At 40.0% G+C, this 144,179-nt stretch overlaps 3 protein-coding genes across 9 annotated transcripts; all 3 read left to right on the top strand.

Moving 5' to 3' along the window:
* The first annotated feature begins 24,943 nt into the window (after nucleotides 1–24,943).
* On the top strand, nucleotides 24,944–59,756 carry LOC307117375 (tubby-related protein 3). The gene is made up of 13 exons (XM_079802195.1): nucleotides 24,944–25,129; nucleotides 31,235–31,361; nucleotides 39,907–40,008; nucleotides 40,780–40,896; nucleotides 42,453–42,563; nucleotides 44,366–44,527; nucleotides 44,831–44,913; nucleotides 44,988–45,155; nucleotides 45,817–45,929; nucleotides 46,021–46,129; nucleotides 46,220–46,318; nucleotides 58,090–58,261; nucleotides 58,376–59,756. The coding sequence occupies exons 1-13, from the start codon at nucleotides 25,115–25,117 to the stop codon at nucleotides 58,507–58,509; spliced, it is 1,512 nt and encodes a 503-aa protein (XP_079658321.1). The 5' UTR covers nucleotides 24,944–25,114; the 3' UTR covers nucleotides 58,510–59,756.
* A 5,958-nt stretch (nucleotides 59,757–65,714) lies between these two features.
* Nucleotides 65,715–115,789, top strand: tead3a (TEA domain family member 3 a). Of its 4 annotated transcripts, XM_079802964.1 has the most exons (13): nucleotides 65,837–66,009; nucleotides 83,893–84,143; nucleotides 99,828–99,892; nucleotides 101,335–101,397; nucleotides 103,732–103,743; nucleotides 105,233–105,361; nucleotides 105,449–105,492; nucleotides 105,576–105,640; nucleotides 105,714–105,847; nucleotides 107,112–107,285; nucleotides 107,448–107,591; nucleotides 107,704–107,856; nucleotides 111,541–115,789. In XM_079802964.1, exons 2-13 carry the CDS (start codon nucleotides 84,020–84,022, stop codon nucleotides 111,652–111,654), a joined length of 1,221 nt encoding a protein of 406 aa, XP_079659090.1. In that variant the 5' UTR covers nucleotides 65,837–66,009; nucleotides 83,893–84,019; the 3' UTR covers nucleotides 111,655–115,789. The 4 variants fall into 4 exon arrangements, with proteins under 4 accessions (XP_079659089.1, XP_079659091.1, XP_079659092.1 ...); XM_079802963.1 differs by lacking the exon at nucleotides 103,732–103,743 and having other exon boundaries at nucleotides 65,715–66,009; nucleotides 105,212–105,361; XM_079802965.1 differs by lacking the exons at nucleotides 101,335–101,397; nucleotides 103,732–103,743 and adding an exon at nucleotides 101,156–101,218 and having other exon boundaries at nucleotides 65,752–66,009.
* A 2,214-nt stretch (nucleotides 115,790–118,003) lies between these two features.
* On the top strand, nucleotides 118,004–139,989 carry smpd2a (sphingomyelin phosphodiesterase 2a). 4 transcript variants are annotated; one of them, XM_079803706.1, is made up of 12 exons: nucleotides 118,004–118,215; nucleotides 118,391–118,553; nucleotides 120,807–120,903; nucleotides 123,197–123,273; nucleotides 129,037–129,130; nucleotides 129,898–129,987; nucleotides 130,113–130,195; nucleotides 130,272–130,404; nucleotides 130,483–130,587; nucleotides 134,148–134,301; nucleotides 137,952–138,332; nucleotides 139,586–139,989. In XM_079803706.1, the coding sequence occupies exons 2-12, from the start codon at nucleotides 118,504–118,506 to the stop codon at nucleotides 139,600–139,602; spliced, it is 1,281 nt and encodes a 426-aa protein (XP_079659832.1). In that variant the 5' UTR covers nucleotides 118,004–118,215; nucleotides 118,391–118,503; the 3' UTR covers nucleotides 139,603–139,989. The 4 variants fall into 4 exon arrangements, with proteins under 4 accessions (XP_079659832.1, XP_079659831.1, XP_079659830.1 ...); XM_079803705.1 differs by having other exon boundaries at nucleotides 118,043–118,215; nucleotides 118,474–118,553; XM_079803704.1 differs by having other exon boundaries at nucleotides 118,043–118,215; nucleotides 118,474–118,553; nucleotides 137,952–138,431; nucleotides 138,938–139,989.
* The last annotated feature ends 4,190 nt before the right edge of the window (nucleotides 139,990–144,179 follow it).

Below are 144,179 nucleotides of genomic sequence, written 5' to 3'. Positions count from 1 at the left end.
GCCTTAAAAGTAATTATAAAATATGTTGGTCTATTTAAATATATAGTATATGTATTTTATTTTGGTGTCTGCAATGTTACTCACCACAGCTGCTTTCAAAGTAAAACTAAACCGTAAAATTACAGTAACTAATGACCTGTATTTTTGCAATATTTATAAATGCCAAAGAGAAAAAGTCAAGATTATGAACTCTAAATTACGTTATGACTTCTAACTGCATTTCCACACAATCTGTGTATGATGTTTCCAGCACTGTCGGGGCCTTTTCACACCAAGATGAATGTTCAGTGCGAAAATTTGGTGCCATAAACATTTTAATGTGAATGAACAGCTGTCAATGCATCTGTTCAGACCAAAACATTCAAATGGCGTCAATGAAACATTTTTATTTATTTTTTTACTGAGAGGTGTTCAAATCTCTTTTCCACAGCACCGCAAATAAAGTTGTCCAACCAATGAGATTTACGTTTTTGGTCACATGCCTGGCTCTCAAGCGGCACTCTTGTCTCTTTACCGTTGTATTTTGATTGATAAATGGGTCAATGGCATGATGTGCATATTTTTGATAAATTTATGACATATTTGATATATTCATGACATATTTCACTTTATTGTATAAAACCTATTTAGTTTGAATTCATTTTTAGAGCATTTAAATAATTGTATGTTTTGTTATCTTAAACCCCCAAAATGTCAGCTGGTGCAACTGTCTGAACAAAAAAAAGATAGAATACTATTGCATCGTTTTAGGTTTGAAACCTTTCAAATAAACAGATTTTTATAAATATCAGCAGTTTTAAAGCTGTTGAGATCATTGAAAACTTTTGTCCAGCTATTTTTTTTATATTCTCAAATGTCAGGGTGGGACAACTTCAAAATGGCTCTTTTATTTTAAATTTACAAGGTAATAACAGTAAACATGATAATGTAGCATCCAGAGGAGCCCAATTTATCCTTGAGCAGAGTTTGTAAGTCTCTAATTTCAAGTATGGGTAGGTTGGTACACTTTCCATGTCAGGTGGTATAACTGCAGTACATATACTATACATACAAATGTTTGGTTGTACCGCCTGACATAAAAACAGTCCAAAATGAATAAACACTAGAAAGGTTATTTAACAACTGAAACTTGTTTAAACACATTGTTCAAGAATCCAAAATATGCATTACATCATATTTTTACATTTTTTAAGCTTTATTTGTCAATGACCCAAGCACTACCGTAAAGACAGAAATCTGAACATCTGTTTGTCATTGACTTTTATTCTTCCTTTTTTTAAGCTTTATTCCCTAAGACATTCAGCTGTTAGAAACTGAAAGCTGCGTAGCACTTTGTGTACCAGAGGTATTTCTGCTTTTCTAAAAGCGCAACATACTGTCAGATGTTCATTTTGCCCATTTTAGGCAAACTGTATGTGAAAATCAGCCCAAATCTTTGTAACAAACATTCCTGTAGGTGTGAACAGACATTCAGCCATGTGCATTACAATATATTTAAATTATTTGCTGTCTGATGCAATATTCTGCCCTTTTGAGAGCTCCGACATACAGTAGAGTTGCTGGTCCATCATGCTTTGTCTAAAAGTTATCTTCCAGTAGTAAGTAATGGAGATAAAAATTTATCAACACTTTAAAAAACACTGGGTTAAAAAAACAACAATTTGGTTGTTACGTCTGACCCATGATCTGGGTAACACAAAAACTACACAAAAGTGTTGTTACATCTGACCCATGATCTGGGTAACACAAAAACTACCCAAACACTGGGTTGTTATGTCTGACGCAGGATCTGGGTAACACAAAAACTACCCAAACACTGGGTTGTTACATCTGACTCATGATCTGGGTAACACAAAAACTACACAAAAGTGTTGTTACATCTGACCGATGATCTGGGTAACACAAAAACTACCCAAACACTGGGTTGTTACGTCTGACGCAGGATCTGGGTAACACAAAAACTACCCAAACACTGGGTTGTTACGTCTGACCCATGATCTGGGTAACACAACAACTACCCAAACACTGGGTTGTTACGTCTGACTCAGGATCTGTGAAACACAAAAACTACCCAAACACTGGGTTGTTACATCTGACTCAGGATCTGGGTAACACAACAACTACCAAAACACTAAAAAAATTATCCCCAAAAAAGGCTCAACCCAGGGTAAATAACTCATTATTTTTTAGAGTGAAGGCGTCCCAAAATGATTTGTTCTTTTGGGAACAAATCTTTGCTTTATTGATTTCAAATGTGTGAAAATCTAATTATAAAGTGTGATATCTAAAAAATACCACTAATTTATAAATAGACAAATAATTCAGTGTCACATGTTTGAGGATATTTTAGAGGAAGCTTGAACATGACCTTCCAAATGGACCATAGCTCTGCCTTGCAAGACGTCCACCATGAAGTCTTTCATTGCCTACTTCATCAAGCGACCAGCCTCCTCCTGTTCAGGCCCACCTGACATATTTTTGAAATATGAAGCTGCTAAGTAGTCCTAAGTGCCATGCTGAAAGCTCCGCTGGAGTGCTTAAGAGACTGAAGTGGTCCTCACTCTTTTCAGCGAGTGTGGTGGAAGTGTATTGTCATTGGTGGAAGACAAAAAAACATATGATTTGAAATGTAAATGGTGCCAGCCAGGGGCTATTCTGATAGGGTTGCAGATGGTTGGGGAAAAAATGCTAAATACTAATAATAAACTGCAACTAACCATATAATCATGCAAAAATAGAATAGCAACCAGGGTTAAATGGGAGAAAAGGCTTCCCATAGTTATATTTGTTGATGTCTAGATTGCCAATCCAATCAAACTTGATTGTATTTTGACAGATGGACAAGTGTGAAGTGTCCTCATCCTCAAAATACATGAAGAAAACTATTAAAAGTAAAAGAAAATACAACTCGGACTCAAATTTTTGCAGTCCCACACTATAAACCCAAAGAAGTTGGCAAAACTCAAATAAAATGAGTTAATCAGTTACATACATTTTTTAAAGGGTTAGTTCACTCATCAATCTCATGATCCACTCATCACTGTGATGGAAACCCTAAAAAATAAACCAACATAACAGATACTCTTCTAAACTAGCATAACCAAACATTAAACACTACTAAATCTCCCATGTAACATTAATCTTGCACCAAAAAAAAACATAATATAACACTTAATTTTGGCATTTACAGTACCTTTGGAGTGTCATGGCAAAGCATGCTGGGAAATAGAAATCCCAAGCCAGTTAAATTTAAGTTGGTCTAAATTAAAAGAAGCAAGTTCATAAAACTCAAAACAATGAAACAATTCAGATGACTTAAAATGTGTCAGTTTTGAGAACTCAAAAGGAAAAATAAAGTTCTAAATACTCACAAAAGTTCATTTGATTGAACTCATTTGCTTAATTTGAGTTGGCTCTACTCAAACCAATGAATTATTTTGAGCGTTTGGGTTTACAGTGATATGTGTGATTAAGAGGCAAGCTACCATTGTCAGCATTCAAACGCACGTGAAGTCGAGGTAATCAGAATGACTTGGAAACATTGCAGCTGACCTGTGCAGACACGTTCAGCCTTCTTCGCATTCTAGTGGGTGACACTGCCACAAGCCTGGCAGGTTCAGCTCAGGACACCGATTTTCATTTGGCAGTACGGCCAAAGTAAAGCTTAATAAAGCGCCCTGTCATTCAAGAGCAAGATAAAAACATAGCTGAGTATATGTTTGAGACAGGCTCAATGGTGTCTCTGTACAAACAACAGCGCAGCTGAATGTCCTGGTTATTGCCAGTTACTCATCAACAATGGCCCCGCCTGTAAAACGCCGGTCAAGTCAGGACATATGTCTCCAACCCAGATTCTCAGAGGGAGAGAGAGGGCTTGGAGAAACATCACAACACACCACCCGAGCCCTGAGGCCTTCATGTGTTGCAACATTGGAAAGGAAAGGGTGGGAAGGCTGCAGGAGATGATCTATAAAAGTAACATACAGTGACATTTAATGTTTTAATATGGCGTCTTTATATGCTCTATAAGGCTGGGGCCGGTATAGACTGTCTGTGTTTACTGAAATGAGTTACTGTAGTATGTTTGTGCCTTCAGTGCAACTCGGGACACTTACAGGCAGACATTTTCCAAAATATTACAGCCACAGCACATGCGGAATATTTTTATATATATATTCTATGGGATTTTGTTGGCTACATGAAATGTTAATAAATATTTTCATATGTTAACACCCTTTTTTTTGTCCAATACGTTTCCTTAAAGGGATAGTTCCCGCAAAAATGAAAATTACCCCATGGTTTACTCACCCTCAAGTCATCCTAGGTGTATATGACCTTCTTTCAGACGAATAAAATCAGAGTTATATTAAAATATGTCCTGGCTCTTTCAAGCTTTATAATGGCAGCGAATGGCAGCCCAAAATTTGAAGCACAAAAAAAGTGTATCCATTTATTATAAAAGTACTTATAAGCAGTGTTGGGGAAAGTTACAATATTCCGTTACTCCCTTAAAAAGTAACTATTTGGGTTACTTAGTTACTTTTTAAGAAAACGTTACTTTACTTTTGCGTTACCTTTTCTCACCTGGGCTGGGCTTCTATGGGGGGTTTTTTGTTTTGTTTTTTATAATTTTTGTGAAAATGTAAAGACCCTTTCACACCAAAATTGAAATACTAAGCCTCAGGCTGAGGTTAAAATGCACAAATTCACATGTTTACAGCAGCTCAAACAAACCTTTAAGCTGTGCTTGACTGATTTTAATCATTTTGAGGAATACCGAATCTTTTTTGTGCAAGTGAAATGAGTAAATGCCTGCTCACAGTCTAGAACTACAATGACCATCATGTTTACACACACGCCTCTGCACTTACTCATGATTTCTCTCAACAAAAGTAATTCAGATATTTTGTTGTCAATTTTAAAAGTAATGTGTTACTTTACTAGTTACTTGAAAAAGTAATCTGATTACGTAACTCAAGTTACTTTTAATGCGTTACCCCCAACACTTAGCCTGACAAGCCAGACCCACATCAAGATGTTGGGTCTGGGAACACACCCTTGGCAGGGCTCAATCCGAGGGGCGGGATAAACGGTTTTCTTTCAAATTCCCTCTGCACGCAATAGGATAGCGCTACAACCAACCAGAGCAGCGAAGAAGGTGAAGCGGAGCTAGTTGACAGATTAAACTTTCGCCGTATCCGGTCAGCAAAACTCAGAACACATCTTCCTTTCTTAAGAATGACTTCAGTGGCATTCTTTGTTCTTTCCTCAAAGAAAAGCTTAACTCCAAGTCTTTCAGAGTCGCGGCCAAAGCCGATTCGAAAGACCACTGTTCGCCAGCTTCTTTGTTTACAAGTAGCATGCGTAACCGCGCCAACTCTGCCGTCATTATGTTAAGCCCGCCCACCGACTCTATACACCATGTGATTGGCCTGACCAGAGTTTGGCTTTTCCAGCTCGCAAGCCAACGGAGAGTTGCTAGATGACCCGCTAGGGTGCGTCTAGATTTCTAGGCTACCCAACACTGCTTATAAGTATACTTTTAAGACTATGCCAGTAGATACGTTTCACAACCACAAATATTTCTGTGAATCTGCTCTCGATCTGTGATGAAAATGCTGATGCAGATGTTCAAACTGGTTTCCAGTGCATTCTAGGAATACGTGTATCCCAAAGGTATTACTGTCATACTGCACTTTTCGTTCCATTGACTTCCATTCAAGCGCATGCGAATGCTCAGACCAGAAACGCAAGCTCATGCGAAAAGTTTAGCATTTCACTGTGTTTCTAAAGTTAAAGTTTGGTGAACTCTGAGCTGCAAATTCGCATCACGTGACGACGTGTGACCAGCAGAAGATCGATACATCAAAGCGTGACCTCTTATGTGAATTAAAAGAACGATATTTACATTTACACATTTGGCAGACGCTTTTATCCAAAGCGACTTACAGTGCCAATCCCCCAAGTGCTCAAGGACACACTGGTGGTGACCGCTGGGATATAACCAGGACCATTTTGTAATATTGGAATATTTTTATGTTTGAAAACAAAAGCAGAAGTAGCAGGTTAACCTACTGTTGAAATGTTGGTTGCACTGTGCTTTTATTTAAAATGTATTGAATATTGAAAATGAGAGCAGAAAAGGTTATCTTCCTGTTAATTCAACCTAAACTGTTGTTTGCACTTTATTCAAATAAAATTTGAATGCATTTGCCATTAATTGTTGTTTACTTGTTTGTTTATATCCATAATTAATTGATACCTGATTCCCTTACAAGAAACAACAGGAGTCTAGGAAACTTCACCTGCACTGACCAGTATCCAGATATTTATTTCAGTCACACAACTTTGAGCTAAAAAGTTACTGAATCGATTTCAAGTCACTGAATCGTTTCGGATCATATCGTTCTAAATGAACCAATCGGATCGACAACCTCAAATCGTGATACGAATCGAATCGTTGTTAAAACGAATCGTTACACTCCTACTAATTATCTATCTAGCCAATCGTTATTCGTCTTCTGTAGTATATAAGTTCACCCCCATCCTCCCCACCACCACCAGGTCAGTCCCTGTACATCGGGGGTAGGCTCCGCCCCTGCCTTCATCTTCAGGCAGGAACGTCAAGCATCCGCTACCCTCCGGATTCGGACTATGGACGGGGCCTACGCCAAAGAACTTTATCATTTCATATATTCGATATTCATTGTATACAACTGTAAATAAATCTTATCCAAATGTTTTTTCTCGCCTCCTGAGTCTTTCGGGTAGAACTACAATAACCATCATGTTCAACTCAGATATTTTGTTGTAAATGTAATGTGTTACTTTACTAGTTACTTGAAAAAAAGTAGCCTGATTACGTAACTCGCATTACACTGCTGTTAATTTATTCGTTAACGGAAGAAAAAAAACATGATTATTTTAAACTTGACTATGTTATTATATTCCTGTATTAATTATCTTCAGTCCATCTAATTATATGATAGTTTGGTCAAATGAATAGTTTATTAGAATAAAAAAACTAAAAAATGTAGGCTTTTTAAGAGCATAAATATTGAGATAATGCTGTATATGTTGTTAATGGCAGAAAAATATAAAGATTCATTATTGTATCTGTGTTGGCTAGCCTCAATATTAAGCAAGAAGCATTTACTAGTGTTCTAAACCCGCAGTATCCTGATATCTCTGTGTTTACGTTACGCTTTGAATAAACTAATAAAATTGCTTCCCACCATACCCCTACTCTAAAGTAGCACCATCATGTTCTGTTAACTGACTAACATAATATACTCACCAAATGAACTGATAAGAGTAGCATAAGGGTATAGTGTTGTATCGTTTAACTAGGGAACCAATTCAAAAAGGACTTGCATATGCAGTTTAGTTTTGCATAGACCTTTGCATTAAAACAGGTGTGTTTATTCAGTTATAGGTTCAGAGCTGTACAGTCGCCCCAACTATAAATATCTTTAGTTAATGAGTAACCAGGGCCCTGCTACATATCTGAACCACAAAGGGCATCACAAACCTATCCACTCATTTATGAGACCTGTACTGTAAGATTGTTTCATAGCAACAAATGACAAATTCAAAACACATTTTACACAAAATAAATGTGTAACTGCATTAAATGCACAATATACATAAGGATGGTTTTACAAACTGGGGTTAACAAAATAAATGTTTCAGTCATAATAATTATGTTTGGCTAAACAATTATGAAACATGAGTAGAACACATAATTGTATTTTGTACCCATTCATAAAACCATTCTTATATAAATTATTGTATTCAGCTCATAATCAATCAAAATAGTGTAATAAATGTTTGCAGAGAATTGTGTTACATAAACGAGGCCCAGTATATTTAGTTTCCGTTTCAAGGGGACACCAATCTTGTAGGCTGACGGCAGTCCTATGTCATCCCATGGAGTGCCCATGCGTATAAAAGGATGACTGCAATACCCAAGATCAGCTTTGTTGTCTTCAGGAAGCCACTTTGTTTGTATGTTCATGTAAAGATTCTGTCCGAGTTTGTTTGGCTCTCGATTGAGCTTGATGTACTCATTGTGATGCATTCGCAGTGGGAAGCTCCGCTCTTGCTTGACTCCTTTTTAAGGGATGAGCGCCAGGTGTCTGCACAGAGCTCATTTGGCTCTTGAGGGAGCTGAATGCACTAATTGTGATGCATTCGCAGTGGGAAGTTCCACTCTTACTTGACTCTCAAGGGATGAGAATCAAGCATCTACACTAGGGTGACCAAACGTCCTGGTTTCCCAGGACATGTCCTGTTTTCCAGTCCTGTCCTGGCCCTAATATAACAATTTTCTATCCATACAGAGGGGGCATACTTTAAATGTATTGAAATGAATAAGGAATCGTTGAGTAAACTTCGAGTATCATTTGAGTATCTCATTGCAGGGCTGAGTGTCCTGCATCTGCCAAGGTGGGATCGATTGCGGGGATGGTAGGCGAAGCATGTGGAGGAGTCTGACAAGGCTATTTCCTTTCTTTGGGCTTCTCATGCTAGCTGAATTGTTCTCATGCTGAGTCAGGAAGCCACCACTTTGAGGAGCGGCCGTCTTCTGAACTGGTTGAGAGCATGTTAGTGGTCTGAGTGGGTGGAGCTTGAGATGGGTGTTCCTCTTTTTCTTGCACCCTTTCATGGGAGTCCCATTTTTTCATTTGGAAGCCCGCTCTGCGAGTTCTTTCAATCCAAATGGGGATCTATTAAAAAAAGAGAAAAAAGTAGGTGTGGAGGCTATGATCCATGCCTCGGCCAGGCCAAGTTGGCCACTATCCGGGCGGGACGGGAGGGACAGACCAGGGCGGGACGGGAGGGACAGACCAGGGCGGTGCGGGAGGGACAGACCAGGGCGGTGCGGGAGGGACAGACCAGGGCGGTGCGGGAGGGACAGACCAGGGCGGGGCGGGAGGGACAGACCAGAGAGGGAAGGGGAAGACAGACTAGAGAGGGAAGGGGAAGACAGACCAGAGAGGGAAGGGGGAAACAAAAAGTTCAGGCGGCCGGGGCGGCCCGCGGAGTTCAGGTGGCCAGGGTGGCCCGCAGAGTTCAGGCGACCGGGACGACCCGCAGAGTTCAGGCGACCCGCAGAGTTCAGGCGACTGGGACGGCCCGCAGAGTTCAGGCGACTGGGACGGCCCGCAGAGTTCAGGCGGCCGGGGCGGCCCGCAGAGTTCAGGCGGCCGGGGCAGCCCGCAGAGTTCAGGTGGCCAGGGCGGTTCAGGCGGCCAGCGTAGTTCAGGCGGCCAGTGAGGCCTGTGGAGTTCAAGACGCTGGGCCGGCGCGGGAAAAGCAGGGCGCCAGGGCGGCGCGGGAAGAGCAGGGCGTCGGGGCGGCGCGGGAAGAGCAAGGCGCCAGGGCGGCGCGGGAAGAGCAAGGTGCCAGGGCGGCGCGGTCAGTGCAGGACGTCTTGGCGGCGCGGTCAGAGCAGGACGTCTTGGCGGCGCGGTCAGTGCAGGACGTCTTGGCGGCGCGGTCAGTGCAGGACATCTTGGCGGCGCGGTGAGCGCAGGGCATCTAGGCGGCGCTGTCAGAGCAGGATTCCCCGAACCACGGCCCACCGGAACATGGCCCACCGGAACTGAGGCCACCAGAGCCGTCACGGAGGGAGCCTTCCTTCTCCTCCTCCGCTTAGAGACGCCCGGAACAGGAACCCCCGGAACAGGAACCCCCGGAACACGGTCCGCCGGCACACGGTCCGCCGGCACACGGACCACAGGAACTGCGACCACCGGCACAGGGACCACCGGCACAGGGACCACCGGCACAGGGACCACCGGCACAGGGACCACCGGAACAGGAATCACCGGAACAGGAACCACTCGAACACGATCCACCGGGACACGATCCACCGGAACAGGGACCACCCGAACACGATCCACCGGCATAGGGACCACCGGAACAGAGTCCACGGGCACAGGGACCACCGGCATAGGGACCACCCGAACACGATCCACCGGCATAGGGACCACCGGAACGGGATCCACCGGAACAGGGACCACCGGCACAGGGACCACCGGCACAGGGACTGGAACTGGCACCACCGGCTCAGGCACTGGAACTGGCACCACCGGCTCGGGAACTGGCACCACCGGTTCAGGGACCACCGGAACACGGACCACCGGAACAGGGACCACCGGAACAGGGATCACCGGAACACGGTCCACCGGAATACGGACCACCGGAACAGGGACCACCCAACCTGGCATGGAGGGAACCTTTCTCCTCCTCCTCCGTTTACGTACCACTGGGCTCGGATCCATCGGAACTGGGGCTACCGGAACACGATCCACCGGAACAGGGAGCCTATTGGCCTCCTCAGTGAGACGAGCCCACCACGCAAAGCACTCCAAAATGTTCATACATGGTGGGACCGTTTCCTGCTGAGTCCTCTGCATGGTGGTTACGTTCTGTCACGATCGTCTGAAGGAAACTGAGGTGAGGACTCAAATGCAGGGAACAAGATGAATTTATTATAAAAATAAACATAAACACAAACCAAAAAACCCACAAGGGGGAAAACATAACTTAACTGGAACAAACAACATACCAAAATATCAGGGAGCGGATCACCGGGAAGGGAGACAAAGACCAGACATACAACGTAACCACAAAGACTATGAGCACATGGGAACTATATAAAGGGGAAGAAATCAGGAGGGAACAGGTGGAAGAAATCAAACACTAATCAGATAACAAGGGGGAGGGATCAGACAAAGACACGAGCACAGCCCAAAACAACAACACACCACATGTGCTTCACAAGACAGGACAGACATGTGACAGATTTATAATTCAGTGTCCCGCTCTCCTGTTGCCACTCTCTCCAGCATTTAAGGTAAGGGTCTGTATGTGTGAAGCATGTCAGTGCGTTCCCCAACTAATTCGGTGGTTGAGGTCTTTCAGGTCCTTCTGCTGATGCTGAGGCAGAAGCTGATGCTAGACGGGGATGGACTGCTAGCAGAGTAGAGAGTGGACTGTATGCCTAAAGGCATCCTGCTGTCTTGCTGGTTGCCCTTCCAACATAGTAAAAAGTTGGAGGCAACGCTGTAGATGAGATTATGTCAGCACTCTCCCCCGATGGTCCGCATGAAGAGAATGTTATTCCACCTTCGCCCTTCTCCAGTATGGAGATGGAAGATATTCCCCTGTCGGATCTCCTGAAAGTGCCTTGCTCTTCTTTATAGTGTATTTAAGTGGTTTTCAAACCTGTCCTGGAGGCACCCCAGCCCTGCACATTTTGTGTCTCCCTTACCAGCCACACCTGATTCAACTCATCAACTCGTTAGAAGAGACTGCAAGAACTAAACTGGGTGTGTCTGATAAGGGAGACATACAAACTGTGCAGGGCTGCGGTGCCTCCAGGACAGGTTTGAAAACCACTGGTATAAGCCTGTGGGATGAGGTGGACAGAGTCGCATGAGTGACCCACTCTCTCACACTCCCTATCTTATCAGATTGGGATTAAGCAGGGTCACAGACTCCCCTCTGAAGCGTTGTGGACTTTTTTATGAGTGCAGCACTTGGCAGGGTGAGAGCTGAAGTGGTCCAAGCCGTGGGAAGCGACCCACTCTCTCATTTGTTGCCCTCCCCAATCTATCAGATTGAGTATTAAAGCTTGTTTTTGAATATGGGTATAAGGTTGAGTTTGACATATAAAACTGTCTTCCTCCCCAGTTCATCAACTTGGATTAAAGTAGGTTTGGGCTCTCTGGAAGGTATTCTTATGAGCATAAAGCTCGACAGGTGAAGTTAAATGTGGTCTTTGTCCACACTCACCTGTCGCAGGGTTTTGAGCTGCCCTCTCTAGGGTTGGTTGGTATAGGCTACTCATTGTATAGCTGGACAGAGGAAAGCTGAGGTGGACTAAGTCGCAAGAAGCAGCCCACTCTCTCATCTGTCGCCCTCCCCAATCTATAAGATTGGTATTATGCTCCTTATGAATCTCTAAATTTTAGTTTGACAGAGTCTGTCGCCTTCCCCAGCTGATCGGATGGGGATTAAAGCAGGGTTACGCACTCTGGCAGTTATCCTTATGTAGAACACGACAGGTGAAATTAAATGTGGCTGATGTCCACTCTCTCACCTTTCATCGTGCCCAATTTATCATATTGGGTATTAAAGCAGGATTATGCACATTTGTGAATATCTGTAAGGTTGAGCCTGACAGATGGAAGCTGTTGCCCTTCCCAGTTCATTGACTGAGGTTCAAAGAAGGGTTGTGCTCCCTGGCAGGTATCCTTTAAGAGTAGAGCTAGACCAGTGAATTGTTTGAGGTTAAGTCCGCTCTCTCACCTGTCGTCCTTCCCAATATATCATATTGGGTATTAAAGCAGGGCTATGCTCCTTTGTGAATATCTGTAAGGTTGAGCTTGACAGATGAAAGCCGTCACCCTTCCCAGGTCTTTGACTTGGGGTTAAAGTAGGGTTGGGCTCCCTGGCAGGAGAAGATTATGAGCTTGACAGTTGAGATCAAGTATGGAAACTTCCACTTTCTCATTTTTTAATCCTTGCCAAGTGAATGGGTTGATCCCCATTTCCAGGCTACTTGAAGGTCGTAGCAGGTCTTTGACAGGGCAGTAGGTCTGTATCATGGTTAGCAAATCATTCTCTTTTGCCTCTCCAGCTTATTAGACTGGACAATCATAGAATCAGATACATTTTCCCTTGCATGCTCCTTTTGGTACACCACTGCCTTAAGGCTTGTGTTGTGTTAACACAGTGTCTCGTTCCCTTCTCAGGGAACCAGGGTTACACACGTAACTCACGATGTAGCTCACCAATTTATGTGCTAAATGTTCTGTAAGTTTTAACCATGAGAAACGAAAATAGTTGAAGACCCATGTAAAAAAGGAAGTGTGCTTAATTGTACTGAATGTGCACTTGTAGTGTACTTCAAATCTTAAGTATATTTTTGGTAACATTAAAGGCATAGTATGTAAGTTTTCACCGTCAGAGGTCGCATTTTCAAAACAATAACAAAGGCGAAGCTTGACGACGCTATGAAGGAGAGTGGAATGATGGGAGATGTTGTTTTTCACCATCCAAAGATGTATGGAATTCAAGAATCATGTTCAAAAATTAGGTAATGAATTTGTATTATATGTTTTTGTATTACCTTCACTATTTTATGTCATCCTAATGAATTAGCAGCAAGGAACTTGAAATGTAATGCTATATTAGCCTGTTACTGATATGTGACTATTTGTCAAATTATGGGCCTCAATTGATTTACATTGACCTTTTTTGGGGGATTTTCTGTACTCGCCAATGAATAATCATGATCTATGATGATGCTAAATGCTCTATAACCGCCAATTCCGCATTTGTCCACGTGTTGCCATGGTTTCTACAAGCGAAAACCAAGGATAGCATGGATATTACTTCATTGCTAGGCGACGATGATAAGTGACGAGCCTTTATTTAAAATATATCACACTGTGCAAGGGTTTTTTGGGTATTTTATTACAAAAATCTTACATATTGTGCCTTTAAGTTTAGGGTCCAATTCTCATTATTAACTAGTTGCTTATTATCATGCATATTACTAGGATATTGGTTGTTTATTAGTACTTAAAAAAGAATATACTGATGCTTTATTCTACATGATCATATTCTACATCCCTTAACCCTACCCAATACCTAAACTTAACAACTACCTTACTAACTATTAATAAGCATTACTTAGGAGTTTATTGAGGTAAAAGTCGTAGTTAAAGGAATAGTTCACCCAAACAAATTCTGTTGTTATTTAGTCACGCTTAAGTTGTTCCAAACCCGTTTACATTTCTTTGTTCTGCTGAACACAAAAGATGATATTTGGAAGAATGTTTGTAACCAAGCAGATCTCAGCAGCCATTGACTACAATAGTGGGTGAAAAAATACTATGGTAGTCAATGGCTGTTGAGATCTGCTTGGTTACAAACATTCTTCCAAATATTATCTTTTGTGTTCAGAAGAAGAAAGAAATTCACACAGGTTTGGAACAACTTGAGGGTGAATAAAGGATGACAGAATTTTCATTTTTGGGTGAACTATTTATTTAATAGTTAGTTAATTGTGAAAATTGGACCCAAACTAAAGTGTGACAATATTTTGTTTTATAATATAATATTAATGATATAAAAGGCCTGTACACTTTCATGACTATGTTTCTTAACACAAATTAAGTTAAAATGTCAAATTAAAAGTTCTACTTTAAAGCACATTTTAAATCATTATGTTTTAATAATCTTTTTTTTGTCATGCTTTTAAGAAGTACATCAGCATGGTTAACAATAATGTGGATTTAAAGTACTTGACTATAATTTTAACTGTAGTGCTATTTCATATTACATTTAAAGATAATATATTTCAACACATTTCAACTTCATTATTAAATACACAAATATGTAATTGCAAATGACATACAAATTTCAACAGAAAAGTTAATAAATATTCTTTAGTTTACTATAAATGCTTATCAGTACATTCGCCAGTACACTTTATTATATTTTAATTTCACCATATTTTAAAGAAAATGATTTTTATGATGTCTTGACATTATTTGGAGCATAAGAAACAAATGGGGGATTTTTTTTTTTTTGTATTATTATTCTGTTATGCCCTAGAGGATACCATAACTTGGTAATTAAGAAAGAGACACTAAAGTTCAACTAATTGCATTTAATATACATTTAAATTCTAAAACATTTTTATTTAATTGAAAACATTACATTCAGTTGGCACTTAAGTGTATTTTTCATATAGTATTTTATTTCCATAATAAGTATACTTGTATAAAAAGCATGCTAAATTGCACTTCTTTTTCACAAGTGAAAAGTAGAGTCGAGGAGAAAGCAAATGATTTCAGGAGTTAGAAACAATAGCAGCACAATGTGAATGTATTTGTGGACACACAACTCACGTGTGTGTGGATATAGTGAGAGGGCCGGAGCATTTGAGAACGCCCCGAGGGAGAAATGTGCACTTGTTCACACTGCCCTCCATCTGCTCTCTATGAGGACGTCAGCATGACAGAATATGCCATCTTTCAAGCGCGAGGAGCCTGTTGTACTGTAACTCATGACAAATCATCAGACAGCCCTTTATTAGAAAGGAGAACACCTCCCGTGTGCCTTTTGTTCCTTTTCGTTATATCGCCTGCTCTCTTCTTTGTTTAACACCCTCCCTCTTTTGTATTTGTGTGTGTGTGTGCTGAATAAGGCACACACTGTCTTGTTCTTCTGTCCCCTAAGGACGTTATCATATTATCTGTTGTTTCTCATTTACTTTTGTTTGATTTCCTTCGATGCAAAGCATCCTGTACCCTGAAAAACTGTCAGGGTGTGCATAACCCTGGGCATGATGTTATACACCGAGGATGATCAGTCTCTGGCTCTGTTCCAAAACCTAGTGAGCTGCATCATTTTGCTGTTAGCGTATCGCTCAGCTTACAATTCACATACGCATAAAACATGTATCATGCGCAAATATTGTGTAAAAATGTTCTATATTAATATTTGTTTATATCAACATTTCTCTTGCTTGCTGATCTTCTTGCAATGAATTCTGGGATTGCCTTCTATGCAATAAATACATAAATAAATCTCTTGCTGTCTTATAATTTGGCTAAACTGAATTTAAATGCTGCCTAATGCCCTCGAAGGATTCTCACTGCTTTTTGGAACGGAGCACATGCAACTTTTGCTCAGATGAAAATAGTTCTTGTAGCTGGTAGAACTTTATTTTTGATCTAATTTCCCCCCTCAGAGATTAAATTGAGAGCAAATGGAGACTTTTGCTCCAGCCCGTAAGTGTCTCTCCTGCAAAAATGACCCCAATAATCTCTGATGTTTCTCCCTATAGAGTTTCAGAGGAGATCTCAACAATACCTCAGATTGCACTTATACACTCTAAAAAATGCTGGGTTAAAAATAACCCAAGTTGGGTTGAAAATGGACTAACCCAGCAATTGGGTTGTTTTAACCCAGCGGTTGGGTTAAATGTTTGCTTAAAACAACCCAATTGCTGGGTTAAGACAACCCAATCGCTGGGTTAAAACAACTCGCTGGGTTAGTCCATTTTCAACCCAACTTGGGTTATTTTTAACCCAGCATTTTTTAGAGTGTAGGCTTGCTAAGGAGCAGAAATCACCAATATAAAACATTACTCATCAAACTCCCACCAAATAATACAAGCTATGCTATCCAATATGCTATATTATTATTGACATTAATAGCTAATTATTAAGATTTAGTTTGATTATTTCGATTCTTGGTCTGGATTTAATACAATTCAACGCACCTGCAAAACAACTACATAAAAACAATGAAAACAGTTCATTGTTTTCAATGAACAATGAAAATAGTAACCATTGTAAATAACAAGCAGTTCAAAACAATATTATAACATGACTTAACAAAAACACATTACAAAAATAAACAACATAAATATGATAAATACATTTTACAAATTTAACAAACATTTTAACATTTCATCATTGTATTTAATAAAAGTTTATAGGCCTACTATATAAATTATTATTATTTTTTTACTCGTTTTTACTCGTTTTTTAACGTTTGTGCTTGAAAACAACTCTTCCCATCTTAAATTGGTTTCGTTATTTTGCATTTTAGGCTTATTTTAAGCATGTGTTTAAGTATGTGTATTCTGCACATTATTTGTTGCAAGTGTAATCGTAGTTTTAAAAAAAAATATTTATTGTTCAGATGTGTGGTAATCTCTGCGTTGTGACTGCAGAACTTTTGGGGACAAAACCATCCCGCACCTGTTGAGGCTCTGTTATAAAGCACATGCAAACAATATTACTTTAATTTAACATGAATAGTTATGTTACTACCTTGAATGCGATAAAGATGTTTCTTTTGATATTTACGATAATGGCGCTCTGCTCTCGGTTACGTTCTTCATGTGACCAAGTAGAGTCAGCGTATCTCACAGCGCCATCTGCTGGTGAAAATAATCACCACACGATTACTCCTATATTGTCTTTTTTGCAATGTATATGCATGTTGTTTTGAATGAGCTGTAAAACGGGGACATTTCCGGGGACAGCTCCAGTCGGGGACAGAACACCAAAAAACGTGACTGTCCCCGGAAAATGGGGATATCTGGTCACCTTATAGCAATAGCGAGCTAGCTTTAAAAGCATAAGATCCCTTCTGAGCGTCTCCAAAGCCACACCCCCTTCAAAACACATGAACGTTTATAGCAGAGATTAAACTAATGTGTCACGAGAGACGGCGTTAAACTACCTCATGTCTCAGAGCACATAGCATTACTATAATACTGAACTTAAACAACTTAAAGGGTCATTTCAGTGATTTAGCATTAGGCTTTGTATCAGTAGAAACCCTGTAGTATATTTGAATTATGGTACTTTCCCCCCTCATATCCCCCTGAGACGAGAGAATTATGCATTTTATTTCTGGAAAAAATCCTCTGATATATGCAAATATCGTCATTTTACATCATCTGAGGATTTTTTGGCCAGAGGCTAAAGACTACAGCCAGTAGAGGGAGCTGTTCCGCATGTTTTCAACCCGCCCACAGGGGAGAGATCTCACTCACAGAATGTAAATGCACTCTGCTCGGCCTCTGGCATTCATAACTGAGCGATGCAGAGCAAAGTGAGTGTTTCCACTTTTCAACTAATTCCTATGAAAGTTTAGCTTTCCATATGCGATCAGAAAACGCGCCAGACTGGACACGCACTGAGAATGACAGCCGCGCTTACCTCAGCTCAGCTCTTCTCTCGTGATGAATGAAATCTGACTCCTGCTGCGTTTGTCCTGTGACTTTCGTTCGGCTCACTCACACTTTATTGAAAATACACGTTCAGTTTTTAATTGTAGTGTTTATTCTCTAACTGAACTAACTGAATTATTGTATTATTATGAAGATCAAAATGACATTGGGGGCATTGTAGGGAGTGGCCTCGTAGGGCAGCGAAGCAAGTGCATTCTGGGAGTTGTTGTTGTCTTTCTCCACACGAGACAAAAATACATTTTCTGTCTTTTCTCAGTCTAGAAGGCACCAACTTCAAAAATAATTTCTCATTTCTACTACATAAATGACCCGGTTCAAATACACATTCATCTTCCCAGCGCTGAAATGCCCCTTTAAAGAGCACTGACCTGTACTGTACCACCTGACTGCTGCAGATTCATTCAGGCGTTGATAGTGTTGACATTGAAACACATAAATTCGAGTCACGAACCGCTCCGTGTATAACATCACAGGTTTCCATCTCCAACAGTAGTTACTGCGTGAACGCAGCATAAACTCATTGTTCTGGTTCATTGTTTTTCACAAGGGTTGTCTCATTTATGTTATTCCTACATAGGCATTTTTGGAGAAACATCTGAGACAAAGTTGATACTTAAAGGAGAGTTTGCTTGTGTCTCATTTAAAGGGATAGTTCACCCAAAAATGAAAATTAGCCCATAATTTACTCACCCTCAAGTCATCCGAGGTGTATATGACATTCTTCTTTCAGACGAATAAAATCGGAGTTATATTACAAAAGTCCAGGCTAATCCAAGCATTAGAATTGGATTTATAGTTGCTCTGTTTTTGAAAAAAAGTGCATCTGTCCGTCAAATAACTGCTCCACACCGCTCTGGGGTGTTAATAAAGGCCTTCTGAAGCGAATCGATGCGTTTGTGTAAGAAAAATATCCATATTTAAAACTTTATCAAGTAAACTTTCGGCCAACCACCTTCTGTGGAAAAGTGTTGAATGTTGACAGTGAAACTCAAGATGCGTACGTGACGTCATGACGAGCGGACCTGGTCGTGTTAGTCTTTCCATCGGCAGGGGAACTTTCAACACTTTTCCCATAAATTGAACAGGGAAGGCGGTCGGCCGAAAGTTTACTTGATAAAGTTTTAAATATGGATATTTTTCATTTTTGGGTGAACTATCCCTGTAAGTCTCCCAATATGTTATGCCTCTGAGCAGTAATATTTAATGTACAATGATACTAATATGTACTTGATTCTGTCAGAGTTAAAATCTTAATCTGAACAGTATATTTCCCCCTCTGAGAATACCAAAAGCACAGAGGAACTCACCCCTCGTTCAGTGGCAGATTGAAGCATGACACTGTCCCTTTAAGGCCCCAGGAGCTTCGCCACAGTGGGTCAATTCACTAGCTCCTCTTGGGCGTGATGCCAGTTGTTGGGAAGGCTGTCAGAGAGAGCAGGCCAGCCAGCAGATCCATTAGTCTAGACTGCCATAATCACGCAGGAGAGAAGGCTATAGAGGACAGAGCTGGACCCCTCGGGTCAGGAGGAGATATATGTCAGGCCACTGAACTCTAACACTCTACTCCAGGCTCATAATTAAAGCTACAGGTTAAAGTGCCAGTTTTCAACACTTGGCAGCCGGCCTACATATGTGTGAGTGTAGGGACAGGAAATGAAGAGGTTCAATTAGTTCAGGTTTTAGATGGAGCTGTTGATGCACGGGAGAGCTTTAAAGGACGCACATACATTTACACGTTACATTTTATTTAAAAGTTCAATATGAAGTGAGGAATGCATGTATTAACATGCATAATACACATTTCATAATGTGTGCATTACACTGTCCAATGATAGAAGTGCTTCAGGTTGTGCTATAATATTGTCATATTTAAAATATATAAGAACTTGCTTGAATTAACTACCGTTCTCAGCTCCACAACATATGCTGCAATACTTCTCCCTCTTGTGGCACATATTGATAACTACACACAGACATAGAATATAAAATAAAAAATAGTTAACTGGCTAATATAAAGATAATGTAATCATGCCGAAATTATGTTTATAAACCTTATACTGTACACCATGAAAAGGTGCATTTGCTCAGGGTGTTTATGCAGGAATTATGATAGCAGAAATAGTGTTAAGATAGTATTAGTATTATTATTTAAATATGAATGGATCAATATAGAAACATGAAATGATGAATAAATATAAAATACATGATATGAGATCCAACACACTGGATCTAATCCAAACCACTAATAATTCCACATAAATTAATACAAATATGTTTGTTTGTTTTTATACTATTATAGACAGACTGTTGCTTAAATGTGATTATTTGTGATTCTACATGCCTATATGTATACTTTTTTATGGGACTTTAATAATATCACTTTTTCAAAATAATATCACTTTTTTTTTTTCAAAAAGTTTTACAATTCCTGAAATGCACATTGCATTTTAATTTCATAAAAATAACACACTGACTCCTAAAACAGTGCTACAGTTATTATAAAAAATATATAATTATTATAGTTACACTTTACAATAAGGTCTTATTTGTTAAGACATTAGCTCACATGAACTAACAATGAGAAATGTATTTTTACGGCATTTATTAATGTTTGTTAACGTTAGTTCACAGTGCATTAACTTTGTTAACAGATACAACTTTTGATCATAAAAATGTATTAGTAAATGTTGAAATGAACAATAAATAAGATTAATAAATATTGTAGAAGTATTGATAATTGTTAGTTCACGTCAATTTTTGTAGTTAACTAATATTAAACTTATTATAAAGTGTTACCATTATCGTATAATACATAAAAACATCACTGTCATGCTATAACATGACATAAATCAATGGCTTTTATGGAGCACAGCTTAACAGATTGTGCTATAGTCATCTTTTTTTTTTAATAATGCAGCATTGTTTTAATGATTAGTACCTATGTGTGAGCTTTAATCCCCCAAAGAGACATGTGGTAGCCTTCTAATTCTAATAGCAATCCTATTAAATCTTTGCAGGTGGATGGGTAAGACCTCCAGTGACTGGTTTTGTAATGGGTAGATTGGTGGTTTGTCTACGAATGACAGATGGCACTCTTTTAAAGCTAAATGCATGCTGGGAAACAGCACTCTCATCTTACTGGCATTTTTAAGATGACCAGTAAAACCAAACCCAACCACTTTTCAAGTGCAAAAGACATAGGCAACGTTTCTGCGATGCATGTCATGACTTATAGTCCACGGAAATGAAAGAAAGCAAGAATACTTACTGATTGAGCTTTGGAAATATTTTATTTGAGAAGAATTCTGAGGTTTTGCTGATCTTTAGGGATGCCTCTACAGAAAGAGATCTTGAAGGAGGTTTGGACGGAAGACAGGTAAGTAATGCTTTCCGATTAATTATAAATAATGTCATATATGTGAGTGCTAATAATGTCGATTTATCTCTTAGTTTCCCTGATGATAACTCCAAAAGGTCAGTACAGGTGAGTTATATATATATCAATGTGTAGGTTTTTGCATGTTTCAACCTAGTATATCTACACATTCACATTCAACAGCAAGCAAACTTTAAAGGGTTAGTTCACCCAAAAATGAAAATTCTGTCATTAATTACTTACCCTCATGTCGTTCGACACCCGTAAGACCTCCGTTCATCTTCGGAACAGAAATGAAGATATTTTAGTTGAAATCTGATGGCTCTGAAAGGCCTCCATTGGCACAATGGCACGTTACACTCTCAAGACCCATAAAAGGTACTAAAGACGTCGTTACAAAGTCCATCTCACTACAGTGGTTCTACAATAACTTTATAAAGTAACGAGAATAGTTTTTGTGCGCAAAAAAAACCCAAAATAACGACTTATATCATGATGACCGATTTCACAACACAGCCTCATTAAGCTTCGAAGCGTTATATAAAAGTCGTTATTTAGGTTTTTTTTGCGCACAAAAACTATTCGCGTCGCTTTATAAAGTTATTGTAGAACCACTGTAGTGAGATGGACTTTGTAATGACGTCTTTAGTACCTTTTAAGGGTCTTGAGAGTGTAAAGTGCATTGTGCCAATGGAGGCCTTTCTGAGCGATCGGATTTCAACTAAAATATCTTCCTTTGTGTTCTGAAGATGAACGGAGGTCTTACGGGTGTCGAACGACATGAGGGTGAGTAATTAATGACATAATTTTCATTTTTGGGTGAACTAACCCTTTAATGTGGGTCTGAAAGTCTGGGAACACATTGAAAACCTTATTTATGTCATTTAAACCGGAAGTTTTAGGTTTAAAAACCATTGTAAAAGTTGTTAGAAATAAATATGTCAGATGTAAATGGATCATCTGGAGAACACAATCACCACATTTTACACAAACTTTTGGAGCTCAAGTCCTGCTGTTATTAAAGAAAAAGGTGACGAACCAAATATTAAGATATTATGAAATGTATGTTAATTTAACTTTTCAGCAGGATTAATATCTAGTTCAGTCATGAAACTCTAGAGGGCGCAGGCTGATAGGTCCGTAACATTATGAGCCCTATTTTACCAATCTGAGCGCAGGGTCTGAAGCGCATAACGCAGGTGCACTTAGGGCGTGTCTGAATCCACTTTTGCTAGTTTAACAACACGAAAAAAAAAACGTTGGCGCGCATGGTCTAAAATCATGGGTGTCATGGTGTGTTTTGGCCGTATTACTAAAACACTAACATATTACATATTACTAACGTGCCCTTTAAAAAACACAAAAAATACTGCGATATTGACTTTAGACCAGGTTTTTGTTGGTCAGTGGCGCAGTCGTTTTCAGTTCCTCAAAATCGCAACACGCCAACAATGCGCCTGAACACACCTGATTTTCAGACCAGCACGCCCATGGGCGAACAGATGGGCGCAAGTACATTTTCTATTTTAACAACGTGGCGCTGGATGTGAAAATGATAACTGCATTGGGCTGAAACTAGCAAAAAACACTTGCGTCACGCCTGCCATCGCATTGCAGCGGGTGTATGATAGGGCCCCTAGTCCACCAAGACCAAATACATTAACATTGCCATATTAACCCTTAAATGCATGAATGTTTCACCAAATGATTCTTACATATTTGGGTCTTTATAGCGACCCGGATCTATATATAACACGGATGGATCTCTACCTGTCGTGATAATATAAACTCTTCTGATATTAGAGTAACAATTACAGAAGGATAAAATAAAGCATATTTTGTGACCTTTTGGAGCTTGTAAGGGTTCAGTTTGAGCAGATGTTTTATACCATCATCACTGTCCTCCTCAGAGCTCATTTCAGTTCATTCAGCATCTGCCTCATATTCACCATCTCAAACATATTCTCAAAACTATCAACATTTTCAACATCAATATTTAGATCTCTGACAGCTTCTTCAGCAGATCCACCATCAGTGACAGTGACAGTAATATTTGACTGCGTTCAGTTCTTGCTCTGCAGTAAATCTCTGAGACATTTCAAGTTTTGCTGATGATTCTTCTATTCTTTTGTTTTCTGCCTGCGGTAACTGTGAGTGAAACGTCACTTCATCATTGTGTGTGTCAGACATTGCCACCTTGAGGAATAAAGGTGAACTGCACTTATTCAGTCATCAAAGATTCAATTATTATTGTGCAGAAAAAATATACTTACACTGTCACACACCTCGGGAAGACAGGCTGATACAGTTCCAAACGTAATTTAATCTCAAATAAACTAAAGACAGGCAGACGGGCAACAGCACAACACACTTAACACAAACAGTGACCAGACAAAGAACGAGGCCCTGTCCAGACGGATCCGGCGTTTTGGGAGCATGAAACCGGTATTTTTTGAAACCGGGTCCCATAGTGGATAAATCTGAAACCGACACCCTTACGTTTTCATAAGTACAGCCAATCCGTATATTTTGTGAAACGGTGATGTCATCACACCACGTCCCACACGGTAAAGACTAGAAAGGGATACAACTACGGGCACTGGGCATGCACACATCCATATTGCGTCACTTCATTACTGTATTTGCATTATTGTATGGTTTAGGGTTGGGGTAGGTGTAGGCTTTAATAAAACACAATCTGGTAAGTAGCAAATTTATTTATTATTTTATCGTGAGATTTTGCCTCACCTCGACCGTTGCTGTACCTCTTCTAGCCACAAGTCTTCTTCTCCATTTTTTGTGTATTTCTGTGGCAGAATTACAGCGCCACATACTGGCCTGGCATGTTACTACATCGTTTTTTGTTGGTTTCAGTGCTCTCGTGTGTGCAGAGATATTTCTTGAAACGAGGAAAAAAAGTTTGGATGGGAAAGCTCTGGCTTCGTGTGGAAGTGGCCTGAGTGAAAAAGAGGAACTTAAAAAGCAGACAGAAACGAGATAATTAAACAGACACAGCTGAACTAAATGAACTCATAATGACGGTAACCAGGGAGACAAGTGGCGGGAAACTGAACAAAGGAACATGTGAGAAGTGAAAACAAACTGAAAGTCCATGAAAACTAAAACAAACTGAACAAAACTGTGGCAGGGTTGTTAGTGACCCTATAGAGCTTTTACAAAAAATGTATGGGAAAACAGGCATTCTTTTTTTATAATTGTTATATTGTTTATAATGACTCGATTGAGGAATACTAAGAAGGTTGATGTCTAACTTTAAAAAATGAATGAGGAGGAGGGCAGTGAATGTCCTGTATGCGTTTAAGGGTTAAGTAACATGCTAAAACTATTCAGAAAGTTGTCATAAATTAAAGTGAACTGAAATTAAAACTAAAACCAAAAAGTGTTGCTTAAAATAAAATAAATAAAACATTTTATCTAATCAGCATTTCTAATTTTAATTTAGTTTAGCTAAAACTAAAATAAAAATTAATACAAACTAAATTAACATTAACAAAATGACACAAAACAACAAAATGACTAACACTTTAACTAAAATTAAAATGAAAACAGAAAATATAAAAATGAAAACCAATTCCAAATATTAATAAAAAAAATGTATAAAAGTATCTCAATGATACGATAGCAACACAACGTTTTCACTTAAATGGTTCTGCTGATTGAATGTTCATTCTGCAGTAGTGTTCAGTAGATGGTACGTCCCTCTTGTGTTGTGTTGTGTTGTGTTGTGTTGTGTTGTTTTGGTTGCTCCTGAGGCAGATGGGCTTTGCACTGAATCCTATTATCAACTTCTCCAGACTAAACTAGCTTTCATAATCAGCCACACTGATGCCCTCAGCACACACTCATATAAACACACATGACGGCATCATCTGCTCTCTTCCCTGGACTTTTACTCTTGAACCGATGTCATCTCAATAACCATGTCTGCAGAGAAGGTACATCTTAACTGTGGCGTCTTATAGCCAAGAAGAGCTTCTAGTTTCTAAATGCCGTTAAAGATGTCTTAATTGTCAATGTAGTAAGAGTCTGGATGTTTTCAATAGAAATGGAATCAATACTAAGAAATTGCTTGATAATTTTATCCCAGGCATAAACAATAGCTCTATGAACCAGAGGTACCAAACAATATAAAGTAGTTAACACAAGTGTGTTTGATTGATTAGTTAGTATTTTCTGTCAGCATACATGTGTCAGTGTTCTTTTTCAGGACATAAAATGCAGTAGGTTGTGATTATTATACCTTTCAAGAACCTTTTCACTGTAAATATGTAATCTCAAGATGGCACCTCAAAGAGTCATTCTGCCTTGATCCTGTTTACAGGTCCAGATTATCTAAGATTGTCATCCAATAGTTCAGATTCTAATGATCTATAATCTAACAACTTTTCTTACAGTAAAAGGCATTTTGAATCTTAATTTGTCAATATCCTGGCTATGCCAGAATGTGCTGAATCGGTTATTGGATCTATTAAAGGTTTACTGCTGTTTTGAGGCAAATATTGAATAAAATAGTACAGAAAAAAAGGTTCTTATATGCATTTGGGATCTTGATTTTAGTGAGCCCTTTGCCTTTAGTTTAGGTACAGTTTGTAGTCTGGGAATTGTGTAATATATTGATTGACCACAGTGGATCTTTGATCAACAAATTGATTGTGTTTTCTTATTGGCAAGAGTTAGAAAGGCTATAGAAGAGGAAAGCAATGCTAACCAGTTTGCCTTTCATAATTTTAGCAGCAAATGAAGTCACTGTGCTCCTGTATTTGTTCTAGATGGGTCCTGGTACTGTATATTGGTTAAAATGTCAGGTTAAAATGAAAGTAATAGATAGATTTTTCTAGATTTGTTAGTCCCACTTTATATTTTGTCTTTAACTATATTAACTATACTAACAACCAAACACATTTTGATACATTGAACTTATTGCATACATCTATGTTTTTACTTTTTACTTATATTTTTAAAAATTACTCTGTTGACCCCCACTAAACCTGCCCCTAAACTTACCCGTATCCCTCCTCAGTACACTGAAAAAACAATAAGTAAAAAGTAGGCTACTTCATTTTTCTAATGCAAGTTTTTGCATGCTTATTTGTAAAGTAAATTTCACATATGGAAGTAAGTAAAATTAACAGGGAAAATAAGTAATTTTGACTTGTCCAGTAAAAGGTTGAGTTAACTTAGTTGAAGTTTCCTTTGCAATACTATTTACTCAAACAATAACACTGAATTAAACGTATACTTTACTTGGAATCACCTAAGGAAATTATACAATAGATATTGATATTTACATGATAATAAACTCAGTACCCACCTGAACACAGAGACCTCAATACTTCGTACACAATACACAATAACAGTAACATTCGATGGATCGTTTTTGAGTATGAATGTGTCATTTTGAGTAGAACTCCAAATGTCACAAAATGGCAAGTTACTAAACCTAACAACAAAATCAATGATAAAACAGTGTAAATACAGCTGGAAAACAGCAAAAAAATCTACCTCATTAATTATTCAAGCCCCAGTGCATGATGGGAACACCGGTATCAGAAAAGTTGAGTAGCTTTACTTTAATTTATAATGTTGATATTTACGCTTTAATTTCTATGAGCTTTAAGTGATTACTAATATAACATTGAACAATAATAATAAGCCGTCTACTTCATTTATCTTGCTTTAAAATACATTAAGATAAATAAATTCAACAATTTCTCTTCCAATTAAATCCCACACAAAGCATTATAGGAACTAGAAATCTCCTTAACCCCAGTAAGTAGATAGTACATAATAAAGTGAAGTTGTGACAAAATGTTCATTTGAATATATAATATTGATCAAGCAGCAAACATCCTCGAAACAGCAACGGTCACGCCTGATGTAGACAACACTGTTATAAAATTACCCTAAAATATGAAATATGGGAAAAATTGCTAGATTTATGTTGCAGTATGGAAAAATACCTTGTCACCATGTGAAAAGGGGTCATTGCAGCAGCCAAATCCAGCAGTAAATATTTTAAGTAAATGTAACTTAAATAGTATGCTGGAAATGCACATGTCTACAAAGCCTTGTCTAGATTACTTAGGATAAGAAGTGCGATATATAATTATACAACATATGTTTTTGCTACAAATCCAAATTAAGTGAGCTACTCAAATTATCCAATTAAAAAATACTATTTTTATGTACACTTACAGCCTCAATGATTAATTTCTATCAGCGTAGAATGTACTTAGTTTTTTATTATTTCCTGAACTTTAACTTTTTCATGTAGAAATTACATTTGTTATTTTCTGTAGTATTTACTTCACCACAGAATCGTTTTTAGCAGCCCAACTGTTGACAACAACACAATAGTACATGTAACTAACAATTATTATTTTATGTAAGTACATAGTAGTTAAAATTACTGGTTACACTTTATTTTAAGGTGTCATTGTTACAGTGCAATAATATATTTAAGTACTGAGTAATATTAATTAACTACATGTACTTACTTTAGGGTTATGGTAGGATTAGGGTTTGGTTGAGGGTGAGCTGCATGTAATTATGCATAATGTACTGTTATTACTATTGTAAGTACATGTAGCATTTGTACAAGGATACTATATAAGTGTTACCAAAACACCCTTTCTCTGAAATATTTTTGGCATTTGGAAATAACACAAAACCAGCTTTAGAACAGGTTTTCCATGTTTAATATTTTTAAATGTTTGTTTTTCAAAAACAGGAAATATTTTATACATGTGTTTCCTTTTTCCCGAGTATCCTGTTACATTTTTAACCATAAAGGGAGGAGAAAAGGAGAGAGAATATGTCAGAGAGGGGTTGATCAAGGCCACTGGTGCGTGATGCCACTGATACTCGCTGACCTGAAAGAGTTATGAGAGTCATGGTTAAAATTATTAAATGTACTTAAACATTAACTGTAATTAAAAATTATCCAATCAATATTCCTGTTTTGTCAAACAGAACCTCACTTACATACATAACTGAATCTGCTGTGGCTAATGTCTACGGAGGGGTTTTCCATAATGTATGAGTAAAATCCCCATAACGACAAAAATCAAGGATCCCACTGTCTTTGCTCTTTGTCTATAAATACTCATATAAGATGGGAACTAATCAGATTATGTGCTCCCCACTCCGTGCAGTACGGAAGCAGGCTGTGACGTCCGGCCTACATTGTGTAAGAATTAGACTTTCTCCTCCTGCAGCGTTCCGTGCATACGAGGTCACGTCTTAAACCGATGTGCCACAGTTAAACAGACTTAATCTCCTTTGTTTGGGCAATGTTGAATGTACAGACAATGTTGATTGATTGTTTGTCCTTTAGAAAGGTGTAGACATGATTATCACACTACAAAGATGTATTACGATATGTATAATTAACCATTAAATGCATACCTCGGGTCTTTATTGACCTGGGAAGTCATTCACTACCTTCCTCCTCATTCATTTTTTAAAGTTATACATCAACCTTTTCACTGTAAAATCCAACAGTTGTTCTTACTAAGACTTTTTTAGTAAACTTTACTTAATGTCCAATAATTTGTTGAACTTACTTAAAACAATTAAGTAATCTGAACTATTTGCATGCTATGCCTTCGTTACTTAGAAAACTCAAGTAAACATTACTTGACTGGTTTGAGTACCTTTTTGCCAAAGCAAAAAAACAAGCAGGCGGACGGTCGGGCGGGCAAAGTGTTTTTGAGGTGGTGCAATTTTGTATAGACTTATCACTCATTTCCTCCACTTCCTCTCACCACAATTGTGATTAGTGTTCCCTTTGGTTGGACACTTGGAACTTCATTCATATTATAGTAATTAACTTCCTATTAATGCAGCAATGCAACAAGAAATCATAGTTGTATGATTTCAAAAGAAGGGAAGTAAAATATATATATATATATATATAATATTTGTCAATTAACGATGTATAACATAACTATATTTAATGTCAAATAATGATCTTTTAACATTATTTTTGCTAATATTTATGGCATTACCATTTAATTGAGTTGATATAATCCCTCTATATTTGTCACAATATAATTCGACCATGCTTGAGTGTGTCACACACAGACTTCAACATTCAGCATGCAAAACACAACAATGGTAACAAGGATTTTTTTTTATTATTTTTTTTTTAATTGTTATTATTAATACGACCTTTACTATTTTACTTGCTGTCATTATTCGGGTTATACTGACAAAAGACAAATAGTAAAATAAAGCTAAAAATAGTAAAATGAAGAAATTAATTTATTCATGCCACAATGCACTCTGGGAGTAGGCTACACTTCCTCAGATCCCAGATAGAATTAAGTTGACAAAACTTAAACGGTTTAAGTAAGAACAGCTTAATGCAATTAAGTAATGCTTACTTAATTGTTTTTAGTACCTGTAGACTATTGATAAGTAATAAATAAGTGTTGAATGGAGTTCAGTTGTTGCTTTTTGTCTTCACTTATTTTTTTAAGTTCAGCTTACTTGAGAATTTTAAGGCAATCGGTTTCCTAATATTTTCCTAGTAATGTGAGCACTAATAACAAGTTAACATAACTAATAATTTTGAGTTAAGTATACTTCATTAATAAGTTTTCTGTACAAATTTTGTTAAGTTTAGCCGACAAAAAAATAATACTCTACTTTACTTGAAAATTTTAAGGCAATCGGTTTCCTCACTTTTTCTAAGTAAAGTCAACTTATTATGTTTTACAGTGTAGTATTCCTCAATCAATTCATTATGAACAATATAACAAGAAAGATAGTAAAATTATAAAAGAATTTGTTTTCCCATTCATTTTTGTACAAATTGTGTAGGGTCGCTAACGACCTGAAGTGTGTAACAGTGTAAGTATATTTTTTCTGCACAACAATAATTGAATCTTTGATGACTGAATAAGTGCAGTTCAACTTTATTCCTCAAGTGTCTGACACACAATGATGAAGTGACGTTTCACTCATAGTTACTGCAGGCAGAAAACAAAAGAATAGGAAGAATCATCAGCAAAACTTGAAATGTCTCAGAGATTTACTGCAGATCAAGAACTGAACGCAGTCAAATATTACAGTCACTGTCACTGATGGTGGATCTGCTGAAGAAGCTGTCAGAGATCTAAATATTGATGTTGAAAATGTTGATAGTTTTGGGGATGTGATTGAGATGGTGAATATGAGGCAGATGCTGAATGAACTGAAATGAGCTCTGATGAGGACAGTGATGATGGTATAAAACATCTGCTCAAACTGAACCCTTACAAGCTCCAAAAGATAACAAAATATGCTTTATTTTATCCTTCTGTAATTGTTACTCTAATATCAGGAGAGTTTTATATTATCACGACAGGTAGACATCCATCCGTGTTAGATATAGATCCGGGTTGCTAAAGACCCCAATATGTAATAATGATTGGTGAAACATTCATGCATTTAAAGGTTTAAAAAAACATCCTATCCAGGCTTAATGAACAGCTAAAGTATTTACGTGTTTAATATTAGATGTCTTTGTGTATAAGTCGCATTGAATTGGAAGTTGGACTATTCTTTTCTTCTCTTTAATGACATATGTCTGAGTGAAACGGCTTCTCAAACAAGAAAAAAGTAGGGTGGGACTTGATTTTGTCCATTTGGAATTGATTGGATGGTTGGATGGTTGAGGTTTGTTATTGGTGGATCTCATGTGAGTGACAGGTTATTGTCCCGCCCTCGCACCAATAAACATAAGAAGAAAAGAGATGACGCTGCAAGAGGGAGGGAAGTTATTTTGATTAAAGGTTATGAGGAACATAAATAAATACAAAAAACTGCTATATTTCATAAAAACAAGAATTGTCCATTTTGATTTCATGGTGACTTTAAGTGATGTAAATTTCTAAAGTATGTGTGCATCCTTTTGCTTTGCTTTCATTGATGTTTGGCAATGGGTAAGTTTAAACTATTGCTTAAATTTACACAACTATGGACAGAAACGTACAAGCATGCCAAAGAAAAAATTTAAATGTGATTCATTGTCCTTATTAACAGCCCATATATAGAAGACAAAAAAGAAGAAGCCTGAGGCAGATTCTGGAAAGGCCAATGGTGCCGAAGACAAACCGAAGAAGAGCAAAGCTAAAAAGACTGAAGAGTTGTCAGTCGAGGAGGAGAATACGCCTTCAAAGAGTCAGTCTGATACATTACACATCTCACACAGACATACAGTACAAACCTATACTCAGCAATTGTTGTGACTTCATTTTTACTGGATTGTTTAATTATTTGGATACCCCTTGGGAATTAAATAATCTCCAAACTATGTTTACATGGACATTGAATTACCACATGTTCAATCTTCTTTTCTGAGGGAAATGCTACAGTGGCTACAAAAAACATATGTTTAATCAAAACATTTCACAAAAAGTCATTTGTCAGTATTAAAATTATAGACTTTATTATGGACGTAAGTGGAACATGTTTACAGTAGTGCTGTCAATCGATTAAAATAAGTAACTATAGTTCCCTTTCGTTCAGTCACTACGACGTACGTTAGTGACTAACGAATGGGGGTTTCGCTTAGAAGCCAATCATCTTCTTCGTATTCAACAGCGCCCAATGGCAGTGCCAATGCCATGGGCATGCGGAATTTGCATGCGTAACTCCGCCCCACCTCGTGGGTATATCAGGAAGTACGCTGGCAACATCGCATTATGTTTCTGCTTTGGAGCCAAGAGGATCTCTTCACTCCTACAAGCCTGATCTGAGTCTTCGACAGCTTTTCGAGACGAGCAGCTTTCCAGAGGCGTTGGTGTTACGGCGCGTTCCAGTGATCATCATACTGCCTGCCTGCTGATCTGCGCAGTGGTCCGCTAGACAGCTGGTGTGTGGTCCCTGGGCGCTTCGGCGTTCTCTGCGAGGCTTTCCTCTCATAAAAGAGCTTACACGTGACGCGTCCTTTTCAGGATGTCTCGTCCGTGTACTTCTGGGTGTGGTCGGTTGCTTTCCTCCTCTGATGGGCACGAACACTGTCTGGTATGTTTGGGCTTTCAGCATGCTCAGACAGCGTTCGTGGATGAGTCATGTTCTCACTGCGGGAACATGACCATCGCAGTGTTGCGGTCAAGACTCCATGACCTTCGTACTGAAGTGAGAGTCCCCTCTACCACACCCCGATCTACTGAGTCCCAGAGGCCCAGTACTTCGGCTGGTGGTCAGGGTGACTTGACGGTTACGGTGTGGAACAAAGCCCCGACGCTCATGCCTCGGGCCACACCCCCGTCTTGCACATTGCAACCCGCGAGCGTTCAGATGCAGATCGCGGGGCCGGCTCCGGCCCCCCCGCGCATCTCGTTTGGCGCTCCGGAGGAGGACGCGATGTCGATCACCGCATCACAAGGTGGGCTCGAGTCCTCTGGAGATGATGACTCGGCTGTGCTGCCGCCCTCGGGCGTGCCAGCATTGCCCGAGTCAGATCCAGAGCTGACAGCCATGTTGTCTCGGGCAGCCGCGAGCTTAGGGATCGAGTGGAACCCTCCACCCTGTCCCGAACGCTCAAGGCTCGACGATTGGTTTTTGGGGGCTCGCGCTGACACCCGTCAGTCCTTGCCCTCAATACCTTTCTTTCCCGAGCTGCATGAGGAACTCACGCGGTCCTGGAAGTCCCCGTTGTCTTCCCGTGACCGTTCGGTGGCTTCCTCCGCCTTCTCCGTCCTCGATGGGGCGGCAGCTAAAGGGTACACTGGGATCCCTCCAGTTGAACGTTCTGTTGCGATGCAACTGTGTCCTCAGAGCGCTTCAACCTGGCGTGGTGATCCTAAGCACCCCTCCAAAGCCTGTCGGTTCACATCAACCTTGGTGTCGAAATCGCACAGAGCCGCGGGGCAGGCTGCCGCTTCGCTGCATGCCATGGCGATCCTCCAGGTCTACCAGGCCAGGATCCTCAAGGACATGCACGAGGGTGGAGTTGATCCGGGGCTCTTAAATGAGCTGCGTGCCGCCACCGACCTCGCTCTCCGGGCGACGAAGGTGACCGCACGCTCCCTGGGTCAAGTGATGTCCACAAATGTGGTCCAGGAGCGTCACCTGTGGCTGAACCTGGCCGATATGCGGGACACCGAGCGGACCCGGTTCCTCGATGCCCCCATATCCCAGGCCGGCCTCTTCGGCGGGGCGGTTGAGGACTTCGCCCAACAGTTCTCAATCGCCCAGAAGCAGACTGAGGCTATCAAACATGTACTGCCCCGGCGGCCAGCTGCTGCCTCCACCCAGCCGCCGGCACAGTCGCCTCAGTCTGCTCCACGCCGAGGACGCCTTCCTAAGGCTCCCGCCCCTCCCACCCGGTCCAAGCAGCAGCCTTCACCCGGGCCGGGTCGCGGAGGAAGCCGCAGGAAGGCGTCCAAGTCCCCTCAGGCCGTCCCGCGCCCCGCTAAACGCCAGGCCAAGCGGCGCTCCTGAGACGGACGGCTCAGGGATGGGAAATTCTTTCGAGGAGATGGTAGCAGGACCACTCCTTCCCCCGGTGGAGGGCCGGGGGAGAATCCTTTGTTCAGCTGCTGGCCCCCGGGTCAGCAGCACCCTATGTTGGTCAAAGAAAGAATTAACACTCCCATCCCTGAGCCCACAGAGTCCGGTGATGACGGTGCGCGCCACCCACGGGTCCCGCCACTCGCATCCCACTCTGTCGCCAGCCTCCTGGCAGAGCAGACCCCAGTGGAACGTGCGTCCTTCCCTGGTCTCCTCTGTCAGGACGCAGCTGTCAACCGTGCCCACGCACCGGGACGCCCCACAGCCTCCCATGTCCGGGCCGGTGACGCTGCATCGCTGCAAGCCCACACCGGGTACGTCTGTACACCGTATGACCCCGCTGGTGCAGTTTCTGGATGTCTGGCTTCAGCTTCCAGGGCTGTCCCGCTGGGTCGAGCGGACCGTCAGGCGCGGCTACGCGATTCAGTTCGCGCAGGTTCCTCCCTGCTTCCGGGGAGTCCGTTCCACCATGATCGGGGCCAACGCCCCCGTCATGCGAGCGGAGATTGCCACCCTACTGGCGAAGGGTGCGATCGAACCTGTCCCTCCAGCCGAGATGAATTGACCCAAAAAGACCGGTGGGCTACGGCCAATCCTGGACCTGCGCGTCTTGAACCGTTACCTTCACCGGTTTCCGTTCAAGATGTTGACAGCGAAACGCCTTTTCGAATGCGTTCGTCCACACGATTGGTTTGCAGCGATCGACCTGAAGGACGCCTACTTCCATGTCTCCATTTTGCCTCGACACAGACCGTTCCTACGGTTTGCTTTCGAGGGGCGGGCATATCAGTACGCAGTTCTACCATTCGGGCTATCTCTGTCCCCTCGCGTCTTTACGAAGATTGCCAAGGCAGCCCTTGCGCCCCTTCGGCAGCACGGGGTTCGCATCCTGAACTACCTCGACGACTGGCTCATACTGGGTCACTCTCGAGAGCAGGTTTGCGGACACAGAGATTTGGTGCTCCATCACCTAGCCCGTCTGGGCCTTCGGGTCAACTGGGAGAAGAGCAAACTTTGCCCCGCGCAGAGGATCTCTTTTCTCGGTATGGATATCGACTCGGTCGCCATGTGCACGCAGCTTTCGAGCGAGCGCGCGCAGTCTCTGCTGACTTCCCTTCGACAACTCGAGGGCAAGAGTGCGGTTCCACTGAAACACTTTCAGAGGCTCCTGGGGCATATGGCATCTGCAGCCGCGGTAACGCCGCTCGGATTGCTTCATATGAGACCGCTTCAGCACTGGCTACGCGATCGAGTCCCGAGATGGGCATGGCGGTCTGGCACGCTCCAGGTACAAGTGACTCGGGCCTGCTTACAGACACTCACCCCGTGGTCGAACCTCAGTTTTCTACGGACCGGAGTGTCCTTAGAACGAGCTTCCAGGCATGTTGTTGTGACAACAGATGCATCATCCACGGGCTGGGGTGCCATGTGCAATGGACAAGCAGCCGCGGGCTCCTGGACAGGACCCCAGCGCCTTCTGCATGTCAATTGCCTCGAGTTACTGGCAGTACGGTTCGCCCTGCACCGCTTCCGAGCGTTGCTGAGGGGTCAACATGTGCTAGTCAGGACAGACAACACGGCCGTAGTAGCGTACATCAACCACCAGGGCGGTCTACGCTCCCACCGTATGTCTCAACTCGCCCGCCATCTCGTTTTGTGGAGTCAGAAGCGCCTGAGGTCCCTTCGTGCTGTCCACATCCCTGGAGACCTGAACTGTGCAGCCGACGAGCTCTCACGGTTTCAGCCTCTCCCCGGAGAGTGGAGACTCCACCCCCAGACGATCCAGCTGATATGGGAACGGTTCGGCGACGCACAGGTAGATCTGTTTGCCTCCCAGGACTCTTCCCATTGCTCCCTGTATTATTCCCTGACCGAGGGCACCCTCGGCACGGATGCACTGGCGCAGAGCTGGCCGTCAGGGCTACGCAAGTATGCGTTTCCCCCAGTGAGCCTTCTTGCACGGGTACTGTGCAAGATCAGGGAGGACAAGGAGCAGGTCGTCTTGGTCGCCCCGCTTTGGCACGGCCAGACCTGGTTCCCAGAACTCTTACTCCTTGCGACAGCCCCTCCCTGGCCTATTCCTCTGAGACCGGACCTCCTTACTCAGAGACGGGGCACCTTTTGGCACCCGCGTCCAGCGTTCTGGAAGCTCCACGTGTGGCTTCTGGACGGGACACGGTAGGTTTGAGTAGCCTTCCACCTGCGGTGGTCGCTACCATCACTTCCGCTAGAGCTGAGTCTACACGACGTCTCTACGCGTTGAAGTGGAACCTCTTCGTCACATGGTGCTCTTCCCGCCAAGAAGACCCCTGGAAATGCCCGATCGGGTCCGTGCTATCGTTTCTCCAGGAGGGGGTGGAGCGAAGGCTGTCTCCCTCCACCCTTAAAGTGTACGTGGCCGCAATATCTGCCTACCACGATCTCCTGGGAGACAAAAAGGTAAGTCAGCACGACCTGATCATCAGGTTCCTGAGGGGGGCGAGGAGACTGAATCCTCCTCGCTCACCTCTCGTTCCCTCTTGGGACCTCTCAGTAGTCTTAAGTGCTCTGCAGAGGCCTCCCTTTGAGCCTTTGCGGTCGGCCGAGATTAAGTTCTTGTCTATGAAGACGGCTCTGCTGACCGCATTGGCCTCGCTTAAGAGGGTCGGGGACCTGCAAGCATTTTCGGTTGACGAAGCGTGCCTTGAGTTCGGGCCGGCTAACTCTCACGTGATCCTGAGACCCCGGCCCGGATATGTGCCCAAGGTTCCTACCACTCCGTTCCGAGATCAGGTGGTGAACCTGCAAGCGCTGCCTTTGGAGGAGGCAGACCCAGCCTTGGCATTGCTCTGTCCAGTACGCGCTCTCCGCGCCTACGTAGACATGACGCAGTGTTTCAGGACCTCAGACCAGCTCTTTGTCTGTTATGGTGGAGAGCGGAAGGGAAGCGCTCTCTCAAAGCAGAGGTTGTCTCACTGGATAGTGGACACCATTGTTTTGGCATACCAGCAGCAAGGCCGACCATGTCCCCTTGGTGTGAGGGCACACTCCACCCGGAGTGTGGCCTCCTCTTGGGCTCTAGCGCATGGCGCCTCGCTAACAGACATCTGCAGAGCTGCAGGCTGGGCGACACCCAACACATTCGCCAGATTCTACAATCTCCGAGTGGAGCCAGTGTCCGACTATGTACTCGCCCCTACGGGTGGCCGGTAATGGGCCAGGCTCAGGTGTCTTCGCTTGCTCGCCATTCCACTCCACGGACTGGATACGTGCGATATTTTCCTCAGGTGAGCTCCCCGAGAGCCCTGAGCTCCTCCAGCACTGCTTACGCCGACATCAGTTCAGTCTGCCCTTTCGAGCCCAGACCCTCATGTCCGGCCAGGTGCTCCGTGTGCATGGTTCCCCTCCGGCGACCCCCACACGAGTATTCCCACCATAAGCCTCCTCAGTGAGCAGGTGTCTTTCCCTTGGCAAGTCCCTGCCACCCCTAGGGTTAAAAATCCACCTTCGGCTGGTACCCTAGAGATCTTCCATATGCAACCCTCAGCGGGTCATATGTGTATTCTCTAAGTCCTCCCTACGGTAGGCATCTTGGCATTCCCTCACTGGGATATGCTTCCCAGTGTACCTTGGTAATCCTGTGTTAAGTGGGAGTCCTACGGCCTTAAGTGGCGGGTCTCACACTTACGCAGGGCACTGGATGACAGCCGAGTGGCGTTGTTGAATAGGATCCCCCATTCGTTAGTCACTAACGTACGTCGTAGTGACTGAACGAAAGGGAACGTCTCGGTTACGTATGTAACCCTCGTTCCCTGAGGAGGGAACGGAGACGTACGTTTCCTTTGCCACGTCAGCTGTGCTGCCTGGAACGCGGAGTTCAGTCTTGGCTCCTGCAGCAGTAACATAATGCGATGTTGCCAGCGTACTTCCTGATATACCCACGAGGTGGGGCGGAGTTACGCATGCAAATTCCGCATGCCCATGGCATTGGCACTGCCATTGGGCGCTGTTGAATACGAAGAAGATGATTGGCTTCTAAGCGAAACCCCCATTCGTTAGTCACTAACGTACGTCTCCGTTCCCTCCTCAGGGAACGAGGGTTACATACGTAACCGAGACGTTTTTCATTAAAACAGAAATGACAGAAATAAAGTCAGTCTAGTTAGTAATGTGTGAAGCTGGTAATGCTGTTTGTGGAGTTGATCTGCTGAGATCTTCAGAGATGTAATGTCTTCTTTTATCTTCTGTTGATTTCATCTAAGGCTGTGGCTGAAGTCAGTTGTAGTTCTTGTGTTTCTCTTTCCTTCAGTGATTCTGCTCATTATCATCAGGTGTTCATCATTAATTTGCAATCATCACTCAGTTAACTGATTAACTTTAACACTGCTTCAATGGTACTTTAACCCAGTAGTGAGCACAAACATGAACACTAGGAAGTGTTAATTTAACATGAGTATTTTTCTGTGTACTATTACATAAATCTTATTCAGTTTCAAAAACACATGACTGGCATATATTAATCACATTCAGTTTATCAATTACATAAATCTTACCTGTTACATTTATGTATGACTTACATACATGAATCACATTAAGTTTATTAATTTGTTTATGTTAAAATTATCCAAATGCATGGAAAATGTATATGCAATTCAAATACATTAATCTTATGTTTAGGCAAAAACATTTTTTTAGTGCATTCAACATTACAGTATAATTGAAAGCTATATCAATTTTTTAGGCTTTAAAAAATGAAAGACATCTTGATACTTGTGTGCATCTTTCTGTATGCCGTGTGTGTGTCACATAATCAGGACATTCACAGACAGCGCATTCTCTTTCGTCTTGTCACGCTTGAATGGTTTAAAAACATTAGTATGAATAAGAGCGTGATCATATAATGTAATGCTAGAAAAAAACAGATGCTGATATTAATATTTTTAACACGTTAAACTTAAAAAAAATTATTGCATGTGTTAACGCACTAATTTTGAGAGCACTCGTTTACAGTGAAAGTGATTCTCTACACTATTAGAAAAAAAGGGGTTATAGAACCTCAGGGTTCTTGTCTCGATTTTAAAGAACGCATTATGCCCAAAAATTTCTATATAAGGAGAAATGTCTTTAATGATTGCATAATGTATTTTCCTGTATAACATTTATTTAAATTTTTCTAATGATAAAGTGTGTTTATGAGCTGATAATTAATTAAAACTAAATCCATAAAATTATCCCTTGATGGGAAGACTTAAAGTCCCCCTGTAGTAAATAATTGTATCCCTTAAAACTCATCTTTGATCACCAAAGTGACATATTAAAAATAAAATATAAATTCAGTGAAAAAAAATTCTTCATGCCTTAAAGCTTGAATGTAACTTTACACCCTTGCTTCATTTAGTATACACGGATCAGAGATCCACTCGCTCATCTTTACTCAAGTTACTGTAGTAAACTGTCGTATCGCTACTAATATGATTAATATGATTAGCCTTTTGCTTGACTACGTTTTCAAACAGCTCATAACGTGTTGATAATGCTTTGAACAACAACATCAGTGGAGAAAGACATTCATCATAACATCATAATATACATCATATACATAATTGACCTGCTATATTTGCTAAAAGTATCTGATTTTTCATATCAACAGGAAATATACTGGGATAACCTGGCTTATCTTGAGACTCGCCTGCTTCAGAGCGGTCATAGTTAATTATCTAATATTATGCTAATGCCTGCCCACACGTTGATTTGATTGGATACAAAGTAGTTTGTGATGTCAGAAACACCAGCGGTTTTAAACAGTGTTTTTGAGACCGTCTTTGGTTCACTGGAGTTTTAAGTGGAAAATGGGTGGTGACTTCTGAATTTTGTACATGGTTTGTTTTTAAAGCATATTAAAACACCACATAGACATATAAACAACATTAAAAACTTTTCATCAGGGTGTCCTTAAAAGATTTTATATATGAAGGCATGATAATCAACAGAGCAAGGAACAGGTGTGTAACTCAATCAGAAACCACGGTAACAACAAGAACTCAGGTAACAGTGCCAGGGAACAACAAAACTAAACAGGAAATGTTTGTTACAGGGGCCAGTTGATTATTAAATGACAATCGGATATTTTTAAGTGCTTTGTGTAAGAACACTTTTTTTGGGGGGCACTGTCATTTTGTACTAGTGGAATGATCCATGGTTGATAAAACAACGTTTTATTTTTCAACAGAGAGCAAAACAGTAAAGAAAAAGAAACCCGAGAAGGACAAAGAAGACATAACAGAGAAGAACACAAAAAAGAAGACCAAGAGTACTCCTAAGAAGAAGAAAGGTATAAGTGATTTTTAATCCCATCAGTTAGTACAAAACGTTTTGGGACATTTTAATGAAGTGCTGAAGTAATGAAGATTTTGTAATGAAGCTGGTCTTAATAGATTCCTTGGGTCATGCCAAGAACATGGATACCAATTTTGCCATAGTCAGACAAACTTCCTGTCCGCCGGGTGTATGATACGGCCCTTTGTGTGTTTAGTTGTCAGCGCCACCTATTAGTCAAACGTAATAATCAATAATGTCACATTACAAGTAATTGTATGTATGGGCTTTCAACGATTTTGCTTAAAATTGTCTCCAAATGTCTTTACTCATTTTTGCAGTTGATCTTACAGCTACGCATTCTACCTCTGTGTACGTTGATATGATAACTAGCCAAATCATGACCCTTGGTGACTCCTGTAAAACAGTGAAGCCATTTCGGAGGCAGAACTGAAAATAGTTTTTAAAAATAGTACCAAAAATCATTGAATTCAGGTGTTCCAATCACATCCCAGAATGGGTCGCTCTCAGGAGCTCAGTGAATTCAAGCGTGGTATCGTGATAGGTTGCCACCTGTGCAATAAGACCCTTCATATTATAACAAAGTGGAAGCAATTGGGAACAAAAGCCACGTAAAATCACAGAGCGGGGTCAGCGCATTCTGAGGTGTGCAGAAGTCGCCAACTGAAAGATACATGCACAGACCAAGAAAGTCAACGTGACCAATATAAGAAAAAAAAATTTGGCTCATTCATTTATGTACGTTTCTAACTGACATTTTGATCAGATTCTGATGACGAAGATGATGAGGATGATGAAGAGGAGACCTCACAGAAGAAGACAAAGAAGAAAACCAAAGAAAGCTCCCCTGCTGGCACCAAAGAAAAGAAATCAAAGGCCAAAGGTCAGTTGAGCGTATTCACACTTGAATGCATGCTAATGAGCGAGGCCAAGGTTCAATTTTGAGCTTTGTTCCATTAGTTTCAACAGTCAAGTAGCATTTATGTTATTATAAGAGTCACTTTGAACTTTGCACTTTGTTGGGGGTTGGGTGTGTTTTTGGTCCCTTAAAACAGTTTGTGCTTTTTAGGTTAATTCCCCCCTCAGAGCAAAACACTTTAGGTATCGAATCAGAGGAAACTTAGACAATGGCTTCAGTGTGTGTAACTCTTAATGTCATTATGTACACATGCATGGGGGTTTGCTGCTCAGGAAGAGGATTAGCGCTAGATCTCGTGAGCTAAGAAGATTAGCCAGAACAATACGGCAGAACTGTCTTAAAGATCACCACTACGGTTTGTCTAAGAGCAGAAGTGGGGGACTCTCAAGTGAATTTAACTCTTGCTTTTAGTTATGGTTTTAGGGATTCGTTTACTCATCTTAAAGGCTTGGCCTCATTTTTCCTGTTGTTAAAAGACAGATGGTGAGCTCCTCAGGGGGGCGTCTGATCAAGCCACTCGGATAAGTGGAGAAACGTCATCAACAAATAGAAAACAAAGTCCAGCTGCGAATTAATACGTTTTACAAGACAATCGACAATGACCTAGATTATTGAAACCCTACAAAGATGGCAGCCTATTAAAAGTGAGAACCATTTGAGTTTCAAGTGTAATGTAGGGTGATGCGGAAACCCTGGAGCATGTTTCAAAAGTTCAGCCATGTTTGTTGACGAAAGAAAGAGCAGGAACATTAGAACTAATGCCTCTCTGATACAAAGCTCGCTCACATTTGACATTCAAACTGGAAACTCCCCAGCTAACAGGGAACGTTACCAGAAAGGTTCTCTCAAAGTTATGAACAAACGTTCTTCCAGTAACGGTAATAGAATGTTCGGTCAAAGTTATCAGGTCTTTAATAATGTTCTCGAAACGTTAGCACAAAAACGTTATTTATACATGATTCATGGAAGGTTTTTTTCTGAAATGTTTAGTTGGAAATTGAAAATGTTTTGACTTGTTTCAGAATGTTAAAGAATTCAAAAGTAACATTACCATAATGCAAAATTGAATGTTTCCTTACCGTTCACATAACCAAGAAAAAACTTTTTTAAAACCTTTACAAATCTAAACTGTGAACGTTCAGAGCGCATGCAGAAATTCATAACTTAATGGGACTGTTAGTAAAACATTCTTGGAGCAAATTTTTGTTTGCTGGATATCTTGTGATGGAACCTATTGAGCCATTAACCACATAATTTCCATATTGAAAGGAACTGTTCTTCAACTAGAAGCTGTGCTGATTATCTGAAGCTGGCACACCTTAATAACCCAAGGGGAATTCTGGGAACTGGTCCTAACCTGTCACTTAAGGACTCTCAGCTAAATACGGACTCTCAGCCTGTGAACAAACTCTACATTGGCTTCAATGACTCGTACACCAACTCGTAGGTTTTGTTGTTGGTGAGCCATGTAGAAATACTGACTTATCTCATTTTTTTCCCCCAATATATTATTTCTGCAGAGAATAAAGGTGAATCAGAAAGCAAAGGAAAGACATCTAAATCAAAAAAGGAGCCAGCTTCTATGTTTCAGATAAATGGAAATAAACCAGATTTTATTGCAAAAAAGAAAGGTAATTTAACTTATCTTAAAACATTGTACATTGATCATTGTGTTGCTAAAAGCAACTATAACTTGTGAATCTCACAAAGCCTTTCAAGAATATGTCTGGGTCATATTTCACCTCAAAATCAAAATGAAATAGTTTGCAAACAATATGAAGCAAACCATTGCATTTGTTTGTATTGCTACAATATATCAGTACAATTACAAATTCTCTTTAAGTAAACCAAAATTATATTTTATTGTGATTTACACACGTACACACACACACACACACACACACACACACACACACACACACACACACACACACACACACACACACACACACACACACACACACACACACACACACACACACAATCATCTTGCCTGGGGACAAAATAATGCATTGAGAAGAAAATGTAAGTTTTTAAAAATAGTACCAAAAATAATGTTAAAATACAAATATATACACTATACTGCCAAAAGTATTGGGACACCCCTCCAAATCATTGAATTCAGGTGTTCCAATCACTTCCATGGTCACAGGTGTATAAAATCAAACACTAGGCATGCAGACGCTTCTACAAACATTTGTGAAAGAATGGGTCGCTCTCAGGAGCTCAGTGAACTCAAGCGTGGGACCATTTGTGAAATTTCCTCACTACTAAATATTCCACGGTCAAATGTTAATGTTATTATAACAAAGTGGAAGCAATTGAAACAACAGCAACTCAGCCATGAAGTGGTAGGCCACGTAAAATCACAGAGCGGGGTCAGCGCATGCTGAGGTGCACAGTGCGCACGAGTCAATAGCTACAGACCTTCGTGTGGCCTTCAGATTAGCTCAAGAACAGTGTGTAGAGCTTCATGGAATGAGTTTCCATGGCCGAGCAGCTCATCCAAGCCTTACATCACCAAGTGCAATGCAAAGCATGGGATGCAGTGGGGTAAAGTACGCCACCACTGGACTCTAGAGCAGTGGAGACGTGTTCTCTGGAGTGACCAATCACGCTTCTCTGTCTGACAATCTGATGGACGAGTCTGGGTTTGGCGGTTGCCAGGAGAACGGTACTTGCCTGACTGCATTCTGCCAAGTGTAAAGTTTGGTGGAGGGTGGATTATGGTGTGAGGTTGTTTTTCAGGGGTTGGGCTTGGCCCCTTATTTCCAGTGAAAGGAACTCTTAATGCTTCAGCATATCAAGATATTTTGGACAATTTCATGCTCCCAACATTGTGGGAACACTTTGGGGATGGCCCCTTCCTGTTCCAACATGACTGCACCAGTGCACAAAGCAAGGTCCATAAAGACATGGATGAGCGAGTTTGGTGTGGAAGAACTTGACTGGCCTGCACAGGGTCCTGACCTCAACCCGATAGAACACCTTTGGGATGAATTAGAGCGGCGACTGAGAGCCAGGCCTTCTCGTCCAACATCAGTGCCTGACCTCACAAATGCGCTTCTAGAAGAATGGTCAAAAATTCCCATAAACACACTCCTAAACCTTGTGGAAACCCTTCCCAGAAGAGTTGAAGCTGTTATAGCTGCAAAGCGTGGGCCAACTCCAAGTTCATGTGCATGAAAAGGCAGGTGTCCCAAAACTTTTGGCAATATAGTGTATCCACAAGTGTTACAACTTGACTTATAATGTTTTTTCTTTTTGCAATATTTAATTTAAATATACATTTTATGTTGGGATCAAATATGACTTGGACATTTCTTGGAGTGTATAATTAAATAATTAGTAATAAATAAATAAATAAAACATTTTTAAAAAAATTTTTTTTTAATGAATTAATAAAAAGTGTAACTGTCAAATTTGTCGCCAGCCACTAAGTCCGACAGCGATGAGAGTGAGCCAGAGACTAAACCCAGCAAGAGCAAAAAGAAATCCACTGCCAACTCCACCTCTTTGTTTCAAGCTGGAGGAGACAAAGACAAGAAAAAAGACAAGAATAATAAGGACAAAGAGAAGAATAGCAAGAAAAAGAGTAAGTGGAAGACTTCTATCTAAACTGTTTGTTTGTAAAAAAAAAAAAAAACAAATTGGGACAAAAGATCAACTACTGTAATCACATGTGCTTCCCCACAACTTTTTAGCGCGCTCTAAAAAATATTTTTGAAATGCAAAACTTCCAAGAGGAAAAACTGTTCCTAGCAAGCATATAGTTACCCGGATGAGCCTGTGTTATCAGTTTTTACCAGTTGTTATCGGGGAATAACATACCGATGGATAAGAATCAAATATTCCACAGACCTGTGTAATAAATCCATATAAATGCTTCTCATTTTAGACGCTGCTAAATCTGATGAAAGTGATGATGGGGATACAGAAGTGCCAAAAAAGAAGAAAGGCAAAGGAAGGAAAAGTAAAAAGGTAAGACTCCTGTGAAATGAGGCAATGTCAGCCTGAGGGAAAGATCTGAATAGTAATATCTCTTTTTGTGACAGGAGGAGAGGCCTCCATCGCCAGAGATTGAGTTCGATGACCTAGAGGAGTTTGTTCTTCAGCCTGCGCCTCAGGGAACCACCATCAAGTGTAAAGTGACACGAGATAAGCGCGGCATGGACAGAGGCTTCTACCCCACCTATTACCTCCATTTAGACAATGAGAAGAAGGTGACTCGCTCACATTTTTGGCTCAAATTCACAAAAGAACTACTGACAATTCGACAAGGTTTTGTAGTGAATTAGAGGATAATGTATCAATATTTTGAAATGCTATACTAAGGGCCACACTTAAAATAGTTAACCCTGTGTAACCGGTCCTACTCGACCCTCTCCGAGCGGGATTCGAACCGGCATCTCCTCTTGAGATCAGGGGAGTGAGGTTTACACACACAACCCTTACTGGCCTACATTACACTCACCACCTTAAACCTCACTCCCATCCGGGTCACGGCACCACATGTAACCGGTCCTACTCGACCTGCTCCGAGTGAGATTCGAACTGGCGTCTCCAGAATGTGAGGCGGGCGTTCTAACAAGGTGGTTAAAGACTGCAGCCTCTAGCATTAGTCACTAGCACGCCTCTTGAGATCAGGGGAGTAAGATTTACACACACAGCTCCTACTGGCCTACGTTACACTCGCCCCCCTAAACCTCACTTCCATCCGGGTCACAGCACCACATGTAACCAGTCCTACTCTACTCACTCAGAGCGGGATTCGAACTGGGATTCGAGCACAAATTACAAGTTGATTTGATTGAGAGCTCAGTGTGAAAACCTTTATCGATGATTAACTAGGGACCCTCTTTGCCATTTAACTCCATCCTGCAGGTCTTCCTATTGGCTGGTCGAAAAAGAAAAAAGAGTGCAACGTCAAATTATTTGATATCCATAGATGCCACTGACCTATCACGTGGAGGAGATAATTTTATCGGAAAGCTGAGGTAACTTGACGGATATAAAATGTATGCAAAATAAGTATGATTGTTGAGCTACTGCACTTTTTTAGGTTTGTGGTTTTTTTCTTCTTTTTAGGTCCAATCTCATGGGTACCAAGTTCACAGTGTTTGACAACGGTCTCAACCCTGACCGTGCCCTCAGGGACATGTCTAACGCCCGGCAGGAGCTAGCGGCTATCATTTACGTGAGTGCTCACTTCAGTTCCTCAAAAGTTGACCTGGAGGTTGGAAAATTGTTTAGAAGTTTCAAAGTATATACTGGTGTTTCTGTCCAGGAGACAAATGTTTTGGGGTTTAAAGGGCCCAGAAAAATGGCTGTGATCATCCCAGGCATGGATGACGACAATGAGCGAGTGCCGATACGCCCACGAACAGTGAGTTCAGTTACTATATCTGTCTCTGACATGTAACAACAAAGGCAAGCAAGTAAATTCACAAAAAAGGCTCATTGGGAAAATGTGTTTTAAACTAAAATTTACATTACACAATAATACATTCAATTTACTGCAGTTTCCAGTTGAAGTTAACACTAGTGGCGGTAAAACAACAGCAATTTGTATTCTTTTTCACACAAATTATGATTAAAGGTGCAGATTATTGATTAACTCTTTCCCCGCCAGCGTTTCTGCATTTTTTATCATTTTTTGATCCAAGGTTTCATGGCCCCAAGAATATTTTGTTGTATGAATATATGATCATGCAATATATCAAAAGAAAGAACAGACCCTCTGCTTTTAAACTTCATGCATTCTTTTATTATCAAAATTGAATGTGGGTAAGTTTCATAAAAAGCAACATTTTGAGTTTTAAGTTTTTGTCAAAGACTACATCTGGATCGGACTCAGAACGATGATCAAAACACAGATGGAGTAGATCGAGTCCATCAACACCCCCAAAGCTTCACATTCCTATAGCTCGTCCTGGGTCGACATTGCATTCAGTAACATTAGGCAGTTTTGATTTATATGCTGTTTAATGTTGATGATCACGTTATTTTACATATGCATATGATTACATATGATATCGCTTGTTTCTGCTTCTTCTTCACGTGTGTTTTGATTCGGAAATTCTGTTCTCTTTCAGAAGTTGCGTAATAGAGCCCCCTAGCATATAACAGTGAAAACACAGCTGGAAAATTCCGTCAATGGTGGGGAAGCATTGTCTCATAAATGACATAAAATTCCATCAATGGAGGGGAAAGAGTTCATAAAGACATTTTTTTTGTAGTTCCTTGCACAATACTACATAATGACCACAATGTCTTACCATAGTGCATGCTTTATAAACAAATTTTGATGTTTGCAGCACATGATCAGCTCAATATGTCTGGCTTTTCTAAACTTCAGCTCACCTGATACAGAACTGCACTTATTATGTGAACCGTTTGGGTATGAGTCCCATGAAACACAAGTCACAATAAAAGAGTTCAAAGGACTGGTAAAAGCAAGATAAAACAGCATGGTTGATTTTATTTGTTGATTTTTCAATCAACTTTGAACAGGGATTTAGCTATGTCTCAAAATCGATGTCTGTTATTTGCGTGGCCATTTCTAACTGAAATGAAACTTCATAAGTCACAGATTTGAGACACGTTTAAAGAAGCATAAACCAAAGATCTGACTAACCCTGACTCCTGTGGCCGGTTGCATAAACAGCTTATTAAAGCTGGGACTGAGATGGGTCTTGACCATGTTGCTCAGTTGGGTCCCAACTAGTGGTAAGTGCCATCCTATATGGAATCCATCTGGGCAATTAACATGGGGCCATTATGGAACCTGCGGACAATCCCATATTGAGCCCATTTTTCAGCCCATTTCATACCCACATGGGCCCCACATATAAATATTGTCTGGGTTAAAGCTGGAACCGAGATGGGTCTTGCACATGTCGCCCACTTGGGTCCCACCAACGCTATCTCACAACCAATTCGTATGTATTTGTACGATGTGGCTAATTCGTACAAATTTGTACGACCTCACTCGTACGAATTTGTACGTTTTGTCTAATCCCCAGTGACGGTTAGGTTTAGGGGCGGGGTTTGAGGTAAGTCATTCGTACAAATTCGTACGAATTTGGCAACTCGTCAAATACGTACGATTTAGCAAAAATCGTATGAATTCGTACGACTGAGGTCGTACAGATTCGTACGAATTAGCCACCTTGTAAAATATGTACGAATTGCCATGAGATCGGGTTGGTCCCACCTAGTGGCAAGTGCTATCCTATATGAAATCCATCTGGGCAATTAACATGGGGCCATTATGGAATCCGTGGACAATCCTATGTGGGGCCCATTTTTCAGCCCATTTCATACCCATTTGGGCCCCACATACAAATGTTGGCTGGGGGCTAGTCTTAAAAGTCAGTCATCTCAATTTATTCATCAAGACTACCTCTAACTGTTTGAAGTCAGTTACATAAAATGGTATATTAGAATTGGGAAAGTAAGACTACCCCTTGGTTAACTGCTAATTGGTCAAACTAGTTCTCAAGACACAATCTTCCCTTACAAAAATAATTAACTGCAAGTTCATTTTATTTAGTATACTTCATGTAAAGTTTAAGTATAATTTATGTGGTAATTATACTAATATCAATGTTCTAGAAGTATACTTGTAAGTGTACTGTTTGAATACTACATGGGGCATAATTGGCCTACTTTTTAGTGTATAAAAGTTTACCTTTAAGTATACTTAAAGGGTAATAACAGTAAACTTTAAAAGTAAAAAGTTTTTAGTTTGTACTGCAACTAGTGAACATATAGATATACTTATACTTTACTAGTTAAATACTTGTAACATTTTTATGAAAGTAGTTTATGAAATTACAGTAAACTACTAGTCTAATAGTTCCCTTTCGTTCAGTCACTACGACATACGTTAGTGACTAACGAATGGGGGGTTTCGCTTAGAAGCCAATCATCTTCATCGTATTCAACAGCGCCCAATGGCAGTGCCAATGCCATGGGCATGCGGAATTTGCATGCGTAACTCCGCCCCACCAACGCTCAAGGCTCGATGATTGGTTTTTGGGGGCTCGCGCTGACACCCGTCAGTCCTTGCCCTCAATACCTTTCTTTCCCGAGCTGCATGAGGAACTCACGCGGTCCTGGAAGTCCCCGTTGTCTTCCCGTGACCGTTCACTGACTTCCTCCGCCTTCTCCGTCCTCGATGGGGCGGCAGCTAAAGGGTACACTGGGGTCCCTCCAGTTGAACGTTCTGTTGCGATGCAACTGTGTCCTCAGAGCGCTTCAACCTGGCGTGGTGATCCTAAGCACCCCTCCAAAGCCTGTCGATTCACATCAACCTTGGTGGCGAAATCGCACAGAGCCGCGGGGCAGGCTGCCGCTTCGCTGCATGCCATGGCGATCCTCCAGGTCTACCAGGCCAGGATCCTCAAGGACATGCACGAGGGTGGAGTTGATCCGGGGCTCTTAAATGAGCTGCGTGCCGCCACCGACCTCGCTCTCCGGGCGACGAAGGTGACCGCACGCTCCCTGGGTCAAGTGATGTCCACAAATGTGGTCCAGGAGCGTCACCTGTGGCTGAACCTGGCCGATATGCGGGACACCGAGCGAACCCGGTTCCTCGATGCCCCCATATCCCAGGCCGGCCTCTTCGGCGGGGCGGTTGAGGACTTCGCCCAACAGTTCTCAATCGCCCAGAAGCAGACTGAGGCTATTAAGCACGTACTGCCCCGGCGGCCAGCTGCTGCCTCCACCCCGCCGCCGGCGCAGTCAACTCAGTCTGCTCCACGCCGAGGACGCCCTCCTAAGGCTCCCGCCCCTCCCACCCGGTCCAAGCAGCAGCCTTCACCCGGGCCGGGTCGCGGAGGAAGCCGTAGGAAGGCGTCCAAGTCCCCTCAGGCCGCCCCGCGCCCCGCTAAACGCCAGGCCAAGCGGCGCTCCTGAGACGGACGGCTCAGGGATGGGAAATTCTTTCAAGGAGATGGTAGCAGGACCACTCCTTCCCCCGGTGGAGGGCCGGGGGAGAATCCTTTGTTCAGCTGCTGGCCCCCGGGTCAGCAGCACCCTATGTTGGTCAAAGAAAGAATTAACACTCCCATCCCTGAGCCCACAGAGTCCGGTGATGACGGTGCGCGCCACCCACGGGTCCCGCCACTCGCATCCCACTCTGTCGCCAGCCTCCTGGCAGAGCAGACCCCAGTGGAACGCTGGTCCTTCCCTGGTCTCCTCTGTCAGGACGCAGCTGTCAACCGTGCCCCCGCACCGGGACGCCCCACAGCCTCCCATGTCCGGGCCGGTGACGCTGCATCGCTGCAAGCCCACACCGGGTACGTCTGTACACCGTATGACCCCGCTGGTGCAGTTTCTGGATGTCTGGCTTCAGCTTCCAGGGCTGTCCCGCTGGGTCGAGCGGACCGTCAGGCGCGGCTATGCGATTCAGTTCGCACGGGTTCCTCCCTGCTTCCAGGGAGTCCGTTCCACCATGATCGGGGCCAACGCCCCCGTCATGCGAGCGGAGATTGCCACCCTACTGGCGAAGGGTGCGATCGAACCTGTCCCTCCAGCCGAGATGAATTGCGGGTTTTACAGCCCGTACTTCATTGTACCCAAAAAGACCGGTGGGCTACGGCCAATCCTGGACCTGCGCATCCTGAACCGTTACCTTCACCGGTTTCCGTTCAAGATGTTGACAGCGAAACGCCTTTTCGAATGCGTTCGTCCACACGATTGGTTTGCAGCGATCGACCTGAAGGACGCCTACTTCCATGTCTCCATTTTGCCTCGACACAGACCGTTCCTACGGTTTGCTTTCGAGGGGCGGGCATATCAGTACGCAGTTCTACCATTCGGGCTATCTCTGTCCCCTCGCGTCTTTACGAAGATTGCCGAGGCAGCCCTTGCGCCCCTTCGGCAGCACGGGGTCCGCATCCTGAACTACCTCGACGACTGGCTCATACTGGGTCCCTCTTGAGAGCAGGTTTGCGGACACAGAGATCTGGTGCTCCATCACCTAGCCCGTCTGGGCCTTCGGGTCAACTGGGAGAAGAGCAAACTTTGCCCCGCGCAGAGGATCTCTTTTCTCGGTATGGATATCGACTCGGTCGCCATGTGCGCGCAGCTTTCGAGCGAGCGCGCGCAGTCTCTGCTGACTGCCCTTCGACAAGTCGAGGGCCAGAGTGCGGTTTCACTGAAACATTTTCAGAGGCTCCTGGGGCATATGGCATCTGCAGCCGCGGTAACGCCGCTCGGATTGCTTCATATGAGACCGCTTCAGCACTGGCTACGCGATCGAGTCCCGAGATGGGCATGGCGGTCTGGCACGCTCCGGGTACTAGTGACTCGGGCCTGCTTACAGACACTCACCCCGTGGTCGAACCTCAAGTTTCTACGGACCGGAGTGTCCTTAGAACGAGCTTCCAGGCATGTTGTTGTGACAACAGATGCATCATCCACGGGCTGGGGTGCCATGTGCAATGGACAAGCAGCCGCGGGCTCCTGGACAGGACCCCAGCGCCTTCTGCATGTCAATTGCCTCGAGTTACTGGCTGTACGGTTCGCCCTGCACCGCTTCCGAGCGTTGCTGAAGGGTCAACATGTGCTAGTCAGGACAGACAACACGGCCGTAGTAGCGTACATCAACCACCAGGGCGGTCTACGCTCCCACCGTATGTCTCAACTCGCCCGCCATCTCGTTTTGTGGAGTCAGAAGCGCCTGAGGTCCCTTCGTGCTGTCCACATCCCTGGAGACCTGAACTGTGCAGCCGACGAGCTGTCACGGTTTCAGCCTCTCCCCGGAGAGTGGAGACTCCACCCCCAGACGATCCAGCTGATATGGGAACGGTTCGGCGACGCACAGGTAGATCTGTTTGCCTCCCAGGACTCTTCCCATTGCTCCCTGTATTATTCCCTGACCGAGGGCACCCTCGGCACGGATGCACTGGCGCACAGCTGGCCGTCCGGGCTACGCAAGTATGCGTTTCCCCCAGTGAGCCTTCTTGCACGGGTACTGTGCAAGATCAGGGAGGACAAGGAGCAGGTCGTCTTGGTCGCCCCGCTTTGGCACGGCCAGACCTGGTTCCCAGAACTCTTACTCCTTGTGACAGCCCCTCCCTGGCCTATCCCTCTGAGACCAGACCTTCTGACTCAGAGACGGGGCACCTTTTGGCACCCGCGTCCAGCGTTCTGGAAGCTCCACGTGTGGCTTCTGGACGGGACACGGCAGGTTTGAGTAGCCTTCCACCTGCGGTGGTCGCTACCATCACTTCCGCTAGAGCTGAGTCTACGCGACGTCTCTACGCGTTGAAGTGGAACCTCTTCGTCACATGGTGCTCTTCCCGCCAAGAAGACCCCTGGAAATGCGATCGGGTCCGTGCTATCGTTTCTCCAGGAGGGGGTGGAGCGAAGGCTGTCTCCCTCCACCCTGAAAGTGTACGTGGCCGCAATATCTGCCTACCACGATCTCCTGGGAGACAAAAAGGTAAGTCAGCACGACCTGGTCATCAGGTTCCTGAGGGGAGCGAGGAGACTGAATCCTCCTCGCTCTCCTCTCGTTCCCTCTTGGGACCTCTCAGTAGTCTTAAGTGCTCTGCAGAGGCCTCCCTTTGAGCCTTTGCGGTCGGCCGAGATTAAGTTCTTGTCTATGAAGACGGCTCTGCTGACCGCATTGGCCTCGCTTAAGAGGGTCGGGAACCTGCAAGCATTTTCGGTTGACGAAGCGTGCCTTGAGTTCGGGCCGGCTAACTCTCACGTGATCCTGAGACCCCGGCCCGGATATGTGCCCAAGGTTCCTACCACTCCGTTCCGAGATCAGGTGGTGAACCTGCAAGCGCTGCCTTTGGAGGAGGCAGACCCAGCCTTGGCATTGCTCTGTCCAGTACGCGCTCTCCGCGCCTATGTAGACATGACGCAGTGTTTCAGGACCTCAGACCAGCTCTTTGTCTGTTATGGTGGAGAGCGGAAGGGAAGTGCTCTCTCAAAGCAGAGGTTGTCTCACTGGGTGGTGGACACCATTGTTTTGGCTTACCAGCAGCAAGGACGACCATGTCCCCTTGGTGTGAGGGCACACTCCACCCGGAGTGTGGCCTCCTCTTGGGCTCTAGCGCATGGCGCCTCGCTAACAGACATCTGCAGAGCTGCAGGCTGGGCGACACCCAACACATTCGCCAGATTCTACAATCTCCGAGTGGAGCCAGTGTCCGACTTTGTACTCGCCCCCCCGAGGGGCCGGTAATGGACCACGCTCAGGTGTCTTCGCTTGCTCGCCATTCCACTCCCATGACTGGATACGTACGATATTTTCCTCAGGTGAGCTCCCCGAGAGCCCTGAGCTCCTCCAGCACTGTCGACGCCGACATCAGTTCAGTGTGCCCTTTCGAGCCCAGACCCTCATGTCCGGCCAGGTGCTCCGTGTGCATGGTTCCCCTCTGGCGACCCCCACACGAGTATTCCCACCGTAAGCCTCCTCAGTGAGCAGGTGTCTTTCCCTTGGCAAGTCCCTGCCACCCCTAGGGTTAAAAATCCACCTTCGGCTGGTACCCTAGAGATCTTCCATATGCAACCCTCAGCGGGTCATATGTGTATTCTCTAAGTCCTCCCTACGGTAGGCACCTTGGCATTCCCTCACTGGGATATGCTTCCCAGTGTACCTTGGTAATCCTGTGATAAGTGGGAGTCCTAGGGCCTTAAGTGGCGGGATCTCACACTTACGCAGGGCACTGGATGACAGCTGAGTGGCGCTGTTTTACAGGTTCCCCCATTCGTTAGTCACTAACGTACGTCGTAGTGACTGAACGAAAGGGAACGTCCGGTTACGTATGTAACCCTCGTTCCCTGAGGAGGGAACGGAGACGTACGTTTCCTTAGCCACGTCAGCTGTGCTGCCTGGAACGCGAGGAGTTCAGTCTTGGCTCCTGCAGCAGTAACATAATGCGATGTTCGCAGCGTACTTCCTTATATACCCACGAGGTGGGGCGGAGTTACGCATGCAAATTCCGCATGCCCATGGCATTGGCACTGCCATTGGGCGCTGTTGAATACGATGAAGATGATTGGCTTCTAAGCGAAACCCCCCATTCGTTAGTCACTAACGTACGTCTCCGTTCCCTCCTCAGGGAACGAGGGTTACATACGTAACCGGACGTTTTATACTGCATACTTGTACGTTTTCTTTAAGTGAACATAACATACTTATTGTTTACTATTTATACATTGTTTTTTGCACTTTAAGTAGCCTATGTTCCTATTTAGGTATTATTTTTTTATACTTGAAATATACCTTTAACTCTTTCCATTTTTAAAACATCTTATTCTAGCTTCATGCATCCTTTTTTTATCGACAAGTTTAATTTAAAAAAGCAACATTTAAAACTAAAAGCTGAGAAAACCAAAAGCTTCACAGCCATATTCTCTTCATGGATTCGACGTTTCATTCTGTAACGTTAGGCAGTTTTGATTGATATGCTGTTTAATGTTTGAATTGTTTTACATGTGTGTAAGCAGTGCTTCTGCTGCTTGTTTCTGCTTCTTCTTCACCTGTGTTTTGATCCGGAGATTCTGAACTCTTTCAGAAGATGTGTAATAGCGCCCCCTATCGTATAACAGTGAAAACACGGAAACCCGGAAAATTCAGTCAATGGCGGGGAAAGAGTAAAGTACATTTGAAGTCAATTCCTATGCACTACCAGTTGACTAGCCTACACAAAAATTCAGATACTCAGAATTAGGAACATATATCTGTTTTTAAAACTGTATGTAAAACCCCAAATCAGAAGTATGGAAAACGCAAATAAATAAAAAAAGATGTGATTTCTAAATTTACTTTGACTTGTATTTCATTTCAGACAATATGAACAAAAAATAATTCATGTTTTGTCTGGTCAACTTCATGTAATTTGTAAATATGCATCCTTTCCTGTCATTCAGACCTGCAACACATTTAAAAAAAAAGTTGGGACAGTAAAGCATTTACCACTTTGTAATGTTGCCATTCCTTTTCACAACACTTAAAAGACGTTTAGGGACAGAAGACACCAAGTGATGAAGTGTTTCAGGTGTAATTTTGTCCCATTCTTCCTGCAAACAAGTCTTAAGGTGGGCAACAGTACGGGGTCTTCGTTGTCGCATTTTGCGCTTCAAAATGTGCCACACATTCTCTATTGGAGACAGGTCGGGACTGCAGGCAGGTCAGTCAAGTACCCGTACCCTCTTCCTCCGCAGCCAGGACTTTGTAATGTATGCAGAATGTGGTTTTGCATTGTCTTGTTGAAATATGCATGGACGTCCCTGGAAAAGATGTCTTCTCGAAGGCAGCATATTATGCTCCAAAATCTCTATGTACTTTTCAGCATTAATGGTGCCTTCACAGAAGTGCAAGTTACCTTTGCCAAGGGCACTGACACAACCCCATACCATGACAGACCCTGGCTTTTGGACTTGTTGCCAACAGTCTGGATGATCCTTTTCTTCTTTGGTCCGGAGCACACGGCGTCCATTCCTCCCAAAAAATACCTGAAATACTGATTCATCTGACCACAGTTCACGTTTCCACTGTGTGATGGTCCATCCCAGATGCCTCCGAGCCCAGAGAAGTCGACGGTGCTTCTGGACACTGTTAACATAGGGCTTCCTTTTGGCACAGTACAGTTTTAACTGGCATTTGTGGATGTAATGTATTGTGGTACTTGACAAAGGTTTGCCAAAGTAGTCCTGAGCCCATGTGGTGATAGATGAATGACGATTCTTGATGCAGTGCCGCCTGAGGGATCGGAGATCACGGTTGTTCAGCTTAGGCTTGCGTCCTTGTCCTTTACGCACTGAAATTCCTCCAGATTCCTTGAATCTTTTAATTATGTTATGCACTGTTGAATGTGAAATATCCAGATCTCTTCCTATCTTTCTTTGAGGAACATTGTTTTTAAACATTTCAATAATTTTCTCACGTATTTGTTGGCAAACTGGCGATCCTCTGCCCATCTTTGCTCCTAAAGGATTAGACCTTTCTTGGATGCTGCTTTTGTACCAAATCATAATTACAATCACCTGTTGACATCACCTGTTTCAAATCACATCATTATTTAACCATTTTACCTCATTACTAGCCCTAAATTGCTCCTGTCCCAACTTTTTTTGAAATGTGTTGTAGATCTGAATGACAGGAAAGGATGCATATTTACAAATGACATGAAGTTGACCAGACAAAACATGAAATATTTTTTGTTCATATTGTCTGCAATGAAATACAAGTCAAAGTAAATTTTGAAATCACTTCTTCTTCTTTTTTTGGCGTTTTCCATAGTGTCCCAACTTTTTCTGATTTGGGGTTGTAAAACTATATGACAAAAAGTATTTAATAGGCTACTCAATCAAAATAGTAAACACTACAAGCCAAGTATACTTAGAATACTTAATTATACATTTAAGTATATCTCGATCAAAAGATGGAGAACAGGTTTAGGCCAAATATATAGACTTTTCTGTGAGTCAATTATACTTAAAGGGATAGTTCACCCGAGAATGAAATTACCCCATGATTTACTAGATCCTAGATGACATTCTTCTTTCAAACGAATACAAAAAGAGTTATATTAAAAATATGTCCTGGCTAATCCAAGCTTTATAATGGCAGTGATTGTTGTTTCTGTCCATAAAAGTGCTTCTATCCATCAAAATAGTAATCTATACGGCTCCATGGGGTTAATAAAGGCCTTCTGAAGCGAAGCGATGCATTTGTGTGAGAAAAATATCCATATTTAAAACTTTACAAACTCTAATCTCTAACTTCCGCTAACTGTCAGACTGGTGTTCCAGCGCATAGCATGGGATGCAGACGTAGCGTAATTTCCGGTGACGAACGCGGAAGAGCAGAGGATAGAGCAAAACAAAATTTGGTTCTGGAGAGAACTAGAATATTCTTACTGTAGCGTTTCCTACTTTTTTCCTACCGTTTTGCACTGAATAAAATATTTCTCATAGCTAGTCACAACACATTGATTGTTTTATCCGTGAAGAATATGTTGGTTCAGAATTTGCTGAAAATAAAGTATTTTACAGTGTAGCTGCCTACAATTTGAGACGGCCTTATAGGGTCATTCACACAGAATGCGCTTTTGCGTTGAAAATGCTTGATGCAGGGCAGTGGAATGAAAAAAGCACGGTCAAGAGACACATATTTAAAAAGCTGAACTTCTTTTAACTTGAGTGCTGCATTAGACCAAGGTGACATGCTGCAAAAGATGCAAGTGCACTCAAACATTTCCGTCTAGCGCATGCTTACATAAAAAAAGCAGTGGAAAAGTGCAAATTATCACATGGTGATGTCCCAAAAATGATAGCTAGTTAGGCAATTAGCTAACCTATGAACTAAATTACAATACTCACTACACAGAGAAGATCTACTTTGGACTTACTAACTAATAAATAAAAAAAATAATGTAGTTTTTCCTCAAATTATATTTATATATTTAACTTTACATTTTGATTTAATATTAATCAAAAATACTTACTTTACAAAGACAAAAACATTCCTACAAAGTAAAAAGATGATTTATTATCAGATATACCAAATATATTTTCTTTAGTTAATGTTAATTTCAACATTTACTATACATTAATACAAAAATCAAATGTTTCATTTGTTAGCAATATTTAATGCATTGTGAACTAACATGAACAAACAATGAATGGCTGGATTATATTAACCATAACATTAACAAAGATTGATAAATACTGTAACAAATGTATTGCTCATTGTTAGTTCATGTTTGTTAATACATTTACTAATGTTAACAAATGAGGAATCATTGTAAAGTGGTATCATATTACCTAAAGGTACAATGTGTAAATTTCAGCGGCATCTAGCAGTGAGGTTGTAAAATTGCACCCCCACCGCTCACCCCTCCCTTTCGAAGCACGTAGAGAAGCTACGGTGGCCGACACAGGACAAAAATGTTGTAATCTGAGACAGCAGAGAGTAGCTAGTGCTCTGTAGAGCAGTTTGTCCGTTTAGGGCTACTGTAGAAACATGGCGGTGCAAAATGGTGACTTCACTGTAAGGAGACCCATGGTGTATGGAGATAAAAATTTAAAAAATACACTTTAAATAAATGACACATTCTTTTCACTTTTTTCAGTGTACAATGACTAATTCGTTCATGCACACCCATTCTCTTATTTTACCCAAAGGACAACGACAACATACTTATGCGCTTCCAGAACAGACAGATGGACAACCTGATTGAACTCCACAACAAAACTCCAGTTTGGAACGATGACACCGCTTCATATGTCCTCAACTTCTCTGGGCGGGTCACACAGGCCTCTGTCAAGAACTTCCAGATCGTCCACAGCAAAGACAGTGAGTGAGACTGTGATATTCTGTCAATGTCTATTGCCTCTTCAACACAAAGGTTACAACTTTACAATAGGACAAAATGTGTTGATAATTCACTGTAAATGCTCTCTTTTTCAGATAGCTACATTGTGATGCAGTTTGGACGGGTGGCAGATGATATGTTCACTCTGGACTATAATTACCCCATGTGTGCAGTGCAGGCCTTTGCTATCGCTCTGTCCAGCTTTGATGGCAAATTGGCCTGTGAATGAACACAAGGTACAAGAGTCACATCTTTGCAATCAACACACAATAACTTCCCTGTCAGTGAGGAAGATGAAGAAAGATGTGCTATCTGATGACATGGGACATTTTTATGATTTTCACTGTGCCTGAATGCGATTGGGATACATTTAGCTTAGATGCAGAACAGGAACTAGGCGTTACACATACACGTGCTGCAGAGATGCATGATGAATGCTGGCTACATAAAGTGAGATTTATGAATGTGTGGATTTTTTATATCGGAAGCAAATGACGAATGTTTTTTTTATCTCAAACACCTGAGGTGCAAAACATATGAAAACATAAGTCATTTTTAACGCATATTGTTGCTTCAAAATGTATTAGAATATGTTTACTGAATTACAGTATCATATTGTGTTTTTTTATTATATATAATTATTGTGAAAATGGCATGCCTTTATATACAAGTGATTCTACAATTGGAGATACATTTGGCATTTAAAAAAGTTAAGGGAAAAAAATGTTCACTAATAGAAATTCCTTCAGTATCTTATTAAAAACATATTCAATTTTAATAACTCACAAAGCTACTTCCTTTATTTACTTTTAACAACAAAGTAATTCCTTTATAGTATTGTTTGTCAAAAATAACATTGGTAGCAGAGTTTGACGGTAACAGGATTGAAGATTTAAACTTTTTAGCCAAAAACACCACTTGCTAGCATAAATGCTAAGAGCACATGGCACTAATGAAATCACGATTAAAAGACTTTTAAACAACCCACTGTGTGATAAACTCTGGTTTCCTTTTGATATCGTGGTAACAATTTTGACGTTTTACAAAATAACTCTTGGTTTAAGAACTTTTTAGATTAATATATTTTAAGAGAGAGAGCGCACATAACTTTCAGTGGTGGAAAGTGACATCATTTCCTCTATCTTACATAGTTGGGAGATAAATCCACAAATTTAAAGGCAAAGTATTGTACAGTAACAGAATTGACTTAAGATTTACGAACATACATTTTTATGAGATACAAGTTTTTTTTTTTTTTGTAGAATTAGTAAAATTATTATTTAGGGATTTTATAAATAAAATAAATGAAATATTAGCAAAAGAAAAGAGAAATAAAATATTTTGATTACACAATGATACATGATGGAAAAAATACTGAATAATTAACAAGAAATCATGAAATACAAGAGAAATAAAATATTATAATGTTATGGCCTGTAGCATCTTGTTATCCATGATAATGAGTAACAAATTATTAAAATAAATAAAAAATATAACCATATGACTTTGGACACCAAATGTACCTGCAATTATAGAATCACCCCCCCCCCCCCCCACACACAGACACATATATATATGCCCTCCACTAATATTGCCACCCTTGCTGGTACATATTAGTATAGGCAGCTGTGAAAAATAAATTAGCATTGTTTATCCTTTTGATCTTTCATTTAAACAATGTACAAAATTCTAACCTTTCATATTTTTATCCAATGCATGTTGGCCTCAACTATTGGCACCAGAAAATCTAATGAGTAATGAAGTAATTTTCTTTAGTAGGGTGACTAGGAGTACAAATATGAGGAAACACAAAGGCCAAATTCCCTTAATGATCACCACAATGAGTAAAACCAAAGAATATAGTTCTGATGTGCAGCAAAAGATTGTTGAACTTCACCAAATAGAAAGTGTCTGTAAGAGAATATATCTAAAGCCTGAAAAATCTCCATTTCCAACATCAGGGCAATAATTAAAGGGATAGTTCACCCAAAAATTAAAATTCTGTCATCATTTACTCGCCCTCAGGATGTTCCAAACCTGAGTTTATTTGTTCTGCTGAACACAAAAGAAGATATTTGGAAGAATGTTTGTAACAAAGCAGATAGAGCAACCATTGACTACCATAGACCACCATTGACTGCTTGGTTACAAACATTCTTCCAAATATCTTCCTTTGTGTTCAGCAGAACAAATAAATGTATACAGGTTTGGAACAACTTGAGGATGAGTAAATGATGACAGAATTTTCATTTTTGGTTGAACTAACCCTTTAAGAAGCTCCAATCAACTAAAGATGTTCTGAATCTGCCTGGATAGAGACGTGAGTCTATATCGTCCTAATGCACGGCGAGGAGGAGAGTTTGAGTGGCCAAAGACTTTCCAAGGATCACAGACGGAGAATCGCAGAGATTAGTTGAGTTTTGGGGTCAGAAAGCCTAAAAAAATGATCAAACAACACCTACATCACCACATGTTGTTCGGGAGTGTTTCAAGAAAAATCCTCCTCGCTCATCCAGAAACAAACTCCAGCATATTCAGTTGTCAGACATGACTGGAAATTCAAAAGGGACCTGGTTCTGTGGTCAGATGAAACTAAAAAAAGAGCTTTTTGGTAGCAAACACACCAGATGGGTTTGGTGCAAACAGGGATAAAAAGTACCCCATGCCCACGGTTAAAGATCTTTAATGTTGTGGGTCTATTTTTTTGCTGGAGGTCCTGGATATCTTGTTCAGATACATGGCTTCATGGATTCTAGCAAATACCAACAGATAAAAAAATCTAAACCTGACGGCCTCTGCTAGAAATCTTATAATGGGCCGTGGTTGGATCTTCCATCAGGACAACGATCCAAAACAAACATTAAAATCAACACACAAATGTGTCACTGAGCACCAAATGAAGCTTCCCTGACCTGAACCCTGTAGAGAATGAGTGGGAAGAGAAGAAGCACCAACATGGATCTGTGAATCTGAAGGATCTGGAGAGATTCTGTATGGAGGAATGGTCTCTGATCTCTTGTCAGGTGTTCTCCAAACTCATCAGGCATTATAGAAGACCCTGAGCGGTTAACTAGGGAAAAGGACGTTGCGATAATTGGGACCCTCACCCCAACACACACACTTTATATTGTTTTACTTCAATGAAAGTTGGAATGGTTGGAAATTTGTGAATTTTTTTTAATGAAAGATCAAAAGGATAAACAATGCACATTTATTTTCACAGCTGCTTTTGCTCAAATTTTCCAAGGGTGCCAATAATATATATATATATATATATATATATATATCCTTCTATTGAAATTAAGAGAAATTGCTATTTTTCAGCGATCTCCAAATGATTATAAAGTGAATACTGCATGTATAGTTTCATTGTTTGTTTGTTTGAAACAGGGGAAATGGGCAGCTGCAAACTAGAATCAAATTGTCCACACAAACATGACTTTTGATTTATCACTATGACTATGATGAACTGGAGAAATTGTCCTTAGGGTGGTGCTGTTTCAACAAGGCTTCATGGTCTCAATGCACCAGATTGCTGTGTGGATTCACAAGCTTCTCACCTGTTTAAATATGTTCAGACCTCAACACATCCTCTTCACTATTAATATTTTTTTTGTCATAAAAGGAAAATGTAAACTTTCCACCCAAATCCTCCTTTGAGTATTGAGCACTTTAAAGTTAAAATGTTCATACAACCTGTCAGATATCACTGAAATACATGTGCTGAGATTTGATACTTGTCTATGTGGCAGGCTTGTAAACACAGCAACCAAGAATTGTAACACGTGGCCCGTGTGTGTCGACATTAACCAATGACGTGATTCTGGGGCGGGATTACCTGTTTAACCGACCAATAGCAGATGGGGGGAGTGTCTGGGAAACCTGTTCGGAAACAGCCATTGTTGCGTTTCCTTTTGATGGTTAGTGGCCGTATAAGTTGCTTAAAGTAGCTTGAATTAGGTGAGGTTTAATTTGATTTGGATATAATTTATTCTTGTCTTGATACAGGTTTAAAGTTGTCATGAAAGTGATGGTAAATGGCCACACTTTTTCTGTACTGTAAATTGCTGTTAGCATTATTTAATACTAAGCTACATGAACAGTTGTATTTTTATTAACTAATATTAACAAAGATATACTGTAACAAATGTATTGCTCATTGTTTATTAACTGATGGGACTTTATCGTAAAGTACCTCAAATCTATCAAAATACGAAATTCATAGCAGAATGTAACATTCCTTAAAGGGATAGTTCACCTAAAAATGAATATTCTGTCATCATTTACTCACCCTCACCCTCACCCCCAAACCTTTCTTTCTTCTGCTAAACACAAAAGATGATATTTTGAAGAATGTTAAAGTTGACGGTTTAGTATTTTGTTTTCTTACTATGGAAGTCAGTGGCTATAAAATATGTCTGTGCCATTGTTTTGTCTCAAGATTCACACCAGTGTTTTTAAGGCACATTTATAAAAGCTACTTAAATGTCCTAATTGAACTAAGGCATAATCCTGGCTTAATCTAAGCCCTGTCTGTGAAACCGGGGCAAAGTGTTCAGTGCAGTACAAAGTACTTTGCAAAAAGCCAGTTTGTATGTTCATGAAATGGATTTTAGTTTTTTTAAGTTTCAGTAAATTAAATGATTTCTCAAAGTTATATTTTTGGAATGAGGAAAATACTGTCAGTGTATAAACTGTATGAATGTTAATAAACATTTCTTAAGTAATTTGAGTCTAGTGATAATTCAATTATTGTGTTTTTCATTATTTTTTTAATAAAAAATATTTATTTTATTTTTAAATAAATAAAAAAATAATACATTAAAGCTGGAATTCAGTAAAATTAAGTTGGACTAATGTAAATAATAGGATTGAATGAACTCAAATAATATAAGTGTGATTGACCTAGTGAAATTAAGTTGATAAAAAGTATTATAAAACGGTTAGTTCCAGTCCTTGATTATGATCGGTCAATAGCTGTGTTTTATTCATGATAAAACACGGCTTTGACTGCTTCACCCAACAGACTCTTAAGTAAGTCTTAAGTAACTTAAGTAAGAAATTTACTTTTGCTTTGGTTAAATAAATGTTCAATGATATCTTCAGAACATTTTTAGTGTTGATATGCAGTGGCGGCTTGTCAATAGAGGGCGCTGGGGCGCTGCCCCCATCAAAATTCCAGAACTATACATGTATACAAAAATGATATAAAAATGAAATAAAAATAAAATAGTTTACTCATACGACGTGCCGGCTGTTAGTAAGAGCCTCAGCATTTAATAAAATGGCTTTGATGGGTTTACTATTTGACATGTTCTTCAATATGTTTCATGCGGTTTCATGGGTGAGGGACGCCGGACAAATGGATGTCTATCTGAGTCCAAAAATCTACGGGCAGCATGTGACCTGAAGCTGGTCTCTAATTGGTTTCTTAAAGATCCTCCTCCGGACGCAGGTCGCTGCGTCCCTGGCGAATCAGAATTGGATATTATTTTATCCAATCTGATTGGTTCTCGTCACCTGTCATTCAATTTTACGCTCTTGGCCACTAAAGCGAAAGTGCGCGGGCGACACCGTCACTCCGACTCCGCCAAAACCTTGTTAGGATGATCACTTTCGTAGAGATGGCAGCAGTTAAACCAAATTCTTTCACAGGGCGTTCGCTGGAAGAAAAAAAAAGGATAAAGGATCCCGAACCGGACCAATACCATTTACAAATCCAGCAGCAGGCCATCGACAGATGATGAAGCTACACTCTGAGCTTCACGCGCTTGTTATGAGAAACGTAGGTGGCTGGCTGGATGTGTTGTTAGCAATGCCCTTTATTGCTTTCATTGTCTTTTATTTCTAAGTGTCAGTACTGAAGTTTTGTGGACAACAACGGGGGTAAGAGACCTCAAATATCTGACTGAACAATGCAAACGTCCTGACACTACTGAGATGACTGACTTTAATCAGAGTCATTGAGAAATTTGCTGGCCAGAAAGAGAGGAGAGCAAAATGTATGTTCAAGTAGTCAACATGCTAGTCTGTTGTTGTTGTTTTCTTTTCTTTTGTTTTTCCTTTCCTCATTCAATTGTATGTGGGAAATTAATGTGTAAAAAGATAAAAGTGAAGACACTGTTTTCTCTTTAATGCTTGAATTTAGTCAACATGCATCTTGATACTGCTTTGTATTTATTTGAGCCCCACCCCACTCACCGCCAAAAAAAAAATGCCCCCCAAAAAATTATTATCAACAGCCGCCGCTGTTGATATGGCTAAGTTTGGTCATGCTGGCATGTGTGGAAAGTTTTAAAGGTCCTGTTCTTCGTGATCCCATTTTTCAAACTTTAGTTAGTGTGTAATATTGCTGTTAGAGCATAAATAATACCTGTCAAATTATAAAGCTCAAAGTTCAATGCCAAGCGAGATATTTTATTTAACAGAAGTTCCCTTTCAAAGCCTACAGCGAACGGCCGGTTTGGACTACATCCCTGTACTTCCTGCTTTAATTACGTCAGTAGAGCAGTTTGTTGATTAACCTCCGCCCACAAGAATAGCGCAATCAGAACTCATTGCGTATTTATACGGGACTTCATAGAACAAGGAAATCATCAGGTTGTTTTTAGGACAGTGAAAACAGTGATATATACAGATAAGTAAATTGTGTGAAAAATACTGTTTTTTACACACGAAACATGAACACGTTATATTGTACACTGTAAACACAATCAAAGCTTCAAAAACACAGGAAAAACGGGACCTTTAAACCATGCATGTTACAACTAACCCCACGTTACGTTGTGCCCCGCTCACCCCATAAGCCCCAAGAAGCCGTGGTTTACAGTGACTTTGTAGCAGCTAAGGGGTTTGTAACAACTCCACTCAGCTGTTATAAATTCACTGTAAACCACGGCTTCTTGCTTTAATAAATTAAGTTGAGAAAACGTTTTTTTTTTCAGGTGTTACCAATTGAAGTAATTTTTTAAGTCGATCCAACTGTTCACTTTTGACAGTGCCAACTGTCTGCTAACCATTGTTCTTCAAAATAGCTTATTTTGTGATCAACAGAAGAAAGAAACGCGTTTGCCAAAACATAAGTTAGTAAATGATTACATTTATGGTCAAAATATTAGCCTAATTGTGTTTGTTCAAGTTAGTTAGTCCAAAATAAACAAAACCAAATCAAATGTGCTATTTATATGTCCTATAATGTCCCAAATAGTTGGTAAACAAGAATAAAATAGACTGAATTCAAACAAAAAGTGCACAATTTTTTTTTAGTTAGCTGAGTCAGTTATAGTGCCAGTCATGCCCAAAAATGCAGTCTAGAAAAGTAGCATTCTAGGTTTTGAGACACACACACACACACACACACACACACACACACACACACACACACACACACACACACACACACACACACACACACACACACACACACACACACACACACAGCCAATGAGCGCATCTCCAGTGATGTCCAGGCGTGAGATTTGCTCGTGAAGTTTGAGTGGGGTGGAGATTTGCCTCTCTCTCTCCCTCCTCATGACTCCTCCTCCAGCGCTCCGCTCGGATTCGCCGTGATTTCATACCGAAGTCATACTTCACATTCCAGCTTTACTGTCAAATCAGGAGAAATATTTCTTCAAAAACATCAGCGTGGTTTGCATTTGTACACGAGCTCATGAGATAGAGCCCGAAATCCCCCTTTTCGCGCCCAGTAGAGCAGAGGTTTGCGTTTAAGGTAAGTGCAAAACTCTTAAAGCGCTCCTTTGTTTCATGCCGTCATTGCGCTCGCGCTGCAGTTTTTACATCATTCTCATTTTTGGCATTTTTTCGGAGCTACTTCAGCGATGTTGCATTGCACACTCGCACACGTGGGTTACAGATGTAAACTTATTACTGATATTTCAATACACGCGGTGTTATCAGTAGAATTCGAGCACTGTGTGAGTATGAGAAAGTTTGTTGCCTACTCATTCAGTGGAGCGAATGATTTTAATCACATTTAATTATGGTTTCATTGTTTGTGTCCCTAAATATTAACTAATGGACACTAGAGCACATACAGCTTTTGTTTCGTTTTGGTTTTTTTTTTAACTAAACTGACTTTATCCACGGTGTCAATCATCTATTCAAGACATTCATTTGAATACATTTTTAAGTTCTTATGTGTATAATAGAAGTATCAAATGTCACAACGTACGTAGATATGTGTAAATATATGTCAATCATTGTATTTCTTTTGTGTCCAAAAGCATTTAGTCTTTAAATGCATGATTTAGTTTAGTTTAGTTAAAACAGGGCAGCTGTACATCATGAAATCAGAAAAACATAAACAAAAACACTCTGTGTGATACAAGAATAAACTGCTAGAAGTTTACATCATTGTTTTCTAGGTGAACGCGCGTAAATGAGTCAAGAAAAAACAAGTTGTAAAGAATTCATGTACTATGGCAGCGTATTTGTGTTTCATTTAAGACTATAAGATTTACTCATAAAACCCAGCCTATTCATGACTAAATGAAAATCTTCCTGCATAGTGTTTTTTTTCTCTCTGCGTATTTAATGTTCAGTCTCTAGGATGATTCATTTACAGCTGTTAGAGGGAGTGTAATGATCCCATTAATCAGAAAAAGTCTTTTTAAGTCACTTTAAGTCCCTTGCATCTTGGTTCGGTCATCCACACGCGTCAGTTCAACGCGCCCCCTCAGTTTCGCCGTGCTGAGATTCAACAGGTTTTTCAGGTTGAGGAAGGTTACAGTGAGCAATCAGAGGAGAATTCCTTGTAGCAAATGTGACAGACTATAACAGTGGTGCCAAGAAAAAACAAATCCAGAAGTTTCCTTCAGAGCGCTTGTTTTCTCATGTTAATGGACTCTATCCCAATAGAATATTCAGTGATTGGCCACCAAATTCCTTAAAAATGCCATTTGTTTTAGCAAAAACACTGGAGAATCGCATGGTTTTTCCACTATTATATTCATTCATATGGGCAATACTATTATAGAATGCTTTCTGAATATGTATTTTCCTTTCTCTCTGAATATAACCCAACGAGAAGGGGGGATTTTCTTAACACTGGCTGTGAAGCTTCAAGAGGGCCTGCAAAACATGACAAGTGTGTTCGGTGAGCTCACTGCTTTAAATAGCGTTGCAGTGTGTTCTTTGTGCTTCAGACTGCTACACTTACTGGTCTACACTAGTTCTGTCATCCTTTAGGGCTACAGATTTAGGGTTGACTCTCTTTTGTGTCTCTCAGCACCTGGGGCGTGGAGGTCAGGTATGGTGCGTCTGTAAATCCAGACTTCAAAATTGTCACTCTTTGTACAATTTCCTGTCGATCATCTGGTGTTGGTCGATTTAGTCTGAACTTGGACATGTGTGACGGATTCTTTCCTCATGCGGTGTACAACTGCATTGTTTTCTTAGCCATATGGAAGAATTCAAGTAGTTTTCTGGCTAAAGGTCTATTTGGAGAGCATTTTTAGAGGTGCCCGCACTCCACAGGCATATATGAAGACTGTTCTAAAACTTAGTTTTCTCGTTAGACAGCATTTTTTAAAAGGGATATAAATCTGTCATCATTTAGTCACCCTCATGTTGTTCCAAACCTCATCAAATGAAGTTTTTTTTTTTCATTCATTTTTAATGAATCAAGCAGTCTTCTGTAGTGACACAAACTTATATGATGAACAAATTTAGGCTTTTAATCCTATATAACAATTGATCAATGCACATATAAGAGATCTCATCAAATAAAAACGGAAGCTCATCCGTACTTGCCTCATTGGTTCTCGAACGTCAAACAAGTTTGGTTGAGTTTCTGGGCCCTACTTTAACGATCTAAGCGCATGGTCTAAAACGCACGGCGCAAGAGCACTTCAGGCCTGTTCACACCGGGACGATTTTCACGCACGTTTATCACCGACGTTTAACTCCTCGTGACTAAACAAAAGGCGCCAATACGAGTGTGCACACCGACACGCAAAACAGGCGTAAAAGCGTCATTTTTAAAAAAAACTCCTCGGGTTAGTTTTTTTATTTTGACGTGGCGCGTTAAAAACTGGTCGACCAATGAGATCAGCGCTTTTGTTCACGTGCCTGGAGCTGCTGAAGTTACAGTAAAACACGACTTGGTGGCGCTCAAGCACAAAACGGTCTTGCCGAGCACACATTAATACGACGAAGAAGTAGTAAGTAGACAAAGAAGAAGATGAGCTGCTAATGCTGCTTGCCAGTTAGCAAAAAGTGTGTCAATGGTTTTGGCCATAGACATAATATGTCTGTGGTTTTGGCAAGCACGCAAATACTGTCTTTCTTTCTTTTTCTGTGTGGCAAGCGAGTGTCAGAAGCGTAAAGTGCCGCAGCACCAGCTTGTGTACCGGGAGCACTATCTATTGAATTTGCACGTTCACTCAGCGCATCGCCAGTGAAAATCGCTTGGGTGTGAACACTCAAGACGCGCCGAAAAACGTAATGAAAAACGCTGGCGATAAGCGCGCGATATTCGTCTCGGTGTGTACAGGCCTTTAGAATTCACTTTTGCTAGTCTAACGTTGAAAAAAAATCGGTCGGCGCGCCATGCACATGGTCCAAAAGGGTTGCACTAGTCTCTCAATAAGTAATGGGTGTGTTTTGGGCGCAACGTGCAATAAACCAATCAGAGTCTCATCTCCCATTCCCTTTAAAAGCCAGTGGTGCTTGCACCACGGTGGATTCGCTATTTACGAATTTGCGAGACTGAACGCTTCTCCAGAGAGGAATCCTTTTATTTTTAATATTTTGCATGTTTGTGTGCTGCTGCGCATCCCTGTGTGTGTAATAAGCAGAGTGTACTTGCGTTGTGCAGCCGCCTATAGGCGCATATTACTAACGCTCCCTTTAAATAACACAAAAAATACTGCACTATTGACTTAAGACCAGGTTTTTGTTGGTCAATGGCCCAGTCGTTTTCAGTTCCTCAAAATAGCAACACGCCAACGATGCGCCTGAACACACCTGGTTTTCAGACCAGCACACCAATGGGCGAACAGATGTGCGCAAGTGCATTTGCAATTTAAACAATGTGGTGCTGAACGTGAAAATGATAACTGCGTCAGGCTGAAACTAGCAAAAACACTTGCGTCTGGCGCAGCATTGAGCCGGGTGCCCTGCGTGTTGCTCAGGACGCGTTCTTATGCGATCTTGCGTCCTTGTGTTCTCATTCATTGTCATCATCAACCGCCAAAGTTCAGTTCCAATACTCAGGACTGCGTACAGAGGACCGTGAAAGTACCCGGATGTGTTCTTGATATTGAAGATGTATTGAGTGCAGACTTGAGAGAATCAAAGCAACAGAAATCAAACATTAGTCAGTTCTGGCAGGTCACGTTAGTCAAGCTCGCATAGGCTGACGGTCAGCTGATCACGTCTACCTATAGGAATACGACGTCTATCACAGCATACACATATAAGCTCCTTTGTTACTATCAACAGCTATTGCGTTCTCCAGAGCTCATTTGCCCTCCTCCATCCCCAGCTCATCCTCTCGTCCAGTCAGGATTTGGTATTCTTATTCCCCTTGAATCAGACTAAAATCGACATTAATGATATCCACAATACATTATGTTGGTTCTGTTCTGTTTACCCTAATGGGGGTTATAGCTGCTCTCCCTGCTCTTATCCATGCTAGGCTGCACGGATGAGCAGGGAGTTTTCACCCAGAACAGAACCATACCGCCAATCCAAACTGTATGCTAATAGTCAATCATCTTTGACGATAGTGGTCCTGATAGAAGTCATCACGGGTGGATGACGTATAATTTGTTCTTCCAACTAGCCTGGCAAAACCAGTCTCCACAGGAATGTCTGTCCTTTGCATTCTTAAAATAAAGAAACAGACGTTATTTTATGAGCTCTATGGTATCTGCCTTGAAAATATTCCAAATATTTTAATTTGTGTTCCCTAGAAGAAGTCATGTGGGTTTGGAATGACATAAGTAAGTAAATGAAGGCTTAACTTTATTTTTTTGGCGAACTATAGGTGAACAAAGGTGTCCTCCTTATAGTAGGCAAGCTAGTTTTGCTACCTAATAAGACTGAGTTTGAGCTTGATTGAGTTCTAAGGCAGCATGGCATGTATTCATCACACAGAAGGCTATCTCAGAAAGCATTGTAGTACTGATAAAAATATTTAGTTTAATTGTAAATTAATTGTTGTACATTTTTATATGTACTATGCTTATTTGAGTATCGCCCATTAAACTCTATTGAGTTGAGTCTCCGGAGCAGAATGATATTCTTGAGGAGTTTGCGTCTATGTAAAATGTTTTGACGGTTTGGTGATTTCACTTAAAAGGGATCATGAACTGCATTGTTTCCTGGGGTGCACTTATAATGTTAGTGATTTTTACATTAAAAAAATTGTCATAATTTAGAAATAAAATGCATTTTTGCTACCCTGATTGTACCCATGTCTGCTGTGAGACTTCAGTGTAAATGCCCACTGCTGTGATTGGCTGCTGTGAGACTTCAGTGTAAACGCTTTGATTGGCTGACATCTTTTCATATGAAATAGCTATTATTTTATGTTTAGGAACTCTCAAAAACGTTTAGCACATTTTTACTATTACAGCTATCAAGGTTAATCATGAAAGTGTTGATTATAGCATTATATTTAGATTGTGGCATGAAAGGTTGCAGTGATGGTCATTGTAGCCGATCACAGACATGTTGAGAGCATGAAAGCAGTGATCTCATCATTATCAATTTCCGACTCTTACGAATACTTTCATCATAACTAACAGTGAAAACACAACGTAAATAAGAGATTCATTGATTATAACAACCCGATCTCACGGCAATTCGTACATATTTTACGAGGTGGCTAATTCGTACGGATTTGTACGACCTCACTCGTACGAACGTGTATGATTTTTGCTAATTCGTACGTATTTGACGAGTTGACAAATTCGTATGAATTCTTGCAAATGACCTACCTCAAACCCCGCCCCTAAACCTACCCGTCACTGGGGTTTAGACAAGACCTACAAGTGAGGTCGTACAAGTGAGGTCGTACAAATTCGTACGAATTAGCCACCTCGTAAAATATGTACGAATTGGTCGTGAGATAGCGTTGATTATAACGGTAGTTTTGCTGCTGTTTGATTGACAGCTCCAGCGATTGCTAAGGGAGCGTTCTTTGATCGCTTTCTATATATAATTTATATAACAATTCACATTTTTGAAAATAAATAACCACATTCCTAGCATTAGGGTCCTTTGAAAAAGGTAGTTATTTTTAGTCAAGTGTGTATTGCTCTTCTCTCCTCGTCATCTCACTAACACGCCAGTGGGCGGGGCCAAAGTTGCAATGATGAAGTAGCTGTTGATTTTCTTCAGCAGAGGCGGTCTTTCATCTATCATAGATGGGCACATTCAACAACAAGTCATTCTCTGAGCTTGGTTACAATAAAAGCTGTTTCGGACTAACAAGGACGTTTTCAGTTCTGAAACTCAGAGGATATTCTTATAGTATGATGACCTCTTACATCAAAACTTAAGAACATTTGATTTCACAGTTCCCCATTAAGTCTGGTTTCATTAGCTTTCGACAACTGTTGTCACGTGAGTTGAAATGCTATGGAATGGCTACATATGTTATGGGCCACATGTTGGCAACCACAAACCTGTTGCTCAGGATCTAGGTTGTATGAATGTCTGGAGAGGAAATTGGGTGATGGACAGAGAGCATCTGGGACTCTGAGAGGAAGACTCTTTGGAGATCATTATAATTCATGTGTAAACATGCAATATAACTGATGGTTTAGAACGGCTGCACGTTAGGGTTTAGAGCAGAGAGCACTACTGAAAAGCAAGGATTTGATGTTCTTCTGTCATACATCCAAAAGATGAGTAAATTGTAATGTTTGTTGTCCCATACTTTAATGCTGTAATCCGTTGACCTTTTCTGTAGGTGACCATTTTTTTGCTCTTTCCACTCAAAATGGATCAGAGCTTTCTTTAGCGTGTTTGCACTTTTATTTAAAAAGATAATTTTGGTGCTCATGTAGAAATGGGAGTTCAAATTCAGCTTGCAAAATTCACCTCTTCTTTGCCATATATTGTCTTGTCTTCTCTCTACTATCCATATCAGTAAAAAAAAATAAACACCTCAGTTTCTTCCAATCTATCCCTTTCCTTTGCTCGACAGAGTGAACATATATAAATCCAACTCAATCTCATGAGAAAACCGAACCATTATACGAGGTGGCGACTGGCAATTTTGTATGAATTCCTAAAAGGTGGCAAATTCATTTGAAATTGCATGAATTTTTACAAAATTGTTTGAATTTCGCCACCTTGGAATTGTAAGGTTCTATCTGCATTCTGAGCGGTTTTGAGATATTGAGCTTCATAGTTTTTACATTCCATTTGACTTTGTATATAGAACCTTTTTGTTTCCTAAATAAAAAGTCTCATGTACACCACTTTTTAAAAAATCACAATGTTAATAAGTTGTCACAGAATAAGGATATGTGAATAACTAACAAAATTTTAACAAAAATCTCAGATAGAACCAAGGTGACGATTTGTTTGGAATTTCGATGTTATTTGTACAAAAATGTACGTTTAAAAAAAGCCGTAAGCGTGAAGGTCCACTCCTAAACCTCAGTGGCAGATTGTACAAAAGCATATGAATGAGGTTTTGCGAATTCATTCAAATTAGCCTAAAATATGCAGTCTTTCTTGTTTTCTTGAGATCCCAACATGTTTTTTCCCTCAAGATTACAACTTCCTTTCTTGTGATCACAGCATAACAAAATAATTGTTCTCTCATTGATCATGACTTGCTTTTCTCTTATATATAATATGTGCGTGTGTGTATAAAATGGTTAGCGAAAAAGTAAGAGAAAAAATGCAGTAAATTTAAATGATTCTCATTGAAGGAGGGGGTGGGGGGGTTGCCTTAAGCTTTGAGAAAACTGCAGTAGCAGGTTGTGCAGGTTTGACATGGGTTGGGTCCACAGAAGAAAGAGAGAGAGGCACTTCAATCTTCCCTCTTTTTAACATGTCTTTATCTCTCTTTTTTTTGTGTGTGTGTGTGTCCAATGTAGAGTCTTTGACCTAGCACATGTTAAGTCTTTTATAGCGTTCAAACACCAAAGCGTGACTGCCAGCTTTCTCAGCATGTCAGTGTAGTAGCTGTCCTGCTCATCTTTGAATATTTCATGAATATATTTGAATGTTGTGCAGATTATACACAACTGTATACCTGAAAGAGAGATGTTTTGTAAGGTATTTCTCAAAGCCTTTTGGTTTAGACATTTTTTTTTAAGATCATACTCTAAAATAGGCAAATCACTCCTCATAGGCAAGATCTTGTCAAGTTGCCTTGTGAAATAAAACACTTTTAAAACAGCATTTAGATGCATATATTCTCTTAAACAGCATTACTTGGCCATGCCTTAAAATGCCGTCCTTATCTGTAATCTGATCTAGGGCAGCAGCTGCTCGTCTACTTGTTGCCCTGTTGTTCTTTCTGAAAGGGTGTGTGTGTGTGTTGGTGAGGAGTGTGCAAGAGGAGAGTTGTTGATGAGCAAAGGCCTTTTACCCTGTTGACAAGCATTGCAGCTGTTTTTCCAAGTCTCAGAAGAGAACAGTCTCCTGTCTGTGCTGCTTAACCCCCTGTCAGAGAAACCAAGACTGAATTTGTGAGTTGCACTAGGGGTACATTTGCATTACAACAAAGTACTAAAAACGGAAATGTTTTTCGCATATAGACAACCACGTTAGTCAAAACGATCCCCGTTCACACAAATCCGCGAAACCACTAAACGCTGTATTATACATGCCAGGCCAGTAGATGGCGATTGTCACTTTGTAAAGAAACACTATGCGCCTATAGACTGAATAAGTAATATGCATGCGCATGTAGTGCTGGGCGGTTTGACCAAAAATTTATATCACGGTATTTTTCAAAATAATATCGGTTTCGCAGTATTTCTTTCCCCATGCATGACCAGGTATTAATCACATTTCCTACTGATTGAGAGAGGAAATACTGCAGTAGATTGACTTTGAATGAAAAACTCAACACTACAATTAATACAGGTTAGACAACAACCAATAATAGCACTAGTCTGAACAAATGAAAGAATAAAGACATAGTTACTTTTTGCCCATTCATCTTTGAATTTTCGGTCTACATCATTGTCTTCGGTGTATCAGAATAATCCATCGTGTCATCGCGTTCATGATCAGACGTACGGCTGTATCGGTGTCCTTATTTGCACATATATTTCATTTGAAGAAGGCGTGATTAAATATGTGCGCATACACAGTGCTGGACCATGTTTAGAGCACTAGAGGATATGTCCATAAAAAGCTTGAAACTCGCTCGCTCCGGTCTGTATCTGATCTATGATCCGCGTGGTGAGCGTTGTTAAACTCGTCGCGGCGCTCTGCGCAGAAACCGCTCTCATGCGCGCCGCATGTTGTTTGAATTCTCTGGTGTAATGCGATCTCACTCGGTCACTACAGTGCAACAGTGAAACGGGACCCCTCTCAAACAGGGTCGCGCTCCACCGTGTACCGAACGTTGTTTATGCGACATACACTGGTATTGCGGTATAATAAAAATGTATATCATAACAAAAATAAACACCGGTATTCAGTATGAACCGGTATACCACCCAGCACTATGCGCATGGCGTCACTGTTTTCACAATTTTGTGTTTTTGTAGTTTACATGAAGATGATGACCATATTGTTTCAAAAGTTTGCGTTTTCAAGCCCCTACAAAAATGTATTGACATGTAAATGTACGGCCAAAACGCATAAAGTTTTCAGTTTTTTAGTTTGAAATCTGTGCCGTGTAAACAGCCCCTAAATTAATTGTTATTTATCCATCTAGCATGAGATGCAGTGTTAGTTCAGAATATCTTGCCCCTGTTAAGTATTGCTCTGATTTCTCTCATAAAGACATTTCTGGCTCAACTCAACCTAAAGTATCAATCAATCAGTCAATTAAATATTATTTATATAAATTCATTTCAAATTATTATCAATGTTGAAAAAAGTTGTGCTGCTTCATATGTTTGTGGAAACCATGATATTTTTTTTCCCAGGCATCTTTGATGAAGTAAAAAAAACAACAGCATTTATTTGAAAAAATTTTTTTTAATAAAATTATAAACCTCTTTATTGTTTGATCAATTTAATGCATCCTTGCTGAATACAAGTATTACAATAAATACACTTTTGAATTGTAGTTTATTTCTAACAATATATAATTATTTATTAAAATCATATTGTTTTGCATTACAATAATGAGAATAAGATTTTTTGTAATTGATTGTAATGAAGGTTATAGGTGAACGAAGATTTGAGGGAAAATTTTACAGTTTATGTCAAGTTTTGGCTTACAACCAGGGTTAGGTGCTTCTACATCAGTGTTATTCACCATCATTTCCCTCTGATTTTATGGCCACACGGAATCTGTGGAATTTTTTTGTGATTTCTGCGCTGAATTTTTTTTTTTTTTCCGGCGGAATGGTTTTAAATGTGTTAAAAAGATCTAAGAATATTGAAACTGAAAACATTACAAATAAAATATTCACTTTTTCAATACAAATCCAAATAGAAAAAGCTAGATCGCTACTATAGTACATCCACTAAAAGACGGAGAAAATATTGCTTTATCAATTGTATTGTACACAAATCATTAAATAAGCATTTGCATTTGATTAAACAATAGAGCAAAATAAATAAATAAATACCTACCAAAGTAAATTAATTAACTATTTTTAATAGTTATAAATAAGACATTTTAGCAGACATGTGACATTTCCATAACTCCTCCATGGTCAATTAAATTTTAGACATTTTAAAGCATCACTTTCTCACAAAAAAAATAATGTCACATCAATAAGCGCAGCCTACTGCCCCTCTACGCAAGCGATTGTGTATGCTTCTCAAATGACGGGCACTAAAATCTGTGGAAATTTCTGCGGAATTCTGCGCGCACAGATTCTGTGTGGGCCTACTTATGGGTAGGGTTAGGTTTAGGGGTAGGGATATGGTTAAGACTAAATTTTTGGACAGGAATGTTGTTCCGTGGTCAGCAAAATATGTCGACCCAGGAATGGTTACTTAGCAAAATCACATTGACCAAGGCCCTGTTTACACCTGGTATTAAGATGCGTTTTCGTTGATCGGATCACAAGTGGGCGACGCTAAATACAGGTGTAAACGGGGTCTAAAACGTTTTGAGCTTGTCCACTTTCAACTACTTCCAGAGGTAGTCGGGAAAATATTCGGATTGCTTTCATCGTGTAAGCGCTCATGTGGTCGAATTTGTTCAAACAGCCACAAAAGACCGTCTACTCCCCGCCTACTGACCTAATGCGTAAACATTATGGGAACCGCGCTAGCCAGACAGGAATTTAAACTTGGAGATTGAATAATCTGAAAAGGTCCATACATCTGCCCACCATAGACCCTCCCCTCGAAGAAATCAGGACAGATGTGGTTGAAAGTGGACAAAAGAGGCGAAATAAAACACCAGGTGTAAACGGGAATGCGTCTCCCTCGTCTACTTGTGATCCCATCGACCAAAACGCATTTAAATACCAGGGGTAAACAGGGCCGTAGATGATATCAATGAAATTTTGGGGTGAAATGCAAAGCCAGCATGTTCTTGAGCTTTCCTCAGATTCACTCAGCGAACAGTTCACTTCAAATTTGCTCAAACAAATGTACCCTGTGTTGTGTTTATAATAGCACAATGTGATGGTTAAAGGTTTAGACAAGATGCTTCTTTAATGAACACTGGTTATCCATCAAGAGTGTTGGATGCTTTTGGTTTGTCACTTGATTCTGTAACCCGATGTCTCTTCAGAGGCCAGGCGCTGCTGGTGTCGGCGGGTGACCTTTTCGTGATGTATGCTCTCAGATAAGGCGACATGTTTGAAACCAAGGTCAATATTTACTCATCAGCAATACGCACCAAACCCGAGCAAGAAAATGCACAACAATTCAAGACCAAATTATCATTAAGCTGCTGGATTTCATGTTTAATAAGCAGACCTCTATTCAGTTGTTTATGTGTTTTTTGGCATTCAGTACTAGGATGTTACCCAGGTCTTGATAGCACTAGCTTGCAGGACTGCTGTGTTATGAACCCAGTACACCTAAAACAGCAGTATTGTCCTTGGGGAGCTCTGTGTGTTTCCTGAGCCTTAGTGGATGCCTAAATTGGTCAGGCAACCCTCACTCCCGCTCCCACCCCCTATGATTTCCCTGTTCTTCAGGCCTTTTTTGGACTGGGGTGCTCGTAAGTGAGAGGGAAGGAGAGAGAGGACGGGAGGGGAAGGACGGAGGTGTGGGTGACACAACAGATCTCCTGAGAGAGCGAGAGAGAGAAATGGACAGAGAGTGTGTTAGCTACACTGTAGCTTTCTTAATAAGGGCATGTCTGGAATGTCAGCCCTTCTCTCTCTGTAGGTCCATACCCGTGGTCTCTAGTACCTCCTTATGATAACCGCTTTAGCTGTTTCTGAAGTCCAGTTGTGGCTTTTCTTGCATATTTGCCGTATTATTAGAGTCACTAGTTGGGATGGGTCCTTAAAACCCTTAAAAATGTTCTTTAAAGGCACAACATGTAAGATTTTGGGATTCAAATATCCAAAAAACACTAGAACAATGTTATGTTTTTTTGACTTGTGTACTTACATTATCCCAAATATTTCCAAGAATGTTTAAATCCAGAGAAATAAGTGATTTTAACCAGGACACGGACCGTGTCTGTGCATTGCCTATCAATGACGTCATACCCGCAATGCCCTCGATTTCCGGGTTTTTTTCGTAGATGCCATGGAAACACCAAAGACGCGTTAATATATGATGTGTTTTATTTTATTAGGTGAGCAACTGTTTGGAGACATTCATCGACAGAAAAGGAATCATTGCTCAACACAGTTAGTCTTATTGATCAAATCTGGTTTTCTTGATTTACAGCGAGTACCATGTTTTTACCATGAGTATCATGCCTGATATCCATCTAGCTCACTGCAGTGTGAACAAGTAGCCACCGAGTGAACACACAGAGTAGCATTATAACTTTCAACACACTGAAATGTATCTAATATGATAAAATAGCTGCGTTACCACACATACACATGAGCGGAAGAAGCAAGAGTGTTTGTCTGTTGCATAATAAAAGTTCTGCGAAATCAAGGCGCCATCAAGCTACACCTTTGTTTTGAATAAACGACCTCTAGCGGTGAAAAATGACATTTTGTGGCACATCTGTGAATTAATGCCGACATGTAATCGAGCTAGAAAAATGTAACTGGAATTTTTTTTCACCATTTATTACACGGCTCTGTGGAATACTTGATTCTGATTGGTCAATCGCGCATTCCAGCAGTATGTTATTCACAGATAACAACCGCCAAAGTGAATAACACACCGCTCATCCGGGTACTACGAGTTATCTTGACCGGTACTACTTATATGCTTAACGTGTCACTCTGCTGTCGTTGACTGTGTGGCGCCATCTTGTGACTGAAAAACATTTATCCACCACGGGTTACAATGGAAGGTTCACGGCCGGAACTTTCTTTATAAAGTTTTAAATATGGATATTTTTTTACACAAACGCATCGGTTCGCTTCAGAAGGCCTTTATTAACCCTCCAGAGCCATGTGGAGCATGTTATTTGACGGACAGCTGCATTTTTTATGGACTTTATGGAGTAGTAGCTACAACTACTACTATTATAAAGCTTGGATTAGCCAGGACTTTTTTAATATAACTCCAATTTTATTAATCTGAAAGAAGAATGTCATATACACCTTCTCAATGTTAAGTGGTCTCTTAATTTTTTCCAGAGCTGTATATGGTAAAAACAAATCTTTTCAGCAATAGATAAAGGCTTAAAACAGTTTGGAACTGTTTTTCTTCGCGGAAGCTTTGCGTAAAAAATAAAATGTTTAAACTCAAGACAGTATTTTGTGTCTAATTTACTTGAGACATGTAGCCATGTAATAAGTGTGGTCCTGATCACTCTGTCGGGGTTTATTCTGCGATAACAACTGGCTGGATGTACATTATCCCTTACTTAATAACCCCAAATACAGTTAAAAATGGCTTAGCAGGGATACATTTATTGAAAAACCTTTTTTGTTTAGTCTTGAGAATGTTGCAGTATCATTGAATGAGGAGGGCAGAGCGCTCACCAAATCCATGGCCACAAAAATGCTTTGTGGGCAGTTCTTATTAGTTTACTCTGTTTTTCAGATTCATTTTGCATATGGCCTCAGTGACTTCGGTAAAGAATGAAGGCCTAAATGGTAATTTCCTTAAGATGGATGCCAGCCGTCTTGTTTTTAGAGAAGTCAGGGGCTGTTATATAGATCACAAATGCTACTGTACACTTCAGTTCAGAAGTTTAGGGTCAATAAGTTAAAAAAAAAATATTTGTTCAGCAAGGATATTCAATTGATCAAAAGGGACAGTATAAACACATGTATAATGTTACAAAACATTATATTTAAAATAAATTATGTTCTTTTGAACTTTCTATTCATCAAAGAATCCTGGAAAAAAAACATTGTTTCATGATTTTTATAAAAATATGAAGCAGCACAACTGTTTTCAACATTGATGATGATAATAATAATAATAAGAAGAAGAAGAATAAAATGTTCAAATAAGAGCATCAAATAATCATATTAGAATGCTATCTGAAGGATCATGTGAGACTGTCACTGAAGTAATGATGCTGAAAATTCAGCTTTGATCACAGGAATAAATTACATTTTAAAATATATTGCAATAGAAAACAGTTATTTTGAATTGTAATAATATTTCATAATATAACAGTTTTTACTGTATTTTTGATCATTTATATGCAGCCTTGGTGAGCAACTTTTGAATGACAGTATACAGTAGGCTAATAATGATTCTGTTTATTTAGTGCATCGAAATATTAATTGTGGGGTTATAATCACAAGATATTCAATATGATTTTGTTAACAATCAACAAGAAATTTCAGCCTTTTTTTTAGACAAAATTCAGTATAGATTATACGGCTGTACATAATAATATAATATTACTGATTCAATTAAGTAAAGCAGACAGTAATTTTTTATATAATGTTTCTTAATTGTTTATTGTATGTCACTCAACCCTATTGCATTGAGAAGATTTGTGAACGCCGACTTCCACTGTCTACTTTACTATGATATTGGCCAATCTTGCTCAGCCTGTCTTGTTGACACCAAGGAAATGTATCAGTGCCTTTAGTAGGTTCTCTTGAGTAGGTTCTCTTTTCAATACCAGTGCTATTAATACCCTCCAGCTCACGAAAGCTGTAAAGCACGTCCTTGAAAATCTGATATCTCGTCACCTGAACTTCACTTGACATCAGGAGTCTGAAAAATCTGGCGCCTTGCTCGGCAGCTCAGTGTGTCCTCTGCTCCGACAGCCATTTTGTCTTTCCTGTCCAACTCACCTCTCTCGGCCGTCGCATAATGGGATGAACTGATTGACAGGGCATATGCAAATGATCATATGATCCTGAAAGATTCTTTATTTAAAGTAGGGGGTGGGAAAAGCTCCAACTCCAAAGGAGATTCATGGTCACACCATCTGGAATGATAGTAACTGTCAACCCTCCTATTGGTCTTGAGCCGTCTCAATTAACCAATTATTGTAAGACGGTCTTGAAGGGGCAGCTGATGCTCCTCTAAAGTCGGCTGGGAGCCTTTTTACTTTTATTCGCTGAACAGGTGTCTTTCCAAACCTGTATTCCTCCTTCCACAGATCACAAAATGAGATGTTTTGAAGAATCTTCGTTTAATTGTTTCTATATAACAACAATTGTGAGTCAGTGAGATGAACGGATCAGTTGAGTTGTGACCCAGACAAACAAGTTCTTTGACTCATTTGATTCCAGAGTTGACTCCGTGATCCGTTGCTAACAGATAGTGAATGAAGACATACATTTCAGTCCGTTCACATGAAATAGCGAATGAGTTATATGTGGCTTTTTTGTAATTTTTGGAGCTTAAATTTGCAATGAAACGGAAGTAGTAACAGATCTTTTTGTACTCTGACATACATGCGAGTGAAACGTATTATCGGAAAGAAAAAAAATGTAGGCTTGGTTCTGTGCATCAGTTGTTGATTGGATGGAGAAAAATCTGAATGTGAGCTTGCAGCCAGTTGTAAGAAAGGGGCGGGATTCAAATGGACTTAAACTTTTAAATTTGAATGATTTAAATAAGAAAATTCACTGGAAAAGAGTTAAGGCATTTTGATTTAAGAATTCAAATTCAAATGTTTGTGTAATTTTATCTAATTTCTGTTATTAAAAATAAGAAAAAAGCTAATTACAAACAATAGGACAAATACAATGTAACAAAAATATTTACAATTAACATTACAGAAAATAATAATCAAATGTAAAAATAAAATCTTGCCAAAAGTCATCACTGTATGAATTAAATCTATAATTTTTCTTATTAAAGCTAAAGTTTTCAGTCAAGAGCAGTAAGTCATTTTCTTTTTGTTTGATTCACATTAATGACACAGAGCAGCAGGTCGGTTTATTAGGCTGCTGTCACTTTAAGACCAAACACACGGATCCATTATACTGATACACATCCGATTTACACCCACCTGTTTACTTTGACTTGAGACGTAACCAGCTTTTCGACATTGACATCATTGCGTGTGTATTCGACCATGCAAGCGCAATAAGGCGTGAAAGAGAACTGAATTTGTGCTGAGAGACACAGCTTTCAGTCTGCGCGTGCTCTGCTCTTTTTCACTGCTTATTGTGCTCAATAACACTTTTTAACATCGACCACGTCTCAAATCGCCTTCTGAGAGAGAGGCAGCTTTCTGTGCGCGCACTTTGGCAGTGTGAAAAAGTCACAAGTATCACTGTGTGGATTTATTGCGCTTATAACTCTTTTTAACATCAAGCATGTCCCACTCTATATTCCTATTCATCCATTTTATCACTCTGAAATTTCAATAGTGCTATATATTTACATACCGCGATATACACAATATAGCAAAATCTCTAACGATAGACATGTGTGACCTGTGATGGCAAAATGAGTCGGAATGCACACAGGATGAGTTCGAGCTACAGGCAAAACCAAGTGGCTACCTCCCGCAGTTTCTCTTTAAGCCAATACGGAAGTGACTTAAACTGCAATTCATCGACTGGCCGCTAGGGACAGGCTCCAGAAGGAGCAGAATCTCATTGAGCCCCATGTTAAAATGCCCAACTTTACAGCAGAATAAAACATGTTTACAGTCTGGTACAAATTGTGGTTTTGGTCTATATGGTTCATTTTGTCCTTCATGACGACTGTGAGGGGGGTGAATTTTTTTACAACTCATTCGTTTACATTATATAAATCCTTAAACTTCTGCATAATTAAGGGCCTGGCCACTTTGAGTGACAGGTGGATAGCCATTTATCTGCTGTCTGTTAGTCATCACGTCACCTCAGCTCCACCCTACTATCCGGGAGCTACGCACGATGGCGCGATGACAAGATGGCAACGGCCAGCTCGTCCCTACTTTGCGCTTCAGAACGGCTCATCAGAATCCTATGGGTGACGTCACGGACACTACGTCCATATTTTTTTACAGTCTATGGGCAAAACAAGTAAAACATTTAGATTTTGGTCGATTTTGAGGTTTTCAACAAAAATGAGTTCATTAAGCCCAACGCTCCAAACATCTAAAAGTATCTTTATTTGTATTTTTATTTGAATATATATATTTTTACAATAGATATTTGGTGTTAACTTGTTGTGTTTCAAATTTGTGTTATTACCAGGGATTTTAAGGTATGGTTGCTGGGTGATTTTGTTTTGAAATCTTCAGAAATTTTTAACTAGATTTTTCTAAAAATTGACTTGTTCGACTTCAGAATTTTTTTAGCTCCGGTATAGCTCAGTCATTTTTTGTCCAATTCTAATTTTGAAGGGTTTTAACATATGAATATGAAAATAACAATAACCAATTTTTGAAAATGTGCTCATTTCGACTCATTTTGCCAGCACGAGTCTCATTTTATACTGTGGTAACAATATAAGGTATATCGTCATACCGCCCAGCCCTAGTGGTCACTATGAGCTCAGTCATAAGTTGCACGGATATATTTGTGGCAATAGTCAACATTACATGTCAACAATATGGGTCAATTTTTCTTTTATGCCAAAAATCATTAGGATATTAAGTAAAGATCATGTTCCAGGAATATATTTTGTAAATTTCCTACCGTAAATATGTCAAAAATGTATTATTAGTAGTAATATGCATTGCTAAGGACTTGATTTGGACAACTTTAAAGGCGATTTTCTCAATATTTTGATTTTGTTGCACCCTCAGATTCCAGATTTTCAAATAGTTGAATCTTGGCATTGTAAGAAAAAGCTATGTGAAGATTCCACAAAAAATATATATTTTTGTGTTTCACAGAAACATAACATCACACTGGTTTGAAATGATATGAGGGATATAATTTTGTTTTTTAAATGACAGAATTAAAAAATTTGGGTGAACTATTCCTTTGATTGTGACCTGTTTTAATGACCTCTATCTCTCTCCTAGTCCTGGGTGTGAGGGCTCACGTAGGGGCCCAGGTGGAGCCGCCACCATTGCAGCCAACGAGTGGAGCGCCAATGAGAGCCCGGAGGAGGGGCAGGAGGATGGAGTGGATGGCTTGGACAAGGCCGGAATGGACGGGGATGCGGAGGGTGTCTGGAGCCCTGACATCGAGCAAAGTTTCCAGGAGGCTCTGGCCATTTATCCACCCTGTGGCCGAAGAAAGATCATCCTTTCAGACGAAGGAAAGATGTATGGTGAGTCTTGGAGAGCTGAATACCCCCAGCGAGAGTTGCTTGCTTTGTGCTCAGAGCAGACTTTGCCGGGCAAAGCATTTGAAACTTGAGAGAGTAGATAGAAGTCATGAGACAGATTCCTAGAAGTTGCTTTCTCGAATGCCTAAAACGGATCAGCTATTTATTGCAGCAGTGCTGTTGTTGGAAAGAAAATGTAGTGAAACAAGGTAAGGACGAACGGGGTCAAGTCATGTTGTGGGAGTTTTATTGAAGTGAATCAGAGGGTGAACTTATGACACTCCCCACCTCCAGATTTTCCTGTTCCCACACGGGAGCCACTGACAGGAATGCTGTGTCTCCCATTTAAGTCAGCATTCTCAGTAAAGCCTGAGTCAGCCTCCTGACTCAAGTGTGATATTTTTCTCTTTATCATAGCCATTACTGGCTGTATGATTCAGACTTGACAATAAACAGAGCTGATCCATTTCAGTCTCATCAACTATTAAAAAGATACTTTAAAGGAGTGGATTCATGTTTGTTTGGGTTTTACAGTGTATAAATCACTCCATGTCTACAGAGATGTGTCTGGCTTCTACCAAGCACAGCTTTTGTAAAAGCAGGCCAGTTTGTAACTGTTTACAGGCCAATTAGAGTTAGAGAAAGCAAACATTATCAGTGAAATATTTATTATTCTTAATTAAAATATGTATGGTTCTAAAATTTAGCCGTTAAGCCATTATTTATAGGCAGCGGCTATTTACACTAAGTGCAAATAGCTTATTTTCTTAGCCATAGATTCTATTTACACTAGGCCTATGTAAAAATAGCAGTATTTTCTTAAATAAGTGCAATAAGTGTAAATAGTAGTTATGCTATGTATACTTATAAATAGTGGCAGATACTATTTGTACCTCAGCGTTGTTGTACATCAAACGGCAACATACGCAATAATACCATAGAGTGTAAATGATTATATTTATTAAAATGATTAAATGGATGCCGCCTTATTAGGACAAAGCCCTCCCTACACCTACCCCTTTATTATTAAACACACGTTTTTTGTATTTTTTGAATATTTTCGTCATTTTTATTACAAATAAATGGCTTTCGATCTGATATGTGATGGGAAAAGGGAGTAGAGCAAGTTTGGCAAAAGGCGGATTTGAACTTTCTGCCACACACCTTACCCCTATACTATTGCTACTGTTGACAATTCAGTTTCTTTTCTGTCTATTTCCAGTGGGCGGGGTTAGTGTAAATATCCTCTACCAACAAGGCAGGCTATTTGCACTTAATGTAAATAGACACTCCGTTATTTATATTAATTCCTGCAATTTTTGTCCCAAATATTTTACCTTTATTTACAGTTAAAGCAACAGTAATATTGTGAAATATTATTACAATTTAAAAGAACTGTTTTCTATTGTAATATATGTGACCCTGGACCACAAAACCAGTCATTAGTTGCATGGGTATATTCAACAATACATTGAATGGGTCAAAATTATCATTTTTTTATGCCAAAAATCATTAGGATATTAAGTTAAGATCATGTTCCTTGAAGATATTTGTAAATTTCCTACCTTAAATACAGCTCTGGAAAAAATTGAGACCACTTAACATTGATTATTATTAATATTAGTAATGTACATGGCTAAGGACTTAATTTGGACAACTTTTAAAGGCGATTTTCTCAATATTTAGATTTTTTTGCACCCTCAGATTCCAGATTTTCAAATAGTTGTATCTCAGCCAAATATTGTCCTATCAGTTCCAGGGTCGCATATTTTACATATTTTAAAATCAAAGCTGAATTTTCAGCATCATTACTCCAGTCTTCAGTGTCACATGATGTGAATAGTTTTGGGTCAGAAACCATTGGATTATTTTTTGATAGCAATTGATTTGTGGTTTCAACTTTTGGTGTAAAGCTAGTAAATAGATATTGTCTATACTAGCAGATGCTCTAAAGCTGGGTTCAAAACAATTCAGCAAAATTTCACGAGCAAGAAAATACATTGTTTATTGTCAATAGTGTAGCAAAGTATGAAGTCACTTTCAAACCATTCAGCATTTTGTGGGTCATCACAACAAACTTTTGTAACCAAATCGAACCCATTGCAAAATCAGTGTGGGAAAATATTTTGCACTCATGCGATTTTTCACATTTGGCTGCGAAAATGTGTCGCACCTTGAGTTAATTCTTTTGCCACATTTGTGATGTTCCAAATCATTAGCATGAACACTCAATCATTAGTAAGGGCCAGGATTAGACTATGTAACATCGATAAACTAAGCTTTATGACATTCCCATAATCCTTTTGTTAACTGATTGTGGTAGGCGTCAGGATTTAATATATGATTGCTCGCACAAATGAGCTCATTTGGCTTTGGGGTGTTTTGACCTTTGACCCTCTCTGTAGAAAAGGCTTATGGAGACCGGCCCACATTCTTTTCTTTTTTTCCATGGCTTGAAGGGGACACACATTCCACAACCCTGCGGCCTTGTCCTCCGCTGTAATACTCCACCCACGTCTGTCACACAAGCTCTAATCCCCCTCGCAACAGATGAGGAAGGTTTGTTTCAACAGCCATGCATTTTGTCCTTTTGTGGTAGCATGGGCTGTCAGGATCCGTTCACTCTGTGTGTGCGCTTACGTTACCCCACAGAGGCCCTTGGGCCCTCTCTCTTCTCTCCGTATGACAAGATCATCCCCTTCCACTCTCTTTACAAACAACCCTATCCCGGGCAAGTTACGGGACTCCTGCCAGGACCCTGATGTCAATCTCCAAAAGCGAACAGCGTCTCCTGATATGCCCCCTCTCTCTACACCCCCAGTGCACACAAGTTCACTGGCCGCAATGTATACTTTGACTAGACAGCACTAAAATAGTCTGGCTATCTGTTGCAGGCAGAAGAGCACTAACCTAGTGACTTTGTGGATTGTGTTTTTGTGCACTCAGAGTTTGTTATAGACATTTTACTAAAGTTGCACCAGATAGAATAAATGTAAACCTAAGGATGAAAGACATACTATGCTAACCATTTCACCATATAACCTGTAGTCTAATCCCATTGGGTATGTTTACTTGCACTCATTTTTTGCACTAAAGCTTTTTTATTCAGTTTCCCCCTTTGACTAGTTTGTAAGATGCGAGTCTTAAATAAACATATGAACATTTGTAAGATGTAAAATGTATTTAAACATAATCTTCACAACACTGAAGACTCTCTGAAGTTTATAGTTACAGTTATCGTTCTTTGTGTGAACAGGGCTTTAAAGGAACACGCCGACTTTTTGGGACTTTAGCTTATTCAGCGTATCCCCCAGAGTTAGATAAGTCCATACATACCATACTCATCTCCGTGCGTGCCATAACTCTGTCTGACGCACCGCTAGCCTAGCTTAGCACAAAGACTGGAGGTAAATGGCTCCAGCTAGCCTACTGCTCAATAAGTGACAAAATAACACCAACATTTTCCTATTTACATGTTGTGATTGTGTATAGTTACATCGTGGACTAAGACCAATGGAAAGTGAAAAGTTGCGATTTTCTAGACCGATATGGCTAGGAACTATTCTCTCATTCCTGCGTAATAATCAACTTTGCTTGATTATTATTATGGAACTTTGCTGCCGTTCCTTTAAGCATTCACATGCTTAAAGGTAGGTTAGGCAATTTTAGAGAGGCTAGCAATAACAAGCAAGCTTTGAAAGCATGAGATCCTGTCCTCCCTTCAGAGCGTCTCCAAAGCCACATCCCCTTCAAAACACATGAACACACACAGCAGAGTCTGCAAACCGTCACGGGAGATGGTGTTAAATTACCTCACGTCTCAAAGCACGTAACATTACAATAATACTGAACATAAACAACATTACTCGTACCACCTGACTGCTATAGATTCATGCCAACGTTGATAGTGTTCAGGGCTCCAGACTGTGACAAAATGGTGGTATTTTTCCTGCTGGTGCGACTAAATCTTGTTAGAGATTGCACTGGTGCGACTACCAAGGTGCCCAACTGATAAGAGCAGCCATTTCTGTTACATATGAGAAACATTAATCGGCGAACAAAATGAAAGCAAAACGGTGAGAAAGCGTTTGAATTCACCACAGAATTAATAACATTGCAACTGCGAGATCTAGTGGGAAGCGTTCTCGCAGAATTCTGTTATAAACCACAGATATCAGATCAAACAGACAGCGCTGATGTGGAAACCAGGAGAAACATTGCGCCATGAACGAAATTCAGGGGTTTCAGTCCACAAATCACCAACATTCACCATGTATTAACACCACATGGTATTGTGGCAGAAATAGGTGATTTTTTTTTTGTTACATTTATTTATTTCAGGGTTCGACAACCTTTTGAGAGTGAAATTCAAGCACATTTCAAGGGCTTTCCAGTGCCTCACACTTTTTCCAACAATTCAAAGCTCTAAATATTATCCAATTTTAATGTTATTTATTTTTTATGTGATGATTTGTAAAACTAAAAGTTTAAAGGTGTTGGAAAACTAACACTTTGTGTCAAAAAAAGCACTTTTATTTAAAAAAAGACATGAAATAACCACTATAACTAGTAGTTGGTGGCAGAGGAGCTCTTATTTGACACATTTCCACTCCCCTTTTCTAATATATGGAAATATATTACACAGAAAACAATTAACCCCTTAACTGTCACCCCCCTTTTTGAGAATGCACATACAAATGCACTATCCAAACTTAAAGGGCTGTAATTCAAGAATGCTTTGGTCTTGTTTTTAAGAAGACACTCAGCAGATTGCTGAAGTGAAAGCATTTCAAAATATGAAAGTATGAAAAAGGATGAATTTTGAGTTTTTCAAGCTTTCGAATGATGCTTAAAATATGATAATTACTAAAATATATGATACGACAAAAAGGCGATCAAAAAAGAGCACCAGGCGTCCCGCTAGCAGGATGGTGGCAGTTAAGGGGTTTTAAAGAGTGCTACTTCTATTATCACTGAAGCTGTCGGTCAGTTCAGTGTGATACTATGAAAGAGAAATGGTACATTTATATAGAGTATAAGAGTATAACATAAACATTTTCCCTATAAGAAGGTTTTTGCACATTACTGTTGTTAATAAAAGTTAATTTTATCTGCATCTCAATTCAAGCTCAGTGCTTCAATGTTAAATTTCCATTAAACAAACATGTAATATTATTAGAAACTGAACTTATTACTGCAAAACAATTAGGGTTGTAATGATATATCATTAATCTATATATCGCAATATAAAAATGCGACGATATGTATCGTTGATGTTAACAATATGATTTGTGATATAGAGTTGTTTTATCCAAGGCTCAACTTGCTGTATTTATAAGGTATAATTCTCCCAAAAATGTAAACTGTCATCATGTTCTCACCCCCCTCATGTTGTTTCGTTTAACTTCTAGACACAAATGAAGATATTCTTTATAAAACCTGAGAGATTTCTGTCCTTCCATTTAAAGTCCATTCATCTCAAACTTAAAAGATCCAATAAATGTCAAAAGGCATCGTAAAAATAACTACGATGCAATGGGGGAATATTTGTTGGTCCTGATGATAATAATAATAATAATAATAATAATAATAATAATAATAATAATAATAATAATAATAATAAAAAAGTTAAAAAATGTTTAATGTATTTTGGCTTAAAATATCGCTCACTGAATATTGAGTTCAGTATCGCGATTTATATCGAATCGTGACACGAGTGTATCGTTACACCCCTAGAAACAATGTTATGATTTAAATTAACTTTATGATCAATTTTAAAATCAGGTGCTGGCGCCACCATCTGTAGAAATTGCGCTGGTGCCACTGCTCTCAAATTTTACTCTGGTGCCCTTGTTGACATTGAAACGCATAAATCCAAGTCTGAGGACGTGAACCGCTAAATACATACACAGATGTTGACAGGCATGCAGGACATTGTGTCGTTTCAGTCGGAATGAAATCAATGATTGAGCATACATTTTTTTGTTCCTAACACCGTGTCTACACCGGACGCGACTGTTGACGCGTCACGTCGTGCCGCAACAGCTAGAAGATGTCTACACTGGACGCGACAAATCGACCGTTGCAAATCCGTTTGTCCTTCCTATGAGAAGTATTGTGAGTGCTTGGGGTACATCAGTACAGTTTACTGTCAAGGATTTGTCGCATCGTGTCGTGTCACACAGCGCCATGCCGCATCAAGTGTAGACAACATCACTGATTATAATGGGTTCTTTGGTCGCATCGTGCCACTCGCATCTGGTGTAGACACGGTGTAAGACTTCCACAGAAGATATATGTACATTTTTTAAAAATATTTAGACCATTTCTATTATTGATTGCTATCAGGATGTGAAGAGACGTTCAACCAGTATAACAAAAAGTGTTTATGAAAAAAAAAATTGCCTACCCTACCTTTAAAGTTGGCATGAAATGTAAGTTTCGATTAGTCTTTTCTTTCCTGTTGTGACGTACTATTTCCGAGTGACAGCTTCTTGAACAAGAAAAAATGTCAACGCTGAAGTAAAATTTTATTTACATCTCATCATTCATGCCTTAAAATGCTATCTATGTAAACAGCTCACTATATTTTGCTGTCTCAGGACACTGTATGCTGTGGAAACTGAAGTATCGAGTTTTATTTTGTCCTGATCCCTAGCATTTAGCATCCGTTAATGTTCCTCAAAGCTTCATTACTCACTGCAAAACTCCTGCTGTCTTCTTACAAAAAGCAGCTCTTCTAATAAAGTTCACTCTCATTGCACCGTGGGAAGACTGGTTAAACAATCTGATGTTCCCATCCAGTGTCTGGCTGCTATAATGAGCTTGATTTGTCATCCTGCACCTGTGATGTCTTGCCAGGTTTCTTTTTTAAAAGTCTCAACCTGCAATCATTTTAGTTTATTGCCAGTGTGTCAAAGCTGTTGGGTTTGAGAAATAAAATATCAATGCTAATGCTTAGCAAATGATCTCAAGGTCTTTTCTGAATTAGGCTAATTTGTGGCTCTGTTCATCATTATGCATCCTTTTATGTTAGTAGCTTATTACTGAACTTGTTGATAGTTACGGTTGTGTTTTCACATGAAGTTTTGAATTAGGACCTTCTCAGAGAGGGCGCATGACATCATCTCAGTTGCACAAGCTTCCCAGATGTGATGGATCTTCTGGGGAGATTTCACTGAGATCTGCTGCTGAGATGAATTGGCTAATTTGCAAGAGATGGGTGCAAATGTCTGGACCATGGGGCATCGGTTAGTGAATGTTGTGCCGTGGTGCTCATACACTCTTAAGAAAAATGGTTCTAAATAGTACCAAATCAGGGTTCTTTGGCTTGTAACAATAGCAGAACCCTTTCTGATGCTAAATAGAAAACTATTATTATTATTAGTGTTAATATTAAATAAATATATATATATATATATATATATATATATATATATATATATATATATATATATATATATATATATATATATATATATATATATATATATATATATATATATATATATATATATATATATATATATATATATATATATATATATATATATATATATATATATATATATATATATAATATATATAATATATATAATATATTGTAGCCCTCTATCTGCCTGGTCTTATATGGTGTTGCCTCTATTTGGGTTTTACATAAAAATAAAAAAGACCTGCCAAATTGTAGAAAAATGGCAGCGATCTAACAACAGTTGTTAGCTGAATACATTAATAAATAAAAATTGACATTGATCATGATAGAAGGGGGAAAAAGTGATATAAAGTCATGGCATAGCTTTAATGTTTTTTTTTTGTGACTGGGTTTAGGCATAAAGTAATATTCATAAATTCAATATCTCTGTTTCTTACTCTGTGGAGAAGAGAAGATGAGTATCCTTAACTGAATAGAGCGTCTCACACTTGCATGTTCGGTTAAAGAGAAAAAGACATGATTGGTTGGAAACCACTTGTTAAAGTTAAAATGTATAGAAGTTTTAAGAAATAAATAATTTAGGCCTATCTGTCGAGAGTGTGTTGACAGTCTGTGTAGTTGTATAGCTGAGCTCCAAACAAATCAGTAATGAGGTGGCTTTGACAGTTACAGATTTGAAAAACAAAAAGGCGGGGGAAATAAGACCCTAAAATCGAACACGAACGATTTTACAATCATTTACCAACTGTTATAACATGTAAAGCATACATCAGTGTTACACTCATTGTGGTACATTGTGGGATTGAATGAGTGCACTCAATAACGTCCACTATGGTTTCGGACACCACTTCAATTGGCTGTCCCCTCAAATAGTGGCCTAATGTTTAGATTTCGGGCTGCATTTAACTCCACTTTTAGACATGCACTCGAAAACTTCCCTAAGCACATCCCCTCGGGGGAATCCCTGCCACCATTTTGAAGTGTGTTCAACTTTGTCAAGTGGACAAGGGAAGTTTTGACACTCAACCCCTTCATTTTGACTGAGGGAGTGAGTCTACTCATATGTTTACTTCAGGCAGATCCATAGACCACAATGCAACACGATTGTGACGTCACAAAAGCAACTCGCATAGCAGATTCAATGATGATCAATGGTTTAGGTAGTTTCATTTTAAACTCCATCTATGTTTTGATCATCACTCTGACATCTTTGACAAAAACGTGAATTTTCTCAGCTGATTGTTTTTTTTTTCTAAAGCAGAGGGTCTGTTCTTACTTTTGTTATATATTGACTGTTTACATATTTATACACAAAAAATATTCTGGAGGCCATGACATTTTTGTGAATATGATCAAAAATGCTTGTGCTGGCTTGCAACTACAAATAATTTAACTCTGGCGAGGAAAGAGTTAAGTGTGACCTAATTGTTTAAAAATAAAAAGAGGCAAAAAGTTAAATGAAAGAAAGTACTGAGTAAAACAATGAACGTGATGGGACAGACTACAGCGAACTGAGGAGGAGCAGAGTTTGAGAACTGAAGGGTCAATAGGGGGAGGTTTGCTCCTCAGGGTTGTCAAAAATTAGGGTGTGGACACTCTCCTACTGTGTTCGAAGGGCTTCATTTCAGGAAGAGAGAGTTCATGCTCTAGGAACTGTGTTCTTCAGGTGTTCTCCACTTTAGATAAGTGCTAGCCTGAAGTGATATTGTGAGATGGTATCTTTTGAAAATGTTTTCGACCTTTTAATCTCTCTCAGTGGAGATGGACCAACTGTCCAGTTTTCCTCCTGCTCCAACTTGCATGTTTTGACAATTTAGGTGTGTGTCCGTATCTGTTTCAGAACAAGTCAAAACATGTTCTGCAGGATATCCAGTGGTTCAGACAGGATCTTCCTGAAATATCTCTATCTACGTGTGCATGTAAACGCCTATCTACGTCATATTGCTAATCACTATTTACTGAACTTCAGTTATTTTCTTCTGGTGCTGAGTGAACTTATGATTGCATGTCTTCCCCTGAATCTCAAGAAATCACCTAAAGAACCTGTTTCTGTATTAGGTAATCCACGTTTTTGTTCTATCCTCTTCCACAATATACAGTTCTAGAAAGAGGGTAAATATGTGACATATTTAAGGTTCCAAAGGTATGTCGTAAATAAATCACATATTTTAATTATCAGTTTTGCCGCAGTAGGCGCACCAAGTAATTATTGTCCACTTTCTAAAAAAAGTATTTTTATATAGTTTTCACAAGGTGCATCTCCATTTCTGTAGTGACTACATATGCATTTTACAATTATTGGTAGTATATACACAATGTACATAAGATGAAGTATCCAGTCATGGCCTAGAAAAATAAATTTTAAGTTGGATAGGGCGACTCACCCCTCACGGAGGCTGTCATGTTAAGATTATACGAGCAGCTGAACACTGCTTACTTGATCTCAGTCACCCCTATTATCAGACACTTTCAGTTGTGGAATACATTAATCATGCCTAGGGTCGTTTTATAATGGCATTGATAACTGCAAATGTATATATATGCAGTTTAAAATGTTCTCAATTTTATTTGCAAATGCTGCATCCGTGCCAGTAGGTGTCAGTATAAAGCACAGGGACACTACTGTAGAGCAGCCTGTGACATATTAAGATAATATTTAAAAAAAAAAAAACGGGTCAAGGTTTGGCAGGTTTTAGGAGTTTGGGAGAGCCTGAGCAACTACCTGTAGAAACATTTGGAGTCTTCATTCAGGTGAAGCTCATGTATTTAGAAGGTTTCAAGTTCTAGTGTCCCTATTGAAACAGTCAAGGAACTACAACATTTGGAATTGCTATCTCATTACCTTGAGATTTGCTAGAACATAATACAGCACATCTTAACGTTTTGTCTGGGAATCATGAGAAGAAAAATGATAACAATATAAGATGCCAGTAGACTGGCAACAGTTCTGTGAGAGTGTAATTTGGATGTCATGGCACCTGCTTTCGATTGGGAATTGGTTTGGTTTTTACTCTGATTGGCAGTTTCCAGTCTTTTACAGCTGGACAAAATTAACAGGTGGGTTGTGGGAGAGTTATTAAAATGCAGGTGGTTTTCGTCAATAAACATACACATCTGGTGGGATGATGGGTTAACCAGGGTGAACTTTGGGAGGAAACTGTCAAGGTGAAAAATTATCTTTGAAAGAGATGGAAAATAGAAGAGGTAAGGTGCTAATCATCATCCTCACTGACTTCTTTCTACAGGCTTCTTGCCAAGTGACCCACAGGACAAGTCCAAAAAGTCTTGCAATTAGTTATCTGACACAATTGAAGACCAGAGCCTGGGTTCACCTTCACATGCTTGAAAATATTGCGCAAATGCACATACTGTCTCACATACTTATCCCAGCTGGAGTGCAAGTTGTCCTTTCTGATTTCAGGAAAGGAGGATAGGCCAGAGCCATTAAACGAAGCAGGTTTTTATTTCACTCCTGCTTTTCCTGGATGTACTTTAGAGGAATCTGGGAGCAAATCAGCACTTTCCTTTGGCTCAACCTCAGTCACTTCTGCGGGAGTATTTATGCAGACATTGATATGAAGTGGAAGTTTATATCTTTTTATACTCAGCACTTTGTCAGTGGAACGGTCAGCCTTTAATTTTTCTACCAAAGAGGCAGGAAGTCAGTTGCTTGTTTGTACTTGAAGGTAGTTGTTGTAAATGGTCCTTGTTGAAGGGTTAGGTGTGCTTGTCTGTAAGCATTGCCTGGTAGACTTCGAAGCAAATTTTTACTTTTGGGCAGGATAAGTAAAACCTTAACCGCATACCTCGGGTCTTTAGTGACCCGGGACATCATTTTTACCCTCCTCCTCATAAATTTTTTTAAAGTTAGAACTCAACCTTCTTAAAATTCATCAATTAAGTTATTATTAACAATATAACAGAAAAAGAAAAAAAATATATATAAAAGAATGCCTGTTTTCCCATTCATTTTTTTGTAGAAATTACAGGGTCGCTAATGACTGTGTGTAACAGTGTAAGTATATTTTTTCTGCACAACAATAATTTAATCTTTGATGACTGAATAAGTGAAATTCACCTTTATTCCTCAAGGTGTCTGACACACAATGATGAAGTGACGTTTTACTCATAGTTACTGCAGGCAGAAAACAAAAGAATAGGAAGAATTATAAGCAAAGCTTGAAATGTCTCAGAGATTTACTGCAGAGCAAGAACTGAACGCAGTCAAATATTACTGTCACTGTCACTTGATGGTGGATCTGGTGAACAAGCTGTCAGAGATCAAAATATTGATGTTGAAGATGTTAGTTTTGGGAATAAATTTGAGATGGTGAAATCCTGGCAAATCCTGAATGTACTGAGGACAGTGATGATGGTTTAAAACATCTGCTCAAACTGAACCCTTCCAAGCTCCAAAAGGTCACAAAATATGCTTTATTTTATTCTTCTGTAATTGTTATTCTAATATCAGGAGAGTTTATATTATCGCAAGAGGTAGAAATCCATCCGCGTTAGATACAGATCCAGGTCGCTAAAGACCAGAATATGTAATAATCATCGGTGAAACATTCATGCATTTAGGGGAAAGGGAAAGAGACACAATGTAGGCTGGATTCATCCCTGAATCTCCCACATGACCATGAAACCTCAATGTGTCTGAAGTACTTTGAAGTGTGTTAATCACTAGGACACCGCTCCAAAAGTAGGAAGCAAATCCCCTGCACTGAAAAAAAAAATGGTGCAGTAATAATTTTCACTCAGAAATTGCTTGGAAATTTCACAAATAATAAAAAAACCTGCAAGTAACCCATTTAATTAAAGGTGACATTTTGATGTAGAAACACTGAAATATATATTTTCTTGTAAGATGTACTCCAACAATCCAATAATCTAACTTAACAACGTATGGCCTCAAAAACTTTAGACAGCAAGCGGCAACCCATGAGTATTACCATCATGTCCTTAAGCAAAGCACATCATGACACCTGTAGGAATGAGACTAGTTTCTCCAATGTGATTTGTTTCTTGGGATATAATAAGTACACTGTAAGGCACTTTGGTAAAGGACTACTTGTAAAGATGAATGAACCTATCAAGTAATCTTCATAGATATATGTACATGCGTTGTGAAGCTAGATGCTTCTGTGTTTCTGATTTACATCTGAGATCTCTTTCTGTTCCTCCCTCGTCGTGTTTCATCTCTATGTTTTTTGTCTATCTGCTGACTTCTTCCTCACTCCCTTCTACACACTCCCAGTCTTATCTGTCTTTTTTTCCTCTCCAAGCCTCCCAGGAAGTGCAGCATTTCATTTAGGGCCGTAAACACGCTATTTGTGGCCTGGGGGGTAGTTAGGTGCCCTTTGAAAGCTTTTGGCTGTGGCTCAGGAGTTCAAGGCTGCTGGGTATGAGCCAGAGTCTCTCTCTCTCTCTATCAGTCTCCTCTGTGTGTCTGGAACTCAAGATGTTTGTCTTCTCTTTTACACATATTCTGTCTATCACTGTCTGGATGATTCTTTCTTACTCCGGCTGTCTGACTGGCTAATCCTCTTTGACATTCGCTTGTGTTGTCATTTCATCAGTAGTGTATAATTAAATTAAACTGAAGAGGCTCTAATTTGTTCCGGTTGGTGTGACAAAACACTGGACATCTCTCGTCGTATCATCTTGGCATCAAGCACTTACGCCGTTCAAACTTTCAAAGAACAACTGTACAACCTATATTGGTATTTAAATAGTCAAGGCTGATATGTAGAGAGCTGTTGGTATCTGCGTAATGTGTGTAATTTCTGCACTAATAGGGTTTTCACACGAACACATTTAGTTGGGCCACCAGGTAGTTCTAGGAACTTAATTCTAGGAACTAGCCACCAAGGTGGTTTCTTGATAACTAAATGTTTCCCCAAGGGCCATTTTCCTGGTTGCATTCGCCCCACCAGTAGGAAGTGATGTAAGCCATGCTTGTTGTTGTGACTTTTATTTTGACATCGCGGAGGACCTTTATTTTGACAGTGCTGAGAATGCCAGAGCCTGAGCACACACTCTCACATTCACACTCTGTCTTCATTAGTTTACGATCTGTTTAATTTACAGTCCTGTCTAATACGTTATTAGATAAAACTGTTATACAAAGAAAGTAGACAGTATATGAAAAAGTCTTAGTGTTTGCCGTGTGGTTGATGTCCAATGTTGCTAGTTGAGAGGAAATACATAATCATGTTTCTCTTGGTCACCTCAAAGTTTCTTTTGAGGTTGAAAGGTCCATATCACTGTATTCCATGACCCTAGAGTTCATTTCTGGAGTAAATATATAGGATATAATCTGTGCATGTAGACAGCTTTTTAAAAAAAGGGTGGGTGCTGGTGTTTCGCGTGTGTTCGGCCAATCAGCGTACACTTACGTCACTGGTAGTTCGTATTGTGTTGGGTTAGACCCTAATCTGAATTAGGAGCTAAATTAGTTCCCCCAAAAGGAGTTCCTAGAAGTAAAATCGTTCCTAGTTCCAGTGGCGTGAACATGCCAAAATCCGGGCACTTCCACCAATAGTTCTAGGATCTATGAAAAGGTTCCTCCGCTGCAAAAGTCCCTTATATTGTGATTTGTTATTAATTTGGTGATATTATATGCAGCAGAGTGAATGATACTTGTGTCCACTATATGTGCTTCACATTGTAGGCGGCTTCCTGCTGCTTGCAAACTGATTCTTTTGAGGAGAAAGCTGACTGTGAGCCATTCTTTTGATGACATTTTGTTCTCGCAACCTTGGGAGCGAGAACTTTTTTTTTTCTCTGTTCTTGCAGAGTATGCAATGGCCTTTAGTCATCACCATTGTCTTACTCTACATGTGTTTTGGCTACATGTAATTGGCCAGTTTTACTTCCCAAACAAGTGCACGACCGAGTTGTTTTCACATATCCGCAAATCACACCACGGTTCCAGTTCAACCAAACTCAGTCCACCTTCTACAGGTAGTGTCTAGTTCGGTACCCGGTGCGCTCTTGTGTCCGCATGACATTACCAATTCTTCATGCGAACCGTGCTCTGTTTTGAACTAAACTGCCAGTGTGAAATCTCCCTAAATGATATAAAGGTCTATTAGTCTATTTATTGAGAGACCCACCTTGGCCCCAACTAACACCATTGGAGTTTGGGGTGGGACTATCCATTCAAAATGACCAATGAAAAAGGAGGAATTGTTTGAAACTTCTTGTGATTGTGTTTAGCGCCACACAGTTGGTCTATTAATGGGCCTGGCTAATGTATATCAGAAGATATCGGAATTCAGGAAAAAGATCCATTCTTTGTGGCGATCAGACTGTCCCATGAAGAGGAACATGGTACTTCATTTTTTTATTTGGGTTGACTTATCCCAGATCTCTCCGTTTGTTTGCACATTCACAATGTCCAAACATGTTGTTTGCTGGTGACATGCTTGTATATGAGTCCCTGGTGTTATATGGCTTGCGGTTAGGGAGCAGGGTTTCCTGTGTTGGGTCCAGGCGGTCCGGCTGTCAGTCAGTGGGATGCCAGTGGGAGGAGGGTGAGGGTGTCAAGAAAGATTCACAGTTGAAACTTTGCACAGCTGTTCACAAGGTCAACCCTTTATAAACTGTGATGAAATCCTCAAGAAACCTCAATGTATCTCCTCCCACATCTTCCTTGTTTCCTGTCCCTGTCCCTTTCCCCTTATCATTATATTAATGCCATTACACAAACAGATTTATTATTGTACTCATTTAATAAATAGCTCTTTGTATGAAAACATTTGTCCACTCGGAGCAGCTTGATTGGTCAAGGCCCTGACACATGGTGGCCCTATTTTTTTTTTGCCAAGTCACCACCCATATCACCTGACTCATCTGTCACAAGCCTTGTCTTTCAATGGTCTATTAATAAACTAATGGTCTCATCGGAGGCTTTACACCCTACTGTGATATTGCTGGTGAAGGCATTACTGCATTCCATGTGCTTTTCTGTGTATAGGAGTCTTCGTTCCCACCAGCTTTATTGAAGTGTTCAATTACATATGTGAAGAGAAAAATATATTTTCCAAAGTGACTTGCATTACATAATCTTCTTGCTGTACATTTGTCAGTTAGCCTAATGTTTTTTTTTTCCTGGGAATTAAACCCATGACCTTGTGGTGGTAGTGCACTTTGTGTTATAAATGTTCATATCATATCTGTTTTCAGTTACATCATTATTCATATTTTCTACATCTTTGCTAATTTTGTGTTTCTTATTGATGCTTTTCCAGGTCGAAATGAGTTGATAGCGAGGTACATAAAGCTGCGGACAGGGAAAACCCGCACACGGAAACAGGTAATGTGATTTAATGTTTCTAGTACCACTTGTTTGAATGGGTACACCAAGTCAAGTCAAAGGTTATGACCATATTCTGGTTTAATTACATCATGATACTTTTAATTAATGCAGTCATTAATTCTCTTAAGTCTTTTTTTTTTTGGCTTGTTTATTATGTAACTTATGCTAGCCAATGTATTTCTGTTATTTCTCTTTTGATTAAACTACAGTGTTACATCTTGTTTGTGTATGAGAGTACTTTAAATTAGAGATTTCCTGCATTAAAATTGCACTACATCATTTTTTGTAAGTATTTTGGTTTAGCTGATTGAAATAACAGTAAAGTCTATACTGACACCTATTGGTGTGGATGCTGTAATGCACAAAAGCAAACATCACACTTGTTTTCTCATCACACGTATGTTTGTCACACATAATTCATTTATTATTAGTATTATTAGTATTATTGTTATTTATGTCATGTCAGTTAAATTTAAACATTTCGCAAAATACTATTCAGTTATTTAAGCGTACAGCTGGAAAAACTACATAGTGAAACTTTAATATCACACTATAAATATTAAAAATAAACTTAACAAGTGTCAGATTGTAGTATTTACCTATATCTAAAGCCGGGTTCACATTGTATGATTTTGGCCACGATTTGGCCGTCTGAGACAAATTTTGTGAATCCTAAGATTCCTCTGATCCTAGGCCAAAATATGAAGTATTTGATCACTAGTTTGACATGTTCGCCAATGACTATTGCGATCAAATTTGATCTCTGATGAAATTCTGACAGTGTCAGAAGATTTGCTTACTTCGCTTACGACAACCTGATGACACAACTAATGAGACAACAACTTGCTACACACACACACACACACACACACACACACACACACACACACACACACACACGGGTTAATTTTATGGATTTAGTTTTAACTAAATAATTTAGCTTATTCTTAATTATAATTAAATTGTATGTACTTTATCACAATTTATCACATATTTGTAATTTTTATTAAAAATGTCATAAATGATTGGATAATAATTCCATGTTTAACAAGACATTTGTCCTTTATATAGAACATTTTAGGCACAAAGTGTTGAGTCTTCTATGAGTGTTGTGATCACTGATACTGCAATGCATTACTGTTCTAAAAAGTATAGTCTAAGGTTCAATGGTCATTTAGATCTTTTGACAGATTTGTTAAAATATATATATTTGTTGGATTATATGATATATCAAATGTCTGTGGCCCTGTTTTGCCTCAGGTGTCTAGTCACATACAGGTGTTAGCCAGGAAGAAAATGCGGGAATATCAAGCAGGCATTAAGGTATGGCTATGACGCCACCTAGTGGCTTCTTTTCACTCACTCTCTGTTCAATTTCTCTCTTCCCTTTTCTTTTTCCCCTGCCTTCCTTTCTCCCTCCTCTGACTTCCTTCCTGCAGGTGTCTAGCCATCTGCAGGTTCTCGCGCGGAGAAAATCTCGCGAGATTCAGTCTAAGCTGAAGGTATGCGCCTCACTGCAGTCTGCTCTGCTCTTGACCTGTGCTGTGTTCAGAGTGCCTTGGCTTTTCTTTAAGTCACCAACCTTTCCTATCTGTAACACCTCCTGAATGTTATAATGACTTCTGATGTTTAGCATTCATTGTTTACAGGCATTCATTGAAACAAATACATTGTGAGGGAATTGAGCAGCATGCTTGCAAAGTAGTGTCGCCCTCTGGGGGCCGACTGAATATTGCATCACTTTCTAGTTGTGTTGCCATATAGCATCTATGTTGATCCTGGAACAACATTCCAACCAATCAGATTTGAGGTACAATTTTAAAGTTTAGGCTTACAACCAGGGTTAGGTGCTTCTATATTAGTGTTATTCACCAACACTTCCTTCTGATTTTAAGGATAACTTATGGGTAGATTTAGGGGTAGGGATTAGGACTACATTTTCAGACAGGAATGTTTTTCCAGGATCAACAACATATGTTGACCCATGAACGCGTCTAACTCTAAATAAGGATGTGCTGCTATGCGATGCCTGATTGAACCAAGAATTTATTTATTTTTTGCTCCCACTCTAACTTATCTTGACCTCCATAACCCAAACCTCTACTCATCTCTACTTTTTTGTCTGTGATTTAAATGTATACTCATATTCACATGTATGTACACAGCATTTTCATATTCCAATTTAAATTTGGTGTAGTAGCGCTACTTGATTTGTTTTGATAAATCGCTTCTGCTTGTATAATTCTCCTTTGTAAGACAATCTGCATTAAAAAAACAGACAAAAAATTAGAGCTGCACGATTAATCGTTAAAAGATGGCGATCTCAATTCAAACACCCATGGGAAACAATTTGCCTTTGTCTATTAATCCTTTGACAAGATCACAGCGGAACAATCAAATCTGTGTCGGCGCAGACGTCTAATAGCCGTCCAAACACAGCCCTGACGTCTAGGCTAGAACAATGTCAATGTCTGTCAATAAAAATTTAAAGACACAATATGTACGTTTTCGCCGCTAGAGGTCATTTATTCAAAACAAAGGCGTAGCTTGACGCTTACATGATGGAATATCATACATATCGCAAGTTATTTTGGCAAAAACGACATTAAACCAAATTCAAGGTTATTTTGGCTAGAAATGGGTTACTCATAGCCGGACTATATCGGGTCTATAGTTAACTGAGATGATGGATTGGATGGATTATTTTATGATTGATGGATGGATGGATTATTTGATTGAATGGATGGATGGATGGATGGATGGATGGATGGATGGATGGATGGATGGATAGATAGATTATTTGATTGAATGGATGGATGGATGGATGGATGGAATATTTGATTGGATGGATGGATGGATGGATGGATGGAATATTTGATTGGATGGATGGATGGATGGATGGATGGATGGAATATTTGATTGGATGGATGGATGGAGTATTTGATTGATGGATGGATGGATGGATGGATGGATGGATGGAATATTTGATTGATGGATGATGGATGGATGGATTAATTATTTGATTGGATGGATGGATTATTTGATTGGATTGATGGATGGATGGACTATTTGATTTGATGGATGGATGGATGGATAGATTATTTGGTGGATGGATTATTTGATTGATTTTGATTGATATATTGGTTGGTTGATTGATTGATGGATGAATGATGGATGATGGATGGGTGGATTATTTGATTGATTGAGTGATTGGTTGATTGATGGATAAATTGATTATTTGATTGATAGATGGGTGGATGGATGGATTATTTGATTGATTGATTGATGGATGGATGAATTATCTGATTGATGATGGATGGATGGATGGATGGATGGATGGATTATTTGATATAATGTCCAAAAAAATCAGCAGAATTTTTTTTTGTTGACATATTACATAATGTACAGTAGTTATTGTTTTATTTAACATTGTTCTATAAACATCCTTATTTGATACCTATGAATACGTATAATATACACAAGCATATACCGTTGTTTTTTTTTTGTTTTTTTTGCATGGTTATAATAATTCGTCTTTTTTCAGCCGAGTCTGGTAAGAGAGGAAGTAATCACATGACCTCCTTAAAGATGTGAAATGGAGAACTGTGATTGTTATTTCAGGAAGTCGTTGGTTCACTTTGTTCCAACAGTGGGTGAAAGGGGCAATGAATGGAGTAGTTGAAGAGAGAGAGCACTATTCTGTGGTATCTGAACATACAGTGTCAGAAGAGAAAGCCCAAGCCTTTCGGCATACCTGAGTCATTTGATCAGTGTGTCATCTGATCCATTTTTCTCAGCAGCTTTTTTTTAACAGTTTCTCTTCCTTTCAATTTTAGGCCATGAACTTGGTAAGTGAAATGTTTTGAGTCTGCTTTGCCTGCAGAGCTTTATCCGCACCGACACATGCAGGCGCTCCGCTTTCACTGATTTGAGCTTCAGTTTGTGCAGCTCCGTGCTTTGGCTGCCAGTGTCGCCCGTTTCACAGTGTGGATGAATTTAGCAACCACTATTGCTGTTTTCAATTTCATTTTTGGCTTAATTTTATTTTTATTTTTTTATTTTTTATTGCTGCAAACTTGGAACAAGTACAGTACTTTGAAAGTGTTCTTATGTGAGGTTTTATTTTACCAATCATCTGTTTTGTTAGTCTCTTCTATGTACCTATTTGTACAAAACTCGTAAAGATATTTAAAAGAAAATGAATAAAAATGGTTTATGGTTTAAATTGCAGTGTTTAAAAACACTTTATCTGGTTTATTTATCACTTTATATCCTGGTTGGGACAGATTTCTGTGTCCTTCATTCTGTCTAATTCTTTCTCTCGGCTGAATGTTGAAGCTGTTCAAGTGTTCTGTGCTATTATAGTTTGTAATAATGCATTTGTTTTGGTGGCTGGATTCAAATGCAAGCACAATATCATGCATCACACGTGCCTTTAGAAGCATGATTTTTGCATGTTTGTCTAAACCATGTAGCATGTAGTTCTTGCACTAAAATTACAATTCAAAGGTTTTTGTTGTATTGTTATTTTTGAAAGAAGTCTCTTTTGCTCACCAAGGCTGCATTATCAAATGCAGTTTAATACAGTAAAATTGTGAAATATTATTACAAATTGAAATAACTGTTTTCTATTGTACTATATTTTAAAATGTAATTTATTCCTGTGATATGCTGATTTGCTGTTTTTTTAAAAATGATCATGTTTTTATGGAAAGTGATCCCTTTTTCATGGTTATTTGATAAATAAAAATATTTACTTGAAATAGAAATCTTTTGTAACAGTATAAAAGTCTTTACTGTCATTTCGTATCATCTGAATGCATCCTTGCTGAATAAAAGTATTAATTTCTTTAAAAAAAAACGAAACAAAAAAAAACTTTGAACGAAAATGTTTTGAACGGTAGTGTACATATCCAAGTCCTAGCTATATCCAAGCTATTATTAATATTTAGTAGTATTAATACACATTATTATTATTATTATTATTAGCAGTAGTATAATTATAATGAATTTCTTTAAATACATGTCTTGAACGTTAATTAAAAACCATAAATATAATCCAATGTTATATGTAGAATGCAGATCATTAGTTCGAAATTGGCTATTAGATATGCCCTAAATTTAGACATATAATATATAATATAATATTCTACTAGAGATATGTCATAGATTTAGATCCCTAAATATAATATATAATATAATGTAATATAATATAATAGTAAAATGCATCTTAGAAAGTGGTATTATGAAAGTTTTTAAGTTCTTTCAATCCTTTTTTTGAAGTTCCTTTCCCAGCGAACTGTGCTCCTAATGAAGCCCTTGTTGCATCTTTCTCAGGATCAGGCTTCCAAAGACAAAGCCCTGCAGAACATGGCCGCTCTGTCCTCGGCTCAGATCGTTTCTGCCAGCGTCATGAAGAGTCAGATGGCTCCTCTTTCTCAGCACCCCTACCCTCCTCCAGCCAGGGTTAGTTCAGAGTCAAAGGACCAGTCACCCTCAATTCTCTAACTTAACCTTCAATTTTCCATTGTTCTGTTCTGTTTTGCTGTGTAGTTTTGGCCCGGCCACATCCCAGGACAGCCTGGACCTTCTCAGGAGTGAGTATTTCTACAAGACTGACACCTGATCTAATCACAGTGTTGTTGCGAGAGCCTGCTGATCTTTCTCTGTGCTTTTCTAGCATCAAGCCCTTTGCACCGAATCCGTACTCCAGCCTTCAGCCTCCACTGCCTACGCCCATATCAAGTAAGAGCAGTGCTGGGATTATATCTGAACTCAGACTGACCACCAGGCCTAAACCAGCATGTTTTCTCAACAGGTTATGAGCAGTTGCCCACCTCCCTCCCCCCGTCCACTGCCATGCCTGTGTGGCAGGACCGGACCATCGCCTCCGGTAAACTCCGTATGCTGGAGTATTCTGCCTTCATGGAGGTCCAGAGAGACCCTGACACTGTGAGTGAGCGTTTGGATGGCGTTTATAACATCAATACTAAGACGCAGCGAAATCTCGAATAGGACCTAAGAAGAAACATAATTATTAAAATAATTATTACGGTAACAAAAAAATTACAGTGTACTATTATAGTATTTATTAATATCTTGAATTCGCTTTTATTTTAAGTTTGTTTTTTTTGTAAGGATCTCCTACAGTGAAAGGTGGTGGAAAGAAAATATGAGATGAGAGGAAAAATTATGCATTATGCTGTGGCATAAGTTCTCTCAGTTCAGCATTTGAGTCGAAGTTCCAGGTCTCAGAGGATGTTAACTTTATTGTCAGAACAACAAAGTGATATGCCAGCTGAACATCTGATTTTTCCATAACTCCATCATATATTCTGTTTTCTTATCTCCCCTCATCCAATGGGCAACTTTCCAACTTTTTTTTCTCTTCTAGCTCCACCTTGTGATTTCGCAACATTTAAATGCAAACCTCTGCATCTTTTAGATTTACTAGCGGAAAATCCCCAGAGCTTCTCTTTTTTTAACAACACATCATATGTACCATTCTCTGAGCGCTCCACTGGTCTCCAAACGCGCCTCACATCCGAGCCCATACAGCAACTGATGGAATCTTCCAGTAGTTTTCCATTATCTTCCAGGACACACTCATTGCAGAAGGCCCAGTCATTATTTTATTGATGCATATCCTGGTTCTATTTCATATAACCAGTGTAATTCTCCAACAGTTCCCCCGAGAAACTTTGTGTTCGCTCGCTTTTTTTTTTCCCTTCACCATGTCCCTTTAGGGCAAGGGTCTTCAAACTCGGTCCTGGAGGGCCACTGTCTTGCAGAGTTTAGCTCCAACCCTAAATAAACACACCTGAACCATCTATCAGTGTCTTACTAGGGCATAATAAAAATACACAATTATAAAAATGCCTGTTTTCCCATTCATATGCTTTATTTTATTCTTCTGTAATTGTTACTCTAATATCAGGAGAGTTTTATATTATCACGACAGGTAGACATCCATCCGTGTTAGATATAGATCCGGCTTGCTAAAGACCCAGATGCATTTAAGATTAAAAGAAGTTTAACCTTAGACCTCGCACTTCTTTTTCGTTCCACTACCCTGCGTCTTAAGTTTTTAAGAGCAAAAACGCATTCTGTGTAAACCAGCCCTTACAAGACAAAAACATACATAATGCGTTTCAAGAATGTCATTTTATTTTAATGCTTCGCATTAATTGTTACTTCTTCACCTGTTAATCCACAGTACAGCAAGCACCTGTTTGTCCACATCGCCCAGACAAACCCCTCGTACACAGACCCTCTCCTGGAGGCCGTGGACATCCGTCAGATCTACGACAAGTTTCCAGAGAAGAAAGGAGGGCTGAAGGAGCTGTATGAGAAAGGCCCTCAGAACGCCTTCTTTTTGGTCAAGTTCTGGGTGAGTTTTTCTGTTAATCTGTTCTTACAAAATTGACAACATTGAAAATACTGAAAACCCCAGTGTAGGTTATGCATTTGTAAATTGATACGTCAATACATTCACCTCTTTATATAGCTGAGATAATGAGATAACAACTGACTTTTATGTCATCTGTTTCAGGCTGATCTGAACAGTAGTAATGTTCAGGATGGCGCAGGCTCGTTCTATGGGGTCAGCAGTCAGTACAGCAGTGCTGAAAACATGACCATCACCGTGTCCACTAAAGTCTGTTCTTTTGGGAAGCAGGTGGTAGAGAAAGTTGAAGTGAGTTTACCATTTATTCATAATTAGGCCACTGTGTTTTTGTCATTATACTGTAGATGGTAGTGGTTTCAAAGAAAAATCAGCATCTATAGTTTGACTTTTTGAACCCTAGACAGAGTATGCTCGTGTGGAGGGCGGGAGGTACGTTTATCGGATCCATCGCTCCCCCATGTGTGAATATATGATCAACTTCATCCATAAACTGAAGCACCTGCCAGAGAAATATATGATGAACAGTGTCCTGGAGAACTTCACTATACTGCAGGTAAGCGAATGAGAAGGGCAAAATTATGAATTTAAAGGTACACTATGTAACTTTTGGCCCTCTAGCTTTACCCATTAATTGACACGGTATGTCCTTGAGAATAAATTACAGTAGAGCGCTACAACAACCATAATGAAATGAGCCTTCTCAATAGATAATGCTTTACAATGAAATCCATTAGAGAGCTACATATGGCAATTTATCTGATCAATACAACACCAATTAAACACCAAATCCCTCAGTTCTGCTATCTCTGAAAAGCCAATGTTGAGTCTTGTTTAATTACTACCTCTGTCACGTTCTCTTTTTGCCAGCATACTTTAGACTTTCCTCTGTTCGGCATTTGTTTAAAACGGGTGATTCTCCAGAGGTTTAAGATTTAGCGGCTCCTTTTCAACCTTTCTCGATCGCTGTGACAACTAACCTATGCCACTCCCACATGCGTCAAAGTAGTCGGAGCAAATTTTCTCTATTTACAGATATGACAAGACACGCATGGACGTGTGGCGCGAGTATTTTGTGTGAAAAGCATCCCGCTCCGTATAAAATTTAAACACTTATAACGGACTTACCATAGTGAATCAGGGTAAGACCAAAACACATTTTGGAAGAAGGATTGATAGTGTATTGAACAAAACAGTTACATAGTGCACCTTTAAGATTGGGCCACTTTCAATTCATGAGTGTGATTTTTAATTGAACTGGCCACATTCCACAAAGGACGTTGAATCAGAATGGACGGATAAAGAATTGACCTAATCACATATTCAACAGAGGAATGCACACAACAAAAACAATTGCATAATTTATTTTGACTAATGCCTGTTTATTTCACGATATACTGTATGTTGAATGTTTTTTTTTTTTTGGACTACTGTTCAAAATTTGTCTGGCTATCACCAGACCAAGCTCAATTTAAGATTAGTCTGGGAAGTGTGCTATGTATTTGCTACTGCACAAGAGGCGTGATCAACGAGCATAAATTAAATGACTCTGTACACAATTGGATAGTCCTTCCTTGGATAGACCACAAGAGGTGTGATAAACGAGCAACGACCCATCGCTTCTCTATCCGTCATCGTGTTAAACCCGCCAATAGCGCTCTAGGTGGATAAGCCAGTCTGTGATTGGTTCCCGCAAAAGTGTAACAGAAGCAGCAGAAATGAATGTACAGGTTTCCAGACTGAGTTGCAGGGCGAAATCAAATCGCCGGCAGATCAGGCTGAGTTTACCCAGTCTAATTCAAAAGTTCCCTTTCGATGGAACTCGACACTGTGTCAGGTGCTATTGCTATGGGGTCCCACAGAACCTGGCGTCTGAAGCATGTGTGAAGTCACACCAACAGCAGTCCAGCAATGTCACATGGACAGCCCAAGCATATAAAAGGCTTGCATTACATGCCAACAGCTTTGTTGTCTTCAGGAAGCCGCTTTGTATGTGCATGTGAAGATAAGAGCTCTGTTCTTGCTTGATGTTCTCTCAGAGGATAGAATCGAGCATCTGATTGGAGCGTGTTAAGCTTTAGAGGGAGTTGGATGCTCTCTAAGCAATGCGTTTGCAGAATAAAGCTTGATTCTCTCTCAAGGGATGATGGACACAGTGAGGGAGCTCTGCTCTTGTTTGGCTCTTTTCTAGAGGGATGACAGTCAAGTGTCTGCACCTCGCAGTCCAGGCCCTGTGTCCGTTTAAGCGGTATGGTGGCTTTGATTGTGGGATCACAGGTGGGTAAGGCTGAGGCGTTATGCTAAAAAAAAAAAAAAAAAGGAAACTGCCTCCTCTGGCTCTTGGCAAGATATATGTGGCGGCAGTTTAGGCTAGTGGGGCTCTGCAGACCATGAAATCCACCCATTCTCCATTCATCAGCACTGCCGGTGTGTGGTGTCGCTTCTCTAGGAGGACCCTGCTTAATGCTTTTGCTCCACACTCCTATCCCTGCAGGATGAACGCATTAAGCAGGTGAGGTGAGATGATGTGATCCGCTATCTTATCTGGTCAAGAGCGATGCTGTTGTCAGTATGCTCCTGTCCAGAGAATGGACTAATGTTAAGTGAGAGTGCGAAGTCAGGGTGAGCTGAGGTGATCCGCTTTTTATCTGGTCCAGAGTAGTGTTGTTCAGCATGCTCCTCAGATGCAACCTGTTGACTTTAATCGGGGCCCTCCCCTTGGTGTTGTTAGGCAGAGTGTGGTGCGTTTCCTAACGGTTCGTGAGGAGTAATGAAATGACAGAGCAGATATGCATCTACGCCTCCTTGCTAGAACTTTAGGAATGGTCAACCATCAGGATATGAGGGCCACTTGCCAGAGAGTAGTTGAGAAAGGTGGTACGCCACCCCGCTCTCTGTTTCCCCCTCCGGTTTACACTGAAGCTAGTAGCTTGGTGGGAAGATGTCGGCTCATTTCCCTAGGAGACCTGACTAACCGGTAGAGCGCACCCCTAGGGGTTCAGTGGTGAAAGTCTTTTGGTAATAGGGAACTTCAGAGAAAGAGGTGTTTGTTATAGGCTCCGGCTGTGGCTCCCTCCAGCTGACGGAGGTAGCAGGTGTTGACTAACTTCATCGATTTACTTCAGCAATGGAGAGTATGAGGGTGCCGTAGGCACTCCACTCGCTGTGCTCTCTCGCCAGATCTCCCAAAAGTACTATTTCTCCTTATTGCTATTTCTCCTTCAGGAGAATTGAGGGTAGAGCAGACTGCTCTCTCCTGAGGCCTCTTCTAGTCCTTAAGGAACGGGATGCTTAATTACATGCTCCCTTCAGTTAGGTTGCCCTTGATAGCTGAGATTGGGTATAGGAACTTCCACTCTCTCGCTTGTCGTCCGCCCCAAATTATCATATTGGGTATTGAAGCAGGATTTAAAAAGTGGATTGATGACCCATTCTCTGGTAACCAATTCTCTTTTGCCTCTCCAGCTCATTAGTCTGGATATTCTTGGAAGCTGAGGAATCTTCCTTCTCAAGCTCCCTTCGGTACCCTGCTCCCTTAGGTTTGTGTTAAGGTCTGGTAGGATTATATGTAGAGTTGCTGTGAGCCACTCAATATTTAATCTATTGCCTGGTTTGGCTGCGAAATGTAGTGCTATGGACTTGGCTAAGGCTATGTCTAGTCTCCCCTGTTAGCTCTGCTCTTGGGACTCTGGGCTGTCCTCTTGCTGTGGAGTCCCTGCTTCATAAAGGGTTGAGCATGGAAGTTCAGGGCTTTTTTCCTAGCACCTATAACACAGAACCTTCTTGGGAGCAAGACTGTGGTGTCACAGGATGTGTCCTAATTGGATGCTGACGCATTTAGGGTACTCTGGGCCGAGGCCCATCTACTCCTTCATCGCTTAAGCCTGACAAGATTGTGCTTTCTGACCTTCACAGCGCATAGGCATTGGTCCACATGACGTAGTGGGTATAAAACATCTTTATAATTGTATTATTTCCTTTTTGTTATATTTATGTAATTAATTGATTGAGGAATACTAAGAAGGTTGATGTCTAACTTTAAAAAGTGAATGAGGAAGAGGGTAGTGAATGACGTCCCGGGTCACTGAAGACCTGATGTATGCGTTTAATGGTTGTATGCAAGTCATTTATCATTATGGCTGTAATATGGTCAAAATAAAAATGTATTTCCAAGTGTATATCATGCTTTCATTAAAGTTAGTGTTACTATAGTCTTCTAAAGTGTTTTTCTCCTCCCCAGGTTGTCACAAACAGAGACACACAAGAGACTTTGCTTTGCATTGCGTTTGTGTTTGAGGTGTCTACAAGTGACCACGGAGCACAGTATCACGTTTACAGACTCGTCAAGGACTGAATGACCGCTGTGCCCACACCTCCAGACGCTAGTCATCGAATGCGTACGAACAAAAAGAGGAAAAGAAAATTAGACAAACCTGAAGCTCATAAACACAATCATGGACAAAACACAAACCAGGATCCTCTGCACTAGGTTGTGTTGTATATTTAGTCGTGTTCCTTAAAAGGAAAGGAAATGTACTTTCAGGGATAATTCTATTTCTTCCTTTGCTTACTGTTTTGTGAGAGGAGAGGTCTTGAAAATGTGTGGTGGGTTAATTCTGATTATGACCCTTGTCGTGTTTATGGTACTAGACTCTGAAGGCACAAAGGTCTTTTTAAAAGCGACCGTAAGCGAATAGGAAAGGAATGCTGGTTGATACAAGTCTTTTTCTAATCAGGAACTTTGTGATAGCATATGTTTGTTCTGACTGTCCTTTTGTCACAATCTTTGGTTTAGACACAGAAGCAGATACCTCTGACCTTTGATCGGGGTTCAGATTGTGCTCAGAAGGATGCGAAAGTCTTGTAAATAAAAGTGGTTTTGTATAGGAAAAGACACTGAATGTTTGTTGTGATGGAAAGCGCAAGTTACATGAATGTTACACACTTTTGCAAGTTTTGCTCTCCATTTGGCTTGATTTTCTGTTTTGGAAAGTGCAAATGTGTGAGTTATTTCTACCTCCTGGTGTTACATGGATATGCAAAGTGCATTTGGAGCATTTTTACCGCGGAGTTTTGGCTTAAAAAATGGAAGTTTGTCCCTGCCACCAAAAAAAAGAAAAAGGTAATAGCAACATCTCACAATTCTGACTTTTTTTTTCTCCAAATTGCGAGTTATATCCATAGACTGTAAAAAAACATGGACGAAGTGTCCGTGACGTCACTCATAGGATTCTGAAGAGCAGTTTTGAAGCGTAAAGTAGGGACGAGCTGGCCGTTGCCATCTTGGCAGCGCGTGTCACTCCCGGAGAACAGAAAATGGGCAAAGAGGTGACATGATGACTAACAGACAGCAGACAAACGCCAATCCACCTGTCACTCAAGTGGCCACACCCTTAATTATGCAGAACTTTAAGGCTTTATATAATGTAAACGAATGAGTTATAAAAAAAATCACCCCCCTCACAGTTGTCACGAAGGGCAAATTTAGCCGTATAGGCCAAAACCACATTTTTTACCAGACTCTAAACATGTTTTTTTCTGCTGTAAAGTTAGGCAATTTAACATGGGTCTCTAGCGGCCAGTCGAGGAATTGCAGTTTATGTCACTTCCGTATTGGCTTCAAGAGAAACTGGGAGAGGTTGCCGCTTGGTTATATCTCACAATTCTGAGAAATTGGTATGAATTGCGTCATATAAACTCGTTATTGCCAGGAAAAAGTCAGAATTGCGGCATATAAACTCACAATTGGGAGAAAAGGTCAGAATTGTGATAACTCACGATTGCGAGGACAAAACTTTGAAATTGTGAAATATAAAAATTGTGAGGAAAAAGTCAGAATTGCGGAATAAAAACTCACAATTGCAAGAAAAAAGTCAGAATGTGATACCTTGCAATTGCTGGAAAAAAAGTGGAAAAGTTAGAATTATGAGATATAACTAACATTTGCTTGGGAAAAGTCTAAATTGAGGCGTATAAACTCACAATCGTGAGAAAAAGACCGAATTGTGATTAAAAACTCCCAATTGCAAGAAAATGCCAGAATTGTGATTTAAAAACTGATAAAAAATGTTGATAAAAAAACTGAATTGTCTTAATTGTAATAGCTCACAATTGCAAAGAAAAAGTCTGAATTGCCAAATATAAACTTGCAATTGCCAGAAAAAAAGTCAGAATTGCAATAAACTTGCAATTGCCAGAAAAAAAAGTGAAATAGAATGAATTGTGAGATATAAACTCACATTAGCGAGGGGGGAAAAGCCTAAATTGCGGCATAAAAATTCACATTTGAGAGAAAAAGTCAGAGTTGTGAGAATTGCGAAGAAAATGTCTGAATTTCGGACTATAAACTCACCATTGTGAGAAAAAAGTCAGAATGTGATTAAAACTGGAGGTTGCAAAAAAAAAAAGTCAGAATTGAATAATAAGTTAGAATTGTGAGATATAAACGCGCAATTGTGAGAAAAAAGTCTGAATTGCGGCTTATAAAGTCGCAATCGCAAATTCTTTTTTACAATTGTGATAAAATCTCGCATTTGCCAGAAAAGTCAGAATTGTGAGATATAACTCACAATTGCGAGGAAAATTCAGAATTGTGATTAAAAACTCGCAATTTCCAGAAAAAAAAAATCTAAATTGTGAGATATAGACTCGCATTTGCGAGAGAAAGTCAGAATTGTAATAACTCTTACTAATAAGTGGAAAAGTCTGAAGTGTAAGATATAAAGTAACATTTGTGAGGAAGAAAAGTCTGAATTGCGGCATATAAACTCACTATCGCAAGAAGAAAAATGGAATTCTGATTAAAAACTGCCAGAGAATGTCAGAAATGTGAGATACAGAATTGCAGAATACAAACTCGCAATTGTAAGAAAAAACTCAGAATTGTGATAAAAATCGTAATTGCGAGAAAAAAGTCAGGATTGTGAGAAGTCGCAACTACTTTTTTCCCCACTGGTGGAAACAAGCTTCCAAATGAAGCCATTTAGCCATAATGATTATTGTGAAAGACAGTACATATGCATGGTTTTACTTAATCGCCCTCATTTTGAGTGCCTTATCACTTTTGTGTCTACCTTCGCCATACTGGCGAGTAAGCAGGAAAATTCAGTAGATCAGGTTACACAGTCCAAAACAAAAGAGGGCAAATTCTCTGTTTTATAACAGGGTTACAGCGAGACGAAACAAATCTCAGCATGTAACACTTGCTTTTCGTTTTTTTCAGTGTTTTTAATTACACCATCGCCAAAGCAACTACACTCAACTGGGTGCTTGAGTATTTTTCCTAACAAAAACATTGTATTTTAATGTAAAATTAGTGTTTCTCTCATTCTTTTTTTGAGTGTGGTAAGGCATGCCATTGGTCAAAAGAGGACAAAGTGAAATTAACCTTTAATTCCATATCAAAATGTGCAATAAGATCCGGGCTATTCCGATCCATGTGTTCTCAGGTTCTTTCAGTAATGTAGAAACACTCTAGGTTTGAAATGTTAGCTTATACAGTATGTGGATTCATTACTCTTTTTATTGTTTATGATCCACACATGGCATCCATCTTGTTGAATTTTTTTATTTTATTTTTTTAAACCCACAATCACCTTCAGTGGTTGGTACATATGACTTTAAAGACGAGCGCCTTGACACTGTGTCGGATATGGCTTCATATTTTGGTACGTTTATATACATTTGTGCACTGCATTATGAAGAGCACATGTTGCATAAAGAGGACTGTTTATTGAGTTGTACATTGAAGACTAATCTGTCAAATCTTAACCAAAGAATCGAATGTGAAGAGCATCCGCCACAAAACCCAGTCTTGCCTTACTGTGTGCTTCAGGTCTTCTACGACGTTTTAAAAGAAAAATCATGCTTCTGTGTGAGAGTGTGTGTATTTGTGCACTTGAGTGCATATCTGTGTGTGTTTGTGTGTGTGTGTGTGGGAAAGAAAAATAGAAATTAATTTTGAAATTCTACAAATTGTTTTATGTATATTTTAAGAATGTTACAGGAAAGGTTTTTATGTCTATTCTTTTTTTTTTTTTTTTTTTTCAATCTTTATTATTATTTTTTTTGCTTTGTTCCATTATCATTTTTGTTCTGGTTAATATTAAATAAGGGTTGTAACGTCTACATTTTTTCATGTATTTGCCAATTAAAGTGACATTGGAGCCCTGGAAAGCTAAAATCTCCAAGTTGCTATTGTTGTTGTTATACATTATGATATGATATCATTAGGATAATTAATACTGGACAACAGCTGTGATTATATGATTACACTACTCTTAACGGGGTCACATTTAACTGCATGTATTAAGGGTGAATGCAGGTAAAGTGGGCCACTTTTTGTTAAACGTATAATTTAGATGCCTAGATGTTTTTTTTCTTCTTTTCTTTATTAATTTTGTTGACCCTAAGGTCCAGTCAGGTAATATGGGCCTTCCCCGATTTATGAAAAATCATCCTGTATATTAATAAAAAGGGTTAGTTCACCCAAAAATGAAATTCTGTCATCATTTAGTCCTCAAGTTGTCACAAACCTGTATGAGTTTCTTTGTTCTGTTGAACACAAAAGATGATATTTGGATGAACGTTTGTAACCAAGCAGATCTCGGCAACCGTTGACTACCGTAGTGGGGAAACAAAAATACTATGGTATGCTGAGATCTTCCTTTGTGTTCAGCAGAACAAAGAAACTCGTACAGGTTTGGAACAACTTGAGCCTGAGTAAATGATGACAGAATTTTCATTTTTGGGTGAACTATCCCTTTAAAAACATGATTTACTAACACATATTATCAAACAGACATATTCAACAACATATGTAAACAAACCCAAAAACAAATAGCCATAGGCTATATGAGTCAAATTCACCAGTTCACTCAATACATGGGTCAAATTCAAAACAACTGATGAAAATTGATATCAGAAATCAGAATATGAATGGAAATTAACCTTTCTACATATTAAAAATGGGACTATAACACATGCAACAACAAATAAGCTAACAAAAATGTAATAAGAGGAACATTTTAAATGGTGACCAACTTAACCAAGTTTTCTCTAAACACTTTAAATGAATTTAAATCTAACTTAAATTTGAAAGCTTCATTTTCTCCTCAGACTGAATTTAAAGGGTATACAAAACACACATCGCCAGTCTCATGATAATCTTGAGTACCTATAGAGTAGTATTGCATCCTTCATATTTCAGAAGAGTCTTTAGTTTTATCATATTTATAAAAGACAGATACGCTGTACTGATTCTATCTGAAAACAGCCGAGCTCGCGGAGGAGTTCAGTGGGCGGAGCTACAGAGTCACGAGCACACACACACACACACACACACACACAAAATACATCATGGCATTATCCCTGGATAACTTTCTATTCACTATATGTTTGTGTTGTTGACATTAAATGCACTTATGCGACGATTGCCAACAAAACACAGATCATTTGATGCAGTTTCACTCACCGCCTGTAGTTTCAACTAGTGACCGGGAACAAACACACACTTGCTGCTCCAGGAAAACAAACTGCATCCACTGTTTCCTTAAAGCTGGGTTATTTGGGAAGCTGAACATGGTTATCTTTCCCTCACAACCAGAAACACACTTCTTTAGTGACATTGTTGATTTCTTGGTCTAAAAACAAAATGGCTGCCCTGGCGATGGCTTTCGGAACCGAACAAAGCTCATTGATGGACGCGCTCTTGCTCTCGCTGTGGTTGATGGGCGCGCGCTCATCCGGGAGAAGTGCCCATACCATACAAGGAAGTCTTTATGGAAAAAAAAAAACCTTTCCAAAACTTATTTCGCCACAGAAAAACTCCGTCATACATATCTCGGACTGAAATTTCCTAATTGCACACTCACTTCTGTTTTCTAAAAAGTAAATTATACATGTCAACTATGAAATAAACAGAGAATATCAGTTTATTTAATGAATTTGAATATAATTACTGAAGGTTAGAGGTCAGCTAAAGTAGTTAGCGGTATTAAGTGGGCCAGCAATATTTAAACACCTTACAAGAAAATATAAAATATTGTATTATTTGTTTTTTATTTCCAGTTAACTGTAGTAACAAACAAACAGAAACTGTCACAATAATAATCCCAATAATGTTTGTTTACATTTAGTAAGCAACCTTATCATTTAGAAAATCTAATTTTATGTCGCGTTTTCTACCGTTAACCATGAGGGTGTCCTCCTTTGAGGTGTGGCCACACCCACCAGTGTCATATTGCATCAACCAAAACTATTTTATCAAATAGTATTTGATAGAAATAGTGTCTCTTTAATTAAAGACCATTGTCATGCTCTGAAAGTGTAAACCCATTGAGCAGAGTACAATCAAACTTAAACGGCCCACTTTACCTGCATTCACCCTATTATTGGGAGAGAAAAACAACCCAAAAATGCTAACATCTTAATCAACTGGTTTTATTCCAATAAAAATGTTTTGTATTAACCAAACCACTGAATCAATCTCAATACATTAGTTTATGCAAACAAAACAGTTTTTTATTGGGAAAACCAGGTAAAAATGGCTCTTTAAGGCAACAATTGCCAGTGTACTGGGGCATATAATATATTCTGTGTAAATTATTAATCTCACATCCAATTTCCTTTGCGCAAAGCTTCACGTGGCGTCGGAAAATAAGGGATTAAATGAGTTTACTACATTACCCACAATGCATGCGGGTGTTTACAGTATGTCATGCGCATGGGCTACTTTGTGCTGTGCACTGTTAGGTGATACACTGGATACAGTGGAGGTCATTTGACGGGAGGATGATGATTATCGACCACTCAATGAGAGAATACTGTCACGCGCTCAGAAAGGGAGCTCGTATCGAGCGCGCGGTGACCGTGGTGCACGCGGAGCATCGATTTGAGTGGCAGTCCCATGATGCAGGTAGCCTATTTACATGACTAAAAGAGTGGCTTATAAAGTAAGCTGGTGAAGCTATTGTAGGTATAACCTATTCGATGATATAGATTAAAACAAAAATCTGATTGTAAATACTTTTAATAAATGAATCAACTGAAGGGTTTTCAATGTCACTGAGTTTGGCTGCTTTGTGGATTAGTTTAAGCCCCGCCCCCCAGATACGTGCGTGTTTGTGCAGAGCACTGGGGCTTTAAAGCGCACTCAAATGACTCGCGCTTGCAGGAGCCGGTGAAGCCTGAGCTGCGCGGCGCCATGGCAACAGAGCGGCCCGCCAAACTGCGCGTCTTCTCTCTCAACTGCTGGTGAGCTCAAATAATGCTTCCGCGTTTATGATAATAGGGAACAGTGGTCACCTCTGTAAATGGGTCAGACATGTAGCTCTCTGTGTTTATTTGTTTAGTTAATTATGCATGTATTTGTTTATGAATATTTGATGAGTTTGTTGCGCAGGTACTCTAGTCATTTTATTGGATAATTTCGTTTTTTTTTGTCCGTGATAATAATATTTAGGGGTTTTTGTGTCATATTTCATCAACCCACTTTTTTTTCCCCAGTAAAACTTTGCAAATAATGTTCCCAACTATTGAACACTACATTTGTTACAGTATTTATTCATCTTTAACGTTAGTTAATACAAATAACTTTCATTGTTAGTTTATAAACCTCATAGTTTGAACCTCATTAAAGTGTTACCATTTTTTTCTAGTTATGCTATTAAAATATTTTATTGCTAGAATCTGCTCTCTAATAAATGATTTATAAAAATCCCTAATATTAGGATGCTTTGTAAGAGATCAGACAATATTTGCAATTGTACCAACATTGTGAAAAACCTTTATTAAATGTTTTTATTAGTCTGCTTTGCTAGCTAGACATAATAAACTTATATATATTTATGTGTGTGTGTGTGTGTGTGTGTGTGTGTGTGTGTGTGTGTGTGTGTGTGTGTGTGTGTACATATATATATATATATATATATATATATATATATATATATATATATATATATATATATATATATATACACAGTGTTGGGAAGGTTACTTTGGAAATGTAATAGGTTACATAATAATTTAAAATGTAATAAGTAGTGTAACTATTTCAATTACTTTATTAAAGTAATGTAACTGATTACATTTGATTACTTTTCATAATTTCTAAAGAATGTTTTCAACTGTTAATCATTTTCAAACATTGAAATCAGGCAGTGTTATTAACCTGTGCAAATTCAAACAATTATCACAATTAAATTTGATTGGCAACAGCCCTATAGCGTTTTATTATTCTAATTGAATTTATTGATCACATGTAATAATTTAAAATGAAAGATGAAGCACACATTTAATAAGATAAGGAAAAAATTGCCCTTTATAAATTAAAAAATATATGCAGATTTCACTGTTGAGAATATTGCTTCAGAATAAATTTGGCTATATTTACAACACAAAAATCAAATTTTTTCCAGACAAGCAACTCAACTTTATTCTGACAATTAAATGACCGATTAACCTGCACATGACTCACACACATTTAAATATTATATAATATAATATATAAACATTTAGTTGTGGTGCTCCTAAATTTTTGCTGGTGCTCCTAACTTTTTGAAGTGCCAGTGCTACAAAGTAAAAAAGTTCATTTCGAGGCCTGTATAGACACACACACACACACACATATTTTTTGGGGAGTTACTAGTTACATGTAACGGTGTTACACAATTTAATTACAAAATAAATGTTAATTTATAACTGTAATCCGTTAAAATTACTGAGAAAAAAAAAGTGTAATTAAATTATAGTTACTAATGAAAATGTTAACGATTAAAAAGGGGGTTACATCTGAATATATTCTGTAAAAAGTTAATAATATTAATTTGTGACTTTGCCTGTTTTTGATGTGCACGATGCCTCCTGCCAGCCGTTTAGTAAAGTGATGCTAATGTGATGCTTTTGATTGGTTCTCTTGTTTGGATTTGCATAATTGTTTGAATTTGCACAGGTTAATAACCCTGCCTGATTTCAATGTTTGAAAATGATTAACAGTTGAAAACATTCTTTAGAAATTATGAAAAGTAATCAAATGTAATCAGTTACATTACTTTAATAAAGTAATTGAAATAGTTACACTACTTATTACATTTTAAATGATTATGTAACCTATTACATTTCCAAAGTAACCTTCCCAACACTGTATATATATATATATATATATGTACACACACACAGACACACACATGAGCGGACAGGGCTGCAGTGGTCACATGACGTGCAGCGTGGGCCTCCCGCTCTGCTGATGCCTGCACTGTCAGCACCATGTTCCTGAACAACAGCCGAAAATTCACATTGTGACTGTACAGCTGAGACAGGAAATGTGGTTTTCAATACTTCCCCTGATTTAGATGACACATGAGTTTATTAAAGCGTGCATGTGATGTCACATGGAGCTGAAGGATGAGGTCAGCTGTGTTAACATGTGGAGGAGAATGCCTGCATGTGTGTGCAGTGGGTTAGAGGTAGATCTCAAGACTGTAGTGACTGTGGTTTCGTGTTTTTCAGGGGAATCCGATTCCTCAGTCAACATTGCACACAGCGGTATGAGATGATCGGGGAATTGCTGGACAGAGAGCAGCACGACATCGCCCTGTTACAGGAAGTGGGTTACACTGTACACTTTTAACACCAGGGAATCATTCAGCCCAGTGCCCTTGTGGCTTTAGCGCTTCGTTTTGCCTAATTTCCCTGATGGTCGATTAACACCGTGTCCTAACCAGATATCGGGCTGGTTAAAACAAAAAAGTTTGGGGTTGTTTCGATTTTTTGATGTTTTTGAAAGAAGTCTCTCCTGCTCACCAGGGCTGCATTTATTTGATCAAAAAAAGCAGTAATATTGTGAAATATTATTACAATTTTAAAGAACTGTTTTCTATTTTAATATATTTTAAATTGTAATTTATTTCTGTGATCAAAACTGAATTTTCAGCATCATTACTCCAGTGTCACATGACAAGGCTGTGTCTTAGACATGGGGGGGGCAATATATATATATTTTTTTGCATATTGGTCTTATTGGTTTATTTAAATAATTTTAATTATTGAAGGATTACAAGGGATTTAAGGAAATAAAGAAAAATAAATAAGAATGGTAAAAGTTATAGTTATGAAGTAAACTATTTGCAAATAATATATATTTTTTAATATGCACATATTTACTCTTATCGTCTGCCTAATATGTCAAAATGCAAAATGTTTTTTGTCACATCAAATTCAGTTATGATTTACATAAATAATGTCTTATTTTCATTTAAAAAACTGTGAAATTTCATAATAAATGTCAAGTAGTTTGCATCACTTGATATTACTGTTGGTCGCTGGACGTTTTTATTGTAAAACAGTTGTCAAATATTAAATGTTTGGCTGCGATACACTCTTTCACTAAAACTAAAACAGTAAGCCCCGCCTTCTTTGATTTGATTGGCCATCTCACTCATTCTGAAAGTGACGAGCGCTGTTAGACCCAAGTGGCTACCTCCCGCAGTTTCTCTTGAAGCAAATACGGAAGTGACTTAAACTGCAATTCATCGACTGGCCACTAGAGACAGGCTCCAGAAGGGAGCAGAATCTCATTGAGCCCCATGTTAAAATGCCCAACTTTACAGCAGAAAAACACATGTGTACAGCCTGAGACAAATTGTGGTTTTGGTCTATACGCCTAATTTTGCCCTTCATGACAACTGTGAGGGGGGTGAATTTGTGTATAACTTATTCGTTTACATTATATAAAGCCTTAAAGTTTTGCGTAATTAAGGGCGTGGCCACTTGAGTGACAGGTGGATTGGCGTTTGTCTGCTGTCTGTTAGTCATCACGTCACTTTAGCTCCGCCCACATCCCGCCTCTTTGCCCATTTTCTGTTATCCGGGAGTGACGCGTGATGACGCGCTGCCAAGATGGCAACGGCCAGCTCGTCCCTAGTTTACGCTTCAAAACTGCTCTTCAGAATCCTATGGGTGACGTCACGGACACTATGTCCACTTCTTTTTACAGCCTATGGTTAGACCGCTGAGGCAGACCAACCTAAAAATGTAACATTTTACTTTTGTCATCCTAGCAACAAACAAAGCGGTGTGTAATAGAGGACAGCAGAGCAGCATCAACAGTACCAAATATTGGGGGGTCAATTTGGCCATTTCTAATTGTTCGGGGGGGCTTGTCCCTCTCAATGCCTATGGTGGTTACGGCCTGTCACATGATCTTTCAGAAATCATTCTAATATGATGATTTGTGGAAACAGAGATCATGTTTTTTTTAATCTTCAAAAATAATGGAAATGTTTGTAATTGCAAGTTGTTCTAGTTATGCTTAGCTCCAAAAATTTTATCGCTAGAAATTGCTCAGTGATTTCATCATTTTTTAAAAATCCTTACTCTTAGGACACGGTGTGTGAGAGGCCAAAACCTTTGCTTTATATGCACATATGAAAAAACTTTCATTAAATGTCTTTAGAAATTTACTATGCTACCTAGTCCAGGGTTGCCGAATTTGCATTTTTCCAGCGGAACTGAGCTACATTTAAAACGTTGTCGTAGGTTGATTTTTTTCCCCTTCTGGTTAAAGGTTTGACATGATGCATAAATTATATTTAACTGAAATGCAATATATTTTATGTTACCAATGATAAAACTGTGCTAGATGTTACGTTTTATGAATGAGGACCACTGTATTTATGATCACTATGATATAGTGCTTATTAATTTGCATAACCGTGACTGTACAATATGTATTTTAGGTGTGGGAATGGCATATTTTGAGTTTTTCTATTTGGGATATGCTCATTGGGCTACTTTTGGGTAATTTAGGATTGGCCATTGGGCTAGACCTGGCAACCCTGACCTAGACGTACACATAAACTTCATTTTTACTGATCTAGGTATCTTTGACATTGTTCTAGGTATGGAGTGAAAAAGATTTCCTTTTCCTGAAGGGAAAGCTGTCTTCCTCTCATCCTTACACTCACTATTTCAAGAGGTCAGTTCAACTCACCGTGACATGGAGGGACTTTGAATGTTGCTTTGTACTTCAAAGCGATTGGGATTTTGAAAGAGAGACTTTGAAACCTTCTGATTAGTGATCAAGCGGCTCTCACACATTCCAGAGTAATGCAGAGAGAAAAAAGATCCTGGTCAAAAGGCGGGAGATAAAATCCCCATTTAAAGGGGTAGTTCACCCAAAAAATGTACATTCGGTCATCATTTACTCACCTTTGTATCATTCCAAGCCTGTATGACTTTCTGTCTTCTGTGGAAACAACATTCTGTCAGGAATGGACCAACATTTAAGTTATTATTCACTAAAAACGAAACCAACAAATGTATTGTGTGTCACATTTGGTTACAAGAAACACAAGAACCAAAGATGTTTGGTTTCCCTCGCCACGCTTTCATTGTATGGAAAAGAGCAGTTTGGACATTCTTCAAAAGTGTTTCATGGGAAAATAGTGCCATATGGTTTTGGAACAACATGAATAAGTGAATAAATTATTACTTTTGTATTAGTTTTGGGTGAACTGTCCATTTAAAGGTGCAGTAAGTGATTTCTGAGAAACACTGTTGAAAGTGGATCAGACCAAGCAGTACAACACACTTGTAGCCAATCAGCAGTAGCCACTCATGATCGGGGAGGAGAGAGAGTGAGCCAATCAGCAGTAGGGGGCATGTCCACTCATGATGGGGGAGGAGAGAGAGTGAGCCAATCAGCAGTAGGGGGCGTGTCCACTCATGATGGGGGAGGAGAGAGAGTGAGCCAATCAGCAGTAGGGGGCGTGTCCACTCATGATGATGGAGGAGAGAGAGTGAGCCAATCAGCAGTAGGGGGCATGTCCACTCATGATGGGGGAGGAGAGAGAGTGAGCCAATCAGCAGTAGGGGGCGTGTCCACTCATGATGGGGGATGAGAGAGTGTGAGCCAATCAGCAGTAGGGGGTGTGTCCACTCATGATGATGGAGGAGAGAGAGTGAGACAATCAGCAGTAGGAGGTGTGTCCACTCATGATGGGGGAGGAGAGAGAGTAAGCCAATCAGCAGTAGGGGGTGTGTCTACTCATGATGGGGAAGGAGAGAGAGTGAGACAATCAGCAGTAGGAGGTGTGTCCACTCATGATGGGGAAGGAGAGAGAGTGAGACAATCAGCAGTAGGAGGTGTGTCCACTCATGATGGGGAAGGAGAGAGAGTGAGACAATCAGCAGTAGGGGGTGTGTCTACTCATGATGGGGAAGGAGAGAGAGTGAGACAATCAGCAGTAGGAGGCGTGTCCACTCATGATGATGGAGGAGATAGAGTGAGCCAATCAGCAGTAGGGGGTGTGTCTACTCATGATGGGGAAGGAGAGAGAGTGAGCCAATCAGCAGTAGGGGGTGTGTCCACTCATGATGGGGAAGGAGAGAGAGTGAGACAATCAGCAGTAGGAGGCGTGTCCACTCATGATGATGGAGGAGATAGAGTGAGCCAATCAGCAGTAGGGGGTGTGTCTACTCATGATGGGGAAGGAGAGAGAGTGAGCCAATCAGCAGTAGGGGGTGTGTCCACTCATGATGGGGAAGGAGAGAGAGTGAGACAATCAGCAGTAGGAGGCGTGTCCACTCATGATGATGGAGGAGATAGAGTAAGCCAATCAGCAGTAGGGGGTGTGTCTACTCATGATGGGGAAGGAGAGAGAGTGAGCCAATCAGCAGTAGGGGGTGTGTCCACTCATGATGGGGAAGGAGAGAGAGTGAGACAATCAGCAGTAGGAGGTGTGTCCACTCATGATGGGGGAGGAGAGAGAGTAAGCCAATCAGCAGTAGGGGGTGTGTCTACTCATGATGGGGAAGGAGAGAGAGTGAGACAATCAGCAGTAGGGGGTGTGTCCACTCATGATGGGGAAGGAGAGAGAGTGAGCCAATCAGCAGTAGGGGGTGTGTCTACTCATGATGGGGGAGGAGAGAGAGTGAGACAATCAGCAGTAGGAGGTGTGTCTACTCATGATGGGGGAGGAGAGAGAGTGAGCCAATCAGCAGTAGGAGGTGTGTCCACTCATGATGGGGGAGGAGAGAGAGTGAGCCAATCAGCAGTAGGAGGTGTGTACACTCATGATGGGGAAGGAGAGAGAGTGAGCCAATCAGCAGTAGGGGGTGTGTCCACTCATGATGGGGGAGGAGAGAGAGTGAGCCAATCAGCAGTAGGAGTTGTGTACATTCATGATGGGGAAGGAGAGAGAGTGAGCCAATCAGCAGTAGGGGGTGTGTCCACTCGTGATGATGGAGGAGAGAGAGTAAGCCAATCAGCAGTAGGGGGTGTGTCCACTCATGATGGGGGAGGAGAGAGAGTGAGCCAATCAGCAGTAGGAGGTGTGTACACTCATGATGGGGAAGGAGAGAGAGTGAGCCAATCAGCAGTAGGAGGCGTGTCCACTCATGATGGGGGAGGAGAGAGAGTGAGCCAATCAGCAGTAGGGGGTGTGTCTACTCATGATGGGGGAGGAGAGAGAGTGAGCCAATAAGCAGTAGGGGGTGTGTCTACTCATGATGGGGAAGGAGAGAGAGTAAGCCAATCAGCAGTAGGAGGTGTGTACACTCATGATGGGGGAGGAGAGAGAGTGAGACAATCAGCAGTAGGAGGTGTGTACACTCATGATGGGGAAGGAGAGAGAGTGAGCCAATCAGCAGTAGGGGGTGTGTCTACTCATGATGGAGAAGGAGAGAGAGTGAGCCAATCAGCAGTAGGAGGCGTGTCCACTCATGATGGGGGAGGAGAGAGAGTGAGCCAATCAGCAGTAGGGGGTGTGTCTACTCATGATGGGGGAGGAGAGAGAGTGAGCCAATAAGCAGTAGGGGGTGTGTCTACTCATGATGGGGGAGGAGAGAGAGTGAGACAATCAGCAGTAGGAGGTGTGTCCACTCATGATGGGGAAGGAGAGAGTGAGCCAATCAGCAGTAGGGGGTGTGTCTACTCATGATGGGGGAGGAGAGAGAGTGAGCCAATCAGCAGTAGGGGGTGTGTCTACTCATGATGGGGGAGGAGAGAGAGTGAGCCAATCAGCAGTAGGGGGTGTGTCTACTCATGATGGGGGAGGAGAGAGAGTGAGCCAATCAGCAGTAGGGGGTGTGTGTACTCATGATGGGGAAGGAGAGAGAGTGAGCCAATCAGCAGTAGGGGGTGTGTCCACTCGTGATGATGGAGGAGAGAGAGTAAGCCAATAAGCAGTAGTGGGCGTGTCCACTCATGATGGGGGAGGAGAGAGAGTGAGCCAATCAGCAGTAGGGGGCGTGTTTCACTCATGATGATGGGGAAGGAGAGAGAGTGAGCAAGAGGGAGATTTGAAGGAAGACTGTAGAAAGAGAGATGGCTGAGAGACATTACAAAAGAGAAAAGCTCAGAGGAATATCACTGGTTGTGATCAGGCAAGAGGTTTAGGACACGTGATAATATTAGAAAAGCTTTCCAGTGCTGGAGAGAATGAAGCGGGAAGGCCTGAAAACAGACGGCGAGGTTACATTGTTTCTGCTCCACACTTGAGTAACATTGGTTTTGCTATGATTCACAGAACCAATATATGCTGCTGTTGTAATATTATCTGCAGTAACAGGACAGTTCTGAATGTCAATGTTTGTCTGGAGCTGCTGTGCTGCTGGTGACTAACAACAAGCTCTTGCTCTTTTGTACTGTATGTTATTTTTTTCTTCTTCTTTGTCGTTCATTCATCATCGTCGCTTTATATTTCATGAGGCACTTCTTCTTCACCTCTGCAATGATAAAGAGACATCCACTCTTGCATTGCGTGTTATTCTTTATTTTGGGGGCGGAGCAATGAAGGGGTGTGTGTGTTTGTTTGGGTTGGTTTCAGATATCAACAGTTTCTCAGAAATCACTTACTGCACCTTTAAGAAGTTTAAAGTCTTTATTTGAGATATCTGATTGAATATTCCATAATGTACTGAGTATCTTCAGTTCGACCTTAATGTCTCATCCTTATCATTACAAGACAAGAAAAAAGCATTGATCTTAAGGCATGCAGTCAATAAAGCTGAATTGGCAGAATTTGCAATCATCTAACTTATCTAGGTTAGCTACACAACTAGTGTTGGATGCTCACCAAAGCATGACGTAAATTAGAAGCTTACAGCTTTTAACATTTTTGGTGGTGTTTGCTATTACTATCGCTCATCCTTAAGCCACATCTCCACTATATCCCACATTTGCATACGATCTTTGCATTTCGTCCCCTAGTGGCTGTTCACTGTTGCACAGATCTTTCAAACCGGTGGTGAAGTATCCATTACGCTCCGCTTATTCACCATGGTAAAATGAACGAATAATGCATGTATGAATATATCCGCATGAAGCAAATGATTAACAATTATGTTTAAAAGAAAAGAGCAGTAGGTTTTCTAGGGCTAGTCAATTTACTGGTATTTGCGCCATATTTACCACCCAAAATGAACATTTCTTAAACCCGAAAACCATAATTTGCGCTGCTCTTGGTAGATTGCGTTGGTCATTATGGAAATGATCCGGCTGCGTCTGTGTTTCATTTGTGTGTCGTCAGTAGATCACGCGCAAAACTTTACACTCCCATCGGCGCTTTTATGGGATTGAGCTCTCACGCTAATTTGCCCTGTTTAGTAAATCTGGCCCTTAGTGTTTTAAGTTCAACATTTTAGTGCAATAATCTTGGTGATTGTCACCTTGTGCTCATAGTTTTTTTTTATCAGAATGCATCCCATCCAGACAAGCGGTCGTACACGGTTTAACAGCAAAACTATAAATATTTCAACTCAAATCTGAAAATTCTGCAAACACATATAGTCAAAATACCATTGGAAATAAATTCTGTTTGTAAAGCAGCTTTAGACTTGAATAAACCTCTATCCCTAAGTATTAAACCTTTTGTGTATATCTTGTCCATTTGCTACGGACACGAATGATACTTCAAATTGTGCGGCTTGTTGATGAAAGTGATACAGTATTAATTGATAAAAAAATCTCATAGACTTACATAGAAGAACAGAACGAGAGCAATAGCAATAGATAATATCATAGGATGACACTCATACAGGTGTAAACGGGGTCTAAAACGTTTTGAGCTTGTGCACTTTCGACCACTTCCAGAGGTTGTTGAAAACACATTCATGTTCAAACAGCCACTAAAGACCGTCTACTCTCCGTCTACTGATCTAATGCGTAAAAATTATGGGATGTGGCTGGCCCAGACGGGATTTAAACTTTGTCGGCTGGAGACCCAAGTTTGGTTTGAAGAGGAAAAACGTACCAAGCACAATGTTCTCTCACCATTCCTGATTTCTAACACACACTCACAGCGTTCGGCGTGATCTTGCGCTAGAATCTAAAGCTGATGCTCTCTGTGTGTTTTTCTGTCATCTCCGGTCATGTTCATATGTAAATTGCGTGAGCTTATTTCGTCTATTAGATCAAAAGATCTGAAAAAGCCCTTACATTTACCCGTCCTTAGACCCTCCTCTCAAAGAAATCAGGACAGAAGTGGTTGAAAGTGGACAAAAGAGACGGATTAAAACACCAGGTGTAAACAGGGATGTGTCTCCCTCGTCTACTTGTGATCCCATCGACCAAAACGCATCTTAATACCAGACGTAAACAGGGCCATGACTTGATTAGTCTCCCTACTAATACTCCAAAAATGAGTGCAGCTGCCTGCTTGCCGGTGTATATACAGCTGAATGTGTGTATTCATAGACGAGAGATGCTTAAAGGACGCTGTGTGTGTTGTTTTTACAGTGGAGTCATTGGCAGTGGTCTTGCTGTCTTCTCCAAACACAGAATCCAGGACGCTCTGCTCTACCAGTTCTCTCTCAATGGCTACCCATACATGGTAAGTTATTCCAGGACACTATATATACTGCCATCAGATATTTTTGTATAATGATGCTAAACTATAATTGACTGATTTCTTAAATACTGTAGCTGTGCTACAGAGAATCGATATAGAATCGTGTATATAGTGCACTTTTAAGAATGGAACTTTGTAATAATGTAAAATTAAAAGTTTTACTTTAAAGTACATTTAAAAACATTGTTTTGATAATCATGCACTTATTGAAGTGTTGACTAACATACTAAAGCACATGAAAGTACTTGATTATAATTTTAACTATAGTGTGTTGTTCAATATTACATTTAAAGTAAATCTATTTTAAATAAATTGTAAATACATTACAAATTTATTTAAATACATGACATACAAGTTTCAATATAAATGACATTAAAGTATATGCTTGTCAGTACATTGCGCAGTAACTTTATCCATATTTTGAGACAATTGAGGTGATTATGAAATGACATATAAAGATGTACTTAAGTTAGTCAAAAAGCACTCTTAAGTTTAACTAAGTGTATTAAGTGTCCAGAACATTACATTCAGTTCGACACCTACATTCTTTAAAGTATATTTCTGTAATAAGCACTATTTGTAAAAGTATGCTTAAGTGTACTTTTTCACAATGTGACTAGATTTAGTAGAGGAATCTGATATGTGTTTTGTTTCTTTATACTGTAACAACTTTCTAGCACAAATAATGACATGATCTTTTATATGTGTGTGCGTGTGTGTGTGTGTGTGTGTGTGTGTGTTCATCACAGCTGCACCATGGCGACTGGTTTGGAGGCAAAGCAGTTGGATTAGTCACTGTTGACGTTTTCGGGTTAAAGGCACACGTCTATGTTACTCATGTAAGTCTCTGTCTCTAAAGTCTGATCTGGCTTTATAGGTCTTGAGGTGTGTACTTCATGCGCAGCTTTATTTGTGAGTAACTGGAGACGATGCACCTTTAGTAATGATACTGTTTTGCTCTCAGTTGCATGCAGAGTACTCCAGGGCTCAAGATGAATACCTACCACACAGAATAGTGCAGTCCTGGGAACTGCTGCAGTTTGTGCGGTAAGAGAAAGTTAGAGTGTTCTAGAGAAATGAGGTCACATAGCTTTGGGAAACTCATACCGTATGGCCTCTTTAGCCACACGTCCTGTGGAGCAGACCTGGTGATTCTGGGAGGGGATCTGAACATGCACCCTCAGGACCTTGGAAACCGTCTTCTCAGATCCCACACCGGGCTCAGAGACTGCTATACCGAAACAGACCTCTTTGATGTGAGCTCACTTGCTTTTACATGTATATCCAGGTCGTTTGTGTGTCCTGTTTCTATCACTTTCTTTTGCTCTCGGCAGGGCTGTGAAGACGGACACACGCTAATAGCAGACAATCACTTCACAAAGAAGCAAGATCTTATTCCTTTTGAGAAGGGCATCAGGATTGACTACATTCTCATGAAGGTAAATTCACCTAAAAAAAGAATCTCATGATAGTATATATATTATAAATTCACTCTTTCCCTGCTAGCGTTTTTATTAAAAGTTGCCAGTCACAAAACAAGAATTCAGTTCGATTTTTCATTTAGGGGTAGAAAAATGAATACACCGTTTGAATATTCGATCTCTGCACGTGGGCGGCAATGAATCGCCCCTGTCCTCTGATTGGTCAGCTGACGATCAAGCTGGCCAGCTGGCCTCCGTTACATATGCAGCAGTCATAACTTTGTTTTTGCTGAGTTTATTTCATTATTATTGAATATTATCTTATGTCAAACAAAGTGAATGAGGTTAGTCCCCCACTCAATATCCTTCAAAAACAAGAGACATACACACAAGCATTCAAAAACATACACATCGGCAAATCCGCTCATCATAAAAACAAAGCTTAGGTGTGAATGAGATTCAGTGTGTGGTGTGCAGTTTAAAGTTTTGCGTGAGCTAATGCGTGCTACAAACTACGTCCAGCTACTGACAGACACATTTAATCACGGGAGTGAATCCGCTAAATTCCTCCGAGAGTCCCTCCTTAAATTTGCTTTGATTGACAGTGATAACCATTGCAACAGACTGGACAAAACATCTGACAAGCCTAAGTCAAAATAGCTCAGTGCACAACAACGAGTCTGTATTGGCTGAATACGTTCAGCAGCTTCTATTGTTAAAGCCAGTGTTATATATTTTGTTCAGTTGAATACTTACAATATCCCAAATGTTTCCAACTATTTGTAAATCATGAAAAAAATTCTACAACCCCAAATCAGAAAAAGTTGGGACAGTATGGAAAACGCAAATAAATAAAAAAGAAGTGATTTCTAAATTTACTTTGACTTGTATTTCATTGCAGACAATATGAACAAAAAATATTTCATGTTTTGTCTGGTCAACTTCATGTCATTTGTAAATATGCATCCTTTCCTGTCATTCAGACCTGCAACACATTTCAAAAAGAGTTGAGACAGTAAAGCATTTACCACTTTGTAATGTTGCCATTCCTTTTCACAACACTTAAAAGACGTTTAGGGACTGAAGACACCAAGTGATGAAGTGTTTGAGGTGTAATTTTGTCCCATTCTTCCTGCAAACAAGTCTTAAGGTGGGCAACAGTACGGGGTCTTCGTTGTCGCATTTTGCGCTTCAAAATGCGCCACACATTCTCTATTGGAGACAGGTCGGGACTGCAGGCTGGCCAGTCAAGTACCCGTACCCTCTTCCTCCGCAGCCAGGACTTTGTAATGTGTGCAGAATGTGGTTTTGCATTGTCTTGTTGAAATATGCATGGACGTCCCTGGAAAAGATGTCTTCTTGAAGGCAGCATATCATGCTCCAAAATCTCTATGTACTTTTCAGCATTAATGGTGCCTTCACAGAAGTGCAAGTTACCTTTGCCAAGGGCACTGACACAACCCCATACCATGACAGACCCTGGCTTTTGGACTTGTTGCTGGTAACAGTCTGGATGATCCTTTTCTTCTTTGGTCCGGAGCACACGGTGTCCATTCCTCCCAAAAAATACCTGAAATACTGATTCATCTGACCACAGTACACGTTTCCACTGTGTGATGGTCCATCCCAGATGCCTCCGAGCCCAGAGAAGTCGACGGTGCTTCTGGACACTGTTAACATAGGGCTTCCTTTTGGCACAGTACAGTTTTAACTGGCATTTGTGGATGTAACTACGTATTGTGGTACTTGACAAAGGTTTGCCAAAGTAGTCCTGAGCCCATGTGGTGATATCGCTTCTAGATGAATGACGATTCTTGATGCAGTGCCGCCTGAGGGATCAGAGATCACGGTTGTTCAGCTTAGGCTTGACAAAACATGAAATATTTTGTGTTCATATTGTCTGCAATGAAATACAAGTCAAAGTAAATTTAGAAATCACTTCTTTTTTTTTTTTTGCGTTTTCCATACTGTCCCAACTTTTTCTGATTTGGGGTTGTATTTTAACCAAGGAACCGGGACGTGTGAGGGAGTCGCCTGTCAATTGTGTCATATCTGCGTCCCCTAGGTTTCCGGTTTTATTCTGCAGAAACGCTTTACTCTCACTGCAGTGTGAACAAGTGTCATAGCAGCCGCTGAGCGAACGCACAGAGTAACGTCACAACATCATTTTCAACACACTCAGGTTTATCTAATATGATAAACAGAGCTGCGTTACCTCATACTCATGACCGGAAAAGCGGAAATGGCGACTGTGGCATAATAAAAGTCCCGCTGCTCACGAGGCGTGTGTTCTGCTCTACTTATTAACAATCGCTCCAGCGGCCTTGCTCAGCTCCACAACACTCGGTCCTGCTCTGCTTCAGACTACAGTAACGTTATTAATCTCATCCATGAACATGAGTCCTATCCCGATTCTTTCCCACCGGCTGTGAGGTGAAGACCACATGTCCCAAGATTCTGCGCTCAAACTTGGCGTCATCAAACTACGCCTTTGTTTTGAAAGGCGGAAAAGTTACATAGTGCAGCTTTAAAGAAAAAAAAAACAAAAAAAATAGTTTTTTTTCACAATAAGCTATTTAATGCATTATTCAAATGATCTATTACATTATTGATATTAATAATGAAATAGTTTATTTATTTTGTATTTTCAAGTAATTACAGTGTAACACAGTTCGTTGTTGTGGGAAGAAGGAGGCGTAACATAAAGTCCAGGCCAGGCCTCTCTCCTCCATCACTGTCGTCGCTCCTTCTTTTATGCTTCCAAAGCTCCTCTGCCCTGTGAGAGATACTAGACCGGTGTGGCTCATTATTAATCACGCCACCGGCCTTGTGCCGTTCTCTCACAGTCCCTCTGCCTCGACTGCTTGCCACATACCCCCATCGTCCCTCGCAGGGCAGGGGGTTCTCCTGAGACTGCGCTCTTCTTAAGAACAAAAGTACTAAAGTTTGCTATAATAAAAAAAAATCATCAATGTTAAGCAATAAGTGTTGCGTTCCTGCAGTTTGCCATTTTGGGCAGAGACAACTTGTGTTTTTTTTATGAGATGTAACATACGTTTTATACTTGAGCTACAATTGTGCTGACCTGTGCTACAAAACATTCAACCTCTGTAGCACCAGTGCTATGTGCAAAAAAAGTTAACGTGCAGCCCTGACTAGCCTATTTTTATAATAGCCTAGCCTATTTCTCTGACACACGTAGTTAGTCATAGGTGAATTTATGTCTACACAGAAGAAAGCCCTGTCTAGGCTCTGCCCCGGTGCGGTTTGTTGGTTGTTTGATGAGAAAAAGATCAATTGTAGTTGCAATAACCGCGTTAAGAATCCGTACAGCTATGCACGGAACTGAGGAACAACTGATGATGGTGAACATGAAACCCATCCAACGTATCTGCACCAGGTGCAATTTTGACATAACGCGCACCCAGCATTCCCGGTTAAAAAAGTCACATATAAATCTATCATTATTTACTCAACCTTTTTTTGTTTTACTCTGTGAAACAACATACTTGTTATGTCAAGTATTCACGCTGTTCTACCATATAACATTAGTGTTTGTGTTTCTTCTTCTTGTGAAGGGCTCCCAGAAAGTGAACATGAAATGTGAGTCCCTGTCCACTACCAAGGGTTCCGTGGCTGATAAACCCTTTCCATACTCGGACCATGAGGCCCTGACAGCTGAACTGGCCCTGCTGCGGTCAGAGGACAGCAGACAGAATGGATGGAGGAACGGTGAGTGCATATAACCAAGGAAACCCTGCTGTAGTGCTGTTAATATATGCACACCACCAACACACTCTCATGACAGCTCACTTTTTGTTGGTACGAGATGGTATGATATTGTTACAAACATGAATTGTAGGAAAACATGCAACTTTTATAGTTTTCTTTTCTCCAATTATAATCAGTGTGTTTAGGGGGTGATCTTTATGATTATTTTTACACTACCATTCATTTTATTTCAGATTTCTTGAAAAAAAAATTGAATAAAAAACACAGAAATCATCTGTAACATCATATTTACTGTCACTTTTGATCAATTTAATGCATTTTGGGTTGTACGTTTTTGTGTAATTTCTCATGATTTTACCATCTCACAAATTATTAAGGCTTCTTATGAGACCAGATTGATCATACTTCTCTTCTTTATGCTTAAATTATGCTGTTGTACGTGATACTAAATATGGAAGTAGGGACAAAAGCTACATGACAAGATATTCATCATTACAGTAGCTACTGCTACAATATGAATTACATATACATTTGCGTGTGTCTTCTGCATAGCGTTGGGTCAAATACCATGATGGAAGTCATATACAAAATGAAGACACTTTACAATAATATAACTTTCCTTTAATCATTTACACTAACATTTACTTGTGAGAGTCTGTGACAGAATTTACATTCATATAAGGTAGATGAAGGTATTTTGCGTCAGTTGGCAAAAGGAATGTGGAAAAACTGGAATACAGGGCTGCCTACAGAATAGCAGATACGCATTATATTTTACGAGAGTTATGGTATGTAGGTTTCACTGGTTTGAGGAGTGTTTGTGATATATCAGAGAAACCCATCTTTCCAATATACAGAGTTGAATTATTGAGCATAAAAAGTTTAGGGTTAGTAAGATTTGGGGGTCACACTTTAGTTTAAGGACCAATTCTCACTATTTACAAACTATTAACTATGACTTTTGCCTCAATAAACTTCTAATTACTGCTTATTAATAGTCAGAAAGGTAGTTGTTAAGTTTAGCTTTTGGGTAGGATTGTGGATGTAGAATGTGATCATGCAGAATAATGCAATAATATGTGTATCCTCCTGGGACCCAGAAAAGGAGTGAATTTAGTATTTTTTCATGTCATTACATTGTTTAGAGCAGGGTTATTCAAATCTTGCAGGATTTTTTTTTTAACAAACTTTGTTTAAAGATGATTCTGAACTATGTTATGAAAGATATAACGAAATGCATTGATATGCCATTTTACTTTATGAAATATGTGGGTAAACTGGCCATACTTGGATTTCCCCATTCAATACAATGCATCTATACACTGCATCTAATTTGCATATTAATGTGTTCTTGGTGCAACATGTAATGAAAAAAGAAGTGTAATAAAGGGAGTAATAATTGGCAACATTTTCATAATAATATCTAATATTTCATAGGAATATTGATGTGTAATTTCATTCCCTATTCACTTGTTATGTCTCCAAAATGCCTGATAAACATTTAAAGATTTAAAGGATTTAAAGATTTAAATCCTGGCGTCCACTACAGTGGACATTTATGAAATCAATGCCCTGTTTTGTAACAGAACGTTTTTAAAGACCAAGAAGAAGTTGTTGTCCTGGTGAAACCTCCAAACATTTGGTATCTCTGCAAAGCCCCGAATGTGCTCTTTACAGGACATCCAGACTGTGACATCTGACATGTATGATTATCAGAGAAATTCCCTAAAATATAATCCACTACAGTGGACAAAAGTCAATTTGTGGGTCCCAGGAGGATAAGTACTAATAAACAGCCAATACCCTAGTGATATGCATGATAATAAGCAGCTAGTTAATAGTGAGAATTGGACCCTAAACTAAAGTGGTGTGTGTTTTTTTTAAAGAAATTAATACTTTTATTGTATTAAATATATTTAAATATAAAGCAGTTATTTTAAATCGTAATAATAATATCTCACTATATTACTATTTTTTTATTGTATTTTTGATCAGTTACATGCAGTATCATGAGCATAAGGGTGCGTTTACACAACAGCGATGTACTAAAAACGACAAAAAAACCCCCACTGTTTTATTCATGCCAGGCCAGTAGATGGCGATGTCACTTTGTAAAGAAACACTACGCGCCTATAGCCTGAACCATAGATATCCATAATAAAGGCTAGATGTCTTACGGCGGAGTCTCTACCGTCATCACCGGCGGCCATCTTGTCACAGGCAGGGCTCTGTGGTACCTGATGTAAGGCGAGTGATCTGCATGAACACAAATACTCTTATCTCGCTGAAATCTTGACGGATTTACAAATGGTTTGGTTTCTTACAAACGTTATTAACGTGGCTATAATTCTGGGTGCTTGAACAAATTATGAATAATTATTCATAAGTATGCGGTGTCATAATCACATCTCTGACGTTTATAACAAACCAAACAGTTTGAAAACCCAAGATGGTTTCTGTCATTTTTGGTCGTTTTTATCACGCTGATGTAAGTTCAAGTGTTTGTTTTCAAAAATGTTTTTTAGTTAGTTATTTGATGCTATAAAAACAGGGGTGTGTCATCATGATTTACAGCTTCTCTGAGTGAAGTTGTCACTGAGGCGGACTTTTTCCGGGATATTCGGGAGGAGATTGGAGCTTTAATTTTATACATTTCCATAACTGTTTACTTCACACACCGACATAATGAGTTGTTCTGCAGTAAACAGATACTGCGGGAGTGTTGGCGGGGTTTTGATATCGCGGCTGTACTTCCTGCTCTCTACTGCGCAGACGCAGGTCCCAAATCAGTGCAAGATGTCAGCGCCATATTGGGACATTGGCGGCTTCACTTTTCTATAATGGAAGATAGTGAAGTTCATCCTTTTTTTACAGTCTATGGCCTGAACGTGTAATACACATGCGCATGACGTCACCGTTTTCACAAATTCGGACAATAACATTTTCAAAAACTTGCACTTTGAAACCCGTTTTCAAAAGTTTGTGTTTTCAGGCCCCAAAACGCTGTTATCGTGTAAATGATTGGCCAAAATGCATAAAAAGTTTTCTTAACAACCCCTAATCATATTGAAATAAACAACAGACAGTGAAGCCATGATATTGTAATTTCAATAAACGCGAATTCTATGTAGAATTCACCCTTTGACGGGAGTTTGATTGACAGGCGATCTGACCAATTTTAATCTGCCATCCGCCGAATCCGCCATTTTGTCCGACAAAGCTGTCAGTTTAGTTTGTAGATCAACATCAGTGGAAAAAAAAAATTATTGACGTCTTTCCGCAGTTGAAACAACATTCCTTCTGATGTTCATTCATATTTATTTGATGCTGTAACTTAACTAGAAGGAAGAGATGATCGGTTCATGAGCTGCTTGAACTGAGGCGCTACAGCGATCTGTCACCACACATTAAAGAGCCACAAAACGGTATTTATTGTTTAAATTTCTTAAAAAAATGTCAAAAGTTGAGACTTCGTTTCATATGAAAAGCAACCTGCTCTGTCCTGTCTGTCGACGTGTTTTCAGTGTCCTCTTTGCTCTGCGATGTGTTTGCCCTGAGAGCGCCATGGCTTGTCGTACATAGCAACAGTAACTAAAGGGGGCGGGTCTTTGCGAACGGTCAATTGAATGTTTTTATTCTGTATCCTCCAGCACTTCCTGTATCAGAGCAGATGGAGGTGGTCGCCGAGGCGCGTGCGGTGGTGAAGGAAGGCCTGTGTCAAACAGAGGCCCTGCGGGACAAAGCCGTGCATCTGATTTGCGGCGCTCTGCTGCTCCTGCTGATGGCCTTCCTGCCCTGCCTGTGCCACTTCTCCTTCAGCACCACGGGGTTTCTGGGAGCTGTGTGCACGGGCGCAATCCTCTCTGGAGCTTTACTCTACCTGCTCTTCACCACACAGATCAAAGTCCTGAAAGAGACTGAAGACCAGATGCTGCTGACCTCAAACGAGCTCCAGACTAAACTGACCGGATGTAGAGTGTCTGGATCTTCATCTTCCGATGGCTCTCCAGAGCTCCAGCCATCGGGTCCCTGTAAACGGGAGGAATAAGGTCTAGGCCCAGTTTACACCTGGCATTAAAGGATTAGTTCACTTTTAAATAAACTTTTGCTGATAATTTACTCACCCCCATGTCATCCAAGATGTCCATGTCTTTCTTTCTGCAGTCGAAAAGAAATTAAGGTTTTGGATGAAAACAGTCCAGGGTTTTTCTCCATATAATGGACTTCAATGGGCTCCAAACGGTTCAAGGTCCAAATGACAGTTTCAGTGCAGCTTTAAAGGGCTTTAAACGATACCAGACGATGAATAAGGGTCTTTTCTAGCGAAACGATCAGTTTCTGCGAGAAACCGAGCAGTATTTATGCTATTATTTTACCTCTTAACAGAGGAATGCGATCGTCTCTGAGCTCCGCCATAACTTCCGGCAAGTGAGGTCAAATTAGATCGTGGTCATAGATCGGTCATAGAGACGATCGCGTTCGTCTGTTAAGAGGTAAAATAATAGCATAAATACTGCTCGGTTTCTCGCAGAAACGGATCGTTTCGCTAGATAAGACCCTTATTCATCGTCTGGTATCATTTAAAGCCCTCTGAAGCTGCACTGAAACTGTCATTTGGACCTTGAACCGTTTGGAGCCCATTGACTGTTTTCATCCAAAACCTTAATTTCTTTTCGACTGCAGAAAGAAAGACATGGACATCTTGGATGACATGGGGGTGAGTAAATTATCAGCAAACGTTTATTTAAAAGTGAACTAATCCTTTAAGATGCGTTTTGGTAGATCAGTGTTTTAATCCGTCTCTTTTTTCCAATTTCACCCACTTCTGTCCTGATTTATTCGAGGGGAGGGTCTATGAGGGTCTCAATTTACATATGAATGCGCAGAGATGATGGACAAAACACACGGAGAGCATCAGCTTTAGTTTCTGCTCTGACAGCCGTATGATCACGCCGAACGCTGTGAGTGTGTGTTAGAAATCAGGAATGGTGAGAGAACATTGTGCTTGGTACTTTTTCCCTCTTCAAACCAAACTTGGGTCTCCAGCCGACAAAGTTTAAATCCCGTCTGGCTAGCCACATCCCATAATGTTTACGCATTAGATCAGTAGGCGGAGAGTAGACGGTCTTTTGTGTGTGTTTGAACACATTCGACCACATGAGCGTACGAAAGCAATCCGGTCGAATGCGTTTTCAACTACCTCTGGAGCCGGTCGAAAGTGGACAAGCTGTATTTAGTGTCGCCCACTTGTGATCCAATCGACCAAAACACATCTTAACACCAGGTGTAAACGGGGCCTAAGTGCTGGTCTGGGATCAGGTTACTGTACCTCAGTGTTACATAATAGCTGTTAGGATATAACTTGAAGAGATGAGCCGAGATCAGTTCTCTGAGGCTTCGCCTACCTCAACTCAGTGAATGGAGGCATTAAATCATTACGGAGCCGCTGCTCTTTTGCATTTTGACAGCTCAAAATCTTGAAGGCTTGAAGCCCTGTTCATTTCCGTGGGGGCGAGTTATTCAGTTCTGTGCTTGTCTATGCTTAAGGATATTTTAAAGTAACTCCAAAGAGACGTTTTTAAAGGTTTGTTGTTGAAGTATTTCTAGCGCCACATTTTAGGCATTATAAACACTGTTTGAATGTCAATTCTTCTTAATCATGAAAAAATAAATCACTATTCTAAAGCAGTTTCATATTTACTGTAGGGTGTTTCAATTCCCTTTCTTTCCACAAGATAGTGCTCTTGTATGGAAGAACACAAACGCCAGCTTAAGAAGACTCTAAAACATAAATATTTAGCCATTGTTATGAAAAATACATTTGAGTAGCTTTTGATTTTACTGTCCTGTTTCACATGAACATATGTACTTATCGTAGTAATGACACTAACTGGGTAATAACTAGGTAGTAACCCTGAACCTACCTCTTAACCCATGTAATTACCTTACACTACTCAGTACTTTTGTAGAGAAGTACACATTAAAAGTGGATGTACTGTAAAATAAAGCGCAACCTAAATTTGTATAATGAAGTGAATATATCTCTGGTTTGTGTAACTGAACAATACCATAAGTACATAAAAAAATAAAAATACATAAGTCGGCTGTGGGTTTTTAACCAACCTTTGTTTTCTGCGGTTAGCGAGCAATTTTAATTTAGCTTTCAGTTGACTCCAGTGAAACTCTAAACTGGTTCCAGTGAAGGTACAAACAACAGCAACAACTTTTGCTTGCAATAAATTTGAAGATAGTAAAAAGGGTTATGTGTTTTTTGTTTCTTTACATAATAATGTGTAGTTGACAACACATTTAGGTTAATATATTTATATAATGATATTCATATTATATATTTATTATTAAATTGTATAATATTATACACCTATCAGGCATAACATTATGACCAGGTGAATAACACTGATTATCTCTTCATCACAGCACCTGTTAGTGGGTGGGATATATTAGGCAGCAAGTGAACATTTTGTCCTCAAAGTTGATGTGTTAGAAGCAGGAAAAATGGGCAAGCGAAAGGATTTAAGCGAGTTTGACGAGAGCCAAATTGTGATGGCTAGACGACTGGGTCAGAGCATCTCCAAAACTGCAGCTCTTGTGGGGTGTTCCCGGTCTGCAGTGGTCTATCAAAAGTGCTCCAAGGAAGGAACAGTGGTGAACCGGCGACAGGCTCATGGGGCTGTCAAGGCTCATTGATGCATGTGGGGAGCGAAGGCTGGCCCGTGTGGTCCGATCAAACAGACGAGCTTCTGTGGCTCAAATTGATGTGCTGAACAAACAAGTCCAATCCATGGAGCCCCACCTCACAACTTACAGGACTTAAAGGATCTGCTGCTAACATCTTGGTGCCAGATACCACAGCACACCTTCAGGGGTCTAGTGGAGTCCACGCCTCGACGGCTCAGGGCTGTTTTGGCAGCAAAAGGGGGACAAACACAATATCATAATGTTTTAATAGTCATAATGTTATGCCTGATCGGTGTATATTATTATCTGTAGACACAAACAACGTACACATATTCTGTCCCAATTAATATGAGGTCATAAATCTACGTGCAAGATAATTATACAAAAAAAAAATGTTAGATATGTTATTCTAGCATATCATACTGAATACTAATGTTGCTTCATCACACTTCAAATGCTTTTAGCAGGTCTTTAGTTCACACAAAAATGTAAATTCTGTCATCGTTCACTCTCCCTCTCAAGTTGTTCCAAACCGGTATAAATGTCTTTGTTCTGCTGAACACAAAAGAAGATATTTTGAAGAATGTCGGTAACCAAACAGTTGTGAGGCACCATCAACTTGTTATTAAACAGTTAATGGTAGCCCTTGACTTCCATGGTATAAAGAAAATACTATGGGGAAAAAATACTATGGAAGTCAAGGGCTACCATTATCTGTTTAGTAACAAACATTCTTCAAAATATCTTCTTTTGTGTTCAGCAGAAAAAAGAAATTCATACCGGTTTGGAACAACTTGAGAGGGAGAGTGAACGATGACAGATTTTACATTTTTGGGTGAACTAACCCTTTAAGTAGTTTGGGAAACCATTGCCATAAGTGATATTTAAAACAAATTATTGTCTTAACCCTTTTGTTAACAGTATGAGAACATAGTATTTCCAGGTGTGGTTGTAAAAGAAGGGTCAATTATAGTCTAGAGTTACAGCACTTTTACAGCTCTCTGTGTTTGATCTCAAGAGTGTGCGCCATGGAAGGTGAAGCACTGAAGTGTGTACTGTTATATCGTGTTCTGCCGAGTGAATGTTTGGACTCCTGCGAGATCTGTCACTGAGGTGTGAAGATCACACTGGAGCATGAGAACATTACACAATCCAATAACCACATGCCACATTCTAACGAATATAACAAATGTCTTTCTATAGCTGAGTAACAATTCAGAGACTCAGACAATTCTGCAAGCGGATATTGAGGAGGAAACATTACTACTGCTACAACCAAGGGTATTTTAACTTTTGAACATGATGATTTGTGTATTTAAAGGTACTTCACCGCGGAAAGATGAATGTGTATTTAAATTGGGTCATTTATGTAGTAGAAATTTGAAATTATTTGGTGCCTTATGACTGAGAAAAGACAGAAAATGTATTTTTGGTTCATGTGGATGAAAGACAACAACTCCCAGAATGCACTTGCTTCGCTGCCCTACGACGCCACTCCCACCGGTTACATATCTTGCCCACCGCGGCACCACCACCACCACCACCATCGTTATGATTTTTATAGAAATACAATTATTTAGTTCAGTTAAAGAACAAACACTACAATTAAAAACTGAACGTGTCTGCTCAACACAGCACGAGCCGAATGAGCAGCAGGAGTCAGATCTCATTCATCACCACAGCAGCTGACAGACCAGATGATCGAGGAAGATTTGGTTTCAATGCGCCTATTTAAGTGAGTTTGTCATTGTACTGTTTTGTTGTTGTGTTTTTCACTAAGAATAATAGGCTAATGAACCCACAATCGAACCCATCCACGAATTGGTGCTAATTCTTAAAGGGATAGTTCACCCAAACATGAAAATTAATTAGCCCATAATGTACTCACCCCCAAGTCATCCTAGGTGTATATTCTTCTTTCAGACGAATAAAATATTTAACAAAAGTTTTTTGTAGTTGTATTACAAAAGTCCAGGCTAATCCAAGCATTAGAATTGGATTCATAGTTCTCATTGCTCTGTTTTTGAAGTCCATAAAAAGTGCATCTATCCGTCAAATAACTGCTCCATGCGACTCTGGTGTGTTAATAAAGGCCTTCTGAAGCGTAAGAAAAATATTAATTTTATTATAAAGTAAACTTTCGGCCGACCGCCTTCTGTGGAAAAGTGTTGAATGTTGAAAGTGAAACTCAAGATGCGTACGTGACGTCATGACGAGCGGACCTGGTCGCGTTTGTCTTTCGATCGGCAGGGGAACTTTCAACACTTTTTCCATAAATTGTAAAAGGAAGGCGGTCGGTCGAAAGTTTACTTGATAAAGTTTTAAATATGGATATTTTTCGTACACAAACGCGTCGCTTCGCTTCAGAAGGCCTTTATTAATACCCCAGAGCCGCGTGGAGCAGTTATTTGACGTGCATTTTTTATGGACTTCAAAAACAGAGCAACTATAAATCCAATTCTAATGCTTGGATTAGCCTGGACTTTTGTAATATAACTCTGATTTTATTCGTCTGAAAGAAGAATGTCATATATACCTCGGATGACTTGAGGGTGAGTAAATTATGGGCTAATTTTCATTTTTGGGTGAACTATCCCTTTAAACAAAAGTAAAATGAGCACGGTCGCACGGTCATTCATTCACAGCCACATTGTCGGTCAGTCATTAACAGTGTGTGTCCACTCTGGCGCATTTTCAGTTCATGCCTATGGAAGCTTAACTTTCATAGGGATTCATTGAACACACTCGCTTTGCTCCGCATCGCTCTGTTATGAATGCCCGTGTGGCCGTGCACATTTACATTCTGTGGAGATCCCACCCCTGTGGGCCGGTTTAAAACATGCGGAACAGCTCCTTCTACTGGCTGTAGTCTTTAGCCTCTGGCCAAAACAGCCTCTGATGACGTAAAATGACATATTTCCAGACATAAAATACATAAATCTCTCATCTCAGGGGGATGATAATTTGAATATACTACCGGGTTTCTACTGATACAAAGCTTAATGCTAATCGCTGAAGTAACCCTTTATGTTTTTTTTTCTTCTTTTTTTCTTGTGAAAGATATAGGCATGCGAGTGATTCGATAATTGGAGATACATTTTGCATTTCAAAAAGTTTAGGGAAAAAGCTTCACTAACAGACATTCTTTCAGTGTCATATTGAAAACATATTCAATGTTAATA

This window comes from Gobio gobio (genome assembly GCF_949357685.1).
Source record: "Gobio gobio genome assembly, chromosome: 21".
Classification (NCBI taxonomy): Eukaryota; Metazoa; Chordata; class Actinopteri; order Cypriniformes; family Gobionidae; genus Gobio; species Gobio gobio.
Note: the sequence above shows the minus strand (reverse complement) of the source record. Positions and strands in the feature narration are given on the sequence as shown.

Excerpts from the sequence above, each read along its gene's own strand:
- LOC307117375 (XM_079802195.1), top strand. Across the intron at positions 44,528-44,830 it reads GAAGAATAGCAAGAAAAAGA|ACGCTGCTAAATCTGATGAA; the intron begins GTAAGTGGAAGA and ends TTCTCATTTTAG. Across the intron at positions 45,930-46,020 it reads AATTTTATCGGAAAGCTGAG|GTCCAATCTCATGGGTACCA; the intron begins GTAACTTGACGG and ends TCTTCTTTTTAG.
- tead3a (XM_079802963.1), top strand. The coding sequence starts at position 84,020 with ATGGACGGGGATGCGGAGGGTGTCTGGAGCCCTGACATCGAGCAAAGT. Across the intron at positions 99,893-101,334 it reads AAACCCGCACACGGAAACAG|GTGTCTAGCCATCTGCAGGT; the intron begins GTAATGTGATTT and ends TCCTTCCTGCAG. Across the intron at positions 105,362-105,448 it reads CCTACCCTCCTCCAGCCAGG|TTTTGGCCCGGCCACATCCC; the intron begins GTTAGTTCAGAG and ends TTTGCTGTGTAG.
- smpd2a (XM_079803703.1), top strand. The coding sequence starts at position 118,092 with ATGATGATTATCGACCACTCAATGAGAGAATACTGTCACGCGCTCAGA. Across the intron at positions 129,988-130,112 it reads CACACGTCTATGTTACTCAT|TTGCATGCAGAGTACTCCAG; the intron begins GTAAGTCTCTGT and ends TTTTGCTCTCAG. Across the intron at positions 130,405-130,482 it reads CCGAAACAGACCTCTTTGAT|GGCTGTGAAGACGGACACAC; the intron begins GTGAGCTCACTT and ends TGCTCTCGGCAG.